The sequence below is a fragment of the Panthera leo genome, chromosome C1 (assembly GCF_018350215.1).
Source record: "Panthera leo isolate Ple1 chromosome C1, P.leo_Ple1_pat1.1, whole genome shotgun sequence".
Classification (NCBI taxonomy): Eukaryota; Metazoa; Chordata; class Mammalia; order Carnivora; family Felidae; genus Panthera; species Panthera leo.
This window is the reverse complement of record NC_056686.1, coordinates 16055586-16198331: the sequence shown is the minus strand read 5'-3', so window position 1 is coordinate 16198331 and position 142746 is coordinate 16055586. Positions and strand designations below refer to the sequence as shown.

At 47.6% G+C, this 142746-nt stretch overlaps 4 protein-coding genes across 6 annotated transcripts; 1 reads left to right on the top strand and 3 right to left on the bottom strand.

Moving 5' to 3' along the window:
* The first annotated feature begins 15256 nt into the window (after positions 1-15256).
* Positions 15257-36310, top strand: WNT4 (Wnt family member 4). The gene is made up of 5 exons (XM_042953603.1): positions 15257-15483; positions 21430-21665; positions 32319-32450; positions 32555-32697; positions 33303-36310. The coding sequence occupies exons 1-5, from the start codon at positions 15257-15259 to the stop codon at positions 33768-33770; spliced, it is 1206 nt and encodes a 401-aa protein (XP_042809537.1). The 3' UTR covers positions 33771-36310.
* Positions 36311-57895: 21585 nt separating this feature from the next.
* CDC42 (cell division cycle 42) lies at positions 57896-110311 on the bottom strand. The gene is made up of 6 exons (XM_042954224.1): positions 110260-110311; positions 79160-79314; positions 76768-76840; positions 64732-64841; positions 64410-64607; positions 57896-59459 (listed from the first exon to the last, which is right to left on the bottom strand). Exons 2-6 carry the CDS (start codon positions 79262-79264, stop codon positions 59370-59372), a joined length of 576 nt encoding a protein of 191 aa, XP_042810158.1. The 5' UTR covers positions 79265-79314; positions 110260-110311; the 3' UTR covers positions 57896-59369.
* A 13054-nt stretch (positions 110312-123365) lies between these two features.
* Positions 123366-127159, bottom strand: LOC122227028 (SCAN domain-containing protein 1-like). Of its 3 annotated transcripts, none has more exons than XM_042951141.1 (2): positions 127007-127159; positions 123366-124296 (listed from the first exon to the last, which is right to left on the bottom strand). In XM_042951141.1, exon 2 carries the CDS (start codon positions 124262-124264, stop codon positions 123812-123814), a length of 453 nt encoding a protein of 150 aa, XP_042807075.1. In that variant the 5' UTR covers positions 124265-124296; positions 127007-127159; the 3' UTR covers positions 123366-123811. The 3 variants fall into 3 exon arrangements, with proteins under 3 accessions (XP_042807075.1, XP_042807077.1, XP_042807078.1); XM_042951143.1 differs by lacking the exon at positions 127007-127159 and adding an exon at positions 126407-126707; XM_042951144.1 differs by lacking the exon at positions 127007-127159 and adding an exon at positions 124983-125094.
* Positions 127160-133308: 6149 nt separating this feature from the next.
* Positions 133309-139082, bottom strand: LOC122227690 (chymotrypsin-like elastase family member 3B). The gene is made up of 8 exons (XM_042952366.1): positions 138910-139082; positions 137840-137925; positions 136847-136944; positions 136593-136727; positions 135295-135431; positions 134786-134928; positions 134010-134162; positions 133309-133326 (listed from the first exon to the last, which is right to left on the bottom strand). Exons 1-8 carry the CDS (start codon positions 138950-138952, stop codon positions 133309-133311), a joined length of 813 nt encoding a protein of 270 aa, XP_042808300.1. The 5' UTR covers positions 138953-139082.
* Positions 139083-142746: the final 3664 nt, after the last annotated feature.

Here is a 142746-nt window from a genome sequence, read left to right as displayed (position 1 = left end):
GCAAATTACCTCTGAGGAAAAGTCAAGTTCACACCGCCCACCCTCCTGCCTGGGTAAGGGATGGTCTGACAGGGCCTTGCCAGCCTGAAGAGCTCATTTCCTAGGTTGGGTCCTGACGGTGGCTTGAACACAGGCTCGGGCTCAAACTCCTGGCGTGAGGCATAGCACATAAGATGCTTCCGCGTTCCCCAGACACAGCTCCGCTTCCCAAAGGGAACCTCTTAGCTCAAGCCATCTTCAAGATTCAAGCAGAATGCTCAGCCACTGTTTGTGTCCACAGGTCCGTTTCTGGAAGGAAGGAGCAAGCTCCAAGCCGAGTCAGTGAGTGGAGTCAGGAGGAGATAAGAGGACAAAGGTAGAGGGGGACCAGCCTCCAGGATTCGATCCAGACAGGAAGGGCGGGAAGGATAGGCAAGAGCAGGAGCCCTGTCGGGGACCAAAGCCACAACCTGAGGCCGGTCAGTGCACAAGCCCCCGGACCTGCGAGCCAGGGTGCACAGAGGGACCCTAGGCCAGATGCCACGAGCCCTGTTCCGTGAGGACCCGCATCCCTCAGGGGGGTGGAGAAGAGATACACAGCGTCTCCTGGGGCTGGGGGTAGATAGAGTTTCGAACCACTGCAGGGTGAAATGATTAGCACATCAAGTATGGGATCCAGAACCTAGAACCACAGGATATTTGGGTTCGTTTTTCTCCACGTGCTAGAAGAGATCTGAGAGAAGGGAGGTGAAGAAATGCCAAGGTTCCGGGCAGAGAAAGCAGGAGAGACTGAGGTTAGACACCAGGTAGGGGCATCTGACCATCCAAGTGACAGCATCGTGGCATGAACTCCCAAAGGACCGGAATGTAGAAAGACCTGCCCAGACTGGTGAGGCCCAATCAGAGGGGCCCAGCTTTCCTGAGTTGGACGGCCCTTCCTTCTAGCAAAAGATTTTCCGTGGTGGCTATACCTGTAGTGTATGTTGATGGTAACATAACAAAAGGCTGTGATAAATTTAAAAATGCTTTTCAATGACTTCGTATCTCATTTGTTGCAAATCATCTGCGGGCATTGAAAAGGTACACATACAAGGCAGCACCATCTCTGAAGCCTTCCGGCCCGCCTCTAACAAACAAGCAAACAAACACATCAAAAGTTGAACGGAACCTATTCAGACTTTAGAGACAGGAAATAAGGGAAAGAGGAACACATCAGCTGACAAACATACAGCCAACAGAATGGAGCAGCCAACCTGCTGTGGCCAGTAATCATGGGCACAAAAAAGCCACAGGTGGGCATGGAGGGATATACTCTAGATTTAAAAAAAATTAAGAGACATAACAACCAAATGTCAGAGGCGGATCTTGTCTGAGTCCTGATGAGACAAACCATCTGTAAACAGACAACTTTGAAACTGTCATAGACATTTGATTAGAATGGAAACATTAATTTCAGTAGTTGAGATGATCACACAGTGGTTATGTAAGAAAAGGTCCATGTGAGGGGCGCCTGGGTGGCTCAATCAGTGGAGCGTCAGACTTCAGCTCAGGTCATGATCTCACTCACGGTTTGTGGGTTCGAGCCCCACGTTGGGCTTTGCATTGACAGTATGGAGCTTGCTCTGGATTCTCTATCTCCCTCGCTCTCTGCCCCTCTCCCACTCATTCTCTTTCTCTGTCTCTGTCTCTGTCTCTGAAAAATAAACATAAAAAAATTTTTTTAAACGTCCACGTGTTTCCAACAGCGGCGCACTGATGAATGTAGAACCGCCCACTCTCTGGGGTGGAGAATTGTAGGGGAGCCCTGTTTTGTAGTGTTTGCTGATTTCTGGGGTGTAGATCTCCCACGGGGCAGATTTCAGGCTACTGACATGACATCACGGAACGCGGAATTGACAAGAGATGCCCACGGTCGGCTCTGAGCAGCCAGAACCAGCCGGCCCCAGCACGCCGCTGGCTTTAGAGACCTACACTGAGGTGTTCAGGTGACGCGATAAGATAGCTGCAATGCGTGTTGAAATAACTCAGTAAAGAAAAAGAGAAACAAAAAAAGAGTGGATGAAGCAAATGGAACCAAGTTTTGGTCATTGCTGAATCTGGATGATGCGTACCTGGGGGTTTACTATACTATTACTTTCTTCCATTGTATATATTTGAACATTTTCATAATAAATAAAAATGTTAAGCTACGATCATCTTATATGTAGGCAAGATGATTCCTGGACCCCGACGCTAACTCGACAGCCCCGGGGGTCTGAAGATAAAGGGGGGACCCATAGGCATTGACACCACATGCCTAAGTCCTTCTATCAGGTCATAACTAGGGTTTCTCCACAGACCCAGAGCGTGGCTGGGGTGGAAAGAGAGCCCCAAAAGAGGAAAGTGACAGAGGTCCTCACTGGGAGTCCTGGCTGTATCATCGTCTAACACCGTGACCTTGGTAACTCATCCCAACTCTCTGAGCCTCTATTTCCTCGCTGGCCAAATAAGGGTGTTCATAACTTATGGTAAGGATTCAATGCACTACGTAGGGGGTTGCAGGGACATGAATGAGCCATTAAAGATGTACAGAGGTCACCCTTCTTCACCAGAGAATGTGGGAACCCCTGTTGCCAAACCTCCCCACTTTTCAAGAGAAGCTGGGGATCCCAATCTATGAAACCTCCCAATCTCGGCATGTTGTCAACAGATTACATACAGTTGGTCCCAGTGGTGGACCAAGCAAAACACACCCGCAGATCATTCAAGTGTGTCTTTGGGCTTAAACCAGGGAGCAGGATGAAGTGCCTTACTTGACACTCAGCGAAGCTGAGCCCCAGGCTTAGAATTCTTCACACACATCCCATTGATTCTTCACAGGATCTCTTATGACTCCCACTGCACAGATGAAAAAACTGAGGCTCGGATTGGGGAAGAGATCTGGCAGGGCTGGAAGCAAATACAGGCTTCCCAAGAAACTGACAGTCCATTTTACCCCCTCTCTAGATTCCTAGAAGGGAGTTTAGGGAGCAAATGGCAGGCCCAGAGAGGGGCAGGGAGGTGCCGGGGGCCCCACAAACGCGCGTGGCTGGCTGGGACTGATCAGGTATCCTGCCCCTTCTTGGTCAGGGCACCAGGTGGACAGCTCAGAGGAGACAGCTGTGTAGATCCGTCTAGCCAAGCTCGAGCTGGTGCAGGCCATGGGGTCAGCAGAGGAACCCTCTGCTTTTTACCACCCTGATCAATGCATGCATAGGTTTAAAAATGTCCTAGACCCCAAGACTAGGCCCTCAGTTTTTCCACCTCGAAAATCTGGGGAGCTGGACTGGAAATCCTACTCACCTGTTGACCAGACACTCTGTTACTGGATGCTTCTAAGATTGGGCTGGAGAACAGCCAACCACGTTGCTTCAGACCCATTCATCGAGACCTGGCAATACTTTAGACGTGCTGTATGTGATTCTTTCTGATTAAAAACTTGGCCAGGTTTCCCTTCCTTGGTGAATTTTCTAGTAAGGAAAGATAACTCACTCCAAAACCGGACCACATGGAGAGTTAAAGAATTGTTCTCTTCAACCAAAGAAAAGGAAACGCCTAAGGTGTAGTCAGTGGGCGATTCCGTCCCCAGACCACCTGGGTCCAAACCCTGGCTGTGCCACTTCCTAACCGTGGAACTGTAGGGAGTCCGTCGGATCCCTCTGTGCCTCGGTTTCTCCATATGTAACACAAGAGTGCCTCCGTCGTAGGGTTGTTGATACATCTTAAAGCACTTTAGGCAGCCCCTGGGCCTCACCACCCATAAATGGGAATAGCGGTTTCTACATCCAAGGCTGGGGCCAGAATTAAATGAGTTACTACTATAAGCAAAGCCTCTGTGGCACAGTGGCTGTCATATCAGAAGCACCAGATACATGTTCACTATTATTATCACGTGCGATTATACATGACAGGGCTATATTGATGATTGAACTTTCTCAGTCACTTGTATGTAAATCCTCACCACTGGGCTGTTCTTAAAAGTTAGAAGAGCATTTCCTCAAAGAGACTTTCACATTAAGACTTTCCACTGACTCAGACCAGAGGACTCCTCCTCTCCCTTATCACAGTCAGGGCGGGCCTTTCTGGCCACGGGCCTCCGTTCCCACCCTCCCCGGCTCAGCTCCTTCCAGCTCCTAGGACTCACTCACTGCTTCGTGCGCGTCTCCCGGCAGCCCCAGGAGAAGGTGAGGCGGGTAATGTTGTCCCCACCTGACGGACACAGACACTGGGGGGTGCCAGCCCCTCCCCCAACGGTCAGGGGGCATGCGCTGCGGGACAGAGACTCAAGCCCAAACACCCGAGCCCAGGCACACGACATGGCTCTGGAGCCCCGGGTCCGCCACTTTCCTTGGGCAGGTCATTTACTTCTCTAACTGCCATTTCCTCACCTGTAAAATGGGGAAATAGCAGCACCTACTTCGTAGATTTGCTCTGAGGATTGAACAAATGACACCACGTAAAGCACTTAGAAGGATGCCTGGTAGATGAGCACTCAACATTTTAGCAGAACAAGGCATTCTAGTTTGCCAGGCACGGTCCTGCTTCCTGTTAGAGTCTTGAGCACTCTTAAAAATGTCTGGGTTTGGAAGGAACACATATGACCACCCTAAAATAGTTTGTCTGTTGCTGTTTATAGAACAATAATTATTCTTTTTTAATGTTTACTTATTTGAGAGAGAGTGTGTGTGTGTGCAGGTAAGGGGCAGAGAAAGAGGGAGAGAGAGAAAATCCCAAGCAGGCTCTGTGCCCTCAGCAGAGAGACTGACACAAGGCTCAGTCTCACGAATCGTGAGATCACGACCTGAGCGGAGATCAAGAGGCAGACACTTAACCGACTGAGCCCCCCAGGCACCCCAGCAATAATTACTTATTCCTATTTCCCACCCTACCACGCTGAGACTCCAGGAAGCACTTCTGTCGGCTCAAAATGGTTCAGTAATTCAGTTCCGCCCTTAGGTAAGAGCGGATCCTGCCCTGGGGACCCTGAAACTCTGGTCCTCCGGCCAAGCTCTCATCACAGGGAGAAGAGATCACGGGGCCCAAAGAATATGCCCACTTGGAGCCTGTGCCCCCTTCTCTAGATCACACTGTAGGTACCCAGGCCTCTGGGATTCCCTGCCCAGACAGCCCTAAGCCCACTCCAGCACCTGGGTGGGTCTCTTCCCCAGGTCCACCCCGTGAGGACAGACCCCCACCACAGGCACGCCCAGCCCCCTGGGCCTGAGGGGTGGCCAAGGAGCAGCTCTCTGCAGGGAGAGGAGGTGTGGCCTGGGCTTGCACGTGCAGGCTGAGCTGTCCACATGTGCGGGGCAGACCAAAGGCAGATGTGGGAAAGAAGGGGTCTCCTCTCCCTGCACCACCGTGCCCCTCACAGGGTCTGAGGAGTCTGAGAATTCTCCATTCAAAGCTGGCCTTCCAGGTTGCTGGGAAAGTGTACTTGTCAAGGTAGGAGAATAGGACATATTTTATCTCACATTTTGTTAGCTTGATTTATAACTTGCAAATATTTAGACATATGGTACGTGAGCCTTCATCTGTACTCCTGCTCAGCCCCACAAATCCCCGCCACCTTCTGCCTACCCTCAGCACCAAATATTTACCGAGCCCGTCCTCGTGCTGAGCCCCAGAGACTCCATGGAGTGGAGGGCACCAGTCCCAGCATCCAAACAGGACCATCCACGTGACAGCAAGCCTCACGCTCCTAAAACAGTAAGAGCACAGGGTCAGAGGGGAGGGCGTAGGCCTGGTCTGTGGCTCTGTCCCCAGCTCCTACCGATGTGATTTTTCTCTGGGCCTTGGTTCTCCCATTGAGACAACAGGTCCCCCCAGCTCTCAGTAACCGTGGGACTCAAGCTGAGGCAGGGTGAGGGACACAGAATCAGATGCGAGACCTAGAGAGGGCATGACCTAGAGATGGGCGAGTAAGGCGTAGGAGTTAGCTTGCTGTGGAACTGAGCACTCTGCCCCAGCAAGGTACAGGCTGCAGCCCATGCCCCTTCATTCATTCATTCCGGAACGCTTCAGCCACCCACGCTGTGCCGGGCACTGAGCTGTCGGAATCTGCCAGATAGGAGAGGATGAATCAAAACAAGCGCACAGAAAACCAAAGCGCAAAGCAAGACTTGGCGAGTGTGCTAAAGAGAGACACCCCACCCCCCACCCCCCACCCCCCACCCCGAGTTTCTCCTATCCTCGCAGTCTCCAGCTCTTCTTCTCTCCGATCTTCTCTCTCACCCTTTTTTCTCGGGTGAGAAAACAGAGGCCCACAGAGGTTAAGGGGCTTGGTCAAGACCCTGCCGCTTAGGGCGCGCCCAGAACTTGAGGCTAGCCAGAAACGAGGTTTCGGATTCCCGCAGTCTCCGGCCACTGTCGCAAGCTGCCCGAAGCTCGAGAGGCCCCGTCCAGCTCCCGGAAGGCTGGAGGGAGGTGAGCGCCAGGGAGAGGCTGGGCCAGAGGACGAGCCGGCCGGGAGGCGGGGAGGGGCCTGGCGGGGGGCGGCCGGGTGGCTCCGGACTCCCGGGTGCGCGGCCCCGGGCGCCCGGAGCGCAAGCGGCTGGGTGCGCGCCAGGGGCCGCCGCGCTCGGGTCGGTCCGCCGCGCTCGGGCTGGGGTCGGGCTCCGAGGCGCCGGCGGGGGGCGAGGCGGGGCGGCCGGGGCGGTGCTGCAGTGCCCGAAGCGGCGGGCTGGGGGAGCTGTGCCCGCCTGTCCCCAAGGCCGGGGCTGGGACCGGGCAGCTGGGTCGCCGCGCCTCTAGCCCGGCCGCGCTAGGCGGCGCGCAGCCAGCCGTGCCCGGAGCGGGCTCCGGCCCTAAGTCCTCCGGGGGCGCCCGGCCGGGGAGGCCCCCGGAGAAGCCCAGTCCCGCGGGCCAGGGCGGCAGCCGCCGCCGCCGCCGCCGCCGCCGCCGCTCCGGCCCGCCCCCGGGGGGGGGGGGTGTCCCGGGCCGCTGGGCCCGCCCAGGTAACCCCATCCTCGGCCCGCCCCTGGCCCGCCCCCCCGGCCGCCCGCCCGCCCGCCCGCCTCCGCCGCCGCCGCCGCCGCCGCCGCCGCCGCCGCATCCCGGCTCTGGGGCGGCGCTGACAGTCTGGTCCGCGCCGGGCAGCGGGCGCAGCAGCCGGCAGGGCTGACGGCAGGCACGGAGGCAGAGCCCCGCCGCGCGCGCGCCCCGGCCCGCGCCCCGGCGCCGCGCCCCAGCCCGCCCGCGGGGCGCCCACCTGCCGCCCCGACGGGAGGCCCCCCGCGGCCGCAGCCGCTGCCCGGGGCCGGGCGCCCGCGGCGGCACCATGAGTCCCCGCTCGTGCCTGCGTTCGCTGCGCCTCCTGGTCTTCGCCGTCTTCTCGGCCGCCGCGAGCAACTGGCTGTAAGTCGGGCCGGGACCCGGCTGGGCCGGGCGGGGCGGGGCGGGGCAGGCCCCGGGGGCAGCGGCCGGTGCCAGGCGGCGCGGGGCAGCGGGCGCGGGGGCGCCCGGCAGGTGTCTCGGCCGCGGGACGCGAGGCTCGCTCGCCCTCTCCGCTGCCGCTGCCGCCGCCGCCGCCGCCTGGGCCTCCCTCTGGGCACCGCTCCTGCCCGGGTGCGGCTCCCAGCCCAGAGGCGGCAGGGGTGGTGGCGGCATCCGCACCCATAGGCGGCCTGGGGCGCCCGAGAGCGCGAGGGTACGAGCGCGGGGCGGCGGCCGGGGTGGGGCGCCAGGCTCCGAGCGCAGACCGGGCTCGGCTGACAGGTCGCCGGGGAAGCCCATTACCGGGTAGGAGTCTGGGTCCTAATAGCAGGTTAATCCCGAGCAGTCCAGGAGCGAGCTCCCCGCGCCGAGCTGCGCCGAGCTGCGGGCTGGGCTGGAGGCGTGCAGGGACCTGTTTCTGCTTGGGGGGCGGGAGCCAGGAGTAGAAAGAGGGAAGGGATCGGGACACCCAGCCTCAGAGAGCCTGCGGCTGGAGGTGGCCTGCCTTTTCCTCCCTGGGGCAGGAAGAAACTCCGTCCAGCCCTTGAAGAAGACAACAGCCCAGCACCTCTCTGTGTTTCTACCTAAGGAGGAGGGTGGCCGGGGGTGAGCGCTGGTGGCCTGTTTCTCTGTTGCTGGGCCTGGCTCAGGTGACTCCCTGGGAAGGGACAGAGGGCTCACTGAGGGGTCTCAGGTGGAGGAGGTGGGGGTTCTAAAGGGATGAGCTTTGGTGAGTAGATGAACAGGGAAGGGAGAAGACTCCGGAGCCCTTCTTCATCCCCCCATCAGTGATGGTTCCCCCGGCCCCAGGCTTAACTCTGGCCCCAGTTCCTTCTGCCCAGAGCTCTGCCCCCATCGGCTGTGGGCAGCCAGTGGGGAGCCAAGCTCCAATATTGATCTGAAAAGCATGAGGTGGGAAGGGGGATGGCCCACAGTGTAGCTGGGGTTTCCATGGAGACAGCGGGAGAGGAAAAAATTCCCTCTGCATCAAGACTAAAGAACAAATATCTCCCATGAAATTGCCCCGAGTGTCCAATGGCTGTTGCTATGAGGTCATTGCGGCCAGCCGGAGCCCTGCAGGCTGGAAGGAGTGTGTTCGTTGGGGTCAGAGCCACCCAGGGCTTGGGGGACCGAGGTGATGTGGAATTCTCCCAGCTGTTGGGAGAGCGAGCGACTCCAAGGCAGCCCGAAGTGGCTGCAGAGCTTTTGTTTTTCTTGGAGACTTAATTTGATTAACACTTCAGGGGCAGTGGCAAAGCTACAGGAACCAGGGCACTCTCACCTCCTCCCGTTACCCCCCGCGGGCCAGCCTCCTGAGTGGGGACTAGGTCCCAGAGATGAGGAGGAGGGAAGCTGATTTGGAACCGGGGGTTCTGGGGTCCCCAGAGCTGACCCTTGAAAGCAGGGGTTCAGAGCCAGGGTCTCCAAAGTGAGCATGAGCATCAGAAGAACAAGAACTGGGGCTGGCCCACCCAGTGCCAAGGGCTACGAAGAGGAAGACAACAAAGTGGCAGTTCCAGAATCGGACCCAGGCCTTCAGGGAAGAGAGCAGCATCCATAGGGCAAAGTCCCTCAAGAGCATCCAGTGTTTGAGCTCCTTTTACAGAGGAGGAAACTGAGGCCCCAGGAGGGGAAGCTACTTGCCCAAACTCAGAGAACTGAACCCAGGTGCTGCTTCCCAGGCCTTGACATACCCCTTCCCTGAAGCCGTCCCAAAGTTGAGCCAATGTGGCCCAGGTGGTGTCACCAGCCACCCTCAGCCACGTCCAAACCCAAAATCCCAGCCAGGGAGGCAGTCCCAGCTTTGGGTCTCGCAAAACCATGGGGGAATTCCAACAACTCCCTCGAGGGGGGCGGGGTGAGGAGGGGCGGCCTGGAGGGAGAAGAGAGGTTGGCAAACCTGTTCTCTGCGGTGGTGATGGCTCAGGTTGCCACGAAGCAGGTCTCTGGATGACCCAGCTCGCTCCTGCTCCACCCCGGGCTCTGAGCCAAGGGTCTCTGCACAGCCCGAGATGGAAAGCATAAGGGGCTTCCCGGGACCCCTATCAAACCAGAGGGGCAGTGATGGAGAAGAGATCTCTGGGCACATTCCAAGACGGGGTCGTTCGTCTTGTATTTATCAACCTCCATCCCTGAGACAGGGACTGAGCCCACTCACAGCCTGGTCTCCAAGGACCTTGGGGTCTAGAAAGACGGGACAGAAGTAAAAACACGAATGGGTGGGACAGTGTGCATGCTAGTGCCCTCAGAGGAAAGGTTTGGTGCGAGCTGGAGCAGTCACAGAGGGGACTTGGCCTGGAGGTGGCAGAATCACGACAATAGTAGTAATCAGTATTGTAACAGCTCCCAGCGCATTATCTAGATCCTGACAACATCTGAATCTCGTTCCACAGATGGGAAGACTGGGGATCACAGAGGTCACTGCCCAAAGTCACCTAGTTAGTAAATGGCAGGGGCACCTGACCCAAAAGCTGCCTTTAGAAGGAAGAGCTGTGGGCAGGCAGGTGTCCACCCAGGCAGGGTGGCTGGCACTATCTTTTTCAAGTGTGAGTCACGGTGGAGGTCTGGTCCCCAGAGGGCGGCCGGCAATGTTCTCAGAGGGGCAACGCCTGGGTGTCCGTTCCCGTTCAAGTACCTGGAGTCAGGCTTTAGTCCAGGATCGGCTGGCTGGCCGGTTGCAAGAGACGATGCTGTCTGTTGTCTCAGAAGGGCGGCGGCCTGCCGGGGAGGCCAGGTGTCCCACTGCGTGCAGCTGTCGGGCAGGACGGAGCCTGGAGCTGGGAGGGCTCCCCAGCCTGAGGCCCGGGCAAGCCCAGAGAAGCTGAAAGCTGCCGATCAGACTCATGTCTGGCACCCCGGGCGAGCCGGCAGCTTGTGGCAGCTCCTACCACCGAGGGAGGGATGGATAGATGAAAACAGTCCGTCGGTGAAAGGCCTGGCTCTGTCTCTGAAAGATGGGCTCAGAAATGGCCCTGAAAGTTCCCTCTGACACTGGGCGTGCTGGGAGTTGAGTCCGGGGTTCCAGTCCCGGCTCTGCCTCCCAAGCTGGCTGGTTCTGGGTGGGCCTCTCCTGCCCTCTGGGCCACAGTCCTCGGCGGATAGCTCTGAACTCCAAATGAAAGTACTAGGAAGAGTCAGGGAATAGCTTGGCGAGGGCTTCGTTATTGTGGATTTCCTGAAGAAAGGGCAGTGGTGCACCGGGCTGGGGCCCCAGCAGAGGCCCACCAGATGAGGGTGGGGGGGCCGTTCCACACTCAGAAATAGTCCAACAGAGTGGCTAAGAACCAGGTCTCCAAGACAGCTCGCAGGTCCATCCCAGGTCCGCCGCTGACCGGCTGAGTGACGACAGACAGGTTACTTAACCTCAAGTTCCTCGTCTGTATATAAGTGGCACCCACTCTTGGACGGTAGTGAGGCAAGTGTGAGCTCGTGCACATAGCACGAGCGCAGTGCCAGGCACGCTCGCGCTGGGAATGGCCGGCATGGCTGCTGCTGGAGGTGGAGGGCGGCTGTTGGTGCGATGGGGGAGTCGTGTCCTTGTTTATAGGGACGATGGAGAGAATGAGCCTTCAGCCTGCTGCTCGCAAGCCCTGTTTACCCCAGACTGCTCTGTCGGGTCTTACTGCTCTTACACGGGTCACACAGGTAGGATCATCGGCTGCCACCTCCCTGCTCTTCAACCAGGGCTCCTGCAAGAGCCTCACAAAGCCAGGGAGGTCCGGCCCGGCTCACAGGCAAATCCTGGTGGCCAGAGGAGTTGTGTCTGGGAGCGCCCTTCAGGGCGGCTGGGGGAAGCATCTCACCCTCACTGCATCTGACTCCCCACAGGTGTGCATCTCTGGTCCAAGCTCCCGTGTGCCTATTTGCCCAGCAAGAGGGGGGCCACAGGCGGTGATCTCCTTGACATGAGCAGACTGAGGCCTGACACTCTGGGTGCAACTTGCTGGGCCAGGTGTGGGCAGAGCCAGTCCCACAGGTGAAGGTGTGTGGCACATCTCCCCCAGGAAGAGCCTCCCGATCCCCAGCTATAAAGGATCCCTCCCTCCCTTCTAGATAGTAAACCCCCCTCCTTGGTGCTCCTCCCCTGACTCTGGGCGTCCGATCAATCACTCACGCATCCACAGCCCTTTATAGTTTATGCCAGGATTTCCCAAACTGCACCGTGGATATTTTGGGCCTGTCTTGTGCGTTGTATGATGTTCAGCAGCATCCCTGGCTTCTCCTACTAGATGCCAGTAGCATATCCCCAGGTGCTCTAGACATGGCCAAATGTCCCCTTGGGGGGAAAGATTACCCCCCATTGAGGATCAGTGGTTTATGAAAGCACTTTCACACCCGTGACCCTATTAGAACCATGTAACCTCTCCCTTCCCACTTTTGGAACAAGGGGTCTGTACTCTTTTCAATCTCGCTTCAGAGGCCCAGAGGTGCAGCTGCTTCCCCCAAGGACATTCTGCAAATCAGAATCAGGACTTGAGCTTGACGTGCTCTCGCATGTCCCCATCTCCTGGTTTTTATCCCCATGCCTATAGGACAGTTTCGTACTGTATGTAACTACAGTCCAGTAGGGTGGCTTTGTACTTCTACGAGGTTATAAAACCTGAATGTCAAGTGTGCTTAGGTGCTCAATCAATATCCGATGGGTGAAAAGGGGAAAGGCTTGTTCGCTCCAGAGGGCTGTAAGTTTTTGTCAAATGGTGCCCGATCTTAGAGACCTCGAGTAGGAGGGAAGCTCCACTGTAACCCCCTGAGTCTCAGGTGATGCTAAGATGGGCCAACGTGAGTGTCAGGGAGTGTGGCTGTCTGTCACCCAGCAGATCTGCTACTCTGGCCCCCGCAGCTCCCCTGCCAGGGTGCACCCCCCCCCCCCGCCCAGATCCTGCCTAAGCACTTTCTCCCCCTCACCCTCCGTGGCAGGGCCTAGAGACCAGGCTCTGCCTGAGGGGTTTACTCAGGCGGCAGTCATCACCCAGCTGTCTGCTATGGCTTGACTTTCTTCCCTCAGCCTGGGATTAGCAATTGAGCAACTCAGCAAGCATCTGACAAGACAGTGTTCCCCAAACCTGTTGAAACTCGCCCAACTCGGGCCCTGTGGGTGCGTTTGCAAAGCTGAGCATTTACACCAAGCCTCCTTTTCTTGTTCTTCCCTCTGGGAAGAAGGGCTTGGCCTGAGCCAACTGGGCACAGGGTTGGCCAGGGAGCCACGGACGGGGGTGACAGCTACCCCTCTGGCCCCTCTAGTCACCCCCACTGCAAACCAGCTTGCCAGAGCCGCTGCCGTTTGCTCAGCAAACTCAGCTGGAAGGCAAAGCCGCGACCCCATGGTTGCGGTCCAGATGGCCTCAGGAGTTGCCAGGTTTTATCTCTGAGTCCTGAACTGCGTCTTCTGTGATCCAGCCAAACCCAGGGGAAGGCTCGCTCCCTGCTGTGACCCCCACCAGCTCCCCCTTTCCCCATCCAAGCCCCTCCCCACCTCCCCCATCTCCTGGCACTTTAAACCAAACTACGTTCTAAAAGTTCCCCTGACCAAGTCATGAACCCCACCGTGGAGGGGACCTGGTCTAAGCAGAGAGGGGAGGAAGGTGGGTAGGAGGAGGGAGGCATGTGCTCAAGGAGGGAAGGAACCTCCCAACAGCTAGCAGCTCACAGCTCACAAGGGAACTTTGGAGAGGCCCATTAGAAGCAGCGGGAAATTTCTGCTGAGACTCCAGGGGCCTCTTCCTGCTGTGACTCCTGGATGGTTCTTTCAGACCCTATTTCTCACTCTGTTCACACACGGGACCTATCATGGCAAGGCTGGGTTCCAGGAACTCTTCCTCAAGGGCTGGTAACAGCAGGGCATTCCTCTCGAGTCGGGGTCCTGGCAGTCCTGGCACGCCAGGGAATCGAGGGCTAAGTCACGGCCATCAGAATTTGAAGGGTCCCGGGAGATTACCGGTTCAACCCTTGCAGGGACCCTGAATCTCCAAGCAGGGGCATGCCTGGAAAGCCCCATTCAGTCATGGCAAATGCTTGCTTGTCAAGACTCGCCCCACCAGGCACTGCGGTGGGCTCTTGGGGCCACAGAGCACCTTACTGATAGAGGTGGAACTGCATCCCAGGTCTCCTGACTATCTTCCCAGGACTTTCCCTGCAGCCCCACACCCTAGCCTGTCATCCTCTATGGGAGGTTATGAGCGACTGGAGCGAGGAAGGAACCAAAGTTGTCCTAGCTGCCTTGTTGGGATGGGGGCGCAGGTTTGGCCACAGGCTCTCCTGGAAACGGTGCCTTCAGAAGGGATCTGCCAAAGCCAAGGAACTCACTAGCAACCTGGAGCCACCAGAGCATGAGCCCCACTCTAGGAAGCCAGCTCCTGCCCTGGGCAGCTCAGCTGGGGTTTCAGCCACCCCTCCTCGCTCCCACCCCCTGGGCTCCCTCCGCCGAGCTAGACAGGATGAATGCTTCAGTGGCTACAAAGGCGAGAGAGGCACTCGGGGGACAAGCGTCGGGTGGGTCTCTGCAAGGGAGAAGCTCTCTTCTGGCAAACAGGAGGCAAGGCAAGGTCAGGAAGTGCCCTAACTTTGATGCCCACTCACCCCCACAATCACACCTGCCCTGCGGAGAGAAGGAAAATTCCTACCTTCTGGTGCAGCTCTGGGGCCATCCAGCTAAGGTCTGAGTGGCTACTTGCCGGCCCTGAGTCAGCCACCGGCTCCCCAGGAACAAATACTGTGAGATGGTGAGTGGGAGGGGGGCTCCCACTCAGGAAGCCCTCAGGAATGAAATGTAGGAGCTGGGCTACCAGGTGTGGGAAAGCAATGGAAACTGGGAAGTGAAAAGACAAAAACGGGGGCTGCTGAGGCTTCTGAGGTTGGACAGCAAAGGAAGCGAGGGGTCCCAGGAGACAGGAGGAGGGGGAATAGTGCCCTGAGGTACAGGAGTAGGGGCTTGGGCTCCAGGAAAGGCCATCATCCCCCCCCCCCCCAAACTGAGGAAAGGCACTTGGGACAAAGAGAACTTGACCTGGGCACTGAGGACTCCAGAGTTCTGCCAAGGCCGGGGAGAAGGTGGAGGGGAGGCTGTGCCCACCACCCCTACAACCACTGTGTCTCCAAGGCTGGCCCCTCCTTACTGGCTGCCCCTCCAGGACTTTCAGGCCAGTAGCAGCAGCCCCTTCCATGGCCCCAGAAGCCGTCCAGGCTGCCTAGTGACTGAGACACTTCCCTCCCCAGTATCCTTTGTTCCTAAAAGCAGAGCAGACGCCTTTGCTGTGGTCCCCAAAAGCCCTGGGACCGCAGAAGGACTCAGCAATGGAAGAATGAAGCCACCTTCCTCAAATCATTGTCACTACCCTACTCCATCTTTGGAGCCTGATCCACCAACCCAGGCTTAGGAGCCAGAATGACCTGTGTTCAAATGCTGCCCAGCCCTGACTGGCTGCATGGCTTTGAACACATGCCTCCCGGAACCTCATCTGTAAAATGGAGGGGGATGATACCATCCTGGCCAACCCTGCGTGGCTGCACTAAGGATATATTAAAGCATGTGGCTGTTGTTTGAAGAGCACAGGTGACAGGGGACATGAGGTGCCTCCCTTCCTGTCAATCTTGTCCCGCAAAGGGCTCCCAAGTCCCCCAGGCACACTGAGCCTGCACTGGACCCCACTGTCCCTAGCCCCCTCACCGCGGTGCCCCAGCCTCTGATCTCCTAAAGCACCCACTTCTGTCCCACCTGTTGGACCCCTGGTCCCTGGAGGGTCCGACCAGTGGGCCCAGGTCACCGGCAAGCATCCTTCAGCTCTGCGTGCTCCATCGGAGCAAGCTGTGTCCAAGCTCTGCGGTGGGGATGGAGGCCGAAGTGTCCACCCTTCCCAGTGGGGGTGTGTCCTTCCCTCAGGCTGGTGAACCCCCGTCTAAAAGAGCCGAGCAAAAGAAGACCAGTGAACAGGACTGTTCTGCGGTCCAGCAGAGGGCCCAGCTCGAGGGACTGCGCGGGGGCTTTGAGGTGGCAGTGATGATGAAGGTGATGACGGTAAACACCTTAATGACCACAGTGATGATCAATAGGACTTGGTAATGTTGCCAACCGGGGAGCAGTGGCTACTATGTGAACATTTAATCCGTTGACGTCTCTTGAGGTGAGAACTATTATTCTCCCCATTCTACAGATGAAGACACTGAGGTTCAGAGATGCTCGCTAACTTGCCTCCGGGAACACAGAGCTGGGATTCTGACCCAGTCTGCCATCTCTCTCGCACACTGTGCCACCCTGTGGGCCGTGCGAAACGATAGGTCTCCAGGACAGGGCCTCGGGATTCGGAGACCGTGGGTGCAGAAACATCCGGAGGCCCGAGAACAGCTGAGGGGCGTGATGGGGACCCGGGGAGCCAGGTGCTGGCCACCCCCGGAGAGAACGTGGTCCTGGGTGGGTCCCGTGGCATGCTTGCCTTCACGCGGCCGTGTCTCCCCAGGCGGCTCACTGTTCGGCAGGCACTCCGGCTCCTTCCGGCTCCTCCTCCCGCCTGCTTGGCCTCCTTCCTCCCTGGTGTCCCAGGCACTGCCACTCCTGAGGAGGCTCTAAATGTGGCCCAGGCAGGCAGGGAGGCCAGAGGGAGGGGGCAGAGAGGCCTGGGCTGGCGTCCCAGCCCCCACCTGGATACCCGCGGGGCCAGGACCCACGACACTGATCTGCTTGGCCTCCCAAACGCTCCAGCTATTTCCCGTCTCCTCTCCTCTTGACGCGCAGAGTAAGAGCTGAGAGGAGGCGCAGAGGTGCGGATTTTTCTCTAGGAATTTGTATATTTTTTTTAAAAAGCAAGCAAACCTGGAAAAGCTTGGGACAAGCCCAGCTAATTTTAGTTTCTAATGAAAACAGCAGGTGGCCGAGAGGATCTGATCTCCCTGGCAGGGCCAGGGCCCTCCAGCCTCGCAGGCTTCGGCACGGGCCGGCGGGGAGGGCCTCCTGGGAGGGGCCTGTGGGACCCGCAGCCCCCGTTGGAGAAGATGGGGGCACGAGCTGGCTGGCAGCGGCAGCCGGGGCAGCCCGGGCTGCTGGGGTAACCTGATCGATGGCGGGGCTGTGGCTAGAGTCCTGGGTGGCTGGAGCAGCAGGTGGCAAATTGCTAAGCCTGTACTCAGCAGTGGCAGGAAGAAGCCTAAACTGGGGCAAGGCGACCAGAACGAGAGAAGGAGCAGAGATGGTTGAGGCCCTCCACGGGCCTGGCCAGCCTAGCCCAGCGGCAGCCAATACCGATCACTCCCGGACTCTCTGTGCCCCCCAGAAATGGCTTGTGCAGCCAACATTTGGGCCCGGCCCAGCTCCAGGGTCATCAAGTGGCACACATGTCTCCGGGGAAAAGGCTGAGCCACCTTAGGGTGCAGAGAGGGGATTCCTGAGGCCCCCAGAAAAAGTTGGGTTCTAGCCTCTCACAGCCTCCAGCCCTCAAAGGCAAAGACAGCCCCCATTTTACTCCCTCACCTCTGCTCTTCCCTACCCTGACGACTCTGCCAAGAGGTGAGCCGAGGGGGACAGAGCCCTCCATCATGCTGTAGGCATTTATTGAGCACCTTCTATGTGCCACAACCTGTGCCGGGCCCTGAGGAGGCCATGGGCCAGACACGACACTGAGGGTAGTGTCAGCCCCCAAGGCTGTCAAACAAGGCAGATCTACAACTGGGGTACGGGAGACACAGAGCTCCCAGCCACTCACTCACTGGCTGTGTGACTTTGGGTGAGTCCCTCCATGTCTTGGGGCCTCAGTTTGCTCCTCTGTAAAATGAGGCTGGGCACCAGAACAAGCGGGCTGTGAAGGCAAGGGCCTGTGATGCCCGGGGTCCCAACTCTCTCCGCCCTGTTCCCAGCTGCACATCCAGTCCTGGCAGCCAGGCCTTCCCAGGCAAGATTCTGGGACCCAGGAGAATCGAGGTGGGGTGGAGCTGTGTCTCCTGCATGGAAGGGGACAGCTGTTGAGCCAGATGAAGGCAGGGGCTGGGGGGTGGCACTGGTGCCAGCCGTGGGGAGGGGGGGGACAGGCACACTCCTCAGCGGAAGAGGGTTCTCAGCTTCTTCCTGGAAGCTGTCCCAGTGACTCATGGCCATGGCCACCCAGCAGCCTGCCCCTAAAGCCGTAGGACAGTTATTTCAGGCTGCCTCCCCTCACTGAGTCTAGCCTAGGGGAGAGGGGTGGGGGGCTTCCCTGGTCTACTTTATTTCTCATTCAATGCAGGGGGTCCTGAGGCCTTTGAGGCTTGGACACCTCCATCCCCATCTGTAGAAGAGGGACTGTCACTCTGACAGAGGGAAAGGCCTCACAGACCCACCAGTTTAGTGTCCCCACGAGGACCCAAGCTCCGGGTAGGCAGGGACTTGCCCAAGGTCACACTGTGGGCTGGTAGCTCAGCCAGGCCTCCCCAGCCGGCATTCCCTACCCAGAGAAGCGCTGCCCTTGAACACCTCCCTCCACCAGGAGCCTGGAGCCTGTACAGCCTGACCTGGCCCATCGGCTGGATGCAAAGGGAACAGGGGCCAGCTCTGTGCCCCCATGCCCTTCAGGGAATAGGGGACCCCACCCTTATTCAAGAGGCCAGGTCTGGGTCTGAGCAGGAAAGGATTCAACTTGAGGCCCTACTCCTTGTCCCCTCACCGGTGGCCTCCCAAACATGGACCTGGCCCACAGCCAGTAGCTGGGCTCTTGGCGCCCCCTGCAGGCCAAGAGCACCAGGTGGGACCAGGGCCATCCATAGGGGACCTGGCCCAGGCAAGGGGAGCACCCAGACAGGGCTGAGGAGCCAGTGTGTCCCCTCCCCCTCCAGATGCACCCTGCCCTTGCCCCTCCACCACCTTCCCACCCTTGTCTCCCCTCTGGGAGTCTCAGGCTCCTGCCCCGACGCTGCTAGTCTCTGCATCCCTGAGGCAGGACCTGGCAGAGAAGACAGGGGGGTCCTCCAGGAAGCAAGGAATGTGGGGAGAGGAAGGGAAGGTTGGATGCCTCAGCCCAAGACCACCCACCTTCTACTCACCCGTGTGCTGCCAGGGAAGTTGGGGGGATCCTCGCAGCTACAGCACACCTCCCGTGGGCCCGGCTAAGAGCCGGCAGCACCAACCACATCAAATCACCTTAATTTCTCACAGCAGCCCTCTGGGATAGGAACCATTATCTCCATTTCTAGATAAAGACAGCTAGACTCAAGCTCCACAACCAGGAGGTGGGGGGCGGGGGGTGGGGGGGGCTGATGCAGCCGTGAGGCGGAAAGTGGGTCCCAGAATCAGATCTCCCTCGGGCATAGAAGGAAACATCCCCTGTGGTTGGCCAAGAGCTTCCCCTGAAGTGCCCTCCAGGGCCAGTCTGGCTTCACAGCTGCTCCTGGGATGTGCCAAAAGCCCAGATGCCCACCCAGCCCCGCCTGGAGCGAGGGCCCTGGCACCTGCACTTTCAACAAACTCCACAAACATTTCGATGCTCAGCCAGATTCGAGAACCGTTCCTCTGGGCCAGCCCCCATGCCTGACACACAGAACCCACCTGCTGCTCACACACCTCCGGGGGAGGAGAACTCGGCGACCGGTAGGCAGCCCGTCGTCTCCACCTTGACCAGCGTCCTTAGGTTGAGCGAACCTGGCTCCCAGCAGCTCCTGCCTGCTGGGGCCAGTTCTAGTCCTCGAGCCACTTAAAACAGCATTGTATCCACTTCAGAGGCTTTGAAGTTGGGCAAAACCGGGTTCAAGTCCCTGCTCCACCTCTCACGAGCTGGATGACCTTGCACACAAGGCAAACTACGTAACAGGTCTGTGCCTCCGTTTCCTCCTCTATAAAACAGGGGTCCGTTGGCTTTGCTGGGAGGATAAATGCAACAATGTAAGGGAAGTGCTTAGCCTGGTCCTAAGCTGCATGAAAGCTAACTGTGCTTATTACTGTAGTCATAAAAATGTCCCATATTTCAAGAGGGCTTTCTGTGTACTTCTTTGCTCATCATTTATTCCTTTACTTCATCGGCAAACAAATGGCAAGTTCCTGCCCTACTGCCTCAGACCCCTTGTCAGCCCACCTTTCACACACAGGACCCCCTTTTGCTCTGACCACAGTTCCTTGACTTAGCCAGAACCAGTGGTAACTTCCCCACGTTACAGATGAGAAAACTGAGTCCCATGGAGTGGGCCTTCCCCCTTGATCCTTCTATGGACAAGAAATTTGTGCGGCTTCATCACCTCCAAGCATCTCCACCTCCATGCCTAGAAAGCTCCCCCAGACCAGGGTGGCTGGCCAAGCTCCTGGTGGGGGACTGGCTCACTATAGAGTCGGGGGCAGCGGGATACTCGCTGTCATTGTTTCGAGCCCCTGTTGTGTGACCGAGACTAAGGGTAGAGCCAGGCTCTGAGTTTCCTCCTGGGAGATGGTGGGAAGGCCCCTTTCCCTCACTCTGCTCACCTGGATAATGGACCAGACTCTCTGTCAGGGAGCATTCTGGAAGTCTGCGATACTCTGTACTCTGTTGCTCCTCCAAGGACCTGGAAGGCAGCCCCTGCCAGCCCTGCCCTGGGAGGGGAGCAGATCATGTCCCACCAAACAGGTGGGAAGTGAGGGCAAGGAAAGGGAGAGGAGGCCTTCAGAGTTACCACTCAGCTCTCCTCCCAGCACTCAGCTCCCCCTTGTGCACCTACTATGTTCACTTGGCCCTGGCCAAGGATGCTAGAGGGGAGGGGGGGGTGCAGGCTGAGGGGCAACGCTTAGAACACAGTCATGGGGTTATGCGGACCTGGGCTCCAAACTAGTAGATCTGCCTCCAAACTAGACAAGCCAGGTGACCCTGAGCCAGTCACTTCACCTATCTGAAACATACCTGGCACTCAGTAGGTGTTCAGGCAACGCACACCTCTGTCCCTTGGGAGGGACCACTTCTTCCTGACAGGGCCTTTCCCTAGCTCTGCTCCCATCCTGGTGAGCATTCATGTGTCTTGCTTCCGGCTCTCTGGCCTCCTGGTCCCGATCACAGTGTCTGTCCTTAGGTGACACAGAGCCTCAACTTGCCCCTCAACTTGCCATGGAGGAGGACAGGCAGGGGGAAGACCCACAGGGTTTGAAGGGGTTTGAAGCTCAGCTCTGGCACTTGCTATCTGTGTCACCCTCTTAGCCTTCATTTTGGAATCCATAAAATGGGCATAACAATTACCACCTCATAGATGGGAGGCAAGGGTGCAGCAGAATATAGTGACTGCCACCGTGCATGACACGTAGTGGGTGTCCAATGAACAGCAGCACTCCCTCCTGTCCTCCCCTGGAGTAGACACTTTAGAGCCCCTTCTCCCCAAAGGCCGGGTCCCAGAGCTCCCTGACATAAGGTATCTAGCTTGTGATCCCACCATAATTCTATGAGATGGAACCAGCATTGTTGCCCCATCGTCAAGCCACAAAAACCCCAGGGGCTGAGGGAAGAGCACGGCACACTCTGTTTTTAAGCCCTCCTCCCCTGCCACCATCCACACACTCATCATCTCGAGTCCCCCAGCTGCAGTTGATGCTGGTCTCCGTCTGGTGCCCCGGGATGTGGCTGGCAGTGAGGGTCTGGGCCTTGCAGCCAGAACGCGGGCTTCGTTCACTGGGGTCCTCGCCTGGGGGTGGGGAAAGAGACACGAGTGCAGCGGTTCTAGCGTCCCAGCTAGAGGGACGTGAAGGGGTCAGAGCCCAGGGGCCAAGTCTGGCGTAACATCGGGGTACAGACGCTGGTGCAGGGGCCACCCTGGGCCAGGAGGGGTCCCGTGGGGGCCCCGTCAGCATCCCTCTCAGTGCTTTGGCCTGCTTTGGCCGGGGCGGAAGCCTTCTTATGATGAGACGGCACTTCCCCCACTGGTCCCAAAAGCCAGGCAAGAGGGCCTGTCGCTGGATCCAGAGAGAAGGCTCAGCCACGAGCCACCACCGGGATGAGTCAGCTCCCAGGGACCTGGGCTGGGCACAGCCTCGTCCCGGCAGCAGAGAGAGGGGGAGGGATCGCCGCACCACACTCCACCCCGCCGCCTTCTCCCCAGGTACCTGGCCAAGCTGTCCTCCGTGGGGAGCATCTCGGAGGAGGAGACGTGCGAGAAGCTCAAGGGCCTGATCCAGAGGCAGGTGCAGATGTGCAAGCGGAACCTTGAGGTGATGGACTCGGTGCGCCGAGGTGCTCAGCTCGCCATCGAGGAGTGCCAGTACCAGTTCCGGAACCGGCGCTGGAACTGCTCCACGCTCGACTCCCTGCCTGTCTTCGGCAAGGTGGTGACTCAAGGTGAGGGAGGGGCTCGCGGGAGGTGCGGGGCAGGGGGAGAGCACTGCCTTGGCAGGGGAGCCACGCGCTCATGAGTGGCCAGAGCCGTCTGTCACTTACCGGGCTAAACCAGCACGCTGCCAGACGGTCACGAGGACGCCGATGGAGGCGGGCAGAGGGGCCAGAACGGGCGTTGGGGGGGGGGCAGGGCCAGCAGAGGGGTGCTGTTCTCTGTGCGGGGCAACACTCTACGGTCTGCAGTGTTTTGGTCCCCGAGCTGCTGTCCCCATTTTACAGAGGAAGTAACTGAGGCTCAGGCAGGGGAAAGGATGGATTGGCCCAGACCCCCAGCCCCATGCTGTTTTTACCCGAACACTAGGCCTCCTGAGGGAGCCCACCTCATTCGTCTGTATCCTTGATGAGCCATGTGGGGAGCCTCAGCACGTCCTGCTCTGAGACCAGGAAAGAGCAGACCCCGCTTCTGTCCTCCTGGCATCAGGGCAAGCCCAGGAGGGGCAGTAGCTTACACACCAATAGCACAAACTAGGGACCAGACACTGTTTTCAGTAAATGCTAACTCATCTGGCCATGGAGATAAGGTTCCATGTTGCAAATGAAGAAACTGAGGCACGTGGAGGTTAAGCAACTCACCCAACGTCACAGAGCTGGCAAGTGGCAGAGCCAGGGCTTGAGCCCATGCAATCCAGCTCCAGGGTCTTGCTCTCAGCCACAGTGAGAGAATGCTGTGATGGGGGGAACACAGGAGGCTTGGGAGCACAAGGGCGGACTCCTCCCCTGGCCAGGGCCGGGTGCTCGGAGAAAGCTTTCCTGAGTTAGGCCCTCTGCGGAGATGAGAAATCTGAGAAGGCATTAAGCCAGAGGAAGGTGGGCAGGGCAGAGAACGTTCCATGCAACTGGAAGGCTCCTTGAGAGGTCACTGGGTCAAGCCACTGCCCTCGAGGAAGTGCTCTAAACCAGCTGCCTCTTTTTCTACTTCCTGAGCTTGAAACTGACACTCCGGAGCTGCTACCAGTCGACAGGGCCCTTTGACTCGCTAGGCAGCAGGAGGGCATTGCCTGGGCCAACCTTTGTCTTGGCACCTGTGGTCCTGGACAGCGAGGGCTGCCGGGCTTGTGGCAAACCGTTTGGATGTTGTTGGAAACCAACTGTGATAGAAATTTGGAAGCAATTCTCCTGGGAGCTGGCAGAGGCCGAAAAGCACCGTCGTGCTTGGCATTGCTAAATATCGCTGCTCTGGAGAAGCAGCAGAGACCTAGTGAGTGGCCTGGTAGCAGAGAATATCCTTGGTCGATGGTGCACTGCCAAGGCTCTGGGACCTGCTGTCTGAGGAGCCCCGAATTCTAGGCTCGAACGGCAGACCCCAAGCACAGGAAGGTCCTTGCATGCAGTAGGTGTTTGGTGTTTTAGGCGCAGTGGTGGACAGATCAGCAGAATGTCAGGCTCTTTCACAGCCCCGTGCTTTTGTACATGCTGTTTCCTCCACCCCAAATATTCACCCCTCTTTCTCCACCCGGCATTGTCCCAGCTCCCACAAACCAGTGGTTGCTTTTTCCTCTGAAGCTTTTTGCTTGTGCTGGGGGCTTTTTTGTGTCTTGTTCGTTTGTTTTTGTAATGTTTAAATTATTTTGTAATGTTTTATTTATTTTTAATTTATTTATTTTTTAAATTTCCATCCAAGTTAGTTAGCTTTTTTTTTTTTCCAACATTTTTTATTTATTTTTGGGACAGAGAGAGACAGAGCATGAACGGGGGAGGGGCAGAGAGAGAGGGAGACACAGAATCGGAAACAGGCTCCAGGCTCCGAGCCATCAGCCCAGAGCCTGACGCGGGGCTCGAACTCACGGACCGCGAGATCGTGACCTGGCTGAAGTCGGACGCTTAACCGACTGCGCCACCCAGGCGCCCCAAAGTTAGTTAGCTTTTAGTGCAACAATGATTTCAGGACTGGATTCCTTAGTGCCCCTTACCCATTTAGCCCATCCCCCCTCCCACAACCCCTCCAGCAACCCTCAGTTTGTTCTCCATATTTATGAGTCTCTTCTCTTTTGTCCCCCTCCCTGTTTTTATATTATTTTTGTTTCCCTTCCCTTATGTTCATCTGTTTTGTCTCTTAAAGTCCTCATATGAGTGAAGTCATATGATATTTGTCTTTCTCTGACTAATTTCACTTAGCATAATGCCCTCCAGTTCCATCCACGTAGTTGCAAATGGCAAGATTTCATTCTTTTTGATTGCCGAGTAATACTCCATTGTATGTATATACCACATCTTCTTTATCCATTCATCCATCGATGGACGTTTGGGGTCTTTCCATACTTTGGCTATTGTTGATAGCGCTGCTATAAACATGGGGGTGCATGTGCCCCTTCAAAACAGCGTACCTGTATCCCTTGGATAAATGCCTAGTAGTGCAATTGCTGGGTCATAGAGTAGTTCCATTTTTAATTTTTTGAGGAACCTCCATACTGTTTTCCAGAGTGGCTGCACCAGTTTGCATTCCCACCAGCAGTGCAAAGGAAATCCTCTTTCTCCGCACCCTCGCCAACATCTGTTGTTGCCTGAGTTGTTTATGTTAGCCATTCTGACAGGTGTAAGAGCATAGCTCATGGTGGTTTTGATTTGTATTTCCTTGACGATGAGTGATGCTGAGCATTTTTTCATGTGTTGGTTGGCCATCTGGATGTCTTCTTTGGAGAAGTGTCTATTCATGTCTTTTGCCCATTTCTTCACTGGATTATTTGTTTTTTGGGTGTTGAGTTTGATAAGTTCTTTATAGATTTTGGATACTAACCCCTTATCTGATATGTCATTTGCAAACATCTCCCATTCCATCGTTTGCCTTTTAGCTTTGCTGATTGTTTCCTTCACTGTGCAGAAGCTTTTTATTTTGATGAGGTCCCAGTAGTTCATTTTTGCTTTTGTTTTCCTTGCCTCCGAAGACGTGTTGAGTAAGAAGTTGCTGTGGCCAAGGTCAAAGAGGTTTTTGCCTGCTTTTTCCTCGAGGATTTTGATGGCTTCCTATCTTACATTGAGGTCTTTCATCCATTTTGAGTTTATTTTTGTGTCTGGTGTAAAAAAGTGGTCCAGGTTCATTCTTCTGCATGTCGCTGTCCAGTTTTCCCAGCACCACTTGCTGAAGAGACTGTCTTTATTCCATTGGATATTCTTTCCTGCTTTGTCAAAGATTAGTCAGCCATACGTTTGTGGGTCCATTTCTGGGTTCTCTATTCTGTTCCATTGATCTGAGTGTCTGTTTTTGTGCCAATATTTTTGTAATTTTTTTTAAGTTTATTTATTTTTTGAGAGAGACAGAGAGAGCATGAGTGGGGGAGCAGCAAAGAGAGAGGGACAGAGAGAAGCCCAAGCAGGCTCAGCGCTGATAGAACAGACCCCGACACAGGGCTCGAACTCACCAACCTCATGACCTGATCCGGAATCGAAAGTCAGACGCTCAGCCAACTAAGCCACCCGGGCGCCCCTGTATTTTTTTCGTTTTGATCTAATTTCAAACCTACAGGCAAGTTACAAAACATTGTTTTCATCTCCAGGTGATGGATTTATTCAGTCAGCTACTTTTCTTTTCTTATTGAGGTATAACTCACATACAACATTATATTCATTTCAGGTGTACAACATAATGACTCCACATGTGTATATATTACGAAATGATCATCCCAGTAGGTCTGATTAGCACTCATCACTACACATAGGTCCACCTTCCTTTTCTTATGAGAATTTTTAAGATCTACTCTCTTAGCAACTTTCAAATATGCAACACAGTATTCTTAACCATAGTCACCATGCTGTACATTACATCCTCGTGCCTTACTTATTTTGTAACTGGAGGTTTGTACCTTTTGACCCCCTTCACCCATTTCACTTACTTCCCCACCCCCTCCCCCACCTTTGGCAACCAACCAATCTGTTCCCTGTATGTACGAGCTTGGTTTTTCCTATGAGGAATTCCCATAATGCTCTTTACCTAGATTCAGCAACTGTTTACATTTTAACCCATCTGCCTTATCAATTTCTCTATCTCAATCTCTCTCTCCCTCTCCCTTAACACAGACATACAGACACACACATATGCACACGTCTAAACCATCTGTGTTCACACAGCTTTCATTACAACTTTTAGACTAAACTGTAATGCCTGTTCCCTCACCCCACCCCACCACTTTCCTAAACTTGAACTGTTCTGAGGCGAGGTGATGTCTCCTTTACCTGTTTCCCAGCACATGGCAGAGCCTGGCATGGAGGACACAGTCAATGGATGTCATCCAATGACAGAAAGCAAGTCAGGGCAAGGACTCAAAAGGGCAAAGAAAGGGAGGCATGGGTGCGGTGCTGGCCTGAAGCCAGTGAAGAACCCCATGGAAAAGTGCCTTCCTCACCTGTGTTTGCAGCAGGAACCAAGGGAGGGCTCATCCCTGGCTCAGCAAGTTTGGGGAAACACTGGGAATCCTACTGGGAATGCGGAAATCTGCTCCAGACTAAAGTCTGAGTGGCTTGGCTGAGCGTCCAACCCCCTCGAGGCGGAGTCAAGGCACCCACACACCAGGCAGACATCAGGGGTGTCTGGAGGAGTCTGATCTCTTCCTATTCATCTATATCCTCACTCTTGTATTTCTCATGTTCTTCCCTGGTAAGAGTCCTCTTGGAAAGGTCTTAATTTGTCTCCACTGCACAAGAGGAGGCACCTGCAGGGGAAGCATGGGCAGGCGTGACCTTGGAGGAGTGGCATCACTCCGAGTGGCACCTGTCAGTGAGATCAGCATGTGTGCTTACCTTATAGGGCCCCTCACGAAGGTCCCGTGACACGGGGGGTGGCAGCCCTGAGTGTCCACCCCGACCAAGAAAAGCCATCCTCATCACCAGCTGCTGTCACTGGGGACAGCTACAACAGCAGCAGCCAGTCTGGGCAGGCCTCTTTGGTGGCCACCAGCTTTTGGGGTGATGGCAAGGGTGAGCTTGATTTGGTGCCCACATTCATCAGCTGCCTGGCTGGGGTCATGGCCTCAGACATGGCAGAGGCCCAGGAGCCAAGCCATACTTGGAGAAGAAAAGGAAACCCTTTGCTGACGGCCGCCTGTGTGCCGTCTTGCCTCAGATTGCCCTCATGACAACTCTTGAATGTGTGGCGTGCCCCCACTCTACTGCCAAGAAGGGAGGTCCAGCAAGCAGAGGGTGGTGACACACACCCAGCTCCGGGACCTGCCAACTCTTGGCCCTGAGATCTCAGGCAGGGTCTGTTCCCTCTCCTAGCCTCATAAAGTGGGGGCAGTCTCAGGACCAACCTCCTGGGATTTCCATCAGGATTCAGAGATGATGCCTCTGAAGGGCTAGATGGCACTCGAGCCCCACAGGCAGACATTGCTGAGGTCTCGCAGCCTCCAACTCTGCACCCCAGCACCCCACCACCTCCACCCTGCTCCTGGCCTACTGAGGCGAGATGGGTGGTAAAATAATGGTGAGCAATGAGGACCGTGTAAGTGAGGGCCAAACTGTGCGCTCCAGGCTAAAAATCCACCAGAAACCTGGGGAAATTAGCATCCGGGGTGGCCGGGAACGAGGGCAGGTGGCAGTATTTGGCCGAGGAGGCATTACGGCCAGGTGTGGGATGGCCTCTGTACGTTTTAGTCACTGTTTTGTCCCAGAGTCTAGAGTAAGCACCTGCACATAGTAGGCCACTGATAAATATGTGCTGAATGGATAAAAAAGGTTTGAGGACGGGAGGGAAAGCCACAGAGTCTGGCCAGGGTTCAAGGTCGCCATGAACGGGATACACTGGGGTCTCAGAGCAGGCTGGCCCAAGCATGGCAGGGAGAGGTGGACAAAGCAACGCAAACTCCTCTTCTCCTCTTCCCTCCTTCTGTGGGCAATGCCGTGCCTCTGCCTACCTCCCCGCATCTCATTCTGTGACCCTGACCAAGGGAGAGGGGACTCAATGAACCTTGAGGCCCTCCAGCCTCTGGCTGCCATGGTTGCGAGGTGATGGGGTGCACTGGCCGAAGCAAAGTGAAGACTCAAACCCAGGCCCACCTTCCCAACCTCTGCGTGTCTAACATCATCCAGACACCTTACTGACTGTAACATCAGACTAGAGTTAAGAAGTAAACACTTTTCAGTCCTAGGCTGTGACTTACCAAAACCTGTCTTCTCACCTTGATCCTCCATACTGGCATCGTGCTGAGCCCAGGGAAGGTGAGAACATGCCTTCTTTCTGGGTGACCTCCAGGCCAGCCTTTAGGTGCCCTCAGATTAAGTTATAGCGGGGCTGGGCTGGGTTCCCAGAGGACTTTCCGCCACTGGGAGTTCCTTAAGGACAAATCCACCTCGTTTTCCCTGGAGTGTAGCATAGGACGGGGCTTGCAGTGGGTGATCAATAAATGTTTGGTGAGGGAGCAAGCAAGGGAGGAAGTGTCTCTGCCCTAAGGAAGCTTTTAGCCCAATGGCAAACACACAGTTGACTGCCTGGCCTTCAGGGTGTAAGCGCCCTAATGATCCCTGTTCACAAATGAATAAAATGGCATTCATCACGACAATAATCACAAAATATGTCTCAAGTGCCCATTATGTGCCAGGGACTAGACTAAGCATGTTCTGTATTTTACCTCATTAGGTTCCCATAACCACCTGTTGAGGTCAGTGCTTTCATCAGCCCCGTTCTATGGACAAGAAAATTGAAATCACACATCTAGGAAGTAGCAGGGCAAGGAACAGATCTCAGTCCTGCTGCCTGAGCATCCAGACTCTCCCAATACCCATCCCTGTCTCCAAGGGCTGCTCTGTGCACTGCCCTATGCTGGGTGCTAGGGGGCAAAGGAGAAGTATGGGGACAGCCTGGCCAGGCAAACAAGCAAGACACTTAGATGATAAAACCACCTGCAGCCTGATTCTGATCCTGGGGGCAGGCAGGCCAGTGAGAGCACCAGGAGCCCTGGGAGGTCCAAGACAGAGGGCAGGAAATGTGGGAGAAGTGTGGGGTCTGGCCTGTCTGGGCAGCGCTATCCTGCCCTTGTTAGAGTTGGGATAATGAGGCTCAGAGAGGACAGTCACGCCACTAGTAAGAGTCTTAATTTACTCTTTCCTCTGTGCTACATCATCTCTTAAATCCAAAGAGGCTTCCTAGAGGTGGTTTCAAGAAAAGGTGAGCTTTTGTAGCTAAGAGAACAAAGGAAACTGGGAGGGCAGGCTGGGGGCAGGGAACGGGAGAGCACAGGGCAGTGTCTTTCTCAAAGACCAGGGCCTGTCCTGCCCCACCTCCCAGGACTCCCTCCCTGGGTCTGCTTTGGAAACACGTGAGTTATGCTCGAATGGCCCTCCCACCAGGACCCCAGCCTGGTGCCCAGAGGCCACTATGTCCATGGCTTCTTTTAAGCCCAACTCGGCATCCACGGCTTCTTCTCCAAACACTTCTTCCTACTCGAATGTCCTTCCTTCCCACATTGGGGCAGGGGGGGCGGGGGGCATCGCACATGACGTGCTCAGAAGAGTACAGGCTTTGACTCACCCAGGCTTCGGTTCTGGTTCCCGCTGAGCCGCTGACCGGCTGAGGGACCTGGACCCCAGGGCCTCACTCCTTCCTCCAGAACAGAACTGGAGAGAGCTGGGTGCCCCATTTGTTGTGAGCCATAGACAGCACTTGGAAAGGCCCTGGCACTTAGTAGGTCCTCAGAAAGGGGAGCTATTACTGGGTCCACAGGACCCCTCTGAATTCCCAACCCCAGGCAGCCCTGGCACCTTGAAAAGATGGCACTGAGGTGGGACCCAGCAGAGCCACTTCCGCTCCACACGCTGGAGCCCGGGGAGGAGGAAGAAAGGAGCTGGGTGTGGGGTGTGGCAAATGGCTTCATGGAAGCAAGCAGGTTGCAGGGCAGCTACTGGCACCGAGGGGTCTGCCTTACCACCAGCTCTGATGTCCCAGGAGGACAAAGCCAGATCTGTCTCCCTGCTGCAGCTGGAACAGGCAACCCTCCCCTCCCCACCCCCGCCCCCGCCCCGACCAGGGGGCAGCTATCTTCTATGACATGTGGGGATCTCCCTCTGCTAGGCTTGCAGGAACGCCACAGTCCCTTTCTGTCATGGCAGTCTCTGCCAGGTGCCCCGCTAGTGAGCAAGGCTCCAGCCTGGACAGCCAGGCAGAGGAGAGGAGCAAGGAGGGGCCGCAGCCCTGGAGTCAAAGGGCTGGGACCCAGAGCCAGTTAGAAAAGGCTGCTGGAGCCACTGCTATGGGCCTTAGGGGCATGGCGGCTTGGCCACATTCTCCAGGCCTTCTGGGGCCTCCGGTGTGGAGCACAGGCCAACCGCTCACCATCTCCCAGTAAGGAGCCCACAAATGGGACTGAACTTGTCCTACAGAACTTAAGATTTAGGGTAGACCCAAGAAAGCCCATCCTGGCTTCACACACAGGAGGTAGGAAGCGATCCACTGCAGGTGTATTCCTGCAGGCTCTGGGCTCCACGAGGACAATGTCAAGGTTGAAAGCTCTGCAGCCAAACTTCCTGAGTTCACATTCTAGTTCAGCCACTTCCTGACTGGGTATTGTTGGTCAAGTTGCTTCACTACTCGGTGCCTCAGTTTCTTCGTCTATAAAAAGAGGATGAAAAGTCTCCTCTCCATAGGGTTGGGGTGAAGAGTATATAAATTATGTGAAGTGCTTAGTCAGTGCCCAGCACAGAGGGAGCTCTCTATAAGCTTTAGCTCTTAAGATTTTCCCTCCACGATCTCTTCCTTCAGGCCCACTCCCAAGCTGAGAAAACAGAGGGTCCTGTACCCAAGGCTGGGGCAAGGGGGACCTGGAGTCCCAGTAAATGGATGGTGGTTTGGGGAATGAGGCAGAGGTCTCCCTGAACAAATTGACAGGGAACCTTGCACACCAGGGCTACCAGCACTCAGGGGAGGAGAGGAGCCCAGATATCCAGGGAGGACCAGGGGCTGCCCGAGAGTCCGGAGAAGCAGGAGTAAGGACCAAGCCCAGCCGAGCGCTGGGGCCACCTTACCAGTCCCATTGGCCCTATCTTCCGCTTTCCCTTCCCCCTTGGTCTTTGGGGCGAAGATCTGTGCTGGTTCAGGCCTGGAAATACCAGAAATACCAGAAACTAAAGTCGTCCCTCTTTGGGCGGCCACAGCACAAAACCAACCAACATGATCCTGCTATTAGCCTCGATTAACTTGGAGAGGATTCCACCTCAGGCCGTCGAGGTCCCGTGGCTCCGGCCAAGGCCCCCGACGCTGGCCCAGAATGGCCAAGCCAGGACAGAGGGTGGGCAGTGGAGAGTGGGTGGTGGGCGGTACCCCCAGTTCAAGGGCGGAACACAGAACAGGTTGTCCGGAGCCACCGGGGCCTGAGCCGCCCCCCACCCCAGCGCTCGGCTTCTGCTGCCTGTCCACAGACGTGGGCACAGAGGAGGTGATTGTTTCCATCTGACCACGGCAACTGCTCCCGGGGGCAGCCAAGAGCACAGGCCTGGGTGTCACGGTGGTAATTGCCAACCACGGGGCCAAAACCTGCCCCCTCCACTCCTGCGGACACAGACACTCCAGCAAGAGACAGAAGGACAGTCACGGGCACACAGAGGCCCTCACAGAACCCAGAAGAGGAGCAGGGCCTGTCTGGTCACACACCCAGCGAGCCACGCACACGTGCACTACACGCACCACCAGCACCACCCACAGGCCCAGAAAGAGGCTCCGCAGCAGCTACACCCTGAGGCACAGTTCCTAGGAGGATAAAAACACCCATTCAGGCAGGGGGCGAGGAAAGGCACCAAGACAGGACTGCTAAGAAGTCAGGGGGCGGAAGGGGAAGAACAGGCAGCAGAGGCAGACGGACCTGCGTTTGAGTCCTGGTTCTGTCACCTCCTTGCTGGGTGACTGGGAACAAATCGCTTCCTCTCCCCAAAGCCGCACTTTACCATCTGTGAAATGGGCACAAATACGGCTCCCCAGTAGCAGGGGGCATCCTCTCCTCAGCACTGGTCCTGGTAAACAGTAGGGACTGTCACTATTACGATTTACTGTCACAGGGGTGGAAGGAAGCAAAACGGCCTCAGCAGAAAGGGCTGGGGCGGGTTGATAGTGCAGGGGGACCCCCTCGGGGCGCGGGGGGCAGCTGGGGGGTAGGCACGAATAGAATGCAGGTTTTAAAAGAAGCCAGACCTGGGCTGGTGGTCCGGCTCTGCTGTTTCAGGGCCCTGGCAGTCTCGGTAAGTCGGCTCAGCTCTGTGCACCTGTCCTGTCTCCCCTGATGATGTTAACCACGCGCCCTGGAGAGAGGCTGTGACCACGGTGTCCTCAGTCCAGTCGGGGCACTGCGGCTGGACTGTCTGCCTGCTCAGCCATGTGTTGTGTGACCCGGGACGAGGCGGCTGATCCATCCGTAGACTCCTTACCTCACGGGTGCTGTGCACACGAGCCGATTGGCGCATGTGCAACGGCGAGCAGCGCCTGGGACGCAGCAAGCGCACTCGGTGGCTGGTCCGGGCAGAACACACACACACGGCCGGGGTACCTCCTAGCCGTCGGGCAGGCCTGCCTCCCCGTCTCCACGGGCCTGCCTCGAGGGGCTCCCAGGTACCACTCCCCACGACAAAGGAAGGAGCCGGGCGGAGCCCCGGGACCCAGCCCTGCCCTCCCTCTGCCTCCCACAGGGACCCGGGAGGCGGCCTTCGTGTACGCCATCTCTTCAGCAGGTGTGGCCTTCGCGGTGACGCGGGCATGCAGCAGCGGGGAGTTGGAAAAGTGTGGCTGTGACCGGACGGTGCATGGAGTCAGCCCGCAGGGTAAGTGTGGGAGGTAGGGCGGGGCGGGCCCCTCCCCCCCCCGCCCCGCTCCCCCCCCCCGCCCCGCCCTCACTCACCACGGCCACTGTGCACCCCCTGCACAGGCTTCCAGTGGTCGGGATGCTCGGACAATATCGCCTATGGCGTGGCCTTCTCCCAGTCCTTCGTGGACGTGCGGGAGAGAAGCAAGGGGGCCTCATCCAGCCGCGCCCTCATGAACCTCCACAACAACGAGGCTGGCAGGAAGGTAGGGTGGCGCTTCTCCTGCCACTACCACCACCGGGGCGGGGGCGGGCTGGGCAGGGCACCTGGAACACTCTCCCACCCTCGCGCCACTCGGGAACATTTGTGCAGGCTCCCACCAGCACTTGCGTGGGCCGGAGGGGTACGGGGCGGCGGGTGGGGGAGCAGACAGGTGAGCAGGTGTCACAGAAGCGCGAACGACACACACACACACCCTTAATAAGCAGCAGAGCCAGGATCTGAACCTCGTGTCGATGCACAGATCGTGTGCGTTAACTATGATACTGGCTGCCTGCTCCTGCTCCTGCTCCTGCTCCCCGAGGTTCCCCTGCAGACTCAACGCACCTCTCCCGTCCTGCCCCCCATCGTGTCCCTCACCACGCAGTTCCAGAACGATGCCCTTCGGGAGGTTTCTCCTCCGTCACTGCAAGTGCCCCAAGGGCAGGGACAACGTCTCCCACCGTCCCCAACACAGCCCACCAGCCCACCCTGGCCGAAGGCGGGTGCTCACTCCGGAAGCAGGGCGCCCGTGCTCCCGTCCCCGGCCCCGCCCCAGCCTCCCCGCCGGCCGTCTCCTGATGGCCCCTCTCCCCTCCCCGCCCCCTGCAGGCTATCCTGACACACATGCGGGTGGAGTGCAAGTGCCACGGGGTGTCGGGCTCCTGTGAGGTAAAGACGTGCTGGCGAGCCGTGCCGCCCTTCCGCCAGGTGGGCCACGCACTCAAAGAGAAGTTCGACGGCGCCACCGAGGTGGAGCCACGCCGCGTGGGCTCCTCCAGGGCGCTGGTGCCGCGCAACGCACAGTTCAAGCCGCACACGGATGAGGACCTGGTGTATCTGGAGCCCAGCCCGGACTTCTGCGAGCAGGACGTGCGCAGCGGCGTGCTGGGCACGAGGGGCCGCACGTGCAACAAGACGTCCAAGGCCATCGACGGCTGCGAGCTGCTGTGCTGCGGCCGGGGCTTCCACACGGCCCAGGTGGAGCTGGCCGAGCGCTGCAGCTGCAAATTCCACTGGTGCTGCTTCGTCAAGTGCCGGCAGTGCCAGCGGCTGGTGGAGCTGCACACGTGCCGGTGACAGGCAGCGTCAGCCCCGCGCCAGCAACCAGCTCGTGGCCCGAGGGAGGCCGGTAATTTAAACAGCGCCCCCGCACCTACCCCAAGGGATACTGGCTGTACTTTTTGTTTTGGTTTGGTTTTTGGGTCCTCCTGTTATTTATTGCTGAAACCAGGCGGGCGGCCCCAAGGGCACCAGCCAGGGCCTCCTCGAAGCCTGGGCCTTTGTGGCCGCCACTGACCAAAGGGATCTCGCTCGTGCCTCTGGCTGTCCACATGTGGCCACTGCTGACCACTCGGTTGTTAACTGCATCTGTTTTTCTACTCACAGACTTAAGCTGGGGAATGAGGAGCGTTGGTCACATGCCTACTGACCCTGCCATGTAGGGAAGGAGGCGGCCCTATGGCAGGGGGAAATCAGTGCCATCTCGAGGGAAGCTGCACCCCTGCACGTACACACCGGCCCCTGGCAGCTTCAGCCTGGTCTCCCAAGCCCCTGGAAAGGGAACGGGCAGATACCAGCTCCAGGGCAAAGGGTTCGTTTGGCCCTCCATGGGCGGCCGGAGGTTCAGTCTCTGTGGGACCTTCCAGGCAGGAAGAGCAGGCGAGACAAGGGCAAGAGAAGGTGCTAGTCCCACCCTGGAGCCCAGCCCACCCAGCCTCCCCAGTCAAAGCCGCCACTCCCTGGTCGCTCCCAGACAGGAGCACCGGCTGCCATCTTGGACCAGAGGTCCCAGCCAGGCCTTTGCAGCGACACCTCTAGACGTGTCTCCTCACAGTGCCACTCGTCTGTGAGACGAAGAATGGACATCACACATGCAGAGGAACCGGCCAGTGGAAAAGCCTTGTCCCACCCATTATTTCACTCACTGAACCAAATTTACTGAGCAAATACCATGGTCTGAGCCCTGTACTGGGCCATCCCATAGGACGATCACAACAGTCCTGGGAGGTGCACAAGACAGAGATGCTTGTGCCCCTTTTACAGCAGAGGGGGCACTGCTCAGCCAGGTCCCAGAGCACGCTAATCAGAAGCACAGCCAGAAGAGCCCTCCAGACAAGGTTCCTCCTGGGCGCCTTACCCAAAGGCCCAGGAACTGGAGGTCTCCTTGGGGAGGAAGTGGGGCCAGGAAGTAGCAGAAGCCACAGACCACAGGCTAGACGAGCGGCCACATGGCTCCAGGGCACAGAAGATGGACAGCTAGAAGGCTGGCGAAGTGAGGTGTCCGCAGCTGAGGCGACCCTGCCCCCAGGTCCCCTGGGCACTGAAGAAGAGCCCCCCAGAGGAATCACCAGCAGCCTGGGCCTGGCCCTGCGCCCCAGCCAAACCAGCAGGAGCACAGTCCAAACTTCTGTGACCAGGACACGCACACAGCAAGACTCGGCCTGACCCCACTGCTGCTTCTCAGGTGGGCTCCCAACCACCATAGGAGCTCGCTGTCAGCTCAGTCTCCAAATTGCCCCCTTAATGGGGCCCCAGGCTCCTGGTTCAAGATCTTGAGCTCTGGGATCCCCAGCTGGAGATTCTCAGACCCTAAGCTCTTGGTTCCAGGGTTCCATGTCTGAATTCAAAGTCCCAGATTGAGAATATGGGTTCCGGCCTGTAGAAGCTCTCCTCCAGGCCTTGTGGTTTGTGCCTCCTGGTGCTGGCTTCCTCACGAAGAAAGGGTCAACACCCTTGGCCCCAAGCCAAACTCTCTGCTCAACGTCCATCCAAGAAGACCAAAACCAAGTGAGATGCTGCAGCCACACTGGAATGAGGGGTAATCTTGGGGCCGGCAGGCTCTGATGTGGATGAAAGCTGAGCCCACTAAGTGTCCCCACAGCGGCCCAGCTGGACTCACTGCTCCTCTGGCAGGCTCTGTTCAGCTGTCTGCTCAGTGCCAGGGAAAATGCTATCCCTCACTGGCAGAGGCCAGACCCAGACAAAGAAAGCATGGGAGACCCCTCCCCCTCCAGAGACAGGGCAGAGTCACTCGCCCCCAACCCCCAAATCCTGTCCTCAGAGCCAGAGGACTGGAAGGTCCAGGCTGGATGCTGGTATTATGGATACTGCCCCAGGAAAAAGTGAGAGGGTCTGTGTCCGCTCAAGGGCTTCACCTTTCCACCTGCCTGGGGGCTCTCTCAAAGCTGACCACCCTGGGGTTCTGAAGGGTATGGCCTCTGTAAAGCAGACTAGAATCTAGGAACCTCTGCCCAGTCCTACCATCACCAGCACCCCAAAGGCCAAAGGGACCCACAGCTACATGAAAATGGAGCTTCCTTGGAAACACCCAGCTCCCAACTGTCCCAAATAAAGAGGAGGAACCAGCCCATGCCTTACGTAGCCCACCCACTCTGGAAGCTGGCCAGAGGATCCAAGTCCTGCCCGAAACTCTCTCCATTAGTCTCCACAAGGCAAAGGTGATGTCCTCTGAGGCCAAGGGCTAGATAAGCCCCAGCTCTGGATGCTGCTACCCCTCTGCTGCCCATACCCCATCCTCTAATTTTTATACTAGGCCCCTTGCCATTGTGACACCCCCATGAAATAGTCTGATGCACGATAAAATGATTATTTCTTTATCTTGTAATTGTGAAAGTGACTTCTTTTGTAGAAAAGGGAGGAGAGAGACGTGGGGAAGGACACTGAAAAACAGACAACTACTTAACGAATTCTAGATATGAGGACCCTCCTGGCCCTCTTTCCGTCTGAACTACTGGTTTGATGGCCACACAGAAAAAACCCACCTGCATGCTGTCTGGACTCCCCCTTTAACACATGAGGCTATACCTGCATTTCATCGAGCCACAATCAGCTATTTAAGCCTTGGCCTGAGCCAAGCAAGGCCTCAGAACCCTTCTTGAGAGTTGATATAGAGGATAAACAAATACAATGACAGAGGAGGGTCTGGTGAAGTGGGTGCCAACTGAGAAGGTAAAGACCAAATCGAAAAGAACTTAGTTCCCGCCAGGGATCCAAGGCCTGTGGCTGTGAGTCCACTCCAGAATTGGAGCCTGGTCAGGATGAGAAGTCTGGATGGAAAACTGCATGTAACTCAAGCCAGAGCTGATGGGAAGACCCAAGGTGGCTTCTCAGGAACCTCAGCCTAGTAAAGTGCTTACCAAGGGAGACATGCCCTGTTGTCCCCCCAGTCCCCGCCCCCTGCAGCAAATTCACACCAGCCTGGAAGCAGTTAGGCTGCCATGTGCTTGGCTTTCCAAAAGTTTAGTGGGGTATAGAATGGCCGAAGCAAGTGCTTTTAAGACAGCAGAGGTGTACGCAGATTAGTGAAGAACTGGGGAAGGGGACAATGGAGGGAGAGAAGGTTCTGGAGGACGGGTGGAGAGAAAAGGACACCTCATCCTTAAATCAGGGCCAAGGCAAGAGTGGGAAACTGGTGACACAGAGGGTCAAAGATGGCTGAACAAAGAGGTGATGGTCTCCATACCCAACCATCTCCTAGAACTGGGAAAAGGACCCAGGTTTTACAATCGAACATTAGACTCCAGTGCTGCCACTTTTTCACTGTAGGGAAAATTGGGTAACGCATCATCCCTCTCTGGGACTCATTTTCTTCCTCTGATATTAATAGGGGGCTATTCCCCCTGCTCCAACTTCAAGTGGGGCTAAATAGTAATAGAACCTATTTCTTGGGGATGTTGAATAAAATACATAAAGCTCAACAAATGGCAGCTGCTATTATGAATGTTTCTATTCCCTTTTCAGGAATGTAGGAGGCAGTGAAGGTGGCTCTAAAATTGAGGAGGCCATAAGAAGGATGAAACAAGGAAGAAATCAGAGAGAGTTAGGAGCTAAAGACAGGTGATCCTACTTTGGCCCCATCCCCCAAATCAGACACCGACAGATGCCTCAGGACAGAAATCCCCAGGTCCTCAGAGACAAGAGAACCCAGGGGTCAGGATATCCAAGCAGCAGCAAGCAAGGCAATGGCAAAGCTGCCCCTAGGCACCAGCAGGAGAGGCTGAACCCAGGTCTCAATGTGGCTGAGAAGCAGGGCTAGGACAGGAAACAGGGGCCAAGGAGTGGAGGAAGGAGCTCCAGGGCTGTAGGAAGCACATGTAGTGGGGCCCAGGGGCTCTGCCTATGAGGATGGAAGGCTTTCAGGACTCCGAAGCAAGGTCAGCTCATGGAGAGAGCCTGTGTCCAGATCCATTCTTGACAGCTGTCCTCACGAGTTAGGCCTGAAGGTCTCTGAGAAAGGCTGTGAGGCTGTGATAAAGCGGACGTCCTTCTCAGCCCCTGCTTGACAGCCAGTGGCCCAAGAGACATCTGGGGAGACCAGAGGCAGAGTCTGAGGTCTTGGGCCAAGAAAGGGGCAAGAACACAGGCAGACAGAGGGGTAGAAAGTACAGCGTTCCGGGCAACTGAGAGGGGCTGAGAAAGACTGAGAAAGACAGTAAGGAAAAGGCAGAAAGTTGGGAAGACTGGCACACAGGAACAGAGAGGGAAACACACACAAGGAGAGAGAGAGGACAGTGCTGAGGGACCAGAGGGCATCTGGGCAGAGGAGCCCAGCAGCTTCCTGGCAAAAGGAGAAAGTGCCGAGCTTCAGGAGGCGTCTGACTCAAGAAAGGGGGAGGGGGTCTGAGGGGTGTGGGGGAAGGGGCGGAGCGTGGCCTGCCCTGGCCCAGGCAATGACTTCATAGGCATCTCCCCCCACTCCTTCCTGAGCCGCCAGCCCTGGTGACCCCCTGCCCGCATCTCAAGGGTCTAGGCCAAGCAGGCGCTGACAGGGGAGAGAAGGGGCCCTTCTGGGCCGGGCCCCCAAGCCTGGCATAGTGCCTGCCGGGGAGGAGGGGCCTAAAGGCCCAGCCCTTGTCAGCATCCCGGCCGGCACTTCGGAGGCAATTAGCAGCCCAGCTGAGCTAATCCCCCGCCTGGCGAGGCCAACACAAACAGGCCCAGGCCGGGTGCACACTCGCCTCCCTGTTTGCTGAGGGGCCCGGTGGTCCGCCAAGAATAACACCAATAACCCGGGGCCTTCTCTAGGTTAAGAGGAGGACCAGGGCTTGCTGAAGAGCCGACAGTGCCCGACAGAGCATACTCTGGCCAGGCTCCCTGGCTGCCCCAGAAAGGCAGCCACTGTTCCCAAGCCTTGGGCCAGCCAGGAAGAGGAAGCTGGACACAAGGAGCCATATACTCTGATTCAGCCCCTACCGCCACCCCTACCCATGCCACCTGTGAGGGAGAGGGGCCAGCTCAGGCTTGCGCTGCCTTGGCCAGACTAACAACTGAAGTCCAGAGGGGCTGGGCCCTCTGATCAGGACCCAAGGACTGCAAGCTCCACGCTGGACACAGGAGCCGAGAGACAATTCAGACCCAGACCCTGCCCTCAAGGGGTCCGTGGTCTAGTGGGAGACCAGACTGCATATGACCGTGGAGCAGGGCCAGTCTCTAGTCCCGTAAGCAACACGCCCAGACTTGGGAAGGCTAGGCAAGAAGCCCCACAACCAGGAAGACAAAGGGAGACCCTGGAGAAGATGAAACTTGAGATCCAGAGACTGACAAATTGGGTGGATGGCACCAAGGGAGGCAGGAAGGATCCAGAGCAAACTCTGGCACAGGCTGGTCCTGGACCAGGAATTATTGGACATAATTAGTCCTACCTCGCAACCGCTGGGAGAGCCCAGGCCCTAAACAAGGCCCTACTCCTGCTCCCCACTTCTTGATTCCATCTACAACAGCCTTCAGCCGGGGACCATCTCCCTTTTGAGTCAAACCCTCTATCTTCAATCTGGTTCTTCATCTACCTAAGTACCTCTGGACTCTGCAACAACCTCAAGAACTGCAGCCTCCTTGGAGATTCCACTTGGGAAAGTGACACAGCCCCCCAGAATGAGCTGGGCTCCTCAGGATGCCGTGATCATCCATACGCGACAGTACCACATTTACTAAGCACCGACTGACTGTGGGGTCAGGCCCACACTAATCACCACCTACCTGCGTTATCCTACTTAATGATCACAAGCAAGCAAGAGTACATAGGTATTTCCTACTGGGTAAACCAGCTGAGAGGCAGTTTCACAGACAAGGTGACTGAGGCTCACAGAAAGGAAGAGACTTGACTACAGTCAGAGCCCATGTCTTCAGACTCCGAGTCAGGATGGAGTCTGTCACCAGGCCTCTCCTCCAGTCCAACAACCGTCTCCATTTTCCCTCACCCCACTGTTGGCCTAGACCTACCTTTGACAGTCCTGGGCCAAAGGGCCTTGAGGCCACCCCTCTCCACAAAGTAGCATTAGGTCCCTGGCTGGGCTAAGTCAACTCTGTCACTCTGCTGGGTACCCACGCATTGCTCTGTAGACAGCTTTCTCTAAGGCAGAGAGTGAGGAAGGCTGGAGTCACAGTGCTGGGGCTGACAAAGCCACAGCTGGAAACAGGAGCCCTGCCCACTGCCCACTGCCCCCTGCCCTGGCTAGCGTGGCAGAAGGTGGTGTAGGTCCAGTTCCAAGCCTGCCAGAAAGGCCATTAGGCTCTCAACCCCAGCAGGAAGGGGCTGACGGTCCATGGCCTGAACTCTCTTTGGGCTGCTCCCACACTTGCTCTAGAACACCTAGCCTGCATCAAGGTATGGAGGAGTAGATGACTCCTTTTCCCTTTCAGTTCAACCAAAAAGGGAGTTATCTTTCAAAAAGATATTTTACTAAGAAACTGAAGAAAAGCAAGCTTATCGTTAAGTCCACAGAAACAAGCAGATTCCTAGGCAGGGCTTAAAGAGCACCTAACCAGTGTCCTGCCTCTCCCTTCCTTCCTCGCGAGGCCCCTTCCAGACAGCAGGACCTCGGGTCTCATTCTAACTTCACTGCTGACCACCTGTGGAATGGGAAGCAACCTAATAACCGCTAAATCCCATCAGTAAAAGAGAGATGAAGACAATGACAGAGCCAGAACCAGACCCAGTCCTCATTCCACAGCCTCTATTCTGGATGCCCCCCGACCCCTACCCCGTCTTCTCAGCTGTCAGAGAACCAACTGAAACACTGAACGGCGAAGTGCTTCGTGGACTGTAAGGGACGCTGATGGTTGTCGTCAGCCAGTACCTGGCTCTTTCGTTAAGAATGACGGAAATGGGTGCTAGCGTGAGGGGGCGGCACTGTAGGTTCCCGGCCCCATAAGGAATTTGCTGGGTCTCACTTCTCCCGGGAGTCTTTCCATCCCTCCTCCTCCCTCCTTCCAGCACCTCCTGCAGCCTGGGCCTCCTCCTCACACCCTTCCTGGACAGCGGCCGGAGCCACCTGGGAAGCTTCAGGAATGGCCGATGGTTACCGCGGCCAGGACAGGGCGAGTTGCTGCCCCTCTGATTAATCACAGAGCTGGAATAAATCCAGAGAAGTGACCAAGAGGAGGCAAGTCTGCTGCTAAGAACTCAGACTGCTTTGGTATGGAAAGAGGGAGAGAGAGGGCAGCTCCGTCATTCAAATGAAAAGGGGATAAGGGAGGGGACTTTAGACTCCTTCAAAAGAGCAGGCACAGCATTGGTGGGAGAAGCCTGAGGGCTGATGTTGCACCAATACGGAAACGAGCCTCTTCAGGCCTCTCGCTAGCTGGATGACCTCCTACGAATTAGCCCCCATGAGCGTCAGCTCACCCCCCACCGTAGCCATTTCAAAGGCTACTGTGCAAACTGAACCATAACCAAGGCGAGTGTCCAGTAAGTGGTCCCGTGTCCCAATCCCCTCACTCCTGCCCTGGGACACTCACGACCCTCCTCCCACTTCCCAGTTAGCACAGCCACGTCTGATGACCGCACCCCGCACACCCCCCACTCCTCAACTCAGCAACACGGCATAGGATTCCTGGTCCTCAAGCTGCTCAGGCACCCACCTGCAACCACAGCCTTAGTGCGACAGAATGATGAGGAGAAAAGCAGGTCACTCCCCTCCAACTTGCCTTCGAGGGTCGGAACTCCATCCAGCTGCCCCCAGCAGAGGCATCAGCTCATTAGCAGGAAAGAGGCTCTCAACCTTTAACCTACACCCCTTGCCTTTAGAGACGAAACTTACTTTGTTAATGAACTCTGACGTCTCCACATAAATCTGGTATCTAAAATAAGCCTTTCAAATTGCACGTGCCGTTTGTCCACTGGCTATTCGAATGCTTCCCCAAGGGTGTCTAGTGCTTATGGGCTCTGGAATCAAATAGCCCCAGCTCTACCATGTCCTAGCTGTGTACCTTGGGTAAGTCGTTCAACCTGCCTCCTGGGTTAGAAACCGAGCTACTGTGAAGCTAAAGCACGAAAAGCACTTAGCACACTGCCTGTCACACCGCCGGTACGTGGCCATGAAGCCAGTACCGCTGCTGGTAACAGTGGAGAACGTTCCTGCTGCCACCCCTCGCCCGTGACCCTCAGCCCGGCCCAGCCGGTCGTTTCAGGATGGACTCCCCAGACTTCAGCTGGGCAGAGGACACCCGCCACAGGCAAATGGGCAGGCCCCTCCTTCTGCAGATCTGGGCACGTTGTGCCACACACACTACCGCACACGCTCTCATATCTGCCCTCTTAGACCAGGAGGTCTTTCAAGGCGGAATCTGGATCTTCTATTTTACATGGGCAAAGCGGGGGCGGGGAGGCCGTGGTCCAGAATCACCGACTAAATGCCAAATGAACCACTCCGGAAAATAACGCGATGCAGCCACCTGCTGAGCGCCAGACAGGACTGCCCACCTGACGAAGGGCTACGCAGGAGCGGACTCAAAGCTCTCTAACGGCACAGCTGTACGGCTGTTACTCTGGACTCCTTCTCCAGAACAGAGGAGGCAGGCAACCGTATCAAACCATCTTCACCCACTACTACGCCTGGAGGGCAGGACCCCACTCCCCTTTCAAGGCCCCAGAGAAGAGCTGCAGCCTGGGTCCACAGGCCTGGTCCCTGTGCAAGGCCTCCCCAGAGGGCCAGACCACATGGCTTCATTATAAATGATGCCCTGGACAGCCATCTGACCCACTGTCTCCTGGTCTCCTCATCTCGGCGTTCCTACAGCCTCAGCCAAATACAACAGTGTGGACTCATTTCTTCAGGGCCCAGAGTGGAAGGCTCCCCAGCACCTGGGAGCAGCTGGAAGTTGGAACTCAAGGACTCATCGCTGCTGGTCTCCCCATCCTGTGCCAAGTGCATCTGTAAACAAGCCTTCACAGTGGCTCCCTGCAGCTGTTCCCAAGGGGACAAAAGGGAGAGAACCCAGCAAGAATCAGAGCAGCCCACAGCTTGCGAGCAAGAACTGAGCCAGGCAGAGCCTGGTCTGGAAGATGCTCCCTGGGTAGGGCCAGTCCTGCGCTCTGGCCCTGTGCCCAGAGCCTCAGATGGGTTCACCATCGCCCAGCGTTGCTGCCCTGTGCCAGGCCGCCGGGACCCCCAGAGGCATGGGGCCTGTGTCACGCTGCTGTAGGTCCCGATGTTTTACTGGCTGGCGGAGAGAAGAGCTTGCTGGGGCGGAGATGCTTGGATGCTGGGCTGTTGTTCGTGATCCTGTTTGCTATAAAACAGCCAGACATTCCTAGGACCTGGAATCGCGCCGAGGCCATGAAGCTAGCTTTCCCGGCCATATATCTCCAGGCGGGGGACAGGCCTGAGACATCTGAGCTAATAAAGACATGATTGTCTCAGCCCTGGGGCTTGTCTCCCCTTTGTCCCAGGGCCCAGCAGCCAACAAGAAGTTTAAAGACATCCTCCCCCTTCTCCTGGGAAAGTACAAATGCATCAGATTCTATCGCCCCTGGGGTGAGCTTCCCAAGAACCAGGCCTGAGATGCCTGCTCTCAGCTCACCACAGCAGAAGGCAATTGAGGGTTCATCTGGCAGCGGCACCCAGGAGAGACTGCACATAACTCGATACGTAACAGTCCCTTGGGGATGTGCCTTCTCTGTGTACACATCTCTACTTCTCACCAGCCCTACAGCATAGCAACTATGCCACTTTAGGATGAAGACACTGAGGCTGACGGAGGTGAACGGACTTGCCCAAAGTCACAGCTGTTCGATGCCACAGATGCTCTGAAACCTACATCTGTTCTGCTCCAAAGCCTGAGACCCTCTGTAGCAACTCTAAACTTCCACGCACATAGGCTTTCACATGTTCCTTCTTCCCTAATGTGCTGCTTCACAACCCCAAAGAAGGCGGCTTACCCTTTAATATCTGCAGGGAAAACTTCAGATGAGAGGAACAAAACGCACACTCCTTAACCTGGAAACCAAAGCCGCAACTGCCAGCCTGGCCTCCCGCAAGTCATCTCCACCCGCATCTGACCAAGTGATAGCAACAACCTGCCCCAAGGACGCGTGGCTTCACAGAAGGAAAATGGACATGAGAGGCGCTAAGGATGAACCTTACCCAGTTTGGGAATTAGCGGAATGCCAGTCCGAGCTTTCCTAAACACAGAAGCCACTGGGTAGAAAAAGGGGCATCATCTACACGGAGGTAAGGTGCTCGAGCAGACAGGCAGCATGGGACTCAGAACCAAAAACTCTGATTCAATCTGTGACATCTTGCAGAAGCTGAACTCTCAGTCCGTTTTCTCACTTGTAAAATAAACACCTGTTCTACTTGCCTCACAGGCTTTTTGGAAGATGAACATGAGACATTATGACCTATGCATGTTTTTTCCCCTGCTGGATTCTTTTGCGTTCCTGACTCCCCCTCTTTTCTCTGCCTCTCTTCTGTTCAGACATCTGAACTCACTATATGCTTAACAGCATACCGGATACGAGGAGAGGCTCGTACACAGGTTAAGAAACGATGACACAGACACAGAAAGATTAGACACTAGGGACCAGAACCAACCGCCTACCAGTGAACTGGTGAGGAATGGCCAGGGCCTGTTTAAGCCTCAGGCCTGACCAAGGCTCCTCAGCTCTGCAGCCTCAGGACTAGAGGGTTAGCTCCCCCCTAATTCAGACATTCATCGGCCCACAGGCAAGGATGTGGACGTGATCTTTCAAGCTTACCTTCCAGCCCAGGATCCCACCAATCTGCCCCTAACTCTCTCCTTTTTCCATCCTCTATTCATAGGCCCTCACAAATTAGGGAGCCTCAATTCTATTAGATATACAAGTTCCCCCTTGGGAGCAAGAAGGGGCTGGGAGAAACCAAGTCAGTTGGAAATCTTTCTAAACGACCCAGGAAAAAGCTGAAGATTCCCCTTACATACCCATTTCCGCCATCTAGGGCCAGAATTGTAAGAAAATGTTGGGGCGCCTGGGTGGCTCAGTCAGTTAAGTGTCTGACTTCGGCTCAGGTCATGATCTCACAGTTCGTTGAGTTTGAACCCCATGTCAGGCTCTGTGCTGACAGCTCAGAGCCTGGAGACTGCTTCGCATTCTGTGTCTCCCTCCCTCTCTGGCCCTTCCCCTCTCGAGCTCTGTCTCTCTGTCTCTCTCTGTCTCTCTCAAAAATAAACATTAAAAAAAATTTTTTTTTTAATTTTCCTAAGATGTGGAGATCATCTGGCCTAAGCACACCTTTAAGAGGATTTCTCTGCTCGCATACATTCCAACCAACCCAAACCTTCCCTACAGCCCTGAAATAAACCAATTCCAACTCCTATCCCACACATGGACATTTCACTCTTCCCGGGCAGCCTAAGCTCGATGCTGCTACACGTAGGGACACAACGTGTCTGTAACAAAAGAGGTCTTGGTCTACCAGCTCCCCAAACACAGAGTCTGTACCAGAGTTTGGTTCATGATCCAATTTTTTAAATGGGGAGAATAAAGGGCGCCTGGGTGGCTCAGTCGGTTAAGCGTCTGACTTCGGCTCAGGTCATGATCTCAAGGTCCGTGAGTTTGAGCCACGCCTCGGGCTCTGTGCTGACAGCTCAGAGCCTGCAACCTGCTTTGGATTCTGTGTCTCCCTCTCTCTCTGCACCTCCCCCGCTTGCACTCTGTAGCTATCTCTCAAAAATAAACAGACATTTAAAAAAATGTTAAATGGGGAGAATAAAGACTGATGCTTGGCTGCAGGACAACTGAAAGATACTCAATTACTTGAGAAATGGAAGTAAGATCACTGGCTCTAGAGGGTAATAACAGTTCTAAGAATTGTAGTACAGGCTACAGGTATGAGGGACAAGTGACTGTGAGCAGTGGGCTCTTTCCCCAGCAATCTGAGAGTTTGTACTCTTTTCCCGGGGGCAACGAGAAAGACAGAGAAACTTAAGAAACCTTGCTAAGCCCCAGGTGTACAACTGACCGGACTTTTCTTGCTATTTCTCTGCCATCTAGTGGCTCATCTGGAGCATTACAGGTCCATCTCTGCACATTCTCCTCTGCTCCTCCAGTATCTCCCTGAGTAATAGTACCATTTAGTCAACCAAGCATTATGCTGGGTTTACTGCTAGTATTCATAATCTTGCAAGATGGGCATTAATTCCATTTTTCAAATAGGAAAACAAAGGCTTACAGAAGGAAAGTCACCTGTCCAGGGCTGCCCTGAAGGTCAGCGGGAAATGTGATACCTAAGTCCATCTTCCTGCCTTTGCACTCTCATCACTCCTCCCGGAGAAACAGAAGACCCCAAAGCTAAAGACAATCTCAACTCGTCCATCAGTCTCCACACGCTTCAAGCTCCTGGCAGTTCTGGTCATGCACATGATATCACAGCCTCCTCCAGCCCCAGGATACACTGGGCACAGCAGTGAGAATTGGCAAGTCGCCAGAGTCAACTTCTCCATCTGAAAACTGGGAGGGCCACACAAAAAACATGTACACCAATGTTCACATGGGCACTATGCATAATTGCCAGAAGATGGAAACAACTCAAGAATCGATCAACAGATAAATGAATTCGACAAAACGGTATGAATATCCATACAATGGAACGACATTTCAGCATAAAAAGGAACAAAGTTCTGATATATGCTACAATATGGATAAACCTTAAAAACTTTACGTTAAATGAAAGAAGTTAATCACAAAAGACCACACACTGCATGATTCCATTTATACGAATTTCCAGAACAGGCAAGAGAAAGTAGATTAGTTGTTGCTTAAGGATGGAGGGACTGGGGGCAGGGGGCGGAGGGTTAATGAGGTGGTAGCTGAAGGCAACAGGGTGGGCTTCTTTCTGAGGTAAAGATGATGTTCTGAAATATATGGTAATCATAGTTGCACAAATCAGTGAATATATTAAAAACACTGAATTATACACCTTAAGTAAGTAAACTGTGTGGTATGTTAATTACATCTAAATAAAAATATCGCACCTTGTCCCACCCCAAAAAAGTGAGAGTTTGGGGCTAAATAACCTCTAAGGGCCCTTCCAGTTGGCTTTTCTTTTTTTTTTTTTTTTAAGTTTATTTATTTATTTTGAGAGAGGGAGGGAGAGAGAAAAGAAGGGCGGAGGGGCAGAAAGACAGGGAAAGACAGAATCCCAAGCAGGGTCCACGCTCTCAGCGCAGAGCCCAACATGGGGCTCAAACTCACAAACTGAGATCACGACCTGAGCCAAAATCAAAAGTCGGACGCTTAACCGACTAAGCCACCCAGGCGCCCCTCCAGTTGGCTTTTCAATGGACAGAGTCATCTGTTGTTGTCAGTCCCAGCACTGGTGACTTGATCTGAACCAACTCAGACTGGTATTAAGACTACTCCCATCTCAGGCCACCTGAATTAACTCTGTTCCACACCCTCCCCTGGTAGGGGGAGCCTCTGGGAGTCCTGGGTAGCCTCTGCCTCCAAAAGGTGGCTACTCTGTCTTCCTACCTTAAGGAACCCATTCTGCAGGCACCCACACACCCACGGACTCTAGGAAAGAAAAACAGGAGAGACGCCGCCTGCCTCCAGTTCTGATCTTTTCTCTTTTTACAGAGGTCCTCCTACCCTTCTGGGAATATTCATTCACATTTTGAGGGGCAGCACAAATCGTGGGAAACACACCGGCTTTGGAATCAGATCGATCTCGAGCTGAATCAGGGTTTCATCATGGTGAAGCTTTGGCTTGGACGAGTTACTCTGAGCCTCCATCTCCTGAAAAACGGGTATGAATAAGCTCTCACTACTATTATGGAAACAGCATGTGTATCACTTGGGGATAATGTCATCACAAGTCAGACCCACTGAACAAGACGACAGGAACACACACTCTGCGGCAAGCCCTGGCTCGATAACGGTTTCCCTGAAACAGCTCAAAAGCTGAAAGCGCTGCCCGACTGTTGCCCTCACTTACAGTCTTCCTTGTACTTAGGTAGAGTCTGATGGTCCACATCCTCTGGGAAAAACTCCCTCATGGCTACAGATTTCCTGTGTTCCTATAATGTAATAAATACTAAGTTCTGCTACTCTTCATAACAAGAACTGCAAATCCAGTCTTCTTAAAAAGTGAGCATCCTCTGTTGTGAAACAGGAACAAAGTCCTAGACTGTATACACCATCTAGATCGGTTCTGCCGCTAAATGTGTTGTACGCGACTTTGAGTAAGCACCCGCTTTAGCCTTAGATCTCTCCTAGGTTTACAAAACCTGCCCTGAAAACCTGCAATCGTGAACACTGATCTGTTTAACAAACAATCAAACAATGCACCCAAGTAAGGTAGAGAAGAGGTCTATGACCAGAAGTAGAAATACGCTGTTAGGGTCAGACTAGCTAGCCACTTGCTACATTTCTAGCTGTATCACTGGCACCATACTACCAGACCCTCTCTCTGACTGCGCTCTAACTTTTCTCCTTCTACAAGATTGAATATGGATTTTCCATCCTACTTTTAATAAACTCCAGAGGAGATAGGTATTACTATCATCCCCACAAGAAAAATATCAAAGTTAAAAAACTTGCCCAAGATCACAGAGCAGGTCAACAATGGAGCCAAGATTCAAACCCAGGCAGCCTGGCTCTAGAGTCCCTGTTCCTAATTATTACTCTATACTGCCTCATGCAAAATGGGCACAATATAAACAAATGTTCCCTGACATGAGCAAATACCAAAGAGTAAATCAACATGGGGTGATTTACCATTTTGCAACCACGAACATAAAATCGGATGCTTTTCTATCAAAAGAATCCCCTAATAGACCAATCTTTGTCCTTTCTAACTGTATGTTCACTGGGGGTTGAAGATACATGATCCCCTAATCCTTATGGCAATTCTGCAAAAAGTTAGTAGATATTACCGGCTCAATTTAAAGAGGTGGACTGAAAAGCCAAAGGAGTTTGCTCAAACACAGCTAGCTATTAACAGTCTAACTCAAATTTAGATCCCTCTACTCCAAAGTATGTTTTTCCCGTATTCAATATTCCTAGATCTCTTATTATGAAACTGGCACTAGAATGATTCCCAAAACACAAACAACAGCAAATGTTCTATCTGCTTTATATAAACTGTAATGGAGAACGCCAGGATACTTATAAGAGAGGTATCTGTAAAAGGATCTAGCTTTGCTACTAAATTATATTAATTCTTGGATTGTACTGATATTCCCAGAGGGAAGTGATCCCTAAGAGAGGGAAATACGGTATCTGCCACTCTTAAGAACCATATTTATCCTACGAGCAAAAATTAAGTCAATCTTTACTGGATATGGCAATATATTAAAACATTACAGACTGAACCATATTTTAAAATCTCTCAAATATATCAATGAAAATCTAATTCTTCTTGAAAACTCAATAGTATACTTGTACATTTCATATAAAGGTTTGACAGATTTTTACCAACTACCTGTCAACAGTAAAAAATTCTTAGAGCTATAGAGATAATCCTGTACCAGTGACGTTCACACCTGTTGGCAGAGCCCTAGAAGTCCCACAGGGGGGCAGAGAGTGTGTGCATCTGTGTTTGGGACAAGGAAGCAGGAGGGGAACGACACCGCTGGGCTGGCTTCAATCACAGCATCTCTGTTCCATAGGACATCTTTTCTGTTTCCCTCATGGGTCCCTCTGTAAGATTTTATTTGGAAGAAAAGAGGTTTACTGCTAGAAAGACACAAACCGAAAAGGAAAAGAAAACCATTTTTATCTCCACATGAGGAAACTGAGGCTCAAAGAGGTACACCTAGTTGTCCAAGGAAACTAATGCCCCAACTAGAACCTGGGTTTCCAACTCCGAATCCAGAGAGCTATATTACTACCACGGGAGAAATGGGAGAGAACGCCGAACACCACAATGCAAGCCAAAAGCAAAAACAGGACTCATTCAGTCACGCTACATTTACCAGGGGCCAAGATCCCTGCGGGCTAAGGAAAGACCAGTCTTAGAACAAACTGGCATCGAAGACAGGGAAATTTCTGCAAACTCAGCACCCCGGAGTGAAGTCATTCTGGCATGAGGCAAGTGAGGAATTCACAGTGGCTGCCCACCTTCACAAGCTGCCAAGGGATGCACCAAACTCCCTAACATCAAAACAGGTGTGAAGTCCTCAAGTTAGGGAGGAAAGGGGACAGCTCTTCAGGGAGTAAGAGGTTCAGAATCAAGCCCAAACTCTCTCTCCCAGACCAACTGCAGACCTCACAAAGCTTTACAAAGGGGGTCCCGGAGGCTGACACTGCGGCTCCGTTGCGGGGTCTGGAGCTCCCAACAAATGGCCAGCCCTATCACAGAGCTGTGACAGAGAGGAAGATAGACTCTCAAGCTCCCTGAAAGTCTCATCCTATTCCCGGCAGTGGGGCTGAGGGCCCCTCACTCGCACAGCAGCCTAAGACCCAGAAGCCAACAGAGCTCTCCAGCCCTGGTTTGAAGAGAGCTGATGAGGATGAGAATGGTGATGATAGTTTCCATCCATTCCATTTACTGCCTAGTACCTCCTACTTGCAAGCAGTGCATTTTGCATGCAGTTTACATTTAACCCTCCCAGCTCAAGGTAAAGTAGAGCTATTTCCATTTCACAGAGGAGAATGCAAGGCTCAGAAGGTTTTAAGTTACTTGCCTAAGGTCAAAGGTCAAGTTGGCGACAGAACCAAAACTCAAATCCAAAGCCAGGCTTGCATTTTCTATCACAATGACAAGCTGTTTAACCGCAGTCTTGCCATCGGACAAATGGTATCCTCTATCCCACCTTCCCTGCAGCGTTGTATTGAGCATCAAGTGAAATCACTAATCCTAACAGGATCTGAAGCTTCTGAGTCTACTACCTAAACTCAAAACAGTGTGGAGACCCCTGACCCCTGAGAAGATGGAGCTCCAGAAGCCCAACCACCTCCCTTTGTTTGGTTAAAGCTAATGAGATTTTGTTGCCTAATCATGAGGTTTCTTTCCCCTAATCAGGCCCATCTTAGATATATGGAATATACAATGGTGCCATTCTAAAGGCCATCCTGCGGGATGGTAAGGAGAAAACAGAAAGGATGCTCGGTTTCAGAACTGACACTCTCCTCATCCCCCTAGCTTCGAGTACTCACTGAGGTCCAGCGTTCTCATCAACAAACCCTGCTCTGCCAACTCAGAGCTAGGGCAGCTGAACAAAGACACTAGGGGCAGACTACCCAAATCCAAAGGCATCTCAGGATCCTCTAAAGCTACACAAAGGAAAAGGGCATCTTTCTCTCATGCTACAACTGCTCCTAAATTCACCTTCCCCAAAAAGCTCCTTCCCAATCACCCTGCCACTGTAGATGAAGACTTTTATACTGCTATACGTGCTCTGGGCATTATATGGTGCTTCAACTACAATTTCAGTATTGTAACTAGTCACATACATTTATTTTCACAAGATATAAACGGCTAAGCACACAGGTTCCAGAATCAGACAGATAGATCTGAGTTCCAGCTCTGGCTGGAGACTTGAAGCAATTATGGAGTCTCAGAGTCCTTATCTATAAAATGAAGATACTTGTAGTACCAATCTCAACAGACTGTTGTGAGGGCTAGATGTGACCATACTGAGGGTTTAACATGGTGCAAAGCACACAGTAAGTGCTCAATAAACACAGCTGTTCTTTCACCAGAGTGTGGACCGTTTCTTCACGATCCTCAGTAATTAGAACAGAGCCCTGAGTGTGATTAATGTTCTCTCCTTCTTTAGCTCACTCACTCATTTATAAGGGGCCCTTAAAAGCTACCTTCTTTCATATTATACCTATCCCACAGCAGGGCTCCTGGGTCCGCCATCAACATGCCAGGTGTCTCCCATCTCTGTTCACATTCCCTCCACCCAGAAACCCACACGCATCCACCTGTCCCCACCCCACCCCATGTATCTCTGCATGCCCGTGCCAGATCTTTGAAAGTACCACTAAAATGTCACCGTTCTCAAGAAGCCTTTCCTGAGTTGCTTTCATCTGTCCCCCACCTCCCACCAACAATATACACCATGAGATCTAATTTTTCTTCCTTCTGGTATATTCAGTTGCCCTCCTTTACTTTCATTCTTACTAGAACCAACCTCACCTACCTTGCTATCTAACAGAGGGCCTCAGTACTAAACAAACGTCTATCTGTTAAACTAACTTTACACAAAAGTCTTTGGGAGATTTGTGGTTCTTAACGTAGTATGTCTTCCAAACATTTCTTATCCCTTGATGTTCACAAACTGGTTTGAACCAGCAAGACTCCCATGCTAGCTTCAGAGATCTGGCCCACCTAAAACACCAGTCCTGGTAATTCTGGGACACAGGGGAAACTGCACAGCTGACCTGCTCTTCAGAGGACTGTTGCCCTGCCTCCCAGATGTCCTAAAAAGACAAAGCAATTTCAGAGGCGAAGCATCTAGAGTTCTTCGGATACTACAAACTGTGCACATGAAGTACTTCCATAACATTAAAAAGCTTGGGAGAGACACCATCTCTGGCTCTTTCTTTTTTTAAGTTTTTTTATTCTGAGAGACAGCAAGTGAGTGAGCACACGTGCGCGAGTGGGAGCAGCAGAGGGTCTTAGGTGCTTGTTGTTTATTTATTCGAGAGAAAGAGAGAGACACAGGGGGAGGGGCAGAGAGAGACACACACACACACACACAGAATCTGAAGCAGGCTCCAGGCTCCACCCTATCAGCACAGAGCCTGATGCGGGGCTCGAATCCATAAACCATGAGTTCGTGACCTGAGCCGAAGTCAGATGCTTAACCGACTGAGCCACCCAAGCACCCCTGGGTCTTAGGTTCTTAAAGAAAGCTCTAAACTACCTTGAGCCCTAACACCCTAGTTCTATAAGTACTCAATCTACACCCCAAAATTTCTAAAACATAAAATCTCCAATATATACTCAGTAGCGTGTCAACAATGGTATCACACACAACGTAAATTCTTCCCACTGCAATGCGAATCTGGTGGCTGTTAGTATTTTCACAGCACTTTTGCATTTACAAAATATGTTCACCTATATGATCTCATTTAATCCTCACATTCACCCCTGAGATGGATATTACCATTATTCCTAATTTACAGAGGAAGCGAATGCAGCTCAGAGGCATTCACACAGACTTCTCCAAGATCACATGGCTAGTGAGGCCAGAGTCAAGACTCAGGGCAATTATTCCCCTATAGTAGACACCATCCTGAATTTTAAATTCTGATTAAGTATCTCTCCTAGATCATTCAGAGTCTCCCTAAGTCCATCAGTGTACTGACTTGGCCCCTACTGCCTTCTGCCTCACCACCACCTCCCCACTCTTCCGCCATCTATCAAAACTCCATAATGAGTAGTGTCCAGGTATTAGGTAGAAGGTACTGTAGATTCAACCACTAGAGTTTTAACTTAAGTCCACCACTAGGTGGAGCTAATCTCAACAATCCTGGAAGCTCCTGGAAAGAGCAGAGGGGCCAGAGTGAAAAGCGGCTCCCAGTAAGTTGTTTATAAGACGCAAGAAATAGATGGCATGGTACCGGCACAAGCTCTCCCACCTTTTTGAGGCTATGATCAGGGAGTTAAAAAAGAACAGTGCTTATGGCTCAAAAGCACTGAATATCTGCAAACCTCTCTCTAGTTCCTGCCCCTGAGAAGACGGGCCATGTGACTGCACCAATTTACAGCCCAACCACAAAACGAGACACAGAAACTAAGACCTTACCCAATCGAATGTTAATTCATTAATATCAAGCCAGAATACAAAGGGAGCAGCTACCTGTTAAATCACTCAGACTTAGATCAACCCACCCGGAACTAAGCATTCACTGACAAAAGGGAGAAATAAAGCCACATAACACTGACCCACATCCTGCCCCAAAAAAGGGTCTGACAAATAAGGCAGAAGGGGGTCGGACATGGGACATCTGCAGCAGAGCAGAGGAACAAAGTGACCCTGACCTTGTCCTTGTTTTTAAGTTAACAAGAGACTTTATTTATCTCCTGGAAGTGCAATTTCATCTGCTGGAATAACTTCAAATTCCATCAATAACTTCAATACTCATTTCTAGTACTAACTTTACAGTATCTGGAATATGATCTAGTGTACTCTCCACAGATGAACTGGGATATTCCTGAGGAGAACAAAAAAGATACCAGTCTCCAGTGAAACTACACTTGTCTTGAAATTATCAGGGAAATACAGCCACCTACATTCTAGCTTTGAGTTAGAAAACCCTAGCTGATCTCTACAACTCAAATATCTGCTCTCACATTGCTGCCTAAGAACTTTAATTACTTAGGAGTCTGCCCCAAACTATCTCAGTGCCCAGTTCACCAATAAATCATGTAACTATGAACTCTGTACACGTTCTTTTCTGGTTAAGGAGTCAAGAACCGAATGCTAGTTGGAACCACAAGTTTGGAAAATCTCTTTCCTCAAAGAACAGGTAAAACTGTAAAGGACTGTGGCCCAAAATTACTCTAAAATTCATGTCAGATATAAATAAACTTTAAGAGATCATTTAGTGACATCGTTCTCAAACCTGGTGGAACACTAAAACAATCTGGTGAGATTTAAAATATATAATTTGAAGAATTACAATCTGAAATATATATTTCAAATATATGTATCTCAAAATATAATTTGAAAAAAATTTTAAGTAATAAATTGAAGTGACCCTATCTCCAGAGATCACCTAAAATGGCTTCAGGCATTATTTTCCCTTAAAAAACTAGCTCCCTAACTGACATGCACACAGCCAGAGTTAAGAACCTCTGAGGTGTGCACTGGTCCTAACATATCTAACCAAGGTTCTACAGTGGAAGCTTTCAGAAACTAAATTGATCCCCAGGCCCCCACTCCATAACTACTTTCAGAATCTCAGAGGAATTTTGTTTAAGTTTTCCATTTATTGTTGACCAACCAGGCACTTGACTTGCATCTGAGACCCCAATGATAACTAAATGCATAATTATCTTACAGTTAAGAGGCCAGGAGAGTGGAAGCTACCTGCTGAAGGGCATGCTGGCTTAGGGCTGTCCCGCCCCAGTAACTTCTCTGATGGATGTGTGCCAGGGGCACACGCACACAGGCAAGACTTTCACTGTCTTGATAGCCATTCTAAGGGCAATGAGACCAAATGCTTATTCAAAACAAACAAACAAAAAAAAGGCAGCTATCAAATTTGCAAGGAAAATTCCAACTAGAAGTCAGGATCCCACATCTATTTTATTCTCTGCTATATATTCAAAACCTTATTAAGTGCTTTTTAAAAAACTATTTTTGAATTTACTATATATAAATGAATGAATATATCAATAAATGAATAAGTGGCACAGACTTTGGGTCTGGCTATATTGAATCATCTGCACAATGAAGTATGAGAAATTAAATGTGTTTGACCTTGCACCCCTTTCGCTCACCAGGCTCACCATGAGAAGTGCACTCTTAGGCAGCTACTGCTCTCTGGAGTCAGGCTCCAGCAGGAGAGGCATGGACCCAGCGAAGCCCAATCTGAAAATGAAGCCTGGAGGCAAAGCCCAATTGACCCATTAGTGAGAGAAAAATAAATTTGTGGTAAGCCAGAGAATTATGGTGGTTTGTAATGTAACATTAGCAAAAGCTAATAAAATGGAGCTTCAAAAAAAAAGGTAGGGCACTTTGGGAAAAACTCAAAGTAATATACTATATAAAATTAAAAGTATTTAAACAGGGGCGTCTAGATGGCTCAGCTGGTTAAGTATCTGCCTCTTGATTTCAGCTCAGGTCATGATCTCATGATCTGTGAAATCGAGCCCCGAGCTGGGCTCCTTGCTGACAGCATGGAGCCTGCCTGGGATTCTCCCTCCCTCTCTGCCCCTTCCCCAAGCACACTCACACTCCCTCTCTCTCTCTCTCTCTCTCAAAATAAACTTTTAAAATAAGGGGGGGGTGGCACCCGGGTGGCTCAGTCAGTTAAGTATCTGACTCTCGGTTTTGCCTCAGATCATGATCTGTTTCCTGAATTTGAGCCCCATGTCAGGCTCCACGTTGACAGTGCAGAGCCTGCTTGGGATTCTCTCTCTCTCTCTCTCTCTCTCTCTCTCTCTCTCTCTCTCTCTTCCCCTGCCCTACTCACACTCTCTCTCAAAATAAATAAGCAAATAAGTAAAAATTTTAAAATCTTTAAAAAAAAATGAGGACAAATACATCTTAGAATAAAGGAAATATTGTAATTGGTGCTTTCATACCATTATCCTCTCCTCACCCTTGGAATATGTACCCTTCCTGGCATAAAATCCAGCTCAAAGGGTACAATTTTAACAAACTACAGAACATATTTCTGACACCTTTGGTAAAATACTGATATTTTGGAAAACCAGTGATGTATTAGTGTCATACTGGCCTAAATATTGTACACCTTGCCACAAGCTAAGTCTGCAAAGGACTGTTTTAGATAATCCTTTTCCAACATCTAGATCACACTCCCTGAGTAGTGTCAGTCACCAAACAAAGATAACATAGCAGACAAGTCAAACAGAAAACAGTATTTAAATAGAAAACAATGTTAGCTTCATCCATTCGCCACCCATTTCTTCTGATACATGAAAGCCAAATTAAAAATATTTAATTAGAAAACAATGTTAGCTTCAATCAAACCCCTTGTCTTTTTTGTTTTGATGTACAGATATTTCACTGACACAATTACATGACCTGCTTTATTTCATTCACTCATTCATTTATGAAATCATGTACCATCCAGTGACTATTTTTAAAGCCATCTCTCATATGTCAAACACTACTCTCAGCCAGGGATACAGCAATTATCAGGATGGATCTATATGCCACTGTACTAAGAACAAGAGACATACAGTCCCTGCTCCCTAGGGTCTCAGAGCACGATCCAGGTACCTCTCCCTAGCATGGTCGACATGGAATAAGTACGACACATTGGTTAAAACAGTAAAGCTTAGACCTGCCTCTTCCTAGCCCTTCCCAGCCAACCCACCCAGCCTCTCTCCAGAAGAGCATGGAATCAAGCCAAACATGACTTCACTTAGAAGACTACCAAAATGAGGTTACACTTTACTAACAGCTCTTAGTTTCGAAGATTCTCATACAGTTCAGCAGAACGCCCTTAAAGTAATGAATCATTCCTATCACTTAAAGAAAATGTGTCCCATGTTAAGATTCACAGTACAGGGGCGCCTGGGTGGCTCAGTCGGTTGAGCGTCCGACTTTGGCTCAGGTCACGATCTCACAGTTCTTGAGTTTGAGCCCCATGCCGGGCTCTGTGCCGACAGCTCGGAGCCTGGAGCCTGCTTCGGATTCTGTGTCTCCCTCTCTCTCTGCCCCTCCCTCACTTGCACTGTCTCTCTCTGTCTCTCTGTCTCTCTCTCAAAAATAAACATTAAAAATTTAAAAAAAAAAAAAAAAAGATTCACAGTACAGATCTGGAATCTGATGGAAGCAGTTTGGGTAACAATCTAGGAGCAATGGGTTCTCCAACTCGGCCGCATTCTAGAAATACACGGAAGGCTTTTAAATACTCACTGCTCAAGGTGCACTCCAGTAAGTTAACAAGGTCTGAAAAGCACTAAAACGGAAAACTTGGGAAGAAAACTGGCTGCTTCCCAATTAATCGATGGATGAGAGACAGGTGTGCTGCCATTCCCTCCCGACAACACGAGCGGTGGGCTTCCTGAGCGTCACCCTCGCTAAGGGCCGCTATGCACCCACTTGGTTTTAAAGAGAAGGAGTCTGCAGGGCACCTGCCAAACTCAGGGTAGAAGGCATCGACCTGGAGGCCAGAAAGGAAATTTTAAAAAGTACATAAAAATCAATAAATAAAACTTTAAAATCTCATCCCATAATTTGTTAGAAACTGATGTTACTAAGAGTCCAGTTCCCGCTCCTAAGTATCTAAAAAGAGGCGGAGGGAAAAGAACAACCCCCAGGCTGGCTTGTGAAGGGTTTTTTGTTTGTTTAATACATCTGAAAAGAACGCATGTACAAAGAATTGAGACATGTGAAAGCACTGGTTCGACACTAATGAATCTACAAGAATTAGGATTTGGGGAAGGCGGAGAAGATTACCTAAACATTTTTAAAAATTGGGAACTGCAACCAAAATAAGCAGATAAAATCCCCATTAACACTTATGAAGAGTCTTCATAAGACTCCATGATTTTTTTTACTAAACCAGAGAGCCGTAACTAGCTACTCTAGGGTTCCTCGTATGCAAAACAGAAGTAAGGGGATTCCCCTGACTGGTCCCCACGTTGTTAAATGTCCTCCCCACCCCCACCCGCACCCCCAGCTTCTTCATGAAGCAGGTCTGTCTCCATCCTCCAACTTGAAAGAGGATGTGCATCATTCCACAGACATCTGTCTTCTAGCACCACCCCTCACACTTCCTCCATCTACCAGGTCTCCGGCTGTGTTCTAGGAACACCGTATCATACGCCATTAAGCTGGACATCTACGCTAAGCATGTAAGACAATGACTGACAGGGAAAAAAACGGTTTTTAATTACGTACTCAATCCATTTGGTGTATTTCAAAAGGTGCAATACTTTTCTTCATTTATCAGTGAACGAAGTTAGAAATTAACTTCAAAAAAAAAAAAAAATCAGCAAATGGCAAACAAATTTCCTTGAAAGTCACAGTCACATATAGAGTGCATCCTAGAAAAGAGGAGGGGCAAGACAGGTTCCACCCGCTTTCATGAGTTTCATCAAGTACTAGACCTACTCAAGGGTGGAGAGAAAGGCAACTTTCAAAAAGGAGTATGTTATTAAATGAGGCATTTACTATACTCCTTCCTAAGAGCACCAGGTGGGGGACAAGTGTTCTAAACTAGATCTAGGAAGTGGAATGTGGAGTCAATCCATCCTCCTCCCCTTAAGGGCTGTCCAATGGTTACTGAATTTAAAAAACATGACTAAATAAAAACAAACCCCACACACACTCCCCCCCCCCAAAAAAAAGAAAAAAACAAAAACAAAAAGAACAAAAACAAAAACAAAACCCCTAAATGTCCCGGATTATTCTCCAGAGTGGATGGAGCCCCGGGAGCAGCTTCAACAGCCCAAATTAGTCTGTTACAGAGTCATCACAAGCATGCCTTGCTTTTAAACAAAAACAAAACAAAAACAAAAAAAAAAATTTTTTTTTTTTTTTTTTTTTTTGAAACGACAGAACAAAAACTAGTACTAACCGCTTTTCTGACAATACACAATTACTCAAATTAACGAGTACTGAGAGGGGGACGGGGACCATACCTATGGGCCTTGTCTCACACGAGTGCATGTGGGTAGGTGCAGGGCATTTGTCATTATTGCAAAAACGAATTTTAATTTTCAATCTTTAGTTTGATTTAACATTGCTTTTAGTACGACGCTGACACCAGCTGTGCGGAAAGGGCTCTGGAGATGTTCATAGCAGCACACACCTGCGGGTCTTCTTCGGTTCTGGAGGCTCCAGGGCAGCCAATATCGCTTCGTCAAATACATTCTTTAGGCCTTTCTGAAAAGGGGCAGAAAGAAAAAAAAGGGGCAGTCTGATTTTCAGTATACTGAAGCCAAAGATCAAATTACAAACATTCAAAGCCCCGAGAGTTGGCAAAGAACGAAACGTTAAAAACAACCCTGAATCTCCACACAACCCCCCCACTTCACCAAGTTTTGTCCAGGCAGGACACTGGAAGGATCCAGCAATTCAGGAGCAGAGGAGCAGATATTCATGAATGAGACAGTGGTCCTTTGGGAAAGCTTTCTGCAGACCAATGTATGTCACGAGAAGCAAACAAGCAACATGTGTCATTTGCTCATTCAACGTGAGCTGTGTAATATGCCGCTACAACATTTCACATAAACACGAGTGAAGCAGCTCTGCATCCCAATGAAACAGCGGAGCATGGACCAGGACCGCGAGGGCTGGCAGTGGGCAGTGGGCAGCGGCATCCTTGTTACATGGAGGGCGCAGGCAGGGATGGAGGGAGAGCGGCTACTGCGGCTGCGTCAAAGACATTCACTCTGAACTCCCTGTATCCCACCAATCGGACAGAACCAGGGGGCTAAGGAAGCAAAATGTGGGCACCCGATACATATGTAAAACTAGAACCAGTCGGTGCAACAGGAATAAAGCTTCATCAGGCATTTATACAAACAATTGTATATTTTTAATTTCAAAATTTGAAGGCAACCACAATTGTATGTTTCCCTCACAACAATAAAATCAGAAGCAGGAAAATATAAAGGCGGCAGCTTTACATCTCAACATTAACAAACCCTTAAGTCAACTGTTAAAATGGATGCTATTCTTAAAAGATAGTGTAACAAATGGTTTCATAAAGCAGTAGCAGATACATTAATACCTTTCCCACCCCAGACCGACAAATACTCCACTACAGCACAGACAGCCAAAGCGATAGCAACACAAAGTTTCACTGCACAAAGGAAAACCAGACGAGAATCCTCCCTTCCCCGTTACACTCTACTAGTAGGCCACCCTTTTTCCATAGTTTGTCATGCAAGTACAATTACAATTGATCATAAGAGTAAAATGATGTTTGTGTTATTTTCTTCATCTAGAACTAAGAAGTGTTAAAACTCTTCTTATTTTTTCCAAGAGAACATTCTTATGCCAGACCAAGTTCCCTTTTGCAATAGTATTCCAAACCAAAAAGCTCTAAGCATCAGGCAACTCAAGAAGCAGAAAGTTAAGCAAGTCCAACTTGACTACTAATCACAAAAAATATTCTATAAGATATTGCATTCTTGATCAAAAACTAATACAGAGGTTGCTCTCAGGTGGTGAGTACAAAGACGCAGAGGCTTTCAAACAGGATGGTTTTATTCCTTTGTTTTTAAATGCTCTTTCTACAGTAGTGGGACAGGAAGCAGCAGCAAAGAGGGGAAGGAGAAAACAGTTTAGAATATACAGCACTTCCTTTTGGGTTGAGTTTCCGGAGGCTCGAGGGCAGCTAGGATAGCCTCATCAAACACATTCTTCAGACCTCTCTACAAGACAGAGGGGAGGAGAGAGAATAGCAGCCAGGTTAGAGGATTAGAAAGACTAGCAGATCCAATAGCAGTCCGGATTAAATGGGCTGAATTCACAGAAGCAATGCGCCTTGAGAAAAATAACTGCCACGAAGCTAAACCTCAAGCCCATTAATAGGAGAGTAGGTAACTAAATAGGAACTTCTTACATTTTAAAAAACGTTAACCAAGCAAGAAAGCAATTTTTATGGAAATGTTAGATGTTGACTTCTAAAACAATCACGCTTTGAAATCGAATCTTACAACGTGTTAATGAAAATGCCAGGAGAGAAAAACGCATTTGTAAACAAAAGACGGGGCGGGGCGCACTGGATAAGTAAGCCTTGTAGAATTCCCCAGTATTTCCAATGAGAAGAAGGACACACACACATTCTGGAACTAAATCTAATACAGTTTCAGGCTTCTGTGAATTCAGCCCCTGAATAACTGAAGGACACGAACGGCAGACGCACAGGCATGCTACATGTTTCTAGATTCAATGACTTATCTGGATGGGATTAATCAGGATTTCAGAGTAAATCGGTTTCCCAGAACAGTAAGGTTCAGGCATTCAGAAAGAGTGTATTTAATTGTTCAACAGGACCAACTGGGAGAAATTTAAAGAACAGACTCTAGAAACAGCATACACCTCAGTTATTCAGTTATGTTATTGGAGCAAGTAACCACCACCCAAGTCATAGGAAAACAAAGAATGGGGTCTAGAAGGAGTTTCAGCAAGCAGTCCAATGCTTTAAGATGTCTGCATGGGTATCAGAGCATAAAGCATGGAGTGAAAACAAAGAACACTCTCAGATATACAGGGATTAAGACGCAGAAATACACTTACACCTCAGGCAGAACTCCAACGTGACAGTGTGACTCAGCAGCAATGGTTGGTACCTTGGGCCCAGGTCTACAGACTCACCTAAACTCACCTAAATCTGAAGCCACAGGTTTACCACCCAAAGAGGTTTCACGTGTTCTTTAAGTCAGTTTGATCCCAAATAAAAATTTCTCCAAACCCCGGAACACAGCTCCAGTAACGAGTGCCAGCCCCAGCCTACCCCAGGTATTTCCACCCCACCCTAGGCATCCCAGAGGACTGGCACCCACACACTCCATGAGGTACAAAAAAAGAATGAGAACACGAAGTACTTAAAAAGAAGCAAAGAGGTTTAAAAGTGTTCTTCCAGGTCTTTGACAAAGTAGGAACGGTAAACAAAAGTAAAGTTCCTATGAAATTCTTTCTACGTGTCTCAGAGCAAACTCTGATGGTCACATACAAAAGGAAACAGGGAGGGCAGAAAGGGCAATGCATTTTATAAGGGAGAAAAGAGGAGGACATCCATGAGAAACTAGGGCACCCCTTCCCAAAAAGCAAATCCTTTCTTGCTTATTGACAACATCAACTAATCCCTTACAAAACAAAACTAATTTTTGCTTTACCCACTATCTGATTACATGAAGAGGTCAGTCTTAGAGGAACCAACAAATGGAATCTGGAGTCCTGAGCTCTTATCTCCCAAACACAACCAGACACCCCATTTTCTATCTTCTCTTTTGACTTCTCCAATCTTCAAAATCTGGTAAGAAAAATGGAGTTGCTAAGGCCTTTTCAAATTCCTACTGTCCGCAGACTTATTATATAAACTTGTTCATAGTGTAAAAAATCTTAGATGGAAGCATCCAATTCTTTAAAATAAACTTCACCAGTGACCTAGAGTGGAGTCCACCTGGTCTATTTACCTCCATTTCTCCCCAAAAGCAACCCATATTTAGAGAACAGGGGTATGCAAATGATGCATATAGATTAGTTATAACCTGACACACATGTTCCACATAGATCCTTGCCCAACACACACACACACACACACACACACACACACACACACTTTTCTGATGGTATCAAAGCACAGAAGCATCAGGCTTTTTTTGTTTTTTAAATTTCAGTCGGTGCTACATGTGTAAGGGAAGGTAAAATCTTCTGACTTTAAAAGAACTGAACCGCCAAAGAAAACTGGGTTTGGGAGAATGATTTTTGACCTTGAAACTATCCTGTGGAACATCCAGCTGAGCGTAACAATTTTATCTTTAAATATCCAAACTAGCACTGAATTGGAGATTATTAAATTATGTCTAGGCCATCCATACTAAATGCCCAAGTACATGCATAATAAGTAATTATGTAGGTCATTTGCCTCAGTTACAGATCATCAAGAATCCAGTAGTGCTTTTTTAAAAACTTGACAGAAAGTGCAATCACCTACAAATGTAAGCATGATAGATGTAACTGGACTTAACGTAATTACAGTAAACCTCTTCAGCCCTGCCCTGTTTTAATGAGACACATCTGCCCGCCGTTCCGATGTCAAAGCACCAGCACCACCAGAACTGAAGAGCTCTGTGCTATCTCCGGAACCTCTCCCTCTGCCTCCAGAACAGTACTCAGAAGGGACAGCCGGTCAGGCACACCTCGAAGGTGGAGAAGGCAAAAGCGCACAGGCCGGTCGCAACTCTCACTCTAAATATTCTAGCACCACTCCTACCCTCAGAATCTGATGCATCCCATCAAACTAGGAGAGAAGCTCCGGTTAGATTATTCAGACAGGGACAGAGGAGGGACCAAGGGGACCACATGAGGAAGGAATGTCTCTAAAAACCTAAGAACAACTAGGGCGCCTGGGTGGCTCGGTTGGTTAAGCGTTTGGCTCTTGGTCTCGACTCAGGTCACGATCTCACGGTTCGCAGGATGGAGCCCCTCATCAGGCTGTGCACTTGCGGCAGAGCCTGCTAGGGATTCTCTCTCTCTCTCCCTCTCTCTCTCTCTCTCTCTCCCTCTCTCTCTCTCTCTCTCTCTCTCTCTGCCTCTTCCCCACTTGTTCTTTCTCTCTCTCTCAAAATCAATAAATAAACTAAAAAAAGGCACGGACTCCCTACAACACATGCTTGAAAAATAGCCAAGGCAGCTTTCTCTGACACGAAAGTCTCAATTATTATGATTAATTCCCTATGTCAGTTGAATTACCCCAGAAACTGTGGCGTCAATGGTCAGAATTGATGAGAAAAGATCAAATACATTTAGATAAAAATTTAAGTGTCTGGGGGGAAAAAATCATTCATATCCTCTCTTGTAAGTCTGTGCTAACCTGGAACTTTCCCATAAAATTGGTTTTTTTTTAACACAATCCCTGACCACTACAAATGATTCAGTACAGTATGGAAGCTCACCAACACAAGAGTTTCACTGAGAGATTAACACTTCTCTCCATAAACACAGAACCTCTAGCAAAAGAATATGTACTGGGAAGCTGGTCCTAATGGGACCCGGGCAGCTTTCGTAAGCACTGCAGACCACTGTTAAAAATAACCCCCAAATCCTAATGCTCAGAAACTACCCAACTGTACACAAACATGGGGATGGCACAGTCCTCACCTGTGTGAGTGCAGAACACTCCACATACTTGACCGCCTTCAGGTCACGGGCCAGCTTTTCAGCAGTCTCTGGAGTGATAGGCTTCTGTTTGTTCTTGGCAAGTTTCTCAATCGTAGAGGGGTCATCTCGGAGATCAATTTGGGTCCCAACAAGCAAGAAAGGAGTCTTTGGACAGTGGTGAGTTATCTCAGGCACCCACTAGAGGAAAGGTATTTTAAAAAATACACCTGCATTAATCCACAAGCCTGTAAAGCTATTCAGGACAACTCAACAGAAGTTCTGTGACCACCTTTTTCAGGGCAAGAAAATCTGACCAACTCACCTTCTCCTTCACATTTTCAAATGAGGATGGAGAGACCACTGAAAAACAGACTAGAAATACATCTGTTTGTGGATAACTCAGCGGTCGTAATCTGTCATAATCCTCTTGCCCTGGGTGGGGGAAATTGGAGAAGTCAGCAACTGAATCTTGGTGTCCTCACAATTTCAAAATCACAAGTCAGTCAAAAGATTAAGCATGCGGCTAACAGTACACCGACCATTACTAAGAAAGCAACTTACTGATCTAATAAAATGTATGGTTTTTGTAAAATAATCTTTGATGAACATTCTTACTCAGCTAATTCTATTTAATATTTCAAGCCCTGAGAACAACAATGAATTCATTATACATTAGGTGTGTTTATTACCAATCTGTAGTTTTCAGTCTATGAGTCCATTAGCAACCCAACAACGATGTAATAAAAAAAAAATAAACTGTTGCTACAGAAATGGTTAAAATCAATCCTACTCAAATCTGGTTAAGAAATAATCACATTGAGGGGCGCCTGGGTGGCTCAGTCAGTTAAGCGTCCAACTCTTGGTTTCGGCTCTGGGCATGATCTCATGTTTTGTGGGTTCAAGCCCTGTGTCAGGCTCCGTGCTGACAGTGCGGAGCCTACTTGGGATTCTTTCTCTCTCTCTCTCTGCCCATCCCCCGCTCGCTCGCTCGCTCTCTCTCTCGAAATGAATAAACTTAAAAAAAAAAGAAAAAGAATCACAGTGAAACCATCTAAGGAAACAAAAATCTCAGTGAAACCCAGAAGACAAAATTCACTGTCCATCATGATTACCAAAGCACGCTCACAGGCTTAGTTAACGTGTAAGACCATCATGTGAAACTGAGAACACCCAGAAAAGATAACTCAGCAAGAATCAGTGAAGGCAAAATCTACATGAGAAAAATCCAGTTGAAAAGAGAATATTTTTATGGTCTTAATCACCGCTGATAAACTGCAAGGGGAAAAAGAGAACTATCTTGTGAAGAAACTGGACATCACCTTGACTGAGTCATTAAAATTACCAACACCAATGAGTAGCAGATGAACACTGTGTGCCCCTAGATGTAGATCCTGAGAAAGACACATCACTAATGGACTATTCCAACCAAAACTGCATAATCTGAACCTAATCATGAGGAAACACAGACCAAACTCAAAAGTGAGGAACATTTTATAAGGGGAGGAGAGAGAGGGATGGGCCTGTATTCTATAAAAATAATGCCATTAAAGACCAAAAAGGCTGAAGAACTGATCCAAATTAAGAAACTAAAAAGACATGACAACTAAATGCAATACATGATCCATTACTGAAAGCAAAAAACACTGGACTCAGCTCAACTAACAAAGTTGGAATATAGATGTTGGATTCAAGTACTGTATCAATGTTAAATTTCCAGGAGCTATTTACTATTATACAAGAACATCTCCGTTCTTAGGAAGTACATACTTATTCAAGACTAAATGGCTATGTGTATGCAACTTACTCTCAAAAAATTCAGGGAAAAACAATTCATGTGCATACTACATTGAAAGAGAATAATAAAGCAAATAGGGCAAAAAGCTAATTGTAAACCTGGTTAAAGGAGGCTCCTGGTACTATTTATACAACTGTTCTGCAGGCTTAAAAATTATTTCTAGATAAAAAGTTTTTAAAAACACCTATACACATTTCCAAAACTGAAGGGAGGGGAGGAGTTGCCAGACTGGGTTTAATATTCCAATTTCTAAAATGAGCTACAGCAGGGGCATCTGGGTGGCTCAGTGGGTTAAGCGTCCCACTTCGGCTCAGGTCATGATCTCACAGTTCGTGAGTTCGAGCCCTGCATCAGGCTCTGTACTGACAGCTTGGAGCCTGGAGCCTGCTTCGCATTCTGTCTCTCTCTCTCTCTCTCTGCTCCTTCTCTGTTCACATGCTGTCTCATTGTCTCTCTCTCTGTCTCTCAAAAATAAATAAGTAAATAAATAAATTTTAAAATGAGCTACAGCAATCCTGTGTTGTTGTTAATTTTTTTTTAACGTTTATTTATTTTTGAGAGAGAGAGAGAGACAGAGAATGAGTGCATGAGCAGGGGAGGGGCAGAGAGAGAGGGAGACACAGAATCCGAAGCAGGCTCCAGGCTCTGAACTGTCAGCACAGGGGCACACCGGGCTCGAACCCTCAAGCCATGAGGTCATGACCTAAGCTGAAATCAAAACACTTAACCGACTGGGCCACCCAGGTGCCCCAGCAATCCTGTGTATTAAAAGAACATTTAAGTACTTAGTGGCCAATGAACTTAAAAATGGCTAAAACAATAAATTCTATATTATGGATATTTTACCACAATAAAAACATTTTTAAGGGGAGGGAGGGGGGAAGGAAGTTAAATATTCTGTATGCCAGTAAAAACTTTTTTTTTTTTGCCAGCATTAAGAGAGAAGACAAGAATTTAGGGTAGCTAAAACATAATAATTAAAGATATTACTGCTATTGCCACTTAAGAAAGCAATACACTGTGAGTAGACAATAAAGGTATCTTCAGGACAATACAGAGATTCAATGAAGCTTACGCAAAAAGGGATAAGGGAGGAGGTTACAAATAAATAAAATCACCATTAGCATGTCTAATATTTACTGAATACTGACTAACAATTTGCTAGGGTCAGAAGCAAAGGCTTTAAAGGTATGCACTTAGAAGTATAATTTTCACTTCTTAAATTACAATGTATAATATAAAATTACAGACATGGAAAAGCTTTAAAAAGAAAAGAATGGGCTTAAAACAAAATCAGCAAACTCCTTAATTCTATCTAAACTGCCTGAGCTTTAACACTGGCTGGAGCTTTGACACATCGCATATCAAAGCTCCAATAAAACAACAAAACAAAAAATAAATTTAAAAAATAAGACAAAACAATTAGCCAAGTCTTGTTTAAAAAAAAAAAAAAAAAAAAGTACAGGGGCGCCTGGGTGGCTCAGTCGGTTAAGCATCCAACTTCAGCTCAGGTCATGATCTCGTGGTTTGTGAGTTCGGGTCCCGCATCAGGCTCTGTGCTGACAGCTCAGAGCCTGGAGCCTGTTTCAGATTCTGTGTCTCCCTCGCTCTCTGCCCCTCCCCCGCTCATGCTCTGTCTCTCTCTGTGTCAAAAATAAACATTAAAAAATAAATAAACAAAAAAGTACAGCTATTCAAACACCTTTCCTTAGCTCTATTCCCTATTCAAATGGAATGAATATATTTCAAAAAAATCAAGTCTAGCAAAGACTAAAAACGGCTTCATTTTTAGTCATGCAGCCACTGCAATCAATCCGTGTAAGTTCGGATTTAAAAAAAAAAAAAAAGAAAAAAAAGGTGCGCCTGGGTGGCTCAGTTAAGCATCTGACTATTGATTTCACCTCAGGTCATCATCTCAGTTTGTGACATCAAGCCCCACATGTGGCTCTGCGCCGACAGTGGGGAGCCCATTTGGAATTCTCTCTCTCCCTCTCTCTCCGCCCCTGCCCTGCTCATGCACACTCTCTCACTCTCCCTCTCTCTCAAAATAAATAAACATTAAAAAATATATAGATCCAACTCTATATTCCTGAGCACCAATAAGAGCATCTACATGAATGTCCAATGTGCTACACTACATGTGTTATGTGTAACCAACCTTCTGCTCAGATGGATTGTAACAAATATACCCATTCTTTTTGAATACTGGGTCCAAAGCAGTGTTGGTCAGTCCGTTTATTTGTGGGATGCCTTCGAAGCTACATATCTTTCTTTTCCCTTCCCCAAGAGCAAAAAAAAAAAAAAAAAAAAAAAAAAAATCAGAAATGAAACTGCCCAATAAACAAAAAGTAGGCTACCTTACCTCTACTTCTCCCACAAGTGCTACAATTAAGGAAACACAATGAATAGGATCCCTTAAGATGAGCAAGATCTTTCACTACCCAAGCATCATTTATCCAGCTAAAATGTATCCTGTATCCTCTCAGTATGTCACAAATAACTATAATGCATTCCACAGAGACAAAGTTATCATTCAGCATCTTTTAAGATACACAACATGATCAAGAAAATTTCACTCTTGGGGTGCGCCTGGGGTGGCTCAGTCAGTTGAGCATCCAACTCTGGCTCAGGTCATGAACTTGCAGTTTGTGAGTTCAAGCCCTGCATCGGACTCTGTGCTGACAGCTCAGAGCCTGGAGCCTACTTCGGATTCTGTGTCTCTCTCTCCCTCTGTTCCCCTCTCTCTCCCTCTCTCTCTCTCTCTCGCTCTCAAAAATAAAGATCAAAAAAAATTTTTTTAAAGAAAATTTCACTCTATGTGTAAGTCAGGTTCTGACTACAAGTCTTAAATTATACCTACTCTAACACCACACCAGCTCACTGCTTAATTTCCAACACTTGCCAAAAAGCAGGGATACATCTCACATGGATTGCTGATCTTCCTCTTGCTTAGAATCTCCTATTAAAATTTTAAATTCAAGAGAAATTAACTCGGTTTGCACTGAAGATTCTGACCTATATGAAAGTCTGAAAGAACCTCATGGTATGAAAAATAAGAATTTACTGCCAAAAGCAACATTTTTAGAGAGCTCCAGCAGGACACTATAAACACAAGAAAGCAAATTAAACATTTCACAGTATTCACCGCTACAGATTCAAACCTCAACATTTTTTTCTCCAACTGATTATTCAAAATTTAATGGCATTTAATGATCCTGCCTCATCTGTGACATGAGGCCCATTCCTAAATAATTTTAGAACATCTGCTGGAAAACAAACAAACAAAAAATCTGAAAATAAATGGGGACACCCTGGAACCTGAGATTCCTACCATTTTATGTATATCATCTGCAAAAATCTAGACTATTGCATGTTAATGCAGAATTTACTAAAAACTGAAATTTTAGTCAAAATGGCCCTCCGAAGATTCCATAATGGCACTAAACTAGAGACCGAGAAGTCTATACAAATCTCTGTGGAGAGCACAGTCTTCCTGCTGATGTAATTAATCAGTAAGTGCAGAAAGCTTTCAGATACTAGAAAATGCCTCAATGAAAGAAAGGAGTTTGTTTATATATTTTTTTAAGTTTATTTATTTATTTTGAGAGAGAACGCATGCACACAGGAGAGAGGCGGAGAGAGAGGGAGACAGAATCCCAAGCAGGCTCCACCACTGTGAGCGCAGAGCCTGATTCAGGGCTCAAACTCATGAACTGTGAGATCATGACCTGAGCCGAAATCAAAAGTCAGACACTTAACCGACTGAGCCGCCCAGGCGCCCTAGAAAGGAGTTTATTTAAAAACAAAACAAAACAAAAACACAGAATCAGGTAAACCAGACCAAACTACTCTGACTTGTTCTGAGTATTATTCATCTGCTAAACAAAGAGAAAAATATTAGCTCTGCACCAAAAACATCCAAGTCACTATTCTGATTTTTTTAATATACAAAGTGTATGAATCATAAATATACAGCTCCTGAGTTTACATGTATATGTATACACTTTTTAACTATTTTTTTAATGTTCATTTATCGAGAGGGGGAGGGGGAGAGGGAGAGGGAGAGAGAGGGAGACAGAGAGAGAGAGAGAGAGAGAGAGCGCGAGCGAGCGCGCATGAGCAGGGGAGGGGCAGAGAGAGAGAGAGAGAGACACAGCATCCACAGCAGGCTCCAGGCTCTGGGCTGTCAGCACAGAACCCAACGCGGAGCTCGAACTCACGAACCGTGAGATCATGGCCTGAGCTGAAGTCGGACGCTTAACCACCTGAGCCACCCAGGTGCCCCTACACTTTTTAAAATTGATTATTTATCATTCAGTCTCACAGAACCTCTAAGAGGAAACTACTTTAAACATTTTACATTTCAAGGTAATTAAGATCCAGTCAAGAAACTTGCCAGCTGTCTAGCTAACTGCTCTATCTAGCATCAAAGCCCAAGCTTTCTCTTTTTCATGGTAATGCCTGAAATGACTAATAGAATTACAATGATTAACGTTCAAAAGTGAAGAGATCTTCCCTGAAAACTGAACCTAAGAAAACAATTATAAAAATTGTATATAAAAATAAAATAAATGGGGATGTGGAAAAACAATGTAAAATTTAATGTAAAGATAAACAAATCAAACTGACAAAGGAATTCCAGATAACATAAGCACACTAAAGAGGGGCAGGGTACAAATCCAAGTAGCTTCTGAACAGAAAACTTTGTCTGCTATCAGAGTAAGAAGGGGCGCCTGGGTGGCTCAGTCAGTTGAGCGTCTGACTTCGGCTCAGGTCACGATCTCACGGTCTGCGAGTTCGAGCCCCGCGTCGGGCTCTGGGCTGATGGCTCAGAGCCTGGAGCCCGCTTCGGATTCTGTGTCTCCCTCTCTCTCTGCCCCTCCCCCGTTCATGCTCTGTCTCTCTCTGTCTCAAAAATAAATAAATGTTAAAAAATTAAAAAAAAAAAAAAAAAAAGAATAAGAAAAAAAGAACTGCAGGCAAATCCTGAACACTTGTCTTTCACAGCGGTGTGGTATACAGCAAGTCTGAAACTATTTTATGTGTAGTTTAGGACTGAAGATGAGAAAATATACTGAAACCCTTTCTAGGAACCAAGCTTCGGACTACAGAAGGAAAGGAGAGGAAAACAGGGAACTGGTGAAGGCCAAGAGGACTCCTAGAGTCAGTCTGAACTGAGGGTGTCACCAAAAGCTCATTATCCAGATGCAATACGCTGCTGTTTTCCCCCAGCGGACGACCGATGCTCAGGACCAGATTCTGCACCGCGTTCACATCTGTGTGCGCCGTCGCCTCTCTGGCCAGACCTCCACAGCAAGGAACACACTTACGCTCCCACTTTGCAACCACCGTAGGAAAAATTGGTTCTGGCAAGAATTGTCAATCATTATTAAATCTAGAGAGAGCCTCTTTAATAAGACCAGAATATTCACATGGTTTTAAAGTGTCTTCTCACCAATTACCAACTACAAAAAGAAAAATTCTAAACATATGGTAGAAAAACTGGACACCTTGACCAAATGATCAAAATTACTTTTAACAAAAAAGTAATACTTTAGGACAGACACAACATTACTCATTTGGTATTCCAACCAAAAATGCATATTCTGAATCCACTCGTAAGGAAATAGGCAAACTCAAACTGAGAAACATTATACAAAAGAACCGGCCTGTTTCCTTAAAAAATGCCGACGGCGTGAAGGGCTGAAGTTCCATACTAAAGGGCACTAAAGAAAGTAACCACTACATGCAACGTATGATGCTAGATCAGAACGTGCTATAAGGCCATTATTAGGCATTGACTATTAAAATTTTAAATGTTATATAGAATGTTACATTTCCTGAATTTGGTAAGTATACCATAAGAGAATATCCTTGCTCTTAAGAAATACGTACACTGAAGCATTGAAAAGCAAAAGGGCATGATGTATGCAACCTACTCTCAAATGGCTTAGAAATAAAAACGAGGGGCGCCTGGGTGGCTCAGCCGGTTAAACATCCGACTTCACTCGGTCATGATCTCATGGTTCATGAGTCTGAGACCCATGTCAGGTTCTGTGCTGAAAGCTCAGAACCCAGAGCCTGCTTCAGATTCTGTGTATCCCTTTCTCTCTGCTCCTCTCCCGCTCATGCTCTATCTCTCTCAAAAATAAATAAACATAAAAAAAAAAGAAAGAAAAACATTATTCATAGAGGGAGAGAAAGTCACAAATCATTAAGAACTGCTGAAACCGGAAAGGTGTTTTTGCTACTAGCAACTTTTCTGTAAGTCTAAAATTGAACTAGGAAAAAAGTGACAAGAATGGGTGTCAAAATATAAAAATGTTTGACCAGGAAAAGACCTTAATATAAAATACTGTAAATGGATTGCAAACATAACAGAGAAACTAAACTGTGCTGTGATCTGCCACACAACAGACTACTGTGTCACCATGAGGACTATGACATACAAGTACAACATTGAGAGATGTCCCCATATTGTTGTAAGAGAAAAAGGAAGGTACAGAGAGGGAGAAAAAAATAATAGTATCCCTTTTCCTTATGTATAAGTACAATGACTATATAGGAAGAACTCTGCTTAGGACATACACTAAGACGTGACTGTCTTTGAATACAGATGCTTTTTCATTTTCTCCTTTGTTGTCTGTATTTTTATTATTTTTTCCTATAATAAGTAAAACCTGCATCTTTGTAATAAAGAGTAAAATGTTAAATGCTGACACAGAAAGGAAATGACAGTGGGGTGAGGATTATTCAACATGGGAAGGAGCATACGATATAAACACGTTAAGTTAAAAAAAAGCTAAATATAGAACAAAATACACAACAGTACAACATGTGAAGAAAAAACAGGAGAAAACAACTGTGGGGGGAACTCATAAACAAGAATTTAGTGTTGTAACCACAGAGACAGAAATAAAAGCTGTGAGACAGAGAGAGAGAGCTCTGTCTCTTATCTTTTTTTTTTTTAAAGTAAAGCTCTACCCCAACCTGAGGCTTGAACTCAAGACCCCAAGATCAAGAGTCGCACGCTCCACCAACTAAGCTGGCCAGGCGTCCCCCTATCTCTAACCTCAGATGGTATTAAATACATCTGTAAAAGGTGCACCCCAGTACCTCCCAAGCCCCTTATACATCACCCATTAGCTTTGTTTACAGACTCTGTATGAGAACTACAGTTCTCCTTTGTCACTTTGTGTTTCACACTTAGAGAATTGTAGCCAGAGGTGAGATAGGAATGCTATTAAAAAAACTGAGAACAGGGGCGCCTGGGTGGCTCAGTCGGTTAAGCGGCCGACTTCGGCTCAGGTCATGATCTCGCGGTCCGTGAGTTGGAGCCCCGCGTCGGGCTCTGTGCTGACAGCTCAGAGCCTGGAGCCTGTTTCAGATTCTGTGTCTCCTTCTCTCTGACCCTCCCCTGTTCATGCTCTGTCTCTCTCTGTCTCAAAAAAATAAATAAACGTTAAAAAAAAAAATTTTAATTGAGAACAAAATGACCAAAAGTCAGCAGATTAAATGTAATCGAACAGTTAAAGGAAGTCAAAGGGCATCTCATGGTGATCAAAACTTTAGAAGAAAGAAAACTAAGCTAATGGCATGACTAGAATCAGGAACAGGGACTCTAAGATTAAGGCCTCTGCAGAAGAATAGCAAGTCTCCTCTTAAGTGTGTCAAAGACAGAGACTCATTGTGGATGCCTACAACCCCAGGTCTCCAATGTCTGTCCAAACACACACACACACACACACACACACACACACACACTCACTCTCTCTCTCTCTCTCTCTCTCTCTCTCCCCCTCTGTCTCTCTCTCTGGCTTAAAGTGACCTTAACAGTGAAGTTGGAAACCCACAACTTGCCTGAGATGGTAAAAATCATTTCCTTAGTGAATTTTTTTTAACCCCCAGAAAGACTCAGAATCTAATATAAAGATGAAATAAGTCAAATACTATTATTGTTAATTTTCACTTACATTTAGGAATAATCTATATTTAACACCCAGTGCCTACAGTATGTAAAATAATCTGCCATATTAAAGGACATGATAGGACACCTGGGTGGCTCACTCGGTTAAGTGTCTGACTCTGGATCTCAACTCAGGTCTTGATCTCAGGGTTGTGAGTTCAAGCCCCGTGCCGGGTTCCATGCTGGACATGCAGCCTAATTAAAAATAAAGAAAGAACATGATAGATTTGTTCTGATTCCTGTTTAAAGTGTATAATTGGTCTATAACTGGTCTTAACCTTGGGATTTTTTGGTTGAAAAATGTTGTTTATAAGGTTATAAATAATGCTGTTTATGGGATGCCTAAGTGGCTCAGTCTGTTAAGCGTCTGACTCTTGATTTCAGCTCAGGTCATGATCTCACAATCATGAGATCAAGCCTCACATGGCTTAAAGATTCTCTTTCCCTCTCCCCCTATCCCTCCCCCACAGGCATGTGCACGCTCCCTGAGAGAGAGAGAGAGAGAGAGAGAGAGGAAGGAAGGAAGGAAGGAAGGGAGGGAGGGAGGGAGGGAAAGTGAGCTGTGATAAGCTAAAACATAAATACAGGAAATCACAAGTTATCAGGTTTATTGAAGTTATGTATGTAAAAACTTGGGAATGTTTCACTTGTCAGGTCAGGCAAATTAAACTGATTAAAAGATAGCTTAAAACTGGAACCCAAACATCCATCAACTTGTAAATTGATAACCAAATTGTGCTATATTCACAATATGGATACTACTCAGCCAATTAAAAAAAAAAACTGATACAGATAGATGAACCTCAAAAACATTATGCTAAGCAAAAGAAGTCAAACACAAAAGACTACATATTAGCCGAGTGACAGAAAGCAGATCTGTGGCTGCCTGGGGCCAGATCAAGAGGGGACTGACTGTTACAGAGCATAAGGAAATTTTGTAGGTGATGGACCTTGATTATGGTGGAGGTTACATAACTATACAGTCAGCAAAATTAATCAAACACTTAAAGTGACTGAATTCTATTGTATTATACTTCACTAAAGGTAAAAACAAAAAAAAAAAATACTGATCTGAAATTTGAAAATAAAATTTTAAACTAATTTTCAACCCCAAGGAGCCAAAAATTATCTTTTTTCTGTGTGCATATTGCCACCAACGGCAACATAAACGGAAAATTTCCTCACCTATCATGAGATATGGGTCATTATTTTATTTTTTCTATTATTTCCAAGTTTCTTCCAGTATACCATTACTCATACAATTTTTAACTTGTAAACATTTTAAAGGTCTAAAACACCACAGAAAGCCACTGATCTCGAAACTGAACTGCTTACTACGGTGTCTCCATTTCATCCTCCCAACTAAATCTAGACAGTCCCTCAAAGTGAGCAGTACAAGATACTCCTTAAGAGGAGTAGGTCAGCGGGCAGGCAGGGAGAGCGTAACTCAAAAAGCAAAGCACCGAGGGGCACCTGGGTGGCTCAGTCTGTTAAGTGTCTGCCTTAGGCTCAGGACATGATCTCACAGTTCCTGGGTTCGAGCCCTACATCGGGCTCTCTGCTGTCCGCACAGAGCCCACTTCGGATCCTCTGTCCCCTTCCCTGTCTGCCCCTCCCCCGCTTGCACACATGCTCTTTCTCTCAAAAATAAATAATTAAAACTTAAAAAAAAAAACAAAAAGCAAAGCACTCAGAATTCCTAAATATAAAAAGGTTACCTTTCTGAAATTTTTCTTTGGCTAACTAAGCTGATAACAACAGAGACTACAGAGACAGAAGTCAGAAATTAAGATGTGCAGCTACTGTTGAAACAAAGAGAAACAGGAGCTCCTGTGTGGCTCAGTTGGTTAAGCATCTGATTCTTGATTTGGCTCAGGTCATGATCTCACAGTTTGTGAGATCGAGCCCTACATCAGGCTCCAAGCTGAGCGTGGAGCCTGCTTGGGATTCTTTCTCTCTCCCTCTCTCTCTCTGCCCCTGGCCTGCTTGTGCTCTCTCAAAATAAGCACATAAACGTAAAAAAAAAAAAAAAAAAAAAAAAATTTAACATTAAAAAATACATGCAAAACATTTTAAAAATAAAATTAAAATAATAATTTAAAAAAAGAATAACACTGAGGAATTGGGTATACTAAAGAAAGAAAGCAATTTATTCCTTTAATTTAAAAAGGTAACCACGTCAATATCGTGAGCTACATATTGGCTCAACTTCAAAGTATTTTCAGATACAGTAAACAATAACAAGCTATCTCTATAAGAAGCTATCTTATCTGCATATTATACAGACAAAAATCCTAAATATGCCTTCAAATTTCAGAGGCTGATAATACAGCTTGCCTAATGTACCCTGCTCTCGCCCTACTCTCTCTCTCCACACCATCCACCCAGGGAACTCCAAACTCCTATTTGCCATTTCAGGTCTGGGACTGTCCCTTGAATCAAGCATCAACCATCACAATATTCAATCCTGCTAACTATTAACAAAAGACAAGTGGTTTGCTAATAAGCTAGTTTCCAAAAATGTCCACCAAAAAAGATAGACAACCAGCAACCGTTAATAGTTACAGACCAAAACATAAAAGACATCAAGTTTTCACCTGCAGTATCAAAAAGTCCAAGAGTATATGGCTCTCCACCAATCATAACTGTGACTGCATAGTTGTCAAAAACCTAAAAACACAAAAATACAACATTGTTAGTATGCAAGGGGATGGTCAAAACGGGACAGGACAACTCTTAAGTAAAGGCAGTATTTCCTTCCTGAGACTTCCCCTTCTCTTAGTCTATATAATTCTTAGGTAACCAATCTTGCCAACCAAACCCTTGCATGAACTAAATGGTTCTTGGAAAAAGTGACGGGATGTACTCTGGGATGTCTACTCTACCCCAGTAGCCTGGATTAAAAGTCACAGGAAGGCTAGAGGTGCCATAAAAACAGAGTCCTCTAGCTATACAAAACGATGCTGTTCAATTTGCTATTTTTGAGACAGTAAGTTTACAGTTTACCTTAATGTTTACTCCGATTTCTAAGAAATTCTTATAGACTATTTCATTTTGATCTAGAATTTAAATATCCTAGATCCATGATAATCTTTTTTCCTCTCAGGGTTCAAGACAAGAAGCACGTTGTTGTAAATAAGCCCATTAGAGAGAAATAAAGGTTCCCTCAAGGTCAAGGAAAATGTCCAAGAAAGGGCTAGCAGATTATTTGTTGAGACTTCATGAATAAAACTTATGTTACTGGGTACAAACCACATGACCTAAGAGATCTTCTGTGACTAGATGTTTTTATTTGCAAACAGACTGTACAACCCATGACAAACTCCGTATATACTAATATTGGTTGTACTAAATTATCTGTGAAAATGGGAGGTAATAGTGATAAATGGGAAAAGACCCAACACTAATTCATGGATTCCTCTGAATTGACAAATAAAAATCAATCTTTCCAACTAGAAGGATGTTACATTTTCAGATCACCCCTTCTTTTCTAACTCTTAACTTTCCAGTTCATGTTTTAATGGACTGTTGAAATGTAAAAAGGAGTGGAATCAAGGGCATAGGGGAGGTGGTAGTTAAAGGAAAGTTGGTTCTTGATAACAAGAACTAGGAAATATAATGAATGTGGTTAAGCTCTCCAACAACGCAGGTTATTTTTCTTAAGTCATACCTAACTCTCTTCCAGAGATCCAGAAACACATATATGAAAGCCCCTCTTAAATAGAACACTTCATGACCAAAGTCATAACAGACTCAGAAACTGTGTTTACAAGAAAATAACTTTAATGGACACTGAAACACCAAAATTCTGACAGCTGCCCTCATTCTGAAACAAGATGTATGTATCTCTGAAAGTCCCCTAAAAGTCTCCCTCAATCTCAGAATTTCTTTTACTTACCATGTCCCCAAATGGGCCAACCCCAAAGTATGATTTTTGTATTTAATTATACCTTCAAATTCTCCCATTCCAAGAAACCTAACATTTCTTCCTACAGCCTTGACCTACCTCAATCATTGTGTCTACCTCAGGACATTACAGATTGTCAATTCTATTAAACATAATTACCAAAACTTTAACCTGTATTCATTCACCCTCTTAACAATGCTCATGTCTCTCAAGATTAACCTGAAGTATTCAGACATTTTCTTCCCTTTTACTTCCAAACAAATCCCATATTAATCATGCATAGGTTCTTTATAACTCCAAAAATAGCTCACTTAACAGAGGTGGTCACTGCCAAGCCAGGCCAACCCTCGCTCACCCCCACCACTGAAGGAAAATCTGTGTTTAACATAATTATACCACTGGGTTGGGTCACCCAACCTGGGACAAACACTGGATCCCCAAACACATTCTTTCACAAGTATTACTCTAACTCTTCTCTCACGTCATGATCTTTATTATTCCCATTTTCCCTCTACTCTTCTAAGGAGCTGATAAAAAACATTTGTGGGAGAGGACCCCAAAGGCTTCTGTTAATGTCCTCATAACCAAAACAGTTCTCTGCCCTTAAATACCAGTTTGCAGCTCCATTATTGCTAAGCCAACAGCTCCGTGAGATTCTCTTCTATCCTCTAAGGAGAGTAAGTGGAGACACATACTTTCTCTGAAGTTACAAGACCCCAAAAAGCATCCCAGAAGACCTCCAAGCACTGACTACTCATTGGCCAAGTTATCAAAAAGAAAGTCACTTCATTCCAAGATACAGGGCATACTTCCCCAAACTGAGACCACCGCTCTTTAGAATCTTGTCTATTGGAGTTTTGCCTCCCAGAACTTCTTGCACACCCCTGTGTCACCTTTTCAGCATTTTCACTGATTTTTTTCAGCTATTAATTTTAAAGTGTATATAACATACCCATCAGAAGATCTTTAAAAACAGGGCACAAAGGCAGACAACAGAGAAATCTTGAGCACACACGTAGTTTTCAAAAGATATCAAAAGAGATCGTATTTCACCAACAGATGATGGAAGCCTTCATACTTACAGTCGGTACATACTCCGATGGAAATTTATTTGTTGTGTAGGATATCAGGAGACAGGTTTTACCAACGGCACCATCGCCCACAACAACACACTTAATTGTCTGCATTGCTGAAACAGTTTCGTATCCACTTTAAATATTTCAAATTCAATGATGACCTACAAAAAAGAAGAAAAATATTTGTTTCATTTGTAGTTGTGTATTTTTTTTTCTTCAACTAGCAACAGGTTTGCTCATTCAGAGCAACAAGAGAACCAGCACCCCAACTGCTATGGCCGAAAGAGCCTAAAAAGAGAAACAGTGACTAGCTCAAAATCACAGTAATAAGTAAGAGTCAAATTTCTAAGTCTCTGATCCCTTTGTTTTCCATACAAGTGGGGTTTTTTTAAAATCCAAAGTAGTATAAAGAGTAGCATATTTATTTCTATAATGAAAGAGAAGAGGCTATTTCAGAATGAATCCCACGTAGAGTGTGCCAACAAGTGTGATTGTGTGAAATTTTTCCTTCAGTTGTATGTGCACACAAATGCACGTACATGTGTGTGCATAAACATGATATGTGCCAGACTGCAATAGGAAATCACTGCTTTAAAGAATGGTCCGTTTATCCAACCTTAGAGCTATAACCAACGAGCTACAGAGTATCGCCACCAACCCCTTGTAAAAGAAGAGCAGAATGAGGAACTGAACAAAGATCACGATGATCCCCGGTCTCAGCACGTATTTTAACACCAGGTGGCCTAGTTACTAATTCAATATTCATGGCATGAAGAGGCCAAAACCTACACTTTTATAATGAAGAGTCCGATCACTCTACAGAATACTGACTTATAAACAGATATAATTACTTTAGCTTCTCTTACTGTAGTCCTTTCTAAGAAGCTATCGATTACAAAAGTACCAAAGATTTATTATATTTCATCAATTCCGAGATGCTTGTTTTCACATTTAAACATCTCTAAAATCAGAACATGTCTTTACTGAAAGTTTCTTAAAATCACTGCCAGTCATTTTTTTCCCCACATTTTGACATCTAAGAAATTAGGATAAATGACATCTTAGAGTCAATGAAAACTTCTAAGTCTTTTTGGGAGAATAAAAAAGAAACTTCATGCCCTGTATACCTACATTTTAAGACAAAGTCCTATTTCAATTATAATCCTGAAGGGGATGCAATTTCTTGTTGGCTAGAGGTGCCACCTTACTAAACACAAAAACGTCAGAACCATCTAACTCTGGGTTGGATGCCATGCCTATGCAGTAAGCATCACAACTCTTGATCATGAGTTACAAATGCCTGTTAACATCTCTGTATACAAGGAGTAACTTACAGGAAATATACACTCTCCCATTCCTCATCAAAATCTTCCTGATTATATTTATCTTTATTTAACCTCCTTTTATCTTGTTCCTTCTCTTTTCCCTATAATGCACTAACGCAGTCATACTAGTACAGCATTACTAGTTAAAGATCTTAATCCCTAAACTAAATCAAGATTTACCAAAATAATCAAGCACATGGGAGTACTAATTACAGAGAATTACTCCTAAAGAATGTCTTTTACATAATAATAAAGCAGAGGAAATAGAAACAGCTATCATCTTATGGTTCCTGAATCCACCTCTGAAAAAAAGAATAATGTTCTGCTAAAAAAATAAGGTCTTCTGTAGAATTTCTTTTCAATTGACAGTGAAGGAAAGGTAAGCAGAGAGTTCTGTTCACTCTACAGACTATTTTCCAGGTGCCTACAAATATATTTCAAGTTCAGTTCTCAAATACCTTCTATTTCTCTTGACCATTATTACTGGGTGATCTTTTTTTTTTTTTTTTGAGAGAGAGAGAGAGAGAGAGTGTGTGTGTGTGTGTGTATTTGCATGCATGCACAAGCAGGGGGAAGGACAGAAAAGACAGGGAGCGAGACTCCCAAGCAGGCTCCACGCTCAATGTGGGGCTGGATCCCAAGACCTGAGCAGAAATCAGATGCTCAACCACTAGGCCACCCAGGTGCCCTCAGGAGATTTTTTTTTTTAATGTAGAGTTTAATCATAAACACTGGCAAAAAGTAATATTTGACCACTGTGGCAGAGACTTCTAGTGGTCTGCCAATTCTTCCTTTCTTCTTTAGTAATAGAATTTTTAATTAAGCACATGGTCCCCAGTAAAAAGACTACATTTCCTCAATTCCTCTGCAGCTCGAAGTGACCACTGTGATTAACGGGAGTGGAAATGACTGATGGATGCAACGTTCGAGACTAGCCCTAATACCAAGGGGCACAGTCTCCCTGTTGCAGCCTGCAGGCTAGAATGCAGACATGATAATGAGGGCTGAAGCAGCCACGACGAACCACAAGACACAACTGAGATGTTAAGGATGAGTCACAAAACAGGAAGGGTCAGCCCTGGATTGCCTCCAGGACTTTTACACAAGAAAGGAAGAAACTTCTCTTTCATTAAGTCCCTAGTATTCTGAATTTCTCTGTGACAGCAGCAGAACTGATATCCTAATTACTATATTCCACAGACTCTAAGAAGCCAATGATTTTTAAATACATTCTAAATTTAGAGGAGTTAAATGTGGGAGAAAATGTCTCAGAATCACTAATTTAGTAATATCTAGATTTATCAAGTAACTTTACAGTAAAGCTGACCACTTTTGAGACTTTGTCTCAAAAACATCTAAGAAAACTGCTCCTTGTAAATTTTAATTGTGGTTGAAATCAAATGAATTGTCATCCCTAAATATGAAGCTCCTCATCTTCATTCAATAGCTGGCATTCTCTTTTAAGACTTAAAACCCATACTAACAAACAAATACAAAATCAACAGGCCATTTATAAGCTTGAAACTTCTAGTGGAAGTTTCTTGAAGTTTTCATTAAGATTCCCTAGGGAGGGGCACTCAGTTGAGAATCATTATCTCGGTTCATGAGTCTGAGCCCCACCATCGGGGTCACTGGTGTCCGCGCAGAGCCCGCTTTGGACCTCTATCTCCCTTCTCTCTCTCTGCCCCTCCCCCACCTGCGCACACCCCCCTCTCTCTCAAAAATATACATACTTACATATATACATACATAAATTTCCCAGGGAATAAGAAAGAAGAAAGTGAGAACAAGAAGTTCCCATGATTAGAGCCATGAATATGACTGCCACATGAGCTAAATCACAACTATCACAAGCTGCGACGGAGAAGGTCGCAGCTGGTCTAAAACATTCCAAAGAAGAGCTTTCATTAGTAACTGCATTTAAAAAGAATTTAAATCTGATCTGCACTGATTTCCTTTTTTGTATTATAAATTAACTATTTTCACAGCAGCCCATCACAAATAGATTACACAATAGATTGGTTCTTTCTATGGCAACCTATTAAATGCAGCACCTTTCTCTGATACCAGCAAGAATAAGAAAATGTTAAAAATGAGTTCATGATGGCCACCAGAAAACTTTCAACTGTAAAGTAAAACATATGAATACAACACAATTTGTAGTACAAGAAATCTACAATGTAAGTATAGGAACAAAGGTAGCAATATTTCAAACAGGCTCATAACTCTCTGCATTAAACACAAATTCATGAAAACTAATAACAAATTTTTTTTTGAAGTTTATTTTGAGAGAGACAGCACACATGAGAGAGGGCGGGGAAGAGAGAGGAGAAAGAGAGAATGCCAAGCAGGGTCCACACGGCCAACATATAGGCTTGAACTCAAGGAACCATGAGATCATGCATGACCTGAGCTGAAACCAAGAGTTGGATGGATGCTTAACCAACTAAGTTACCCAGGTGCCCCTAAATGACAAATTTTCTGAGGGTGATCTTTAAGATTTTCCAATGGAAGGTAATGGATCCATATAACAGAGATGTGCTCTGCACAGAGTTTGGCTCAATCATTAAACAAACAGTACTACTTTGAGAACTTTTAGAAGTGTGTATTTTTGCCTGTCCCAGCAGGAGAAACAGGCAAGCCAACTGGGACCTTTGTGTGTCCTGCCTAAAAAGCTAGAAGGAATATCCAAAATACATAAACTATAAATAACTATAAACTATACACTATATATATATACTATAAACTATTTTTATAAACTATAAAATACATAGACACATAAATAATAATAATTTTCTTAACTTTGAAGTCACAAAAACCCTGGGTTTTAATCTCTGCTCTGCGCTTACTAGTGACCTGGGCAAGGTTCTTAATCTCTTTTGACTCAATGTTCTCATTTGTAAAACAGAACTCATTATGTCAACACCTTGCACAGTTGTTATGCAGATTAAAGAACATAAAAGGACCTCACAGCACATACTCAAAATACATGAGTTCATCTACCAAGTGCACTGGTTAAATCAATCCTACTTCACACCTATTTTCATCCAATGGGTCAAAACTTACACTGTACTTTCTTCTCTCTTTAGCGATTACCTAATGAAAACTCTTCACACTTTGCACCCAGCAGGTACACCAAAAAACAGGTTAAAATGAACTGAATATACTTGCTACTTAGCTAATGACACACACACAAAAATTAAATGAGAAATCCACCCAAATGTTTCTTATTCACCTGAAGACTTCTGTATCATTTTTCTGTATTTCCTGTATCTTATTTCTATATTTTACAGAGTGGTTCCTAAAAATCAAGTTCTTTAACAGGTATTAACAAAATTATTTAGGTACAAGAACAGACCTGATCACTATTGTGAATTGCCGAATAAAAAAATTTTTTTTTTTTTTTAGTTTACAAACCATCACTGTGTACATGTTTGAATTTAGTCTCTAAACTAGCAATTCCAAAATTAGCAGACCACCAGAATTACCTGGATTGGATTAACAATTCAGATTCTCGGACCCTCACTCCACATCTAATAACTCAGAACTCAATACTCCCTATGTAATTCCAATGTACAATGAAGTTTGAGAACTACTATCTTGTATGATAGCAAGATGAGGAATACCAGTAACACAAGAATCTAAGCTAAGATAAACATTACTGGCATTTTAGGTCACCTAGAAGTGAATTTCTTAAAGTAGGACGGGGACACCTGGGTGGCTCAGTCGCTTAAGCATCTGACATCAGCTTAGGTCAGATCATGATCTCATGGTTTGTGAGTTCGAGCCCCGCATTGGGATCTGTGCTGACGGGTCAGAGCCTGGAGCCTGCTTCAGAATATGTGTCTCCCTCTCTTTACTCCCATCCCTCGCTCTCTCTCTGTCTCAAAAATAAACGTTTTAGGGGCACCTGGATGGCTCAGTCGGTTAAGTATTCGACTTCGGCTCAGGTCATGATCTCATGGTTTGTGAGTTCGAGCCCCATGTTGGACTCTGTGCTGATAGCTCAGAGCCTGGAGCCTGTTTCGGACTCTGTGTCTCTCTCAATCTCTGCCCCTCCCCCGCTCATGCTCTGTCTCTGTCTCTCTCTCAAAAAATAAACATTAAGAAAATAAATAAATAAACGTTTTAAAAAAATGTTTAAGTAGAATAAAAATTACCAACATGAATTAACTGTATCAAACAGGCTTTTTACATATTTAGTAATAAAAAACTCACATTAGATATTGAAAGATCATGAACCAAGATAGTTCAGAGGTGCTTCCAATTACTGCTTCAATCTAAAAAGTCTTCTCAAATAATAATGATAGGAGCAAACACTTATATATATAGCACTTACTATGTGCTATATACTGTTCTAAACACATTACACATTTTTGTACATTTCATCCTCCCAACAACCCTATGAGGTATGTACTATATTATCCCCATTTTGCAGGTAAGAAAAGTGAGTCTCAGTAAAGTGAAGTAGGCCAAGATTTCTCAGCCAGTAAATGGCAGAACTGGAATTTAAACCCAAACAGTATGACTGCCAAGTCCCTGCTCCAAGTCCCTCTCCTGAGAAATGACAGTGTTTTAAAAACAAACATGATCACTGCAAATGCAGTGGCAAGAATATACCTCTGGTAGTTGCCAACACTGGGAAGAGGAAGGGAGAGGAGGAACCAAGAAACAGGAATTCAGTTCACTTCCTATTTCTTTACCCTACAGACAACTACCGAATTTTACTGGGGAGAAGGGAAGAAGAGAGAATCAGTAAGATTTTGCTCTTCCCCTTTCTATATACCCATAAATCTTCCATTTCTTAGGCTTTCTGACCTCAGCTCAGCAATCTGTTGGAAAATGGTTATGGGTCCCCTGTTGAAAGCACTGGATCAAGAGTCACCCTGGCTCTACCACTCCAGCTATGTGACCATAGGCGGGTTATTTAACTTCTCTGTGGCTATTTTCCCTTACCTAAAAATGAAAACAGTTAGAAGACCTTCTTCACAGGGTACATTGACTGAATAAGATAATACATGTAAAGAATTTAGAACAGTGCCTGGCATACAGTAAATGTTTACTAAATGTTAACTATTACTCTTGAATGATTAAAGGCACCTTTAAATCAATATAAATTTTAAAAGAGCAACAATTCCAACCTGCTTAGGAGCATATAATTTATTTTTATTTCCAAAGTAATTACAGTACTCATTGTTCTTACTACAAATGCAGTCAAATTTAGAGCTATACTGCAAAAGTGGTCACTTTAATGAGTAAAGTTGCAATTTAATTAAGACTATTCTACAAAGCATTTGACATGTATTACTAATAATTTCATTTATTAAAATGTCAGGGTGGTGCCTAGGTGACTCAGTCGGTTAAGTGTCCAACTTCGGCTCAGATCATGATCTCACGGTTTGTGGGTTCAAGCCCCACACGTCGGGCTCTGTCCTGACAGCTAGGAGTCTGAAGCCTGCTTCGGATTCTATGTCTCCCTCTCTCTGCCCCAATCCCGCTCACGTTCTCCCTCTCTTCCCTCCCCCTCTCTCTCTCGAAAATGAATAAAAAAAAGTTTAATATAATAATAATCATAAAATAGAATGTCAGCAGATGACCCAGAGATGGGGAAGGAGCAAGCAACCAGGGAAAAGACTTTGGCTTTGCAGTACATACAACGCCAGCTTCAACGACATAGAAATAACTAGGTCAGACAATGTCTGTATATCCTACGTTAGCTTCCTTTTTAAAAGTATCAACTCACTATAACAGCAAAGAGGCTATGCGGTACCAATTACTGTTTTGCTATCCGGAGTGGCCAGAAAAGTTATTTTGCATCTTAAACACTCTACCTCTTTAATACTGAAGTTCAATCATACCAGCACTTAAAACTGGGGCTGGGCATAAAAAGTGATTCTGCCAGGGGTAACTGGGTGGCTCAGTCAGTTAAGCATCCAGCGTCAGCTCAGGTCATGATCTCACGGTTCATGGGTTCAAGCCCCCGCATGTCCAGCTCTGTGCTGACAGCTCAGAGCCTGGAGCCCGCTTCGGATTCTGTGTCTCCCTCTCTCACTCTGCTCCTCCCCTGCTCATGCTCTGTCTCTCAAAATTGAAAATATTAAAACAAAATTTTTTTTAATGTTTTTATTTATTTTTGAGACAGAGAGAGACAGAGCATGAGCAGGGGAGGGGCAGAGACAGAGAGGGAGACACAGAATCCGAAGCGGGCTCCAGGCTCCGAGCCGTCAGCACAGAGCCCGACGCGGGGCTCGAACTCACGGAGTGTGAGATCATGACCTGAGCTGACGTCGGACGCTAAACCGACTGAGCCACCCGGGCGCCCCTAAAAATATTTTTTTAAGGTATTCTGCCAATCCTAAGAAAACTGAATTGTGAAATAAGGTGTATCTTCTACATTCCTTCCCAGTACCCACTGTTCCATCTGACAGTGACACTAACACCCAGATGCTTTGGTCCAATTCCCTCTTGAGAATCTCAGGACTGTAACCCCTTTAAGTTTTCTGGAGTCCTTGAGCTCTAAATTTAAAGAAGTTACGGAATCCTCTCTGTAGTATCATCGTTGGCTGGTTGCCCAGCTGAACTCCATCAGACAATCCAATCCCAGGGAAAAGATCTGTATGGGGGAAGGCTCCTGGCTAGAGAAGCCCCGCGCCCTGTGGTTCATTCTAGGCACAAAGCACAAAATAGTTGCACGAAAAGATTTGAAGAGTAAGTCTTGCAAAAATGAGTATTCTCAGTCAGATTAGAAAACTATGTCAAATATTAACAGTAAACAAAGTGAATGAAAAGCAAGTAAAACATAAATAAATAAATAAAATAAGTCAAGTAAAATTTTCGGTAATTTCACTGTGGTAAAAATAAGTATTTGGTCTTTCTCCTGGGTTCCTGGTACACAGCTCCTAAAACCCCTGGAATTTCCTAGATGACAGGAGTGTCTTTCATCTTTCATAATGACTCCTTCCAATCACACAAGAGTTTATGCTAATGTGATTGAGGGCCACATCAGTTATAGTAGCATATGCAAAGCGTAATTTTTAAAACATCTGCCCACGTGATTAAGTAATCCAAGGGACTCAAAACTACAAAGATGGATCCTATCCCATGCATTCACATGTATAAAGGTGTTCTAACGTATCACTTTGGTTTTGAGTCAGACCAAAAAGGATATAACTGACCGTATATGATGAATTAAAAATACAGTATTGTTTAGAAAGTCCTACTCAAAATCCTATTACACCTCCATCATAATTACCTTTCTCGCCCAAAACAATACACTGTTTTTAAACCTTGAAATAGGGGCGCCTGGGTGGCTCACTGGGATGAGCTTCCGACGTCGCCTCAGGTCATATCTCACGGTTCGTGACTTCCAGCCCCGCATCGGGCTCTGTGCTGACAGCTCAGAGCCTGGAGCCTGCTTCCGATTCTGTGTCCCCCTCTCTCTCTGCCCCACCCCTGCTTGTGCTCTGTCTCTCTCTGTCTTTCAAAAAAGAATAAACTTAAAAAAATTTTTTTAAATAAATAAAAAAATAAAATAAACCTTGAAATAAATGTTAAGCTCGAAATGAAACTTAAGAGAGCTCAATTATATGAGTGCACCCAATATTACATAAAAGCAAAATAAATAATTTTATTTAGGATTGAAATACCCTTTCATGAACTAACTTAACCCCATCATTTTGCAGATATTCTGGCCTAAAAGCAAAGGACTTACCCCAATGCCAGATTGTTAACACCCACATATCTTGATATTCTTTTCCTGATATTCTTTTGACTTCAGGCAAATAAAGAACAAACCACATAAAAACAGTTCTTTTCGAACTTTAAAATTTGTTTTCAGAGTCCTCAGTAAACAGCAAATAATCTCACAAAACTTTGCCATTCAAAAAGTCAAAGTAATACAGCTACTGCTCAAAATCATTTGCCCTCATAAAAATCCCAAAGAAGCTTAATATGATCAGCAGTTTGCCTCAGTTCTCAGTAAGTGTATCCATTCCAATTTGAATTAGAATTCTGTAAAATATCTTTCAACTACTAAAAAGCAGACAACCTTGTATTGGAAAAGACAGTCCCCCATGGGTCTCTCGTGCTCCTATACATCTTACTGGGTATGCTAAAAATGCAAGGTCCTGACCACCCCACCCAGGCCATGCTGTAGGGTTATGTTAGCAGCAAAAGACCTTGAAGAATTACAGTAATGTCTCCCTCTAAGACAAAGAGTAGGCTTACCTCCTACTTGTTATTAAATAGCGGGTTCCCTAGGCTCAATGCTCCTCAGATGTGACACAAACCCCTTGCATCCCCCACATGGAAGTCTTAGGGACACAGGGAAGCAACACAGACATTGATCTGCTGCCGGCTGTGCCTTTACTATATATAAACGCTTTGTCTCTGACCCAGGAATCTCCTGTCTTCTGCCAGCATCCATAAAACAATACTGGGCTAACATATTAACATGTAAGGAAAGTAAGATAAAGTCCCAGACTTTGTTTACTTGATTGACCGAGCTTTGTGAGATATAACCATTTTGTTGTGAATTTCAGTTTTTGTATGTAAACAGCTTAGTTTCTTAGACTAATTACTAGAGTAGGGATGAAGTAAGAATGTGCGGTCTTAAATATGTTATTACTCAAAATTTTTCCTTATTGAAAATCCTCCTGAAACAATTTTAAAGATTTTTTTCCACCTTCTCCTCCTCACTCCCAAGCCAGCTAGCTAGCACATCTTCTCTAGAAATTGGTTGTTTTAGTTCATTTATGGTTCCGTCTTCTAGGTGTCTATCCTAACAGGAAGAAATTAGTGAAGGCCAGAATCCTACCATAAAGAAAGGTGGTAAGCAACATGACTCCCCACGGCGAGCATGTAAAAATGAGAGAAATTATGTATTATTAATTTCTTCTGCTTTAAAGTACTAAGGCTAATAAAAATCTTAACTTTTCAAAACATATTTTGTTCTATCCTTGAAAAGCTGTAGGTAACCTTATTCCCCCCCCCCCCCCCCAAAATTCTACTTATTTACCCCTAGAATTAAATCATAGCAGAAATTTAAAGGACAAGGTCTCCATGGTATGTGTCCAAGAGCCTTGTTGTTGCTTTTCTCTTGCTGATTTTTGAGACTGGTGAAATTCGTAGATATTTTACCAAAAGACAGTCAAAGAAATCAGAGAAGGAGGCCCAGGCAGAATGTAAGTGATAACAGCACTGCTACGGCTTTTGTACGTTTCAGATGCTGCATAAAACAAAAATATCTTTGGGTTTTTGACAAATACATAAGAGCATCTTGAGTTCTACATAGTTCTCTCACAGAATGGCTGCAAAACTCCTAATATCTCCAGCTTTCAATTAAATACATTATTAACACACTCATTAAAGCGAATTATTCAAATTCCTCCATTTTCTGCCGCTTAATGAAAAAAACTGATACATGTGAAATCACAAAGTACATGAGAGAGAAGGGGGGTATCAAACTAAGGTTCTATGGGTCCTCAAATGATAAAAAAGAAGCAACTGTCGGGGAAAAGTGCTAGCAGGCAGCACTCAAAGTCAAAGACTGCAAGTCTGTGTGGTTAACAGATATTTTCAACAGTGCTACAAGTGTGTTGTATCAGCTTCATTTCTGAAAATGACTTCATTCCAAAATGTCTGATCCGATAAGAATGTCAAGTCCTTACTTTTACTATAATGTTGAGTTTTCCTTCCTCAAATTGGCAAAAACAAAGGGATACTAGCCACAGTCATCCTTGTATACTGCACTTGGGACCAAAAAAATAACATTTAAAAATCCCATTAGTAAACAGTTAAATAAGATACGTAATTTTTAAATTTAACATTTCAAATAATTTGGTAAAACTGAAGAGTATGTAATAATGTATGAGTATTATTATTTTTTTTTTTTTTTTTGAGGGAGAGACACAAAGCAGAGGAAAGGGACCGAGAGAAACAGGATCTTAAGGAGAGGGACAAAGAGAAAGAGAGAGAGAGAGAGAATCTTTTTTTTTTAAGTTCATTTATTTATTTTTGAGAGAGAGAGAGAGAGAGAGAGAGAGAGAGAGAGAATGAGCGGGGGAGGGGCAGAGAAAGAGAGAGGGAGAGAGAGAATCCCAAGCAGGCTCCATGCTGTCAGCACGGAGCCCAATGCAGGGCTTGAACTCATAAACCATGAGATCATGACCTGAACCGAAACCAAGAGTAGGGCACTTAACCGACTGAGCCACCCAGGCACCGGGAGAGAGCGAATCTTAAACAGGTTCCACACTCAGTGTGACTCAGGGCTCGATCCCACAGCCCCAAGATCATGACCTGAACCGAAATCAAGAGTCAGCCACTCAACCCAGTGAGCCATCCAGGCACCCCAAGAGTATTCTCTCAGTTAGAAGAGAATAGAAATTGCAATAAGATTTTCCCTCAAAATAGTCAAAACTTGTCAATTTGGCGGGGGTGCGGGGGACATCCAAAATTTCTTCTCCAACAAGACAGACAGCATCAGCAGGTAAAACTACAGGGCTTTCTCCAGAGATCGCGTGTTCACAGGGCACTACCTGCTCCACAGTGAGAAAGTCTCCGGCGTGTTCTCCGGAACAGCAGCCACTTCACAGCGTAAACAGGCACCAGTAGTGTTGTGCTCAACTTGACTCCAAGAGGAAAGGCACAACTTGGCGAAAAAATAATTTTTGGATCTTAAAGTCAGGTGCAAGAACACAAACTTTTTAATGTTTATTTCTGAGAGAGAGAGAGAGAGAGAGAGAGAGAGAGAGAGAGAGAGAGAACGAGCAAGGGAGGGGCAGAGAGAGAGAGAGGGACAGAGGATCCGAAGCAGGCTCTGCACTGACAGCAGAGAGCCAGACGCGGGGCTCCAACTTACAAATCGTGAGATCATGATCTGAGCCGAAACTGGACACTTAACTGAGCCACACCCAGGTGCCCCCAAACTTACTTGAAAGGTGATTTTATATTTCTTCTTCAAATTTTTATTTAAATTCTAGTCAATTAACATACAATGCACAACACCCAGTGCTCATCACAAGTGTCCTCCTTCATCTCCATCACCCATCTAGCCCATCCCCCACCCACGGCCCCTCCATCAACCCTCAGTTTGTCCTCCATCGTTAAGGGTCTCTTACAGTTTGTTTCCCTCTCTCTTGTTCATCCCTCCCATATGTTCATCTGTTTTGTTTTTTAAATTCCACATATGAGTGAAATCATATGGTATCTGTCTTTCTCTGACTTATTTCGCTTAGTTGATAAGTCTTGATCTACTTTTCCACATAGGAAGTGACTTCTCCACTCAGAAAGTAAGGTTCAAGGGGCGCCTGGATGGCTCAGTCGGTTAAGCATCCGACCTCAGCTCAGGTCATGATCTCGCGGTTCGTGAGTTCGAGCCCCACATCAGGCTCTGTGCCAGACAGCTCAGAGCCTGGAGCCTGCTTTGGATTCTGTGTCTCCGTCTCTCTCTCTCTCTCTCTCTCTCTCTCTCTCTCTCTCTCTGCCCTTCCCCTGCCTGCACTGTCTCTCTCTCTCTCAAGAATAATTTTTTTAACTTAGAAATTAAGGTTCAAGACTTGTAAATTTATTCATTCATTCAATAAACCTTTATTAAGCACCTAATATGTGCCAGCATTGTCCTATACATAGCCATATCCCCCCTGTGCCTGGAACAAAGTTCATGTCCTCTTGGGGCAAAATCCTAAGTGAAGTATCCATACAATAAACAAATAAGTAACACATACACCCCCCCCCCTCAAAACACACACAACCTTCCTTTTGTAACATTACTGACACCCTCATATGCAATTTTCCCATTCTGATGTCTTAATTGAGGGCAATATTAATTCTTTCCTCTTAATGAAGAAAAGACAAGGAGATATTAAACACATTCAAAGTTCCCCTCAGTTGCATGCAAAAGAGATAACTAAGGACACCTAGCTGGCTTAGTATGAGAACACGACACTCTTGATCTCAAGGTTGTGAGTTCGAGCCCCACATTGGGTATAGAGATTACTTGAAAATAAAAACAAGAAAGAAAAAAGAAAAGCAAAGAAAAGAACAAGAAAGAGAGAGGGGGGAGGGAGGATTGATAACTAAAGATAAGGGCATTTTGCTTATCCCCAAGTCTCAAATCTGAATCTGCTACAGCTCTGAGGTCTAGACAACCTGGGGAAAAACAGGACCAAAATTGTTCAACTAGCTTCTATGCATCTTATTCTGCCCTAATTGCCAATTCCTGTTACTATTTAAAGTATCCAATACGGGAGGGGGAGACGCGAGGGACCGAGGGTGGCTCAGTTGGTTGAGCGTCTGACTCCTGATTTCGACTCAGGTCATGATCCCAGAATCGTGCGATTGAGCCCCGCGTCCAGCTCTGCGCTGAATGTGGAGCCTGCCTGGGATTCTCTCTCTCTCCCTCTGCTCTCCCCCACCTGGCTTGCTCTCCCTCTGTCTAAAAAATAAAAATAAACAAAATAAAATAAAATAAAAATAAACTAAGTATCCAATATGGTTTGGTACTTATTTCAAAGCCTAAGCCTTTATTCATATCACCTCTCCACCAAAAGCTAGATGTCTGGCCTTACAACTCATCCTATTTCTATCCTAACTTTCCACCCCCGGATTCCTACCTTATCTGAGACACCTTCCCTAACTATTCAAACTATCAAAAACTGCCCCCACTCTCTGAACCTCCATGGCAAAGCCCTTCTTAGTTCTTAGTTCTCTGCTCTAATGACACAGGCTCCTTCTTTCTATTCCTCCAAGATGCCTTGTCCTTCCCGCAGGTCTCTATACTTGCTAGTACTGCCCCTCCTGCTCTTAAAGCTGCTGACTTCTTCAGATCTCAGCTCAAATAATCCTCTGCTCAGAAAACCCTCCCCTGAGCACACTATCCATAGCAATACCCAGCTTCCAACCTCCTTACTTCTCTCAAGTTACCCTGTTTATTTCCTTTATAGTATGGTCATAAGCTATAATTATCTTGTTTGTTTTAATGCAGTAAAGGAGATATAAAAAATAAGGAAATCTCTCCAAAGGCAGGGACTCTGCTTGCTGCATTGCCAGAAAACAATTCAACACTGAGCACACACCAGGCCCTCACTGAACAAATAAATCACACAACTGAGTACTTGATCATGCTGGCTTTATTCACGCGTGCTTATTCTAATAGATCTTAAGCTCTCTGAAAAACTAGGCTTATACTTCTTTACCTCCTTCCCAAGGTGCCTAATGCAGTATCAAGCATATATGAAGGGCAAGAAAAAAATAAAATTAAAAAAAAAACTTTTTAAAAGCCTTGCTAACTAAAGTTAATAATATGAAAAAGGCATGGGATTTTTAAAGACAGACAAATATGGGTTCAAATCTTAGCTCCACTTCAATGTGTGTGACCCCAGCAAGTTACTTCACTTCTACACCTTAAGTTTCTCATCTACACAAGAACATCTAACTTACAAAATTGCTAGAAAGAGAGATGACATCTAAAAAGCAACTAACCTATCGCCTGGCACAGAATAAACACCTAATATGGCATTCTCATCCCCAATTAAAACTTCCAAAAATCAAAATGGCCCTAAGATAAAGATCAGAACTACTACCGTTAAAATGAAAACATCTAAACACTATAATAAATTCAGAAAAATCTTCGCTTCTACCTGACAGACTTATTTGCTAAAGTTAATCCTTTCTAAAATCCCCACACTCTGATCTCAAAGAACAGTTTAAGCTAAATGTCCTATTTGTAGTCAGAGGATTCAGAATATTACAGAAAGGGTTATAATCCACCTCTATTTTAAGAAGAGATAAATTAACATAACTGAAGTATGCAATTATTTATCGGGTCTCTAATATGCCCAAGGAAGACAACATAAGCACAGAAGTCAAGCACAGAAGCGTTCTAGTCAAGCAGTCCCATACTGATATCCCCATTCTTGTGCAACTTTGGGCAAGCTAGTCAACCTCTTTTAGACTTTGTCTCTCCATCAATAACACAGAAATAGTATTGACGTAGGTTGTAAGAATTAACGGAGTTACTCCTCTGTTCAGCACTTAACACTCAAATATGAGCTCTTTTTAATCGCTGTAAAGTAACCCAGATAATCGATTAATTTAGAATCTGATTATCTAGACAATCTTGTATAGGAGGCTGTGTTTATAACTCCATCAAAGTGCTACGTGAAAGCCAATCATGTTCTCTTCAAAACAAAATCTGGTTTTATGAGGCGCCTGGTCATGATCTCGCGGTTCGTGGGTTCAAGTCCCACGTTGGGCTCTCTGCTGACAGCTTGGAGCCTGGAGCCGGCTTGGGATTGTGTGTCTGCCCCTCTGCCCCTCCTCCACTCATGCACACCAGTGGAAGTGCGCTTGGGCGCGCTCTCTCTCTCTCAAAAATAAACATTAAAAAATTTTTGTTTTAATCTGGTTTTAGATTAGGACATAATACACAAGGCAAATTTTTGCTTTCAGAACAACAAAACAGTAAGAAACAAGGCTTCCACATCTACGCCAGCACCTATCATAATTTAACATGTACATTCTTTGGCCCAGTAACTCCATTTCTCCAAATATGCCAAGAGGTAAGCAAAGGATATTTACCAGAGACTTGCTTACAGGAGCAAAGACAGGAAACTACACGTGAACAGGGGGCTGTTAAGTGATAACACAAAGGAATATTATGCAACTATTAAAAAGAATGAACTATAGTGCCTGTTATGGACTAAACTGTGCCCCCCCTCCAAAACTTTGTATGTTGAAATCGCAACCCCCAGTATATCAGAATATGACTGTATTTGGAATAGGGCCTTTAGAGAATGAAGGTAAAATGAAATCATATTGGTGGACCCTAATCCAACATGACTGGTGTCTTTATAAGGAGATAAGTACACAAAGTGGGAAGGCCAAGTGACGACAGTAAAAATCAGCCACCTATAAACCAAGAAAGAAGCCCTCAGAAGAAACTAGCTCTGCCAACACCTTGATCTGAAGCTTCTAGTCTCCAGAACTGTCAGGAGATAAATTCTACTACTTAAATCACCTATTCTAGTCTTTGTTATGGCAGCCCTGGCAAACTAATACAGGGGAACATGGAAAACCTCCAAAACGTATTAAGTTTCTAAAACACAAAGTACAGGGCGCCTGGGTGGCTCAGTCGGTTAAGCGTCCGACTTCGGCTCAGGTCATGATCTCACGGTCCGTGAGTTCGAGCCCCGCGTCGGGCTCTGGGCTGATGGCTCGGAGCCTGGAGCCTGCTTCCGATTCTGTGTCTCCCTCTCTCTCTGACCCTCCGCCGTTCATGCTCTGTCTCTGTCTCAAAAATAAATCAACGTTAAAAAAAAATTAAAACACAAAGTACAGAACAATGTGTATAAGGTGCCAACTCATGTCTGAGTTTTTTTAATGGAGAGGAGATACATATATACTTATAGGTGCAAAGACACAAAAGACTATCTGCAAAGGCACATGCAGATGCAGAGACTATAATGATACATATGCTAGGTAACAGTGGTGGCTTCTGGGAAAGGGACAAGGGTAGCTGGAACAGGCAGACTCATTTTTCCCCCTGTTCTCTTTTGTACTGAAGTTTTCAGGTGCATGTATTATTTCTTTGGTTTTAAAAACGAAACCAGCTACTAAAATCAAAAGATCTCCAAGACATACTCAGTAATTAAGAAAAACACCATTCGAAAAAAAGGAAAAGAAAAACACCATCAGTAAACCTGGTCTAAGCAGTGAGCCCTGATAAACCAAACCCACCCAAATCCTCCATCTATTTCATGAGCATAGGCAGTTTTTTTAAATGCCCTACACACGTATTTTAAGAGCCATACACATCATGTGTCTCAATAATTCCACTTCACGCCCTTAGTACTACAATGCCAAGCACTCAATTTGCCAATGTACTTCAACAATTAGAACATTTGTGTCCCCATTTAAAAAAAGTAATTCCAGTTCCGGGACACCAGGGTGGCTCAATCAGTTAAGCGTTTGACTCTTGGTTTCAGTTCAGGTCATGATCTTAAGGTTTCGTGGGTTCGAGCCCCAGGTTGGGCTCCGTGCTGGCAGCATGGAACCTGCTTGCTGTTCTCTCCCTCCCTCGTTCTGTGCCCCTCCCCTACTCAGGCTGTCTCTCTCAAAATAAACTTTTAAAATAAATATAGTTCCACTTCAGATAATCTACCCAAAATGAAGAAACTACTTTAACAAGAAACAATGGAATGCCAGAACATTAAAATAGCTAATGCAAGAGAAAAATGTTAAGTAACAATACAGCACAGGATGAAATGCTATACATATTAAAAATAGTTGTGAAAAGTACCGACATAGTAACACAATACTATTAAAAACATATATTACCACTAACCGTTAAAACATTGTGCTCTAATGTGGGTAAAACAAACAAAAAAAAAAATGCAAAAAGAGTTAAATAGTAACTGTGTTGGCACATGTGTGGGGGGTCAGTTCAAGAACAGGACCCAAGCACCAAGCACGTAACAGATCCTATCCAATCTTCCCTGCATAAGGACTCAAGTAGGGACCCAGAGCATGTTACAATAGCCTTCTGTTCTTCCAAGAAAGGACTGTTAATTATAAAAGTCAGCAATATATTTAAGTGCCTGTTATAGCACTACACTGGGTAAAAAAGAAACCCTGCCTTTAAATGCCTTCAAAACATTTCAGTAATTTACTGAATGCCTACTCTGTGCCAAACATTACGCTAAATAGCTTTACATACATCATATATCACATTATATATTTTACTGGTTATAAGCAGAACAGGGGAACACAATGGCAATCGTCTGGCTGCTACAAAATTCCACTACAAACTGCAAGTGCCATATATTTTTTAAAAAGTAGTAAATATGGCACAGTGATCTAAAACAATGTGAGAATAAATCTCTAGTTAAACGGAATTATCAACAGAAAGAGTAGAAGTCGTGTCAACCTGCAAAGTGGAAGAAACAAACAAAAACACCGGGTAAGTCCAAGTCATACCAATTCTGAAAGCTAAGCAGGAGTTTTAATTCAACCTGGGTGGGACACGGGAGGCTACCATTTCTTACTCACGAGAACAGGTTTGTTGTGTGCTATTAATCTTGTACCTATATTGCAAGGCGAATTGCCAAAGGTAACCAGATAAAGTAAACCAACTCAGCTAAGAAACTACTTTAGTAATGCAAGACTTAAATGAAGGATCTGCACCAGGGTAGTAGAATGGAAATAAATAAGAAATAGTTGATGGGTTTGGGGATGGAGGATGGGTTTAAGAAGATGGTAAATTATGATGAAGTTCTTCCGTTTGGGAAATTAGAGGACTGGTTTGTACCACGAATGGAGAAATGAGAAGAAATCTTAAGGTCAGGCTATATGTTCTTAAAGCTCTAAGAAAATATGCCACAGAATAGCCTTTTCAGAATCAGTACACAGTAATTTGGTCCTAAATCCCTCAAGGATGAAATCATGTGCCAGCCTGTATCAGAAAGCCCACATACAAGCATACATTTTCAGCAAAAAATAAGTCACTACATTACCAAGGCAACAACATACACTGTAAATGAAAGACAAACTGAGAATCTTTCTTTTCAAAAATACCAAGGGGCTCCTGGGTCGTTCAGGAAAATCAAAACTCTTGATTTTCGTCTCAGGTCATGATCTCACAGTTCCATGAGTTCAAGCCCCATTATCAGACTCCATACTGACAGCACAGAGCCTGCTTAGCATTGTCTTTCCCCCTCTCTCTCTGCACCCACCCTCCCACCACTGGTGAGCACATACTCTCTCTCAAAATAAATAAACTTTAAAAATAAATAAAATAGGGGCACTTGGGTGGCTCAGTTGGTTAAGTGTCCAACTTTGTTCGGCTCAGGTAATGATCTCAACAGTTCATGAATTCAAGCCCCAAATCGGGCTCTCTGCTGTCAGCGTGGAGCCTGCTTGGGATCCTCTGTCCCCTCTCTCTCTCTGCCCCTCCCCTACTCCTTCTCTCTCTCTCAAAATAAGTAATCTTAAAAATAAAAATACATAATAAATAAAATGATATAAAAAAATACCAAGCAAGATGCCAATTTCCTGTGTTACATCTGATGAGGCAGAGAGGTACGTTCATTTAAATTCTCATAAATCTGTCTTATAAACCACAAGCTGTATTTTAAGCTTATTTATTTTTGAAAGAGAACGCATAAGCACAGGAGGGGCGGGGAGAGACAGAGGCAGAGGCAGAGGCAGAGGCAGAGGCAGAGGCAGAGGGAGAGGGAGAGGGAGAGGGAGAGGGAGAGGGAGAGGGAGAGGGAGAGGGAGAGGGAGAGGGAGAGAGAGAGAGAAAGAGAGAGAAAGAGAGAGAGAGAGAGAGAGAGAGAGAGAGAGAGAGAATCCCAAGCAGGCTCCGAGCTGTCAATATGGAGCCCGACACAAGGCTCGATCTCACGAAAGGCGAGATCATGACCTGAGCCCAAATCAAGAGTCAGATGCTTAACCAAATGAACTACCCAGGCGCCCACAAGCCATATTTTAAAAGAACAAGATTAGCAAGACTCTGAATCCAATTTTGATGGAGAATTTATTGTTAACGGGGTGAACTACAAAAGCATTCAACCATCTACTTTAAGGCATAGTTTGACAAAGAATAATAAGATGCTGTAACATCTGCACCAAAGTCCACGTTGACGTAGCATAGCTGGCGTGACTGCACATGTTTCAGCCTCGTTACACTGCAGATGAACAGTGTAGTTTGTTTCAGTCTGGTTACACTGCAGATGAACACTGTAGTTTTATCCAGTAAAAGATCAAGAGAAATGACAACAAAGAGCTGCAAATACTCTGAAAAATAACCAAGATATGTTAGCAACAAATCTGCCTTTTCAAGCACACTTTGAAACTGAAAGCAACACCATCAAAGCTCAAACTTCTTCCTTGACCATCAATTGTTTCTATGGTTAATTACACGCACACACAGTATTTTGGGAAACTAAGCTACTAAAATGCTCCTCCAAATGCATTACAAAATACACTTGTTTAACTAAAGATTTCATATAAACTTTAGCATAACAGTACTTGTTGCGATTAAAAGTGATTACAGTTGCCCCCTCTATCTAGAATGCTCTTGCCTGGATGGCTCATTCAGTTACATCCCTACAGATCTTTGCTCAAATGTCATTCTGGAGTGAGAACTCCTCAATCTTATTTTAAACTGCAACCCCCTTGGCTCAGTCGGTTGAGCAACCGACTTCAGCTCAGGTCATGATCTCATGGTTTGTGAGTTCGAGCTGTGCATCAGGCTCTGTGCTGACAGCTCGGAGCCTGGAGCCTGCTTCAGATGCTGTGTCTCCTTCTCTCTCTGCCCATCCCCCACTTGTGCTCTGTCTCTCAAAAATAAATAAATGTAAAAAAAAAATTTTTTTAATTGCAACCCGAGTTCAACCCAACCCTGAACCACTTCACTGTACCCCACCCCTCTGCCCTCCCCTAATCTTCCTCCCCTGCTTCATTTTTCTCCAAACACTAATTCCAACTCACACACTATTATGTAAACCATGAGAGCAGAGATTTGTTGGGGCCTATTTTACTCACTGCTATATCCCCAGCCCCTTGAACTGTTACTGACACAGAGCAGGCACTAAAAGGATTGCTGAATTCATAAATTAATAAAATAGTATGGGTGAGAGATGCAGCAAGTCAAAAAAAGTGTTCTTTGCATTTAGAATATCCCCTTTAATGGATCCTCTAGGCTCCTAAACCTTCTTCTATTACTATCTGGATAAAGAACAAAAATCAATTTAATTGCTACCCTTCTGAGAGGGGAAAATCATATTCCTAAAGCATAAGTCAAGTCCACAACTTGAACTAGCTGAAGAAGTTAATACTGAGTGTTTGAAGCCACCCAGTATCATTTCTAGGCAATACTCTGTCTTCTGTTCTGGGAATGCCCAATTCTACCAATTTTTTTTTTAAGTTGGCTCCACACGAGCACAGAGTCCACTGCAGGGCTTGAAACTCACAACCCTGAGATCAAGACCTGAGCTAAGATCAAGAGCTAGACGCTTAACCAACTGAGTCACCCAGACACCCCTCTACCAACTTTTAAACTGGCAAGAAAATTAAAAAAAAAAAATTAAAAAAAAAAAATGGGGCGCCTGGGTGGCTCAGTCGGTTAAGCGGCCGACTTCGGCTCAGGTCATGATCTCGCGGTCCGTGAGTTCGAGCCCCGCGTCAGGCTCTGTGCTGACTGCTCAGAGCCTGGAGCCTGTTTCGGATTCTGTGTCTCCCTCTCTCTGACCCTCCCCCGTTCATGCTCTGTCTCTCTCTGTCTCAAAAATAAATAAAACGTTAAAAAAAATTTTTTTTTAAATAAACTGGCAGAAAAAAAAAACTAAAAAAGCAGCATCTCTAAGAATTATACATTATCACTTTGTGTTTGCAAGTATACCACAGTGAAATAGTTAATGCACATCTTACACTCAGTAGTTTTAAATAATGAAAATATGTCTCTAGTTTTGGAACAATCCACTTAAATTTGAATTAATTGAAGTAGTATATAATGAACTTAAGGAATCACAAAACTGAATGAATCACCAAATCCCAAAAAAATTATCTCTAGAATTTAGGTCTTCACTAATCTTTATCAGTGATTAGTTCTAGGAGCACCTGGGTGGCTCAGTTGGTTAAACCTCCAACTTCAGCTCAGGTCACGATCTTGCGGTTCCTGAGTTCGAGCCCCATGTCAGGCTCTGTGCTGACAGCTCAGAGCCTGGAGCCTGCTTCGGATTCTGTGTCTCCCTCTCTCTCTGCCCCTCCCTCCCTCCCTCCCTCTCTCTCTCTCAAAAATAAACATTAAAAAATAATAAGAAAATAAAATAAAATTCCATTGACTGGTTCTATTTTAAAAGTTGCTTCTATGGGGATGCCTGGGTGGCTCAGTCAGTTAAGCGTCCAGCTCTTAGTTTCAGCTCAGATCATGATCTCATGGCTCCTGAGACTAAGCCCTGCATCAGGCTCTATGCTGACAGGTAGGAACCTGCTTGGGATTCTCTCTCCCTCTCTCTCTCTACCCCTATCCCACTGGCATGCACTCTCTCTTAAAAATAAAAATAAACATTTAAAAGCTACCTCTATAGGGGCACGTGGGTGGCTCAGTCGGTTAAGCGTCAGACTCTTGATTTCAGCTCACGTCATGAGCTCACGATTTTGTGGGTTCGAGCCCCACATCAGGCTCTGTGCCAACAGTGCAGAGCCTGCTTGAGATATTCATTCTCTCTCTCTCTCTCTCTCTCTCTCACACACACACACACACACACACCCTTTCTACTCCTCCCCCACTCATGCTGTCTCTCTCTCAAAATAAATAAACTTTATATAAATGAATGAATGAATGAATGAATGAATGATAGGATCTGAGGTGGGAGGGTTTCTTGGGGGCAGAGATCTGCAGTATATGTGACAAGGATGGGAAAGCAAAAGAAATGTCAAATGGTAAAATACAAAGAATGTACAGATTACTGTACAAGCTCCTAAAATCTTAACTTCTCATATATGTGAAAAATTATTTTTTAAAAACTTCATAGAAATTCTTTGGATCACTGGAGCGCCTGGATGGGTCAGTACGTTAAGCGTCTGATTTCAGCTCGGGTCATGATCTCACCGTTGGTGAGTTTGAGCCCCGCATCAGGCTCTGCGCTGACAGCTCAGAGCCTGGAGCCTGCTTCGGATTCTGTGTCTCCCTCTCTCTCTCTGCCCCTCCCATGCTCATCTCTGTCTCTCTCTGTCTCTCAATAATAAATAAACGTTAAAAAAAAATTTTTTTTTTAGTATTTAAAAATTAAAAAAATTCTTTGGATCACAAATAAAACAGTTAATGAATTCTGGGACTTTCAGAACATTAAAATGCTGGCTTTGAAATTACTGCAAGTTTTTCAGAATACTGGAAAACAATACAATACTCAAACTAGGAGGAAGTGACCCTGTTTCAGAAGTTTCCCTTGTAGCCATTGGACAATCACTTCCCTGGTCCCTAATATCGGTCTGTGTCTCCGTTCCAAAACCTTGTCCCAACATTAAGTTGAGATGGAGTTACTTGCCCATAGAGTCCCCAAAGATGTGTTGTATATATAACATGCTCAGTTCAATCCCATCTGCAATTTCTAAGCAGCACCTCTTAAGGGGGCTTAATACATCCTGAGTGGGGCAAGAACATCACCCATGGCCTCTGTTGAAGTCGTCACTGTTCACCTGCCGCAGGAACTCAAGAAATGTGTTCTCATTTTTCTATCCATAGCAAGCACTGTTTGGCCACACCAACAGTCCTTGAATCTAATAGAGAACAATAAGCCACTGGACACCACATCTCCCAGTTCATTTTCTCAAAACTTTAAAGGATGTTCCATGGGAGGAGGAGGGGAAAAAAAAGGCTCCATCAAACATGTTCAAGAAACACTGAATTAAACAGACTCCCAACTAACTTCTCTGAACCTTTAATAAACTCATATACATTATGAATTTCCAAGATGGGGATATAATAACTAGGGTTTCCAACTTGACACCACCCCCACTGGAAACATCTCTCAGGTATTCTGAAACACACTAGAAAACAACACAAACCCTCAGAATGATCTAACATTCCCTTTGGGCCTGTGGTGAGCACAGCAAATAAATAATATGACCTAAAATAATTCAAACATTTCCATAGCTTTTATTTTGTACGATTTATACTGTCTGGACACTTTCTGAAGCGAATAAGGGTATTAGATATTGATTTAAACCCCAGACTCTAATAGTCACAGGAATTCACTTTTTCCTAGTTATCTGATAAATGAAAATTTACATCCTAAAATCTAACAGTTTATTTAAAACATGTTAATCTTAAACTCCACAATAAAAATATGGCTTTCTGGGAAATTAATTAGTGATATATAAATGGTTTAATTCCACTTCAGAAAATTCTAAAATCAAGCTTTCAAATAACACAGAGCTAGGGAAATAAATACCAGCTGCTACAGTGAAGCTGTATAATGAAAATTCCTGAAATCACGAGTAACAACAATTGCTTATTAAGAAACTTTACTGAACTACTTCCCATTCCTCATCTGCTTTTAAACAAATTCTAAAAGAAAACCAAAATTACAAATATACTTTTTTTTAAATTTTTTTAATGTTTATTCAGTTTTGAGAGACGAGAGCAAGCAGGGGTGGGGCAGAGAGAGAGGGAGACACAGAATCCGACGCGGGCTCCAGGCTCTGAGCCGTCAGCAAAGAGCCCAATGCGGGGCTCGAACCCATGAACCCTAAGACCAAGACCTGAGCCGAAGTCAGACGCCCAACGGACTGAGCCACCCAGGCGCCCCCAAAATTGCAAATATCCTTAAACTGCCTATCAACAAAACAAATGGGATTGTAGCCGAAATCTTGCTTATGCTTTCTTCTACAGCCTATCTTCTTCTACTCCTTAACGCAAATTAACACAGCATTCTTGCGTTCTACCTCCATCTCTCCCCCTGGTTTTGTCTGCTCTTCATGTGGTCTGTTCTCAAGCTCTTCAGTTTCCACAAGGAACAGCCAACAGTGATAATGTATTTAGCTGAAAAGGTCGGCTGTGGCTTAAAATCCAACACTAGATGGTTTCACACTGCCACGTAAAACAGAATGGACACAGGTATGCCTGACACTGCTCCCCCAGCTCCGTAGGGTCTGCAACAGATCTAGCCAGTCGAGAGCAGCCTCATCCATTCAATTCAGTGTGGCACACAAATACTTCTGTCTGCCTTGATTCGAAAAGAATTAGGAAACACTACAGTAAAGCATATACTACACAAGGATACTGCTGGTGAATTTCTCCTACAGCATATAGTTTAAGTTATTAGAGAAAAATTCCATCTAGTCCTTTAAAAAAAGCACTAATTTTTTCCAGGATGGCAACTAAATAAGACCACATTTTAGTTATTAATGTTTTCCCTTGAGATTAAAGATATGGTTTATTTTAGTAAAGACATTATTTCTTACATTTGACCAGCTAGATGCCAACTTTGTATTTCACCTGTTTTCATAACCAACAATTACATGAATTATCCTGATCATATGCTCTTCATTACAATGTTTTCAATAAAACCGCATTTCTTGAGTTCAAAAGTATAATTGATAAACCAAACTAGAATTTAAGATTTAGTTATTTCCAAGTGGACAATGGCACTTAAAAACTTTAAACTGTTGATAGCGAGCACAGAAACAAGGTGATTCTACACAACAGGCAAGAAACTATAATTTCTTTAAAAGCCAAACAGGTTTCACTCACTCTCAAGATTATGATCCTTGCAATAAATTCTGGTACACTGCCTAAGAGAAACCTGTTCAGGAGCCCCTGGGTGGTTCAGTTGCTTAGGCATCCAACTCTTGATCTCAGTTCAGGTCACGGTTGTGGGATTGAGCCCCTAGTCGGGCTCCAGGCTCTGCTTGGGATTTTCTCTCCCTCTCTCTCTGCCCCGCCCTTGCTGGCACTCGTTCTCACTTTCTCTCTCTCAAAATAAATACATAAACTTTAAAAATAAATAAAAGAAACCAGGGGCCTCTGGGTGGTTCAGTCAGTTAAGCATCTGACTCTTGGTTTCAGCTCAGGTCATGCTCTCAAGGGTTTCATGAGCTCAAGCCCCACATCGGGTTCTGTGCTGGCAGTGCAGAGCCTGCTTGGGATTTTCTCCCTCCCTCTCTCACTGCCCCTCCCCCACTCATTCTCTCTCAAAATAAATAAATAAACTTAAAAAGATTTCGAAAAAATAACAAAAGCAACCAATTTATACTTACGTAGGGGGAAAACAGAAATAAAGCACGCTACACTGTTTCTGAAATCCCTTAAGATATCACTCGAGCAGTCCTAAAGAGGATGCTCCAAACTTTAATGTGCATAAAAATCACGTGGGTATCTTGCTAAAATGCAGATTCTGATTCAGTAGGACTGGGATGGAGCTCCAGGTTGATCTTATGCTGCTGGTCCATAGTCCACACACTGTATTTAACTTTACACCCTTGTTTACATCACACTGATTAAGACAGTGGACAAAAACTTAAAACAGTCAACAATCTCCATTTAATAATTTTTATGGTTTGGGGGCACCTGTGTGGCTCAGTCCGTTGAGCAACCAACTCTTGATTTCGGCTCAGGTCATGAGATAGAGCCCAGAATCGGCTGTGAGCACAAGAGCCTGCTTGGGTTTCTTCTCTCTGCCCCTTCCCTGCTTGTCGTGCACACCGGTGCACTTCCTCTCGCTCTCCCTCTTTCTCTCAAAATAAACACTTAAAAATGGTAATAATAATAATTTGTATGGTTTCATGAGATTAATCTGGGGGAGGGATGGCTATTAAAATACTGATTTGGGGGAAAACTCAGCTTCTCAAATATGGAGCCTAAGAGACCTTGTAATAATAACAAGAACAAACACCTACAGAACACTCAGTATGTGCCACAGAATTGTCTCAAGTACTTCACACAGATTAACTGATTTGATTCTGGTAACAACTCTGTGAGGTAGGGATTATTACTGGACCTATTCTACAGAAGGTAAACCTGAGTCACAAAGACATTAGGTTGCACATAGATAATAACCCAGGATTAATTAATAACCCTGGATTTGAACCCAGGCAGTCTAGTTCCAGAGTCTAGACCTTTAATTATAACACTAGCAGTCTAGCTGAAGACTCAGCAGCAGAATTAAGATGGCAAATCAAAATGGCTTACTTTTGAAAAAAACAACGCAAGTGGTAAAGAACAGAGGAAGCAACAGAGGTGACAGCCAATTATTAGTGGATCCCAGGACTTAACAATACAGTTTTTTCCTATATTAGAAAATGTTCTGGACTTCATAACAGCTAAACATCTGAGAATATTTCTCTAAAATATTTTTTTAGAAGAAAACACCTGGTTTCATGGGGCACCTGACTGGCTCAGTCGGAGGAGTGTGCAACTCTTCATCTTGGGGTTGTGAGTTCGAGCCCGACGCGGTGTACAGAGATTACTTAAAAAGAAACCCTTTAAAAAAAAGTTTTAAATAAAAAAAATAAACAAGTCAACAACAACAACAACAAAAACCACCTGGTTTCACTTCACACAACAAGCATTTTGAGACCAATGTCCCAGGGGCAACTAGTGAAGAAGAGTTTTGATATCCAGGACTTACAATAGCACCAGCAGCCGACATAGCTGAAATAACAAGTAATGAAAATTGCTTTAGCAAAAATATTTTGGACTGAAAGGATGAGTAACTAAAAGTAGAAACTGGTAAGGGACAAAGCACAACATGACCAGGAATCTGATACTGTTGAGCAGAGTGGAAAAAGTGGCAAAAATAAGCTGCTATGCAAACAAAAGAAGCAGAGAAAAGAAGCGAACATTAAAGTCTAAATAATTTTTAGAAAAGTAAGAACCGGTCATTAGGAAAAAACTTTCTAAGCAATGGTGAACAGTCCACACAGTAGAGCTGCAGAAGATACTGGACTGAACAGATGGATAAGATCAAGCCAGAGCAGATTAGTAATCATCACTTCAATGGGCCCGACCATGGATATGGCTGACCAAGCACAAGTCTCAGGAAACACAGTAAACAAGTCTACGGAATATGCAGAAAATGAAAATGTTAACCCTCAGACATCTGAAATTCACTTATTTGACAAGCATTTCTTGAGATCTGGTATACGTCTGGCACTATTCTAGGTGCTAAGGATATAGGGGTGACCATGCCAGCTCAGATCCTGCCCTCATGTCACTTACATTCTACTGGGGGCACTAAAAGATTTGAAAGAGAACACTGAATAAGGTATTATCATAAAAACCTAGAGTGAAGCCTTTTAATATAGGAGGATATATGAAAACTATTTATGGGACGTAAGTTAACAAAATAGTAATCGCTCCTGCCCCCACAGAGGAAGCCCTTATAGACCTCTCAAAAAGACCCTAAGAACACTAAATAAATGCATCTAAAATGTACCTACAAATAAAAGTACAATCTGACTTTTATTCCAAGAACACCTATACATACCACTCCCAGACAGGCACAGTAAGTTGCACTTCAAAGTTTTCCAAATGGGACAGCTTTTGGATCAAAACATTTTATTAGTGTAACCATCTTAAAAATAACTAGAAGTACTTTTCTAATAGACCATAAAGTTCTAAACGGAAAAGTATCTGAATAAAAGAAAACAAATCTTGAAATTGCCAAAAAAAATTAATAAATAAAGATCTGGTCTTGGTGGGCTTTAAGAATTTCACTGAAGTTTAAGCCCCCTGACTACCCTAGCTATAACAATGGCCTTAGATTCCCAAAAAATTAGATTTAACTGAGTCTAGGTTTTTTTGTTTTAATTTTTTTTTAAAACATCTTTATTTATTTTTGAGTGACAGAAACGGAGCACAAGCGGGCGAGGGGCAGAGAGCAAGAGGGAGACCCAGAATCCGAAGCAGGCTCCAGGCTCTGGGCTGTCAGCAAAGCAGGACACAGGGCTCAAACCCACAAACGGTGAGATCATAACCTGAGCTGAAATCGGACGCTTAACCGACTGAGCCACCAAGGCGCCCCAACTATAGGTTTTGATTAGTATATAAAAACATCTCAAGAGGACGTGATACCTAATTTCTTGAAGAAATTACTGGAAAACAGCTCATTTTTAATACTCAGTTAACTATCCATCTCTCATCTCAGTCTAAAAACTGTAAAATCAGAGGCACCTGGGTGGCTCAGTCGGTTGAGCGTCCGACTTCGGCTCAGGTCATGATCTCACGGTTCGTGAGTTCGAGCCCCGCGTCGCGCTCTGTGCTGACAGGTCCGAGCCTGGAGCCTGCTTCGGATTCTGTGCCTCCCTCTCTTCTCTGCCCTCCCCCTGCTCACGCTCTCTTTCTCTCTCTCTCTCTCAAAAATAAGTAAACATTAAAAAAAAAAAATTTAACTGTAAATTCAAACTATTTTCCTATATTTAAAAAAAATGCAAATTGAAGTATGTTTAAACTTCTTAAATGTAGAATTCTCAAGAAATAAGGCAGCAGAAGGTGTTTTTAAAACAAGATACCACATGACAAAGTGTTTCAGAAGATCCAAGTTCAGTACCTATTCAATCCTCTCCGACACCTACACACCACAAAAAGTTGATTTAAACCTACCACTTCTTTTAAGTGTTTCTTAACAAGCAATGTTCTCTCTACACACAAGAAACAATAGGAAAGTACTTGTTCCAACAAGAACTACCCTTACAACAATGCATTACACAATGGGATCTCATTTGCTTTACAATGCTAACATTTTTCTGTGCTGTATCTCTGTAGTCAATGAAAGACGTACAGTTGGGGATGTACCTAATATTCTGGGGAACAAATACTGCGATCCCAAAAGTCTGAACATGGTACTTAAGTGTTTTTGGGTTAAAAACCCAAAATTCGTTTTTAACTACAAAATTAAACTGTCTGGCAAGCAAAGGTAAGGCGTAAAATGAGCTGATTCGCTTTCGGCCACAAAAAAGCGCACGTGAGCCGGCTTAGGTCTGTACCGTGCATCAGTTAAGTCAGGTGGGAGAAGTTAAACAGCCTGGAAGTCATTTTGGACCAGAGAAAAGCTCCCACAAATCCCTTCATTCGACTATAAAAGGATCTTCAAAGTTACTGCCTACACAAGTGGCTGTCGGTATCGTCTTACGCTTTACTCCCTGGCACAAGCTCATCTTGAGGTTTCAAACCTCCCCGGCTTTTAGAGGCCTTTGAGACGGCCGAAAGATTTCACAGCCCCGTCTATGAACATGATGCGTCGGGAAGCTGGCAGGATATGCCACTGAGTGCCCCAAACGAGGCTGCAAAAACGCTGTCTTCATTCGGTGAGTCCCTGACTTGTAGGAGTTAAAACTCTCACCCCTTATATTGCGATGACGTAATCCTCCACACTGCATTTCTCTTAGACTTAAAGGGGAGGAAAAAAACAAACGAACAAAGAAAATTTCACCCTAATAAGAGGAATTAAGCAAGCGGCAGAACGACAGTTTCGAGAGGTGGTTAGGTAACTCCCTGAAAGGGAAGCTTCAGCTGAATAAGCAGGGAGAGTTGGAGAAGCAAACGGAAATGGTGCTAGGAACTCAACCTAAGGCCGGAATAAAGGAACCTGGGGAAACAGCTCCCAGGCCCGCCCCGCCGGACGGGGAGTCGGGCCGCGGGGCTGCGGAGGAAAGGGCGTCGCAGGCACAGCCCCGGGGCGGTCCGCTGGCCGCCCCCTCCCCGGCCGCCACTTCCCCGCCGCGCTCGCGATTCCGCTCCCCTCCCCCCGCCCGCCGCAAAATGTCCGCGGCGGCGCCCGGCGAAGCAGGAAGTCCAAGCCCGGGCGCAGGGAGCACACCCGGCCCGAGAGCCCGAGCCACCGGCGGCCGCGAGCTGCTACGCGGTCCCGGCCGGCCGGCCGCCCACCCGCCCTCGGGGCCGGCGGAGCCGGACCGGGGGGGAGGGGAGGCCGGGATGGGTGTGACCCCTTCCTTCCGCCGCTGCCCGGTGACAGCCCGGCCCCGCCCGCGCCATCAGGCCGGCACCCCGCGCCCGGGCCGCGCACCTCTCGCGGCCGGGCTCCCCCGCCTGCCCCGCCGCCACCCTCTACCCTCTGCTCCCGGAGAGAACCCGGACCCGCGCTCGCCCGGACGGCGCCGCGCGAGCCAGGCACCCCTTCCCGCGCCCCGCGCTCCCAGGGTTCCCGGGATCCCAGAAGGCGGGGTACCCCCGCGGACGGGGAGAAGCCGGGGGACGCGCGGCGGGGACGGGACAGTGGGGGAGCCGCTCCCGCGGGGAGCCTCGGGCCCCGCACTCACCTCAGCTTCTCCGCCGGGGCGTTGGCAGCACTGCGCGGGGTCTCCTCGGCTGCCGGACAGGGGCACGCGCCTGACGTCAACACGCAGGCGACGCAGGGTTGGGTGCCCGCGGAAGTGGGAGGGACCCGCAGGCGAGCCCTGGCCGCGCGGTTGGAGGCGGGGCCTGCATTCATCAGCCGCCCCGGCTCGGGCAGATCACCGCGCACGCGCGGGCCAGCGCGGCTGGCTAGCTGCTGGTTCCCTGCTAAGCTTTGCCCCTGTTTCTCCGATGGTCGTGTAGGTAATGGTACTATAAACAGTCGTTTGCAAAGCGCTGCCACTGACAATGCTTTTGATCTTTTCAACCTTCTGAAGCAAAGTATTTTTCCTATGTTGCAAAAAAGACGGAGGCTATGGCTTGCCTGAGGGGCAGTGTCTTGCCTGGGTGGTCTCCTGCCCACCTCCCTCCCAGGCCTGCATCAGGTCCTCCATGGCGCGCCCGCGCTTTCCATCTGACTATACCACACTATCCCTCGTTCCAGCCACATCTGCAGTCTTTTGCCTTCGGGACTTCCTCCCTGACGCAAGGCCTCGAACTCCCTGTTTCCTGTGGTTGCCTCCTCTTCACCAGCCTTTGGTTGGTTGCCTCTCGGCCCTCGAATGTCACTGCCTTCCTGATCACCCCACCTGTTTGTCATCTGTCTTCCCTGCTAGTGTGCAAGCTGCAGGAGAATAGAAACTCTGTGTCTTAGTCTCAGATGTCTCCCAGTGTTAACGGGAAATCGCTTATGTTAATAATAGTTCATTTATCGGTGACCACCACAGCTATTTGGCCAAAAAAGACACCTATTTCCAATACGTCTGATATAATAGTCGTATTTTCTTTTGAGCCTTTCAGTTGCACAAGAATAACTAGATTTTTCAGTGTTTACGATAGGCATGGTGCTAACAGCTTTGCATGTAATAGTAGTTAATGTAATACACACAACTACTCTATGAGTTAGGAACTTACCCCAGGGGTGCCTAGGTAGCTCAGTCGGTTGGGCATCCGAGTTCAGCTCAGGTCATGATCCCACAGTTGGGGCTCTGTGCTGACAGCTCGGGGCCTGGAGCTTGCTTCGGATTCTGTGTCTCCTTCTCTATCTCCCCCTCTCCCAGCTCATGCTCACTCTGACTCTCTCAAAAATAAACATTAAAAAAAAGAAGAAGAAGAAGAAGAACCATTACCCCCATTTACTGATGCATGAACTGAGGCTCAGAAGTGTTAAGGGATTTGCCCAAGGTTGACAAGCTAGGCAGTGGCAGAGCTGGGACTTGGACCCAAGAGACTGGCCCTAATTGATCACTACACTATCATACTACCCAGCAGGTTAGGAGAAATCAGAAGAGATAAGCTTCAGGTGTAGCCCTATCCCTACTGATACAAACTATTACCATTTTGGTGTATATCTTTCCAGATTTATAGAGATGGAGAGAGATGTACACACATTTATTGCACAAAACAGACTGTGCTCTGCCTTTCCCTTTCAAAACTACATTGTGAATATCTTTCCATCTCAAATGAAACATCATTTTTAAGGGCTGTATTCTCCTGTAAGGGCATTGCAATATATATCTAATCAATCTGCTATTGGAATTTAGGTTGTTTGGGGCTACTGTAACTTTTGACTGTTGGTAAATGCATAAGCTTAGTTTCATAAACTTGAGGAAAACTGGTTGTGTTTTCTCCCTCTGCAAGACTAGTTGGCGGTGACCTTTCCTTCATCCCGTCTCACAATCCCATGAATGTCCCCAGACAATGTCTGCCCTTTCCATGAGCAGCAATATCTTGATGGGGTGTCACCCAACTGCTTGGCTTTTCCTGCCTCTATTCTGAGGACAAGAACTCACTTAGCGCTTTGTCTTTTGTGTTGTCAGGTTTTTGTTAAAATGACCCTCCCCAACCTTTTCACGGTCCCAAAAGGCAGTAGCATTTTTACTGGACCCCAGTCTATCCCTTCCCTTGCTGCCAGCCTAGACCCCAGCCTCTAGAGCCTCCTCCCTACCGCCCCACTGGCTACAGCCGCCCCATACTAACAAGAGGAGCAGCCTGGGGGGCTCTGGTTTCCCTTCCCCTGTGGTTACCAGCCCAGTGTCCATTCCTCCTTCTTCTGGCAACAGCACCGCCATTTCTGCAACAGCCCCTTCCCTGATTCTCAAATCCCTGTGGCTCTAGGGGAGAGGATTCTACCCCTAGTTGTGGGGAGAGACACATGACCTAGGCTTTGCCAATCAGAGAATTCTAGCAGCATTTTCAGGGACAGGCATGTGACCCAATGAGAACCAGTAAGACTCAATTCTGGGACTTTGGTCAGAACTGTCCGGTTGATGAATCTCTCTGCTGAGGGTAGGATGTAACCATGGCACTGCTGGCAACCATCTTCCCACTGCAAGGCCAGAAACTGCTTGAGAAGGAGACCACAAAAGAGGGGGAACACAGAGCAGGGAGATAGACAGTGAAACCAAGTCCCAGTGGCATTGTTTGAGCCCTTGGATCTAGCCTTACTTCAATTTTCGGTCACATTAGCCAAGAAATTCCCTCTACTGCCTGAGCCAAGTTGGGTAGGTTTCTGTCACTTGCAAGTACAAGATTCTGTCCCCCCCCACCACCACCACTCCCCCTTGTCTGCCCTGGTGTGGTAGTTGACACCATCTTCTAGATGATTCCCGAATCCCTGCCTCCTCCATCCCCTATTCCCATCCCTATTTCCAAATTTCCAGCTACTCAGAAGTCCCATTAGCACCACTGAAATCATCTCCAGTCCCCACCCGCTTCAGGTCCTACAGTGCCTCCATCCGCGTTGGACTCCTGAACCCTTGTACGCCCAGGGGCTCCCGACATTTCTGCAGCACGAGTCCTACACCCACAAAGGTAATATCCAATTTCTAGATGCTTCCTTTTGACAATCTCTGTTTTAATTCATTTTACACAGCACAACCTTCTTGTCTTCCTCGATCTCAGCTCCTTTTAAGTCACCTTCTGGCTCGGGAACCCTGGTGTTTTTTTCTTTTGCCTTCAAAATAAGATTCAAAGTTCTTTAGCCGGGCATTCTGTATCCTCTGTGATCTGGCACCGGCTTGCCCTTCCAAAGTTATTTCCCTTTCCCTTTCCCTTCTGTATTAGTCAGGGTTGTCCAGAGGAACAGAACCAACAGAAAAAGCAGAGGGAAGGGGAGAAGGAAAGGGAGACAGAGACTGATCTATATTGGTCTATATCTATCTATCTAAAAAGATTTATTCTAAGGAATTAACTTGCATAATTATGGAAATTGACGGGATGAGTTGATTGTAGGATGAGTCAACAAGCTGAGACTCAAGAGAACTGATGATGTAGGTCCAATCCAAGTCCTAAGGCCTGAGAACAAGAACTGCTGTTTCCGTGACAGTTCAACAGCCAGCCAGCTCAAGCCCCAGAAAAGGCCGATGTTTGAATTCAAAGCAGGAAAAATCTCTGTTACTTGAGGGAGGGTCAGCCTTTTTATTCTAGCCAGGCCTTCAACGGATTGGATAAGGCCCACCACATCAGGGAGGGCAACCTACTCAGTCTACGAATTCAAATGTTAATCCTACCCCAAAACACCCTGACAGACAGGTGCACCCAGAATAATGTTCAACCAAGTATCTGGGGCTCCAGGGCCCAGTCACGTTGACGTTTAAAATTAACCATCACGCCGTCAATCACACACCTTGTCTGTGTGTGGGCTGAAGCAAGACTGAATTACCTAGTATCATATGTGCAGGTATGATGATTTCTTGCCTCCGTGCTCCTGCTCATGCTGTTCCCCTTGCCTAGAACACCTTTCCCGCTCATCCACCCTACCTATCCAGTCCCACTCTCTTTCCCGCCATGAACTGGACCTTTTGCCAACAGCGACCTTGTGTCCCTTCCCACCTCTGTGCTTCCTCAGATTCAGCAGTTCCCTTCCCCGTCTGCCAAACTCCTATCCTTCTCTCCTTCAAGGATCACCATTGACCTCAGCTCTTACACCTTCCCTGACAACCCCAGGCAACCAATCGTTCCTATTACACTCGTATTTAAAGCATACTATATTAAAATCAGTTGTATCTGTGCTAACTAAACCATCAAGCCATGAGCAGGCAAGGATCTTAGCTTATTCATTTTTGTATCCTTTTACCTAATTTCCTGGCACACTGCCAGCCCCCAAAAATGTTTGATAAATAATGCACGAACGAGCACACTGCCGCTTTCCACAGGGCCTGCCCTCCTTCGTGCTGCAAAACTGATGTCTGCTGCTTCTGAACCCCCGTAGCATTTCCCTGAGGGTTTCTTCAGGCCTTCGCCCTGTTCTGTCATGTTCATTATCCGTGCTTTCTCTGCCCTACCGGAAGCTCCGGGGGCGCACTCGGTTCTGGGTGCACTTTTGTGCCCCTCACGGTGCGCCTCAGGTGCCTTAAACCCAATGAGTGAGAGGAGTCTCGAAACTGCATTCTCAGCCAAATGCCAAAGACCGCAAATCCACCACCATCTCCCCGGGGCCTGCCAAGATTTACTCACGAAGACGAGGATCCACATTAAAGAGGTTCTCCTTTGTGGTCTTCGGTCTTAGGATTTACATGAGAAAGTCCTAATTTAAGACTTTCCGTGTGATTCGTAGGTGATAAAACTATAAAGAAAAGTAAGGAAGTGATTATTATAAAAATTCGGCTGCTGGCTGCCTCGAAAGGAGGTTGTAATCTGGGAGGGATGGGGGCGGGCAGTGTTGGCAGTGGTCTATTTCATGACCTCGGTGATGATTACATGTGGATGTTTGCTTTGTAATTATTCATTGTACTATACGTTTGTTTCACATGCTTTTCCTCACGTGTCATATTTCATAAAAAATGAAGGTTGGAAATAAACAAAACAAAAATGAAGTCTCACTACTGTTACCAAGGGGTAGATACCTATCCTTAAGACACAGGCCTACCCTTCCATTTCTGATTTACCGGTTGGTCTTCCCCTCATCTGGCTGGTCATGGCCATGGCTCAGGTCATGTCAGCAGCCCCACTCTGCTGCTAGGATTCCGCACGTGCTCCCGATCTGGCCTGCCACACCTCAAGGGGCCAGGGCTGCTGTACCTGAAGCCATAGTCCATCAGCACAGGGACCTAGACCCTTCTTGGAGTCAGAGAAAGGAGAGGAACTGACCAAACCTGTTTTCTATTTTCCTTTTCTCTAACTGGCCCAGGCTTGCCCTCTTCATCTCTGTTACACATCTCTGGTGGAGACAATCTGAGTCACTGAAGAAGGGTGCCTGAGATGGGATAGGGGAGAGAAAAGTCTAGAAATGACTGAGCAACTCCATCTGCATTGGTAGGGTTTAGTCAGAACCCAGAGGCCCATGGTACAGTGAAGCTTTAATTTCAAAACGATCGGAGAATCACTCACGTGAGCCAATTGGTTCACGTTGGCATGTTGGGACCAATATTCAACAGTCAGTGAATATTTTATGTGCTAGGCACCTTGCATGCAAAGATAACTGATATGCCCCTGCTTAACCTCTTCAATGCTTTCTCCTGGTTCTTGTCCACCTCTCCAATGTCCTCAGAACCATGCACTCACTCACTGGGCTCCAGCGATGCTGCCCTCTTTGAAACCTCTCAGACAGAACTGACCTTCCCGTGCCTGCCTTAGAGCCTTTGCACTTGCTGTCCTGAGCTCTCCTGCTCTGCACAAGCCTGCTCCTTTCCACCCTGCACATCTTTGCTCAAATATCACCTCTTTAAGAGGACCTGCTCCCCACGCAGCTTAGAGCAGCACTTCCAACCCATGACGACACCACGCTGCTTTATTTCCTTCATAGCCTCGTCACTATCCAAAACAATCTCACCCCTTTAGTATTCTTACTATCATTCTCTCCCCATTAAAAAGTAAATTCAAGGTCTTCTTTCCACCACTGGACCCTCGGTGCTAGAATGTAGTCTAATTACCTGTTGAAGAAACGCAATGAATGAAGACATAATCTCTACTCAAGGAGTTAAGGTCTCCTAGCGGGACAAACAATAATCAAAAGAAGTGCGAGGACAGAGGTATGCACAAGTATCTAGCAGAACAAGAAAAGCAGAATATTCAAAAGAGTTATACTTGGGGCGCCTGGGTGGCTCAGTTGGTTGAGCATCTGACTTTGGCTCAGGTCATGATCTCATAGCTCGTGAGTTCGAGCTCCATGTTGAGCTCTGTGTTGACAGCTCAGAGCCTGGAGCCTGCTTCAGATTCTGTGTCCCTCTCTCTCTCTGCCCCTCCCTCGCTCATGCTCTCTCTCTCAAGAATAAATAAAAAACCATTAAAAAAATTTTAAAAAAAAGTTACATACTTAACAATTACTAAGTACTTCCTATGCTCCAGGCATTGTTCTAAGTATTTAATATGTATTAACTCACTGGAAATTCACAAGAACTCTGGAATATAGAAACTATTATCTTCAACAAAAACAAGGCATGAAGAGGTTAGTAGCACTTGCCTAAAGTTGTACAGCTGGCAGGTGAAAGAGCTGAGGTTCAAACCCAGAGCTGATAAAGGAAGGTTTCCCAAGGGAGCAAGGTTTGATCTCAATCTAAAGGGCCAGGGCAGGCCACGCTGATCACTGCCAGAAAGAACAGGCATGTGCAGGTACACAGGCATGGAAAAGCAGGATGTCAGGGGGGTAGATGAGTCTCATACACATAATGTTGAACACAAGAAGACAGACACAAAACGATATACACTGTAGGATTCCCCTTGGTTCAGAAACAGGCAATACTGCTCTATGCCAGTAGAAATCACAATAGCTTACCTTTCGGGGGATTACTGACTAGGAAAGGACCTAGGAAGTCTTCTGGGATGCTAGTTATTCTCTGTATCTTCATCTGCAAGGTGGTTATAGGGGTATGCTCACTTTGTACAAATTCATCCAGTGATACAATTTCCAGGATGCATGTTATATTTAAATTAAAAAAAATTAAAGGTCACTTCAGCAATAGTATTGACCTAAAAACCAAACCACTTGTGATTTTTTTTTTAAGAGGTGTAGAATTTTTGTGCGTCTTGATGATGAGATTTAATGGCTGCAGATAAGAAAAGCAGAAGGGCACCTGGTTGGCTCAGTCAGTTGAGGATCCAACTTCAGCTCAGGTCATGATCTCACAGCCCATGGGTTCGAGCCCCCTGTCAGGTTCTGTGCTGACAGCTCAGAGCGGTCATACTCCTTTGAATTCTGTGTCATCCTCTCTCTCTGCCCCTCCCCCCCTCAAAAATAAGTAAACATTAACAAAAAAAGAAAAATGAAAAAAAAAAAAAAAGAGCAGAGAGGAGGGGCACCTGGCCGGTTCAGACGGTGGAACGCGTGACTCTTGACCTCAGGGTTGTGAATTCGAGCCCCACTTTTGGTGTAGAGATTATTTGAAAATTACTTTAAAATCATAATTACTTTAAAAAAAATAAATAAAATCATAATTACTTAAAAAAAAAAAAAGCAGAAAAGAGAGATAGAAGGAACGAGAAGCTAAGACCAGGATTTAATGTGTAGACATTAGAAATGGAGGGTTCAAGAGAGGGGCTCAGAAGACAGAACAAGCTCAAAGGGACAGGGGAGAATCACGGACTGAATCTTCCCCTAACCTAGCAGATTCAGCCACAATAGCATGCATTGGATGTTTCTCTGCTTCTGGTGCTGGGAAGGGGTGAGCCTAGCTGGGACTAAGGCAGGAATGAGACAGGTGTGGGAACGGAAGCTCAGAGAGGTCTGAGATCACACACTTCATAAGTGCTGGAGTTATCTCTGCCAGAACCTCCAATTTGTGCTAAGACAGGGCCAACACTTAAGCACTGGCCCCACTTGAAGGCGGAGTTTTGGCTCAGAGGAAGTGAAAGCAGCCAGCTTTGGTGGTGTTGGTGGCTTCCTGCCCAGGGGACACACCCAGCTTCTAAATCACCATTCTGGACCGTCACGTTGTTGCTAGGCACCGGAGGGGCCCCACCAGCTTTCAAGCAGAGCCAGCCAAGGGCAGTTAACTTCGCCTCACTGCAAGGTCAGGTGCAGAACAGAGAGGGAAGCCAGCCACCCGGTGAAGGCTTTCCTTGTTTTGTTTTGTTTTGTTTACTTCCATCCCCAGCCCTCCCACCTGCCCCCTCCCATTGTCTCCCATGAATTCTAGTTATCTGTGTTCACTAGAAGGAAGAGCCTTCAACCAGGCGGCAGTTATGTGTCTCCTACAAAAATCAAACTGTTCCTTGAGGATCCATCATGGGCAGGCCCTGGGTTGGAGGCCAAGAACATAGAGATTCCCTCTTGATGGAGCTCATGATCTGACTGGGGACAGAGTGGACGCTATAGCACAGTGATTCTTGGAATACAACATGACATATGGGGTACACAACATACATTTTCTGACTGAACGGGACTAAAGAACTAAAGCCAGAGTGTTAAAGGAGCTCACAGGAAGGAGGGCCTCTGATGTCAGTTCAAGACAGAAATCAAAGAAGGCTTCATGAAGGCGACCATGCCTATCTATGTCACAAAGAATGAGTAGGAGTAGGTTGGCAGATCGGGGGAGGCATGGGGAGAGGCATTCCAGACCAAGGGAAAATGTCCAATAAATGCCTGGCAGTGGGTGGAAAATGCTTAGCAAAATAGTTAAGCCATTGTCAAGTGCATTGAACTAAGCTGCCTGTGGAAACTGACCACACGTGATGCTCCTGGAAGGGCCAGTTACACTTGAATGCTCCAGCCACCACCGCCATCACGGTGGACTCCTCATGGCCCCCCACACCTTGCAGAGTTGGCCTCCTCTCCAGCAGCCAGGCCCTGGCACCCACACGCTGCTCAGGGAGTAGCTGCCCAATAGAGGACATACTTTTCCATGGCACCAGCCAGTTGCTAGGAATCTCGAATTACCTTGTGGTCCCAACACTCGTTTTCACCAGCAGTCATCTGGCAGGAACACTTAAAATTTTTTTTTTTAATGTTTACTTACTTTGAGAGAGACAGAAAGAGACAGCACGAGGCAGAGAGAGACGGAGACACAGAATCTGAAGCAGCCTCCAGGCTCTGAGCTGTCAGCAAAGCCTGACACAGGGCTCGAATTCACGAGCGGAAAGATCATGACCTGAGCTGAAGTCCGACACTCAACCCACCGAGCCACCCAGGTCCCCCTGGCAGGAACATTTTCAATAACTAGATGAAATTATTCTTTTGTGGAACCCGGAGTCTAAATAATCCCAGTGGGAAAATTAGGCACAGGAGACAGTTTACAAGTATTTCCCTCTGGCTGCTCTGCATTTTCCTCCTCCTTCCTCTCACAGAATTAAAGTGTTCGGGGTTCTTTGGAACCTGGCTCTAAATGGACTCAAAGAAACTACAACGTCAGGCACTGGGGGTAGCTGGGTCGTGCCGCTGCACAGAGAACGCGTGGGGATCATCCTGGGGAGTGGCAGCGGAGATAGGGAGTTGCTGTCCTCTCCAATCCCCACAGAGCCCTTAACACGCTGGACTCAGTCTGCTCTTTGATATCCGGGCAGCGTGACCTCATGGCAAGGGCGTGGGGCCGGAGCCAGATGAAACGGAGATGAACTGCAGCCTCTCCTCTTACTGGGTTTGTTTGGGGCAAAGAATCTCCTCTGTAAATTCGCTTCCATGGGAAAGAGCTGGTACCGCAGGGTTGCTGGGAGACAGTGCTGGGCAACTGTGAACTGTATCAGTCCCGGTTTCAGGACATGGAGGTTGAGTCATGGCTCTGTCACTTACCTCTCTCAACCTCTTCTGCTTTGGAGGTTAGACGACATACCTAAATCCCTGACCTTACATTTTTTTTTTACTGACAGTGTAAGGCTAGGTTTTAGCCATACAAGGAACTACTCAGTGGCTGCTAAAATTAGTTTTAAATAAAGCCAATCTCTGTACGTTGATAGCAAAAGACCCCAAGACTTATTGGGTAAGAAAAATATATATAGCCTAAACGGACATGGTCTGCATTTTGTGTAAATAAAAAAAGGATGTATGTGTTTATGCACATACGTCTGGTATGTGCTTACATCTGTAGAATTCATATTTTTGGAAGGATACATAACTGCTAATTTAGGGGAGAGACTTTAAGTTTTCCTTTTAGGGGTGCCTGGGTGGCTTAGTCAGCTAAGCATCCGACTCTTGATTTTGGCTCAGGTCACGATCCCAGGGTTGTGGGATCAAGCCCCAGGTCGGGCTCCACACTGGCTGTTTAAGATTCTCTCTCTCTCGCTCTCTCTTTCCCTCCCTCCCTCCCTCTCTCTGCCCCTCCTTCTCATGCTCTCTGGCACACGCAGGTGCTATCCAATCAAATCAAATTTCCTTTTGTCCCTTTCTACACTGTTGGACTTTTCTGTCCACATGCAAATATATCTTTTGCTTTGAAAAATGGGAATTCCCTGGGAAGTGAGATTATGGACCATTTTTGTTTTCATACTTTTCCTGCATCAAATGAAACTAAAAAAATGTTACTCTACCTTGTGAGATAAATTAAAGTCAAAGAAGAAACATCTTGCATGCAGGAGATTTCCAAGAGATGCTTGTTAAATTCACACTTGCAGACATGATGTAAAGAGCCCAAGACTAGGGGGACAGATATCCAAGGCTTAGATTCTAGCTCCACCATTTATCGGCCATATTGTGTTACTGGTGAATCTCAGTTCTCTCATCTATAAAGCAGGTGTATTTATACGAATAGGTAAAGTCAGAGGACTGTCTGGATTAAATGAATCATGAACGCATCTAGTCCAGATCCTGGTACACAGTAAACCATGTTAGTAGAATGGCTGGGGTTGGAGGTGTAATATTAATCTTTGTACCAAAGAACTTAAGATTTGTCAGAGTAGGTGACCTTACCCAAACACACGCAGGGATACGAAACCCTGTTTTTTTTTTAAAGTCGGCTCCACGTCCAACGTGAGACTTGAACTCAAGACCCTGAGATTAAGAGTCACATGCTCCACCAACCAAACCAGCCAGACACCCCAGTATGAAACCAAATTTACACCACTCTTCCCACAGTTTCCTCAATTCAACATTAAGGGTCATCTGTGGCAAATCTGTGATGAACCGTCCTGTTAAACCGGTGGTTCTCAACTAGGGGCAGATTTGCCCCCAGGGAACATTTGGCAATGTCTGGAGACGTTTTTGGTTGTTTCATCAGTGGGGTGCTACTGGCATCTGGTGAGTAGACTAGGGATGCTGCTAAACATCTTATAATAAACAAGACAAGCCCCCACAAAAGAGAACCGTCTGGCCTCAAACTGCCAATGTTGAGAAAATCTGTGCTAAGGTCACTCAACTCAGGACACCTCAGGGCCATAAAATCCCTAAGGTGGTAACTTTTTGGGCCTCCTGTAAAGTCGGCTGCTTTACTTACACACTGTATTCTAGATCGAAGCAGCTGAGAAATTGGTACTGGCCAGGAAATTCTTAACATCGGGAGTCCCTGATCCCTGCAGACTAAAAGAAATACCTTCATGATGCTCCAAACAAACTGAAATATTGGAGATATTCTGACCCTGTCACGGTTACAAATTCCTTTGCCAACTTAGAGGTAGGAAAGCTTAACCTAAGGGGCACCCAGCTGGCTCAGTCAGCAGAGCGTGCGACTCTTGATCTCAGGGTTGTGAGTTCGAGCCCCACATTGGGTGTAGAGATTACTTTAAAAGTTTTAAAAAGAGAGAAAAGCTTAATTTAGTCAATAAAAGGCACAGCTCACTGTTCTGTATGTTCTCTACTCCCCAAGCATTTCCAGGCTTTTTTGCTCAAGGTGGGATTCCATCCAGTGATCTGCTTAAGTTCAGTTACAATCTCACTTCCCTAACTTGGCTATTTCCTCCCTCCTCTGCTGTTAGCGTATTTTTAAAATAGGAAACGTGTTTTCTTAGTGCTATCTCAAAACCAGATACCAAAAAGGGAAGACTAGTTTTACTTAAGCGACCCTACCAATATAGCTCGAGGTCTTCCTCTCCCCTCAAAAATTATACATTTCCTTAATTCTGGGTTTTATAGTTGTATCCTAGCTTCTAGACCAGTCCCATGGGCTCAGCAAGTTATTAAAACCCCAGCAGAATAAACAGGATTTCCAGCTTGGAGCTAACGGGTCCCTCGACCAAAGATTAGTTTCTGAATTGGCACCAAGTTGGTTCCAGGAGCAGATGTACAAATCCAAGAGCCAGGCCAGATGCAGAAAGGTTCCTCAAGACTGGGTCATGCTCAGGAAAAGCAACTGCCCTTTAATGTCTGCCTGTCCCAACCACAGTGACCGCTCTCTCAGTGGTCAGCTGGGGCACAGGTCTCCACACACACAAAGCCAGGATGCCCTGTTTCAGGAAGAGCAGAAGAGAACAGTCAAACGGCTGTAGAGTGAGTTCTGAGGGGAGACAAACTATAGAACAACAGTGATGGAAATGGATCAAGAACAAATCAAACAGATCCGTGTAAGAGTTACCTCTTAGGACCCTGTTTTATCCATTTTTTTTTAAAGTTTATTTATTTTTGAGAGAGAACATGAACAGGGGAGGGGCAGAGAGAGAGGGAGACACAGAATCCGAAGCAGGCTCCAGGCTCTGAGCTGTCAGCACAGAGCCCGACATGGGGCTCGAACCCACAGACTGTGAGATCATGACCTGAGCCGAAGCCAGACGCTCAACGGACTGAGCCACCCAGGTGCCCCGATCCCTCAGTTTTAATTTAAATTCTGACTGGGGGTGCCTCGGTCCGGTAAGCGTCTTGACTCTTGATTTCAGCTCAGGTCATGATCTTGGGATTCTCTTTCTCCCTCTCTCTGCTCCCCACCCCCACTTGTGCACTCTCGGGCTCTCTCTCAAAATAAATAAACTTAAAAAAAATTCTGGGGTGCCTGGAGTCCCACGACGGGTAAGCACAAGCCCCGCTTTCTCTCTCTCCCCTTCCCTCTCTCTTTGTGCCCCTGGCTCACTCTCTCTCTTAAGAAAAAAAAAAAAAACAGAAAAAAAAATCTGAATAACACAAAGGCATGAGCTGTTCCTATCTTATGTCTAGCTCACATCTACTCCTGATAATTGTCTCACCTTTCTCAAATGCTGAGTAAGAGCTAAACTGGTAAATCACCACAGGACACTGTGATTAAGGACCAAACTTTAATATTTCAAGGGCGTCTCAAACGAGTTTACTGAATGGGGTTACAGAAGCTTCCATTCATGCCACCACAGCAAGAATCAAGAATTCTGAAAGTTGAAGCGATTAGCTCTTTGGATACATAACAATATATTAAAGCATGTCAGAAAGTGCAAAAAAGGAGGCATTCGGCAGAGCAAAAACAAGCAACAGGCTGATTGTCCTAACAGGAGGGTAGAGAAGCTCTTTCCGGAGCTCAGTCCCCGGAATTAGAGCTGCCTCAGCCAGAGGGAGGTCCAGACATGGGTTTTGACGGATTATTACAACTAGTCAAAGCCAAGCTCAAAAAAACCGAGGCTCACATTTCCCCATGACCGCGACTGGCTCTTGCAACAACAACGAGCACCTCCGGTGACTTCTCACGCGCAGGCTGAGCAAGGACCCAGCGGCAGGACTCAGCCGGTGATTCTGACCCCAGGCTGACATCTCTGGGCCCGAGCTCGGAGCTCCTCGGGCAGGACAGCCTGGAACTGCTCCTGCACCAGCATCTCCACAATCTGCTCCTTTGTGTGAATATCGGGTCTCAGCCACTGTCCAGCAAGCTCCTGCAGATGTCGGAGGACCTCCCTGGGCCCGGCTGCATCCTCATAGCGGAATTTCCTGAACCTCTGCCTGGAGGCTGCAGCGTTGGGACGATTCCTTCGTGGCATGGTCTCAAGGTCTTCGGCAGAGTCTTCATCGAGGCTCTCTGGTGGAAGCCCGGAAGGCTCTCGCGGAACCTGGACCTGGGGAGCCGATATGAGGACAACTTCTGACTCCTCGGCCACCATCTCATTTGACGGTGGCCTTATTTTATCATTCTGGCCTTCTCTATTTCTTTGTGTCTCTAAGTACCCTTCAGTCTCCATTCTGGGACTCTGGAAAAGGATGTCTCCGACTCCTAAACACAGAGAAAAGACAGGCTGAGCGAAACAGACCCCAGAGACTGTTAAAACCACCTTGATCTCACGGATCTGGTCCAGATCCAGGTTCCATCCACTTTCCAATCTTAACAGGGTTTCTTAATAAAGGTCCTAGAAATTCTATTTTTGTTTCTTTTGGATCAATTGACACAACGGAGAAAAATGTGTCAGTGGTTTACCAAAATGTAGATTCTCAAAGCACAAAGGATGGAGAACACTGGCCTCACTAGCTAGAGAACCTTCTAGACAATCTTTCATCCATTTTCCCCTCATTACAAAGTATTTTACATTATGTTAAAACAGAGAACTATGTATGCATATGTTTTATAGGGGGAAAAATCTTTAAAACCAGGGTGTTTGCGTCCTCCAATGTCTTTTATGGAGTTATGACTAAAAGCAAGTTATGAGAAAGGACTAAAATGTAAGAGATAAAAGTCTGTTCATGTATATCTACCCTTCATTTACATCTACTCTGCGGTCTTTTCTACCCCACCTCCCCATCTCTTTCATGATCAAAGAGTAACAAGGGTTTAAAAGCACTTTGGGAGCTACCCAGGATGGAGCCTAAGCCCCTCTTCACAAAGAAAGAAAAGACTAGAAAAGAAAAGCCTCCACATTAAGATTAAGATCTTAAGTTCCTCTAATCAGTGTACAGGAAACTGACCTAGTCAGAATCCTGGTAGTGCAGACTCCCAACTCTTGGGATGCTTGTCAGCTCTACGATTAGCAAACCAGATGCAGTGGGGAAGGGGGGAGAGGCGCACCAAATACCTGTAAAATGCCAGAAAAAAAAAAGGCTTTGCTTCATTTGGGTTAGGGCCCCAGTCCAAGAGAAGGGTTATTTACAGGAAAACCGCAATCTATGTTATTTAAAGAGAGAGAGACTTCAAGTGACAGTACAGAAATGACCAAATTAATTTCTGTATCAGGGTATGTCCAATCACAGAGTGTAACTCCTAGAATAGTGGTCAGTTTTACCGTCTCTTTTTTCATGAACAAACTCCTTCCCCCAAGAACGAATCCCTCCTTAGTCCACGTGGCAGAAGTGTCCATGTTTAAAATCCCTCCCACCTCAGTCTCTCAAACCAGTTTCCTGGGTAACAACTGACAGAGGCCAACAATCACCAACACTGACCAGCTGCTTCGCATTAACTAGTTCTCAGCGCCTAGTCACCTCTTCTCTAAACGTTCCATGACCCATTTTCTAGGAGCCTTGTACCGATTCTAGACCTTGCAGTTTGGATACTCCTGGAGGACACCTGTTCTTCCCGTATTATCTGGGTTTTTGTTCAATCAACAGGATGTACTCTCCCCAAAAGTAAGTTGTTACTAACCTAGAGTGAATGAGGATCAAAGCAAAGTATCCCCATAACTCAGGGGAGCCTTGGATAAAAAGGAAATATTTAGTCAAAGAAAGGTTGGATGGAATGTGAGAAAGCAAAATCCTGGGAACAACCTAACTGACCATGAACAGGGAAATAATTAAAGTATCGTCAACCATTCAGCAGAAAATACAGTGCGGCCTTATAAAGAATGAAGTCAGCCTGTGAGTGCTGATACATCCACACGTCCACCACACGTCACCCAAGATGCAGATCACTACGTGTAATATGACCCCACCTGAGGAAGTTAAAATACATACACATAAGCATACATGGCCTGATCTATCCACAAACACCTTCAATTATATTTACTTCTTAGGGGCAGGGACAGAAGACAGAAACATTTTTCATTCCATAGCTTTCTATACTGCGTTCTTTTTAACTACAACCACGTCTTACTTTCATAACAACTCAAGAGGAAGCAAACATTCCCCTCCTGCCCAAAACCTTTCTGAGTAAAAAACCCCTAACCCACTTAGGAAAACACCCTTTTACTAATTCTTCTAGCTCTTAGCACCAGAGGTGTTTACAACCCGGACTTCTAAGAATAGTCTCAACTGTCAGGCCAGTTCCCAAGGCTGGCTCTGAAACATGGACCAACTCTACGCCTCACCCCGCTTATAAATCCTATCAGTTTTAGAAACCCAATGACCAGACACAATGCTTACCCTCATCAGTTAATAATTCCTATTCACTGAGCACTTACTTCCTAGCTGACACTATGCTGAGCATTTCACGTTCTCTTCTACGTGATCCTCTTAGCCACTCTCAACTCTCCACACGACTCTCTACTGCCCCGGCCGTCTCTGTTAGCAACAGCAGCAGCCGATGTTATTTGTTGAATTTTACAGGCCAAACGCTCTGCGGAAGCTGTCCCTCATCCAAGCAATCCTCCCGATAACCCAGGATGACATTTTCATTCGCAAGTAAACAAACGGAGGCTCGACAAGAAGGGATTTGCCCAAGATCACAAGGCCAGGAGGTGGCGGGGCTACTCAACCGCGTAGAAAATTCCCGGCTTCTAGGCGGGGAGCTGCGTCGGGCTCCTCCCACCATATGGGCGCGGCTCAGGGGGCCTAGGTGGGGCCGGAAAAGCGCTTCTGGGGCTCCAAACCAGGACCTCCTCCTCCCGGACTGCAGCGAGACCCTGAGCCACGCCAGCCCCGACAGCCCGCAGACCCGCAAAGCAGGGCTTCCCCCCTCCGAAAGCGGCGGCCGCCGCTGCCGCCGCGGCCCCCGGCTCCCCACAGATCGTGCGCCGGGGAAGGAGTGACGGGCGGGAGGGAAGAAGGGAGGGAGCGTTCACCTGCGCAGGTGCCACCTCGGAAGGCAGGGGGCAACGGGGGCGGGGGCGCCTGGCGACCAGACTCGAAGCCCGAAACCGACTCCGAGGAAAGGAAACCAACTACCCAGCGCAGAGCTTTGTAGCTCGCCGCCGGAACCGGAAGTGGCGGGCCGCCGGAAGTTGGAAGTGAAGCGGGGTGGGGGGGGCGGAATAGGGTAGAGGGGGTCTCTCTAGGGCCCGGTGGTGCGTGGTAGCTCCATGGTTTTAACCCGTGGTGGGCTTTGGGCCTTCCTCAATCCTCAGGCCTTCCTACCGCGTGGAGCTGTGGTACTGCCTAGGCAGCCTCTCGGCTTCTGGGAAGTTCTCTGCTTCTCTGAGCCCCAGTTTGCCCAGCTGCAAAATGAAAAGAAGTTGAACCGGGAATTGAGACACTCCAGGAGCCGGCCCGCAGCTGACTCAGCGCCCCACCCTGAGGTTACACCCTTGACTCTTTGCACCACCCAGAGGAAAGAAACCAACATAGAGGGCTGGGTGGCTGCTGTTTGGAAACCGCCATCCTGTGTGACGCCCCGTGCAATCACTCCACGTGAGGCGGTGAGCACAGTCTAATAAGTACCCCTGCGTCCGTGTACCCAGACAGAAGTGGGCATGTGCCACGTGGGTTTGTCCTTCTGTCCAGGGGAAGATCCTGTGTATAGAAAGCTCGGTCTCAGCCCTGTGTCCCTCTTCCCCCCCAAGACTTTCCAATTGCTGACGGTTAAGAATTGAAGTTTTGAAGTCACAGCTGGTTTGAGTCTGGGTTTAGCCTGGAGTTGAGTCGGGGGCACACATGTTAAAATAGCACAGCATGTAAGAGGAAGTGCAAAGATGCTAAGGCAGCCCTTCCACGGCGGTCTTAACCCTGAAGGGGAAGGGACTTGGCCAAGGACAAGGCACTCAGGTGGCCCAGCCGGCTCTCCTCCCATTTGCCCTATCCCAATGGGACATGCTAGGGAATTAAGAGGGGCACTCCAAAGACCCCTCCCGGGTTATCACCACCTCCCAACCCTCTCCACCCCTCTCCCTAACCTCTCACACCCCCCACCTCACCCCACTCCCAACCAATGTCACTGGGGAAGAGAAGATGTGCCTTTTGTCTACACTGCCACTGCTGGTTAGTAACCCCCTAGATTGCCAGGTTCTCCAGCTGGTGGTTGGATAGCCAGGCTCCTTGCTATGGCCCCACCCCTACCTCCACCACTGTGGGCCCTTCCCCCACTCACCCCTACAGGGTAGTTTCCACGTTTCACTCCCTCTCAGCCTTGGTTTCCCCATCTGTAAAATGAGAGGGTTGGACTGCATTAAAGACTTCCAGTTGTACACCCCACCCCATCCCATTCTTAGGCTCCCGGGGAATGCTTCAGGAAACTGCTGGGGTGCAGTGGGGGTAGGGGATGGTTTAAGTCCCAGAGCAGCTCCGATTTTAAAGGTTTATACATTTATATGAAAAGTTTATATATTGTGGCTCCGTGTAAGATTATTGTATCACTCAGGATAAAATGTAAACTTTGCACTTTGCCCCACATTCCTCATCTTTCCCCATCCTCCTGTTCACTCACTGCTCCAGGCACAGCAGCCTTGTAGTTATTTTGCAAACCCAAGAAGTTCATCGTCACCTCTTTGGTGACTCTGCTTGTGGTGCTCTTTCCTGACATCTGTTCATCAAGGATCCAGTTCAAATGTTGCCTCTCTAGAGCAGCCTTTGCTATCCCCCCTCTTCTAAAGACACCTATGCAATCCCTTTATAGCCTGTCAATCTGTATTGTTATTACCTGTTTATTTTCTATTTCGCCCACTAGGCAGTGGCCACAAGGCCAAAGACCTTGACTGTCCTGTCCCCGTGTCTCCAGCACCTGAAGCTGAGCATAGGCTGGGTGGACATCTGTTGAATGACTCAATGAGTGAGTGAATGAACAGAGAAGGCTTGAATTTTATGATAAAGCCAGCCTGGTAAAGACCACCAGGGACACAGGTATAGTTTAACAAAGTTAAGTTTATTGACTTAATGCCACAAGCATCCAGAGAAACCATGGGGTGTCTCATGAAAGAAAGGAAGAAACAGGGTTATTATTGTAGGATTTGGGGGAACTTTGGAATTTAGGTGAAATTGAAATGAAGCAGTGTTGACAGGCTCAAGGCAAACTTGGTCTTGTAGAAAGAGGTTAACATCTAGCTTGAGACCAGAAGTAGATTCATAGCCGTGTTTCCTTGGACACTGCAAAGTTAAGATAAATATGGACCGTTGTGTCCAAAACCTCTTGTCTGAAGCTCTGCACCTGGGGTGGTAATCCACGCTGCTTCTCTGTGTCAAATCTGGCTCTGACCCACTAGACAAGAGTGGGATTCTTCATCTCACTGACCCGATCTCAAACAGCAAAGTTTCTCAGAACTATGTCTTTGGTGTTCATTGACAAAAGAAAGTTAGACAGATTCACATTTGACAGGAATCTCTTGATGTCTCAATCATCTGGATGTGAGGGCCATCCAGGGCTCCAGTCTTCCCATCCCAAGGTGACCCCAGCCCCCTGGGCTCCGCATCACTCTGAGCCTTCATTAGAACACTGAGTTAAGCCTCCAGCCCCGTTTGGGTGTACCTGTCAGATTCCCAGCCAGACTCTGGGCACATCAAGGGCCTGGCCCAAGTTTGGGTCATTTTCTTCTGCCCGTGCTTGCCACAGAATACCCAAAGTTGCTCAATCTGTGCCCATTGAATCCAGCTGTTGATAAGTCTAATGAATGTAAAGAAAAAGAAATGGAAGGAAGCATACCAAAATGATAGCAGTAGCTGTGTAACGGGTGTGGGAATGTGAGTGGTTTTTTTAAAAATCTCCCAAAGGGGAAGTCCCTAACATGTAACCAAGATTAATGTTATGAAAAAGGAAAGGAAAATGGCATTGCTGACTCTTCTAAGAAAAAAGTATTGACATTTGAATGAGTTTTGAATGAGAACAAAATTGTTGACACATTTTGATTAAAGAGAAGGGAACGCAGCACCAATACTTTATATTTTCCGAGGGAATTCAAGTATTGACATTGTGCTTTTTCAGAAAGTGGGTTTTCCTCGTGATTTAGAAAACACACACACACACACACACACACACACACACACACACAAAGTTGTTGGCATTGACACTCTAATCATTACTCAAAAAATTAAATTATTGGAGCGCCTAGGGTGGCTCGTCAGTTCAGCATCTTACTCTTGACTTTTGGCTCAGGTCATGATCTCATGGTTTGTGTGTGCGAGCCCTGTGTCGGGCTCTGTGCTGACAGCATGGAGCCTGCTTGGGATTCTCTCCCTCCCTCTCTCTGCCCCTCCCCAGCTCACTTGTTCTCTCTCTCTCTCTCTCTCTCAAAATCAGTAAACATTTAAAAAATGATTGATTATATGGTTTTTAAAGGATTTGAATTGTCAAGGCTTGGAGATTAAAAAAAGAACATTAAATTATTGCTGAAACTGTTGGCACTTTTAGGCAAGATTTCCTGACTCCCCGTGGCCCACACATGAGAAGGGCGTTGGCAGTTCTCGGCCCCATCCTGAGGCGGGGTGGAGGGCCCGTGACGGCCTACTTCCCAGCCACAGAGTGGAATTTTCCAGGTCTGAATGCCCTTTGTCCTAGAACTACTTTGGAAAATTGTCCAAGGTCACGGAAGGACCCACTGGGAAGAAGTAGATACTCAGCTTTTGCGACCCCGTTGTGCCTTGACAGCATGTGACTATTACATATGTCACCTGGCGCCATCTGTCTGACGCGACACAAATGATCACCACATGCCCCACTTTGCACCACTTTCTCCCCTCCTCCCCCCACACCCCTGTGATGCTGAGGTCTCTTCCCTGCTTGACTCCGTTCCTCCCTTGCCCTCATGCTGGCCTTGCCAGACCAGTTCTTAGGCTTTTGTGGGAGCTGGAGTGGGGGGTAAGGGCTGGAGGAGGAGAGTTTCTGTGGGAAAAGACTGAGGGTCCAAGAGTGGGTACGGAGAAAAGCAGGGGAGGGAGGGCAGTTGTCATGTGTGGGGACCGTGGGCGGGAAGAGAAAAAAAAAGAAAGACAATTTTAAGAAGTACTGTTGATACAGTTACTGTGGAGAGCAACTTGGCAATTGGTTAAATTGAAAATGAGCACCCCCTCCCACCCAGTAATTCCATTTCCTGGAATATACCCTAGAGAAACTCTTGCACATCGCACCTGGAGGTTTGTCCAAGGACGTTTGCTGAAGCGCTGTTTGTAATCGTAAAAATTGGCCCTGCTGTAAATGTCCATCCGGGGGGGGGGGGGGGGCGGGAAGGATAATAGTGTTGTGCAATAGGCTCCTCTTCAAGACCAGCAGCAATGAACTAGAAATATATAAATTAGCATGGGCCTCAAGAAATAATGTTGGTGGGTGGGGGAAGGGCATTAAGGAGGGCACTTGTTGGGACAAGCACTGGGTGTTACATGTGAGTGATAAATCGCTGAATTCTACTCCTGAAACCATTATTACACTGTGTGTTAACTAATTTGGATTTAAAAAGAGAAAGAAAGAAAGAAACAATGTCGGGTGGAAGCACCAAGTTGCAGAATAATACGTACAGCATGAAGCTATGCCTGTATTTTTAAAAACCAAACAATGCAGTACATTGTATATAGATATTATATGGTTGGTGAAAAATACGTAGCAACGTGGAGTGGAAGGAGCGGAAGGATAAATACCCAATTCATTTCATCAGTAAGGATAAGTTAGGTCAATGCCACTGTAACCAACACCCCAAATCTTAGTGGCCTGTAACCACGGAGTTTATTTCCTGCCTGTGCTGCATATCCGTCAGGGGTCACTGCAGGCTTTGCTCCCCGTCTCCTCACTCTGGGACCAAGCTGACGTACAGCCACCAGCTGCCATGGCAGAGGGAAAGAGAGCTCAGCAAATCGTCCCACCTCTCAAAACCTCACCTTGGCCAGGGCAGGCCACATGGCCAAACCCACCTCCACAGGGCAGGCAAGAACTAGCCCACCGTGGGCCCCAAAGGAAAAACAGTGCTGGCTAGAGGACACATTATCACAGCCATGAGGATGATGTCCTCTGAGTACTCAGAGAACAATTAGTAATATTAAAGGGTACAAAGAGTAATATTAAAAATTATAAATATATGTCCTTGCTGGGCTCATGTTTGCTTTCATGGCATTCAGGAGGAACATGAATAAAGGAATTCAGTTGTGTGTGTGTGTGTGTGTGTGTGTGTGTGTGTGTGTGTGTGTGTTTCTGAAAGTTTATGTATTTATTTTGAGAGAGAGAGAGTGGGGGAGGGACAGAGAGAGAGGAAGAGAGAGAGAATCCCAAGCAGGCTCCATGTTGACAGCAGAGAGCCCGATGTGGGGCTCAAACCCACACACCGTGAGATCATGCCTGAGACAAAGTCACACGCTGAACCGGCTGAGCCCCCGCCGGGCGCCCCAGAAATTCAGTTGTCTGTATGTTGCCCTGGGCTGCAGGGCAGCAGCCTTTCGGACCTCAGCACCAGCACACTGGGCTCCGACCCCACTTGTGGCATCGTGCGTGCTTCTGCGTGGGCTTCTGCAGCAAGGGCTCCCAAAGTTGTTTTACTCACATCTGAATCCCCATCTCTGCCCTTGCCGCCAAAAAAGGTGCCTCGTAAATGTTTAATGAATGATTCTGATGTGCTCGTTTCTATCTAAATAATGAGCTGTTTCAAGGCAGGAACCGTGTCGTCTTCACCCCCCCCCCCCCCCCCCGAGCCCTCCTCAGGAACAGGAGGATGGCTCCTGTTGAGGCCATGAATGCTCGTTGAGCGAACGAATGAATGGATGACCACAGCCCTCCTTTCCTAGCCCACAGCGGGAGAAGAAAACACGTGGCCCATGCCACTCCTCCATGAGCCCCCCAAGGGCCTGCCAAGTTCACTTTTTCTGCAGATTCTACCATGTTTTTTTGCTGCATCGAAAAGCCAGTGTGTGGCTGTATAGGATGACCGACTTCTCGGGACTCTCCTCCTTTTACCACGGAAAGTTCTGTGCCCTGGGAACCCCCTCAGTCCAGGCAAACTGGGATGGCTGCTCACTCGACGGCAACTCCTTTCTTCTCTCTGGGCCTCATTTTTTTTTTTTTTTTCTCATTCTCAAATGAGAGGGTTGTATCTGGTCTTGACTCTACATAACAGATCTAAGATTTTAGGGACAGCCTGGAAGGGAACAGATGAGTCAAAGAAGGAAGAAAGACTCACGTTGGGGTTTTCTGAGAGATCTTTATTTTTTACAAAGAACGTGCATTGCCACCAAGGCCTCGGTTCTAGTGGCTTGACATGACCTAGAAAAAAAAGCCATAGAAAAAGGGAGGAGATTCAGCATAGTCTAGTTAGGAGCACAGATTCTGAAGCCATATGGAACCGGGTTCAATTTCCAGCCATGCCACCATTAGCTGTGTGAGGAGAGTGACTTGACCTCTCTGAGCCTCAGTGTTTTCGTCTGTATAATGGGAGTAATCTTAGTACTCATCTCATGGGGGGGGGGGTTGATGAAACTACTAACTAAGGATGTTTAAGTAGTTTATAAATGTTATCATGAACATTATTAGCCCTCCCTGACCTCTCATTCCAGATAAGGTTTGTGCTTTCACTGGGGCCTGAACATCCAGTCACAGCTCTCCCCATGTTTCATGATGATTGCTCATGTGATCATTTCTTCACCGCAAGCAGCCCTTTGACACATCACTCTATCTTTCAGCACAAGCAAAGACCTGTATCTCACAAACACTTGTTGAGATAAGGAAGTTCATCTGTAGTTCAGAGACACTGAGGTCCTTGGGGCCACACCAGAGCAGAGAACATCCCCCAGGCCCTCTGGAATGTGCCCAGGGGCCCCTCCACTCCTGACCTTCTGGGATCCTTTCAGCCCCTCCTCAGGATCTGCTGTCCCCGCTCAGCCCCAGCACCTCTCAACATCTCAGAAGAGCCAGCATGGGGGCCCTCCTGCTCCGCCCGTCCTGCTCACCTCCTCGATCCAGTCATTGAAGGCCGAGACTCGTGTGAACACCGTGGGCTTCTTGATGGTGTTGCAGCCGAAGGCAGAAACGAAGCTGGTCACACCGTGGACCTGCCAGGAGCCGTCTGCTGTGGGGCAGTTAAGGGGTCCTCCAGAGTCACCCTGGAATTGCCAGAGAGCGGTGGGGAGTTGAGCCGCCATGTGTGGGATTGAAGGAATTGGTTGTGCCTCTGGGGATTCTGAGAAACCCCTGTGTTACTTGACCTCCCCAAGCCCCAGCTGGCCTGTTTGTAACAGACTAACATCTGTCCTACCGGATCTTGTAGGAATTAAGCGAGATGATAAATATATGATCTTAGCACAACCCCTAGCAGAGAGAAAGCAATCAACAAAGGGTAGTTCCCATAGTATTACCACGATAGATAGTTACCATAACAGTATTCATCCTCACTTATAACACAACGATAGGACTGATTTATCGTAACTTCAGGACCATGGAGTTGAAGGTGCCTTTAGAGATCACAGTGTCAATATCCCTTACCGGGCTGATGGGAAAGCCTGAGGACCGGGTCAAGTGATTTGCCCCAGGTCAAGACAGCGTGAGCTGGGACGGGAAGCCAGAGGCCAGGGTGGTGTGTCTGGCCCCCACTGACTTCCTCCAAGTCCTGCCTGGCCTGGAGGCGGAACGGGGCCAGCAGGTGGGATTTCTCCGCCCCCCCCCCCCCCCCCCCCCCCCCCGCAGATGGCAGAGATACCCCCGGGCCCCACAGTTCGAGCTGACTCACGTTGCAGCCGGAGAGGATGTCCCCACCCGCACACACCATGGTCTTCTTCACGGAGCTGCCCCACCAGTCCAACTTGGAGCAGTGGTCATAGTCGACCACGGGCAGCAGCGCCTGCTGCAGCTTGTCCGGGAGGGGCCCACCAGCTGCGGGAGAGACCGCCCTGAGTGGGGTGGCGTGGGGTGCAGGGCTGGGGCTGGGGCCCGGGAGTCAAGGCTGGGAGCCCCGGGGTGGGGTGGGGGAGGTTGAGGGAGGCAACCCTTCTAGCCCGATGGGGACTCGCCTCCCACCAGAGGGTCCTGCCTGCTTTGTCCACCATAACACCCCCGGCACCTGGCACACAGGAGATGCTGGAAAATGCTCAGGTGAACACATTTGTGTTTGGGAGGATGGGGTGGAGGGGGGGAGGAGGGAGGTGCCCCCGAAGGAGGACAAGTGCAAGGATGTGTCGTGGTTGCCTTCGACCCCCCGGCCCCCAGTCCCTGTGGCCAGTGGGAGGGTTCGGCACGCACTGTGGAGCCGGCCCCAGCCGCTGATGTAGCAGGGAGCCCCGTTGGGCAGGATGTCACCAGCGGGAGGGAGGCAGGCGAGCTGGACCGTGCCTCCCAGCTGGGCACTGCGCGACAGCTTGATGAGAGCGATGTCATTGCTGGGGAAGAGGAAAGAGTCAGGGGAGCCTGGTCCTCCAGCCAGACCAAGCCCCACCTCTCAGCCTTTGCAACAGAGAGTTCGCCTCCAGGATGCCCCCGCTGCTCCTTTTCCTCCAAATCACAGGCGTTCTTAGGGCTGAGCAACTTTAGGAGGCTCCCCGCCCCCCGCCCCCTGCTCCCGGCACCCATGCTGACCCTCGGCCTTCCTAGCTGTCCTCAGCTCTTATACCATGGTCCTTACACTTCAGCTGCACCAGGATCACGGAGGGCTTGTTAAAACACGGGTTGCTGGGGCCCACCCCAGGGTTCTTGAGGCAGTGGGTCCGGGGGTGGGGCCCGAGGACTCACATTGCCAACAAGTTCCCAGGCGATGCTGATGGCCTGGGGACCACCCTTCAAGAACCCCTGTTCTGGGTCTTCCTCTGCTTGCTTGTCACTCGAAGCATCGTACCTGGGGTCCCCTTTCCTCTCCACGTACCGCAGGAGTCCCGTGAGGATGGGTCGAGGTCACGATCATCATGGCCCTTCTCTCCTACACCGCACTTTCAAGGGTTCTGCCCCCTTCTTTGACCCTCACCAGAAAAATGCTGGGCCCCGCAGACACATGATTTTGTACGTGCTTGAGGGCCTTGGGAAGCCCTGCTTCAGTGTTCTCACCCGGTGATTGCCTCCCTGTCCTTCAAACCACTCAGGAAGCCAGGAAAGTCACCCTCAACATATGGTATAATTGAGTCCCAGAGAAGGGCAGTGACTTGCCCAAGGCACACGGCAACTTAGTGCTGGAGGCTGACTCTGGGTCCAGTGCTCCTCCTTTTTCCCACAGTGCTGGGAACCCAGGCTGCACTGGACAAATGTCTGTCGAACGGAGGAACCCTTAGATTTGGGAGCGGGGGTGCCAGAGGAGATCTGGGTTCAAGCCAACTAGCCAAGTGGCCTTGGGGGAGTTCCTGGCCCTCCCTGAGCCCTGCTGTCCTTCCACAGGGAGAGGAGTTTCGGGCAGATGCTCCTTCGAGGCTCTCCTGGCTCTGACCCTCAGTGTGTGGGACGTGGGCCCAGGCTGCTGGACCCAGCCCCGCTGTCACTGGGGGTCTCTTCAGAATTATCTTTGGGTCACAGAGGGACCAGTAACCTCTGGGTCCCAGGCCTGAGAGTCCACTCACCCACAGGCTACGCAGTTGGGGTTCCAGAGTGGGTGCACGAAGAGGTCCCCAGCATTGATGGGGATCACCTGTTCGGAGCCTTCCTCCTCAGCCCGGTTATATTCGCCCAACACAACCTGGTAGGTCAAGGAGCTCCTGCCAGTGGAGGAGGTCAGGTCAGTCTGGGCCCGACTGGGCTCCTTCCCTCCCCTCCCACAGCTACGCACCACCTGCCCGGTTCTCATGCAGGGACGGGGGCAAGTAAAAACACTTACGAGATGCAGTGGCCCGCAGTCATGACCCAGTCGGGGGCGATAAGGCTGCCGCCACACGTGTGGTGGAAGGCTCCACTCTTCTCGTACTGCAGGGAGACCTGGCGACAAGGAGGGAGGAGCCTAAGTGGTCTGGGCCCTACAGTGAGGGCTGATATCCATGACTGTATAGGTTGTGCACTGGACAACTCTAGAGGGCATCACTCATGCAGAGTGGCCTCCTCCAGAAATGTGCAGTGTTCAACCCACATGACTGTATCATCTATGGCTATTTTCATACCACAATGGCAGAGTTAAGTCACTGCAATAGAAACCACATGGCTGACACAAGCTAAAATATTTTACTCCCTGGTTCTTCCCAGAACAAGTTAGCTGACGATGCTGTAGACCAGTGCCATCCAAGAGAACTTTCTGTGACGGTGGGAATGTTCTCTGCCTCGGCCGTCCAACGTGGTGGCCGCTGGCCATATGTGGCCATTGAGAATTTGAATGTGGCTAGCATGGAACAACTGAATTTTTAACATTGTTTAATTGTAATTAATTTAAAATTAAATAAAGACATGTGGCTAGTGACTACCGTGTCACCGAAGCAGGTCTAGCCCTCTGTGCCTCACTGACCTCTCTAAAGCCCTTCCTTCCTTTAGTGCTCTCAGACCTTATAACCCTGCTGTGTAATTCGAGGAGTCTAGTAACGAGGACCCCAAAACCTCCATCCCTAAACACAGTGCCCGAAATTCCACTGTTAGTGCACCAACCCTTGGGCCAAACATTTCCTTCTCTCCAGATTCCACTTTTAACATGCAAAACAGTCCAGGGAGGGTCACAGGTCGAATGGGCAAGACTTCCCCGCGAAGTGGACTGTCCAAGGGTTTCCTGGCCTTGGCGAGCTGAAGAGGTTACCGGAAGCAAAGCAGTGGGGTCGAGACCGAATGCCCCGCAATCAGAACAGAGTGCAGAGCCCACGGTGAGAAATAGCGCAGCTGGCATTGGTCTTACCTGCCAGGGCCAGCTGTAGGGGGCTGCGTCCTCACCGTTGACAACACGGGAGGAGGGCTGGTAGGAAGGTCGGCCACAGCCCGAGGCTGGAAAGGAGAGTGCAGGCATCAGTGAGCCAGAGAGTCCCCCAAAGCAAAGAGGCCCGGGTCCAGATTCTAGATGCACCACGAGCTGGCTGTGTGACCTGGTGTAAGTGCTTCCCCCTCTCTGGACCTCCATAGCCACCTATGAACAGTGAACATCTGGGCTAGAATAGGGGCCTCCAGAGTCCCAAGAGTCTAGGGATGGAGACGTGACCTCCTTCCATGGCACGATTGAAGGGGCTGATGCACTTAGAACAGTGCCTGGTGCCCAATGAACTCTTAAGAAGTGAAAGCTTGTTGTCATGAAAAGTGGTGGCTTTGGAGTAGGACTGCCTGGGTTCAAAATGCAGCTCTGCTCCTAGTTCTGGGGAGGGGGGGTTCTTTACTTCTCTGAGGGTCCTTCTGTAAAATGGGGATAATAATAGAACTGATCACACGAGCCTGTTGTAAGGCTTATGGGAGATAATATGAGAAAAAATCCTTAGCATTCTCCCTGGTATATAGTAAGCGCTCAATAAACATTATCTGTCACTATTACTGTCAGTCAAGGGAGGCAGCTTGGAGGAGGTGGCCCTGAGCTGGAATATAATATGGCAGAGACACTAGGAAAAGGCTAGACCACAGGATACGGAGTGGGGTTGGGGGAGGGAGAGGAGAGTTGGAGGGCTAAGCAGAGGAACAGAAATTCCAACCCAAGCAGTCTAACCACAGAGTCCAAACTCCTCATGACTAGACTTTTTTACCGTCCCCACTGATGAGTCCCACCACAGTGCTTTGGGTACACCAGTCTTTCTCCTGAGCTCATCTATCCATGGCTCCCCCTCCATTCTCCTGCCCCCCACCAAATTTGAAGCCCCTACAATCATACCCAGGTATAAGCGGAGACCCCCCCCCTCCTGTGGAACCAGGTGTTGGGTTCATGAGACCCGAGGTGAGTGACAGATTTCAAAGGCTCCTAGCCCAGTGCAGCAGAGGCTGGGGTCTTACCAAGGGCCACAAGTAGGAGGGAACTCAGCAGCCGGAGCATCATGAGGTCTGAGATGATAGGAAAGACACGCTTAGCCTGGGGGCTCTAATATAGGGCAGAAAGGATACGTGGGAGGAAGGGCAGATTGGGCCCCATTCCCAGAACAGGTGGTAGAACGTCAGCTCTCTCATGGTCCAAGGCCATGGCCCCCACCTGCTGCACATGGGAAGTAACAGCCAACAGTAAGACCCAAGGTTCCCTCCAACCTGTGGCCACACAGGTGGCATTGAATGGCCAGCTGATAACAGGGGAGGGAGGAAGGAAAGTACTCATCAGAACAAGCCAACCTCTTCTAGGGAAGAATATGGGCTCTGGAACTGGTCAGACCTGGGTTCAAATCCCAGCTCTGCCACCTCCAGGCTCTTGATCCTTGGGCATATTAACCTCTCTGGGCCTCGGGTTTCTCATCTCTGAGTCAGGAGCCATATTAGTATCCACCTCAAAATTTTAAAAAATTGATGAGTACTTTTCTATATCAGGATGCTCTAGGGGATAGAGCCATGAACATGACATAGTCCCAGATCCCCTGGAGCTTGAGTCTAGTAAGGGAGACTATGACGAATCAACAAAAATAAATGAAGCCTACTTCGTGTGTGTGTGTGTGTGTGTATAGAAGAATACTAAAACAAATGCCTTTATTCTCAGCATCTGGCTTCAGAAATAGAACATTATAATTCCTCTGTGTATCTCAACTCTATGACATTCCCTTGCTTTCATTAGATTTTCACATACATATGTATTCCTAAACAATACATTGGTTTTCCTTTTAGCCCTCTATGTGAGTAGAATCACAGTGATTATTCATTTGCGATGTCATTTTTACTTTGTGTTCAATATTGGTTCCTGAAATTCACCCATGTTGATGCATGCAATTGATTTGTTTTTAGTATTTAGTAATCCATCCTTCAAATATTCGAAAATCAAAAAAAATTTCAAAATCTATCCAATCTATTGTTAATGGATATTTGAGTGTTACTCATTCTTTGCTTTTATGGAAGTGGTTCACATTTATCTGCTCTATGCCTTGGATAAGAGTTAATGAAACATAGGATATGTAATGGTCCAGCTATACTATGTAACCACAAAGAGTTGATATTCTCATTAATAGGGAATGACGGTTCCTGTTATTCCACAGCTGAGTCAACTTTTTAATTGTCGTGTTTTTTAAAGTCTATTTATTTATTTTTGAGAGAGAGAGACAGAGAAAGACAGAGAGAGAGGGAGAGAGAAGGGGAGAGATCGGGAGACAGAGGATCTAAAGCAGGCTCTGTGCTGACGGCAGAGAGCCCGATGTGGAGCTCAAACTCATAGCAAGATCATGACCGGAGCTGAAGTTGGCCACTTAACCAACTGAGCCACACAGGTGCCTCTTTATTGCTGCTTTTAAGTTTGCCCAACTGTGAGGTGTGAAATGGTGTTGCATTGTGATTTTAATTTGCATTTAGTTTATCACAAATGAGACTGAGCATCTTTTAAAATGTTCATTGGACATCCATATTTCATCGTCCATGCCTATTTATGTCTTTTTGCCATTCTTTTTGCCCCGGGTGGCTCAGTCGTTTAAGCATCTGACTTCGGCTCAGGTCATGATCTCGCGGTTCATGGGTTCGAGCCCTGCATTGGGCTCTGTGCTGAGAGCTGGGAGCCTGGAGCTTGCTTCAGGTTCTGTGTCTCCCTCTCTCTCTGCCCCTCCCCCACTTGTGCTCTGTCTCTCTCTCTCTCTCTCTCTCTCTCTCTCTCTCTCAAAAATAAACATAAAACAAAATAAAATAAAAATTTTAATTCAATTTATTTAAGTTAGAAAGAAAACTGTTCACCTATTTCTCCCATCCCCATCCCCCACCTCTTGCAACCAAGAGGTTGTATCATGACCTGAGCTGAAGTCAGACGCTTAACCGACTGAGCCACCCAGGTGCCCCAACACTTGTTATTTCTTATCTTTTTGATAATAGCTGTTCTAACAGGTGTGAGGTGATATCTCATTGTGGTTTGGGTTTGCATTTTGCTGACGATTCATGATATAGAGTCTCTTTACACGTGCCTGTCGGTCATCTGTAAGTCTTCTTTGGAAAAATGTCTATTCAGATCTGCCCGTTATTTAATGAGATTTTTGTTACTATTGAGTCGTGTGAGTTCTTTATGTAGTTTGGATTTCAGCCCCTTATCAGATGTAAGATATACAATTATTTTCTCCCATTCAGTAGGTTGACTTTTTCTTGAGGATCCACCACGCACAGGCCCTGTGTTGGAGGCCAAGTACATAAAGATTCCCTCTTGATGGTGTTCCCAATCTGCCTGGGGATCCAGACTGGACACTACACCACAGAGGGACACTTAGAACAGGGCATGGCATATTGAGTATACAATATATATTTGCCGAATGAACAGAGATTGCGAGAGAACTAAAGCTAAGGCCTTAGAAGAGCTCACAGGAGAGCTTCAGATGCTGATATATAGTCGTACTGGTTTATTTCTGCTTTGTTGCTTTTGTTTTTGGTGTCAGATTCAGAAAAATCACCACCAAGACCTAGTCAAGATGCTTACTGCTTATGTCATCTTCTAGGACTTTTATGGCCTCAGGTGTTACATTCAAGTCTTTAATCCACTGCGAGTTAACTTTTGTGTCTGGTGTAAGATAGGGGTCCATTTTCATTCTTGTGTGTGTGTGGCTGTTCAATTTTCCCAGCACTATTTACTGAAAAAACTGTCCTTTCCCTATTGTATAGTCCTGTGTCATAAATTAGTTGACTGTATATGCGTGGATTTACTTCTGGGCTCTCCATTCTGTTCCATTGATCTGTGTGTTTGTATTTATGTCAAATCCATACTGTTTTGATTACTACAGTTCCGTAATACAGTTTGAAATCAGGGAGCGTGACGCCTTCAGCTTTGTTCTTCTTTCTCAAGAATGCTTCAGCTATTCGAGACTTTGGTGGTTCCACACAAATTTTAGGATTGTTTGTTCTATTTCTGTAAAAAAGATATATCATGGGAATTTTGATAGGGATTGCACTGAATCTGTACATTGCTTTGGGTAGGATGGACGTTTTAACAGTATTAATTCTTCCCATCTATGAGCATGGAACATCTTCCCATTTATTTGTTTTCTTCAATTTCTTTCGTTAATATCTTATAGCTGTCAATATACATGTCTTTCAACTCCTTGGTTAAATATATTCTTAGTATTTTATTCTTTTTGATGCAGTTTTAAATAGGATTGTTTTCTTAACTTTTCTTGCTGATAGTTTGTTATAAATATAAAGAAATGCAACAGATTTTTGTGTGCAAATTTTGTATCCTGTGGCTGTATTGTTTTTTGATAGAGTCTTTAAGGTTTTCTGTATGTAATTATGTTATCTGCAAATAGTGACAGTTTTACTTCTTCCTTTCCAATTTGGATGCCTTTTATTTCTTTTCCTTGCCTGATTTCTCTGGCAAAAACTTCCAACACAATGTTGAATAAAGGTGGTAAGAGTGGACATCCTTGTCTTGTTCCTGATCTCAGAGGAAAAGATTTCAGCTTTTTTACCATTGAGTATGATAACCACTGAGTTAGCTGTGGGCTTGTCATATATGGCCTTTATTATGTTGAGATATGTTCCCTCTATACCAGCTTTGTTGAGAGTCTTTATCATAAATGGATGTTGAGTTTTGTCAACTGCTTTTTTGCATCTATTGAGATGATCAATATTTTTGGAAGGATAAATTTTTATCCTTCATTTTATTAATGTGGTGTATCTCACTGACTGATTTGTGCATGTTGAGCCATTCTTGCATCCCTAGAATAAATCCCACTT

Excerpts from the sequence above, each read along its gene's own strand:
- WNT4 (XM_042953603.1), top strand. The coding sequence starts at position 15,257 with ATGGAGGCCGAAGTGTCCACCCTTCCCAGTGGGGGTGTGTCCTTCCCT. Across the intron at positions 15,484-21,429 it reads GTGATGATCAATAGGACTTG|GTACCTGGCCAAGCTGTCCT; the intron begins GTAATGTTGCCA and ends CCTTCTCCCCAG. Across the intron at positions 21,666-32,318 it reads CGGCAAGGTGGTGACTCAAG|GGACCCGGGAGGCGGCCTTC; the intron begins GTGAGGGAGGGG and ends TGCCTCCCACAG.
- CDC42 (XM_042954224.1), bottom strand. The coding sequence starts at position 79,264 with ATGCAGACAATTAAGTGTGTTGTTGTGGGCGATGGTGCCGTTGGTAAA. Across the intron at positions 76,841-79,159 it reads CATCGGAGTATGTACCGACT|GTTTTTGACAACTATGCAGT; the intron begins GTAAGTATGAAG and ends TTGTGTTTTTAG. Across the intron at positions 64,842-76,767 it reads TGGACTTTTTGATACTGCAG|GGCAAGAGGATTATGACAGA; the intron begins GTGAAAACTTGA and ends TCCCCCACCCAG.
- LOC122227028 (XM_042951141.1), bottom strand. The coding sequence starts at position 124,264 with ATGGAGACTGAAGGGTACTTAGAGACACAAAGAAATAGAGAAGGCCAG.
- LOC122227690 (XM_042952366.1), bottom strand. The coding sequence starts at position 138,952 with ATGATGCTCCGGCTGCTGAGTTCCCTCCTACTTGTGGCCCTTG. Across the intron at positions 137,926-138,909 it reads CCTCCTACTTGTGGCCCTTG|CCTCGGGCTGTGGCCGACCT; the intron begins GTAAGACCCCAG and ends TCTCCTTTCCAG. Across the intron at positions 136,945-137,839 it reads CCTACAGCTGGCCCTGGCAG|GTCTCCCTGCAGTACGAGAA; the intron begins GTAAGACCAATG and ends CCTTGTCGCCAG.